General features: G+C 44.5%; 2 protein-coding genes and 1 long non-coding RNA gene across 6 annotated transcripts in view; 1 reads left to right on the top strand and 2 right to left on the bottom strand.

Moving 5' to 3' along the window:
* The window catches only part of GRHL3 (grainyhead like transcription factor 3), a 50704-nt gene extending 7109 nt beyond the window's left edge, over positions 1-43595 (top strand). The window contains exons 2-16 of the mRNA XM_020983110.2: positions 11058-11244; positions 13167-13228; positions 14231-14576; positions 15415-15488; positions 16559-16712; positions 17159-17270; positions 19992-20086; positions 23457-23615; positions 24668-24746; positions 25868-26001; positions 27892-27926; positions 29721-29809; positions 30728-30813; positions 34889-34953; positions 42230-43595. Of these exons, the coding sequence (XP_020838769.1) occupies positions 11058-11244; positions 13167-13228; positions 14231-14576; positions 15415-15488; positions 16559-16712; positions 17159-17270; positions 19992-20086; positions 23457-23615; positions 24668-24746; positions 25868-26001; positions 27892-27926; positions 29721-29809; positions 30728-30813; positions 34889-34953; positions 42230-42344 (1792 nt within the window). The 3' untranslated portion in view covers positions 42345-43595. The remainder of the gene's footprint in view (positions 1-11057; positions 11245-13166; positions 13229-14230; positions 14577-15414; positions 15489-16558; positions 16713-17158; positions 17271-19991; positions 20087-23456; positions 23616-24667; positions 24747-25867; positions 26002-27891; positions 27927-29720; positions 29810-30727; positions 30814-34888; positions 34954-42229) is intronic.
* Positions 24288-27366, bottom strand: LOC110206077 (uncharacterized). The gene is made up of 3 exons (XR_002323777.2): positions 27137-27366; positions 25918-26042; positions 24288-24551 (listed from the first exon to the last, which is right to left on the bottom strand). It is a non-coding gene; the product is annotated as an uncharacterized LOC110206077 (long non-coding RNA).
* Positions 43596-54717: 11122 nt separating the features above from the next.
* Positions 54718-143865, bottom strand: STPG1 (sperm tail PG-rich repeat containing 1). Of its 4 annotated transcripts, none has more exons than XM_078145594.1 (9): positions 143809-143865; positions 134161-134295; positions 128260-128378; positions 100210-100311; positions 88101-88271; positions 78753-78873; positions 74421-74589; positions 59480-59670; positions 54718-54876 (listed from the first exon to the last, which is right to left on the bottom strand). In XM_078145594.1, the coding sequence occupies exons 2-9, from the start codon at positions 134219-134221 to the stop codon at positions 54800-54802; spliced, it is 1011 nt and encodes a 336-aa protein (XP_078001720.1). In that variant the 5' UTR covers positions 134222-134295; positions 143809-143865; the 3' UTR covers positions 54718-54799. The 4 variants fall into 4 exon arrangements, with proteins under 4 accessions (XP_078001720.1, XP_078001718.1, XP_078001719.1 ...); XM_078145593.1 differs by lacking the exon at positions 54718-54876 and adding an exon at positions 58680-58808; XM_078145592.1 differs by lacking the exon at positions 143809-143865 and having other exon boundaries at positions 134066-134224.
* Between the last annotated feature and the right edge of the window lie 314 nt (positions 143866-144179).

The raw sequence follows: 144179 nt of genomic DNA, 5'->3' as shown, positions 1-144179 counted from the left end.
GCTGTTGGGAAGGGAGAAGGTTGGGGAATTCTTTCCACTGTGTGCAGTTTTGGGCAGGGCTTCTGTGTGGGTAATTAGTGAGCTTGGTTGATCGCCTCTGATGAGGGCTGGATATCTCTGCATTAGGGCTTGCCAAGCAAATTGATGGGTGGATCAGTGTGTCAACAGGAGCACAGCCCCATGAAGTCCTTTCCATGAGAGAGGTGGGGTGGAGCCAGGGCCTGGTGCACAGACAGGGCTTCTCCCGGGGAACCAATACCCACTGCATGGGCCTTGATCTTGGCTTTTGTTTCTTGACCTTCTGGAAAGTAGAGAGAGGCTCCTTATTCTGCCTTGGATGGGATGCTCTGCACATTCAAGGCCTCTGCTCAGAGGCATGCATGGTCAAGATGAAAGATGATCAGAGGCACAGTGATAGAATGGATAGAGTCTGTTAATGACACCATCACTCAGGTACATCTTCTGTGTTTAAGTATTTGTGTTAGAGCTACAAGGGGCTTTGGAACAGGAAATGTGCAAACCGTGAAGGGCCTTTAGGACATGGAATGTCAGAAGCGAGAGGGGCCGGAATGTTAAACCTGGGAGAGACCTGGGAGAGACTTTAGTACATAGAATGTCAGAGCTGGAAAGGCTCTTAGACCATGACATGTTATAGCTGGAAGGGACCTTAGAACACAGAATATCAAAGCCTACGAGAAGCAAATTGAGAGTCAACCTGATGCGGAAGTTAGAATGTTGGACCTGGATCAAAAAGACCTGAATTCCCATCTTACTTTATAATGTTCAGTCATTTGTCTGTCATGTCCAACTCTCTGCAACCCCATTTGGAGTTTTCTTGAAAAAGATACTAGAGTGGTTTGCCATTTCCTTCTCCAACTCATTTTACAGATGAGGAAACTGAGGCAAGCATGGTTAAGTGACTTTCCCAGGGTCACATAGCTAGTAGGTATCTGAGGCCAGATTTGAACTCATGAAGATGAGTCTTCCTGACCCAGTGCTCTATCCACTGCGTAACCTAGCTGCCTCTACTTTACAATAAAAGTTTTCGTTTATATAACACTTTTAAGCTAATGAAGTGCTTTACATACATTATCTCATTAAATACTCACAACACTCCTGTAAGGTAGATGCTATTGTTCCCATTTTACATGTAAGAAAACAGAGGCAGACAAAAGTTAAGTGACTTGCCCAGGGTCACAGAGCCACAGAGAGTTTCCGAGGCAGGATTTGCATTTGAGTCTTCCTGACTCCAAGTCCAGCGCTCTTATCGAATCACCTTGCTGTCTCAGTCTCCACATCTTTAACATGGGGGGTGGGGGGGGTTTCAATGGTCCCTAAGGTCCCTCTCAGCTCAAAAGCTATGATCCTTTGAAAGTAGGTAGGGACTTCAGACATGAGCCTACTCATTTTACAGATGAGAAAAGTGAGACCTAGAGAGGGAGAAGGATTAGGCCAAGATAACATCAAGCGTTAGTAGCAGAGAGAATTAGGTTCAAGTCTTTTAACTGTCCAAAGCAAAGCCAAAAGCCCGTCAGAAGAAGCAGGATTAGAATCCCGTGTTCATCGCTCAAAGTCCGTTTTCCCATAAACACAACCACACTTACTTTCTTCCCCTCCTCAAACGCAGGCCCCCCTGCCACTCTTTTGGGAACCCCTACATCATCCCTCAAACACTCTCCATAGTAGGGATCCCCAGCTTTCTTCAGTGTGACATCAGTTTAGCTGAGCTCCAGCCCTAATTGGGTGACATTGGACATGTGAGTCCTCTCTGGACCCTCCATAAATGGGAAGTTCAGACAAGGTGATGTCCAAGGCCCCCCTCGAGCTCAAACATCCTGTGATCTAACCTACTCTTCTCAGAGGCCCCTGCCTGCTCTGACATCTTCTGTCCTAAGATTCCTCCCATCTGTTACATCATTTGTCTTCAGTCCCTCCCAGCTCTGACATTCTGTGTTCTAAACTCCCTCCCAGCTTTAACATTCAAGATGCAGGGGAAAAGTACTGCCTCTGGAGTCAGGGGGGTTCTGGGTTCATATCCTACCCCTGTTACTGCCTACGTGACCTTAGGCAAGTCACCTAACTTTCTTGGGCCTCAGTTTCCTCCTCTGTTAAATGGCAGGGTTAGATTATGTGGCCTCTGGGGTAGCTCCCTGTTAGCTCTAGTTCTATGCTCCTAGGAGTCCTACTCCTATAATTCTGTCTCTTGCTGGAAAGCTTCCCAGCCCGAGGCATCATAGTCCACACACAGTGCCCTCCTTGACGCTTCTTTCACAGCCAGCATCTTCTCACAAGGTCCTTACAGGTTCTGAGGACAGCTCTCTGTCTCTCTGTCTCTCTGTCTCTCTCTCTGTCTCTCTCTCTCTCTCTCTGTCTCTCTCTCTCTCTCTCTCTCTCTCTCTCTCTCTCTCTCTCTCTCTCTCTCTCTCTCTCTCTCTCTCTCTCCCACCTGCCCCTGCTCAGAAGCAAGACCAAGTCAGTTGATGGCCGTTTATTCTTTGGGCCTTCCCCAGCTCAAGGCCTGTCCTTGGTGCTGAGGGCCAAGCCATCTCTTTAAGCTGCTTCCTTGGCCCTATTCATCACTGCCATGTGTCATGGTTTGTTTAACTCTCACCTGTGCCTCTCTGCTGCCTATGACTTGTAGCTTTAATTGAATGCTGCCTCCTTCAGGTAGTCCTCTTACACTAGATGTAGAGGTTAGAGGGCATGTCACTTTCATACCTTTTGATCCTTATAACCGTAGGAGGATAGCAAAGGAAGTAGTATTATATGTCTCTGTTTTACAGATGAGGAAACAGGCCCATAGAAGTCACATGACTCACCCAAAATCACACAGCATGTTAATGGCAGATATTAGAAAAGAAACCAGGTCTCCAGACTCCCGAGCATAGGACCTTGAGATTTAAACCTGGAAGGGACCATCTAGTGTAACCTCCCCATTTTACAGATAGGAAAATTGAGACCAGTGGTACAAAGAGAGGAGAGTCCTTGGATCCTAGAGAAGACAGGAGGACCTGGCAGCCCAGAGTCAGCTGGTAGTACTCTGGAGGCAGCATAGCCTTGGCATGTGCCACCTGACAGTGGCCCAGACAGCACTGGCATTGTGCCAGAGGCTCTCGGCTTAGTGCCAGAGGTCCCTGGAGGCCAAGATCCCCAGGCAGGCTGTTTTTCCCCTGACTGTAAAAAGCCACCCTCCCCCGCCACATCTCTTGAAGTGAATGCTATTGCAATAATAGTGTTGAGCTGGTTGGGGAGAGGGAGGGAGGGATGGTTCCCCAGGTGAGCAGAGCCAGACACCCATCAGGGGGAGGAAAGTGAAAAATGTCCTGAGAATTAATAGTTGCCCCTCCCTAAAGGGGAAAGCCAAGAAAAGGGAAATGAATGCTGGTGTTATCCACTTCACTGCACTCAGTCTTCAGCCTCTTCAGGTCCATTATCCGGTTTCAGAAATTCAGGGAGAATATGTTCTCAGATGGGAGGGCAACCTTGTGCCACCAGTCAAAGAGAAAGAGGGCCAGTCCATTCACACCAGCAGCAGCCCCCTTTGCCTTTGCCTTGGATTTGGATTGATTTATTTAGTTTTAGTCTTTCTTATTTTCTTTCTCAATTACATGTAAAAAATCATTAATTCATTTTCAAAATTTTTAAGTTCTAAACTCTCTCTCTCCTTTCCCCTTCCTTGATAAGGCAAGCAATTTGATATGGATTATACATGTGAAGTCACACAAAACATATTTCCATACTAGCCATGTTGCAAGAGAAAACACAGAAGAAAAAAAACAAGAAAAATAAAGTTTAAAAAGTATGCTTTGATCTACATTTGGGCAACACCAGTTCTTTCCCTGGAGGTGCTGGTTAGCTGGATAGCATTTTTCATCATTAGTCCTGTGGAATCGTCTTGGATCATTGTATTGCTCATAATAGCTAAGTCATTCACAGTTGATCATCATTACAATATTGCTGTCACCGTATACAATGTTCTCCTGGTTCTGCTCATTTCACTTTGCATCAGTTCATATAAGTCTTCCCTGGATATTCTGAAACCATCCTGCTTATCATTTCTTATAGCACAATAGTATTCCATCACAATCATAAACCACAGCTTGTTCAACCATTCCCAAAATGATGGGCATCCCCTCAATTTCTAATTCTTTGCCACCACAAAAAGAGCAGCTATCAATGTTTTTCACATATAAGTCCTTTTTCTTTGATTTCTTTGGGATATAGACCTAGTAGTGGTATTCCCTGGTCAAAGGCTATGCACTGTTTTATAACCCTTAGGGAATGCATCAGTGGTGACTAGCCCCTCAACCCAAGATGACCTCAAGAGTCCTCAAGAGGGCTCTGTGTTAAGGGATGCTATCTTGTGATGTGATTGATACAAGCTAGGGTATCTGTCATGCCTTTATCTTCCTTAATCTAGTAGGCAACTCTCATTTCTGCAGCACTCTAAGATTTAAAAAAAAAAACTTTCCTCACCTTAATGCTCTGACATGGATAGTATAGGTAGTTTCTTTTCTCCATTTGACCGTTAAGGAAACTAAGTCTCAAAGAGAAGTGACAGTTGGGGCATGTTATTTTCCCCAATAGACAGTGGCATCACATAGCTAAGGATCATAGGGTCCTAGAGGTGGAAGCAAACCTAAAGGTCACCTAGTCTAACCCCTTCATTTTACAAATGAAAAAAGATGAGGCTCACAGAAGTGAAGGGACTTGACCAAGGTCACTCAGATAATAAATTCAGATACAATAATATAATAAATTCAGCTCCTGGGCCTCCAAATCCAGGGCTCTGTCCACCACACCTTACTGTTATTGAAAGCAAATTAGTAAACATGAGAACCATTAAGGATATCCTGGTCATGTTCTTCTTGGAGGTTATTCTAAGTGACTCTTGCCAGGTGGTCTGTGACAGACTTTGTTTTAAACTGTTCCCCTTGAAGAAGAGACAGCTATGATTGGGCCCACTGGAAAATCTGACCGGTACATTTATCTTGTAACATTGTATATGTACTAATATATGTTCATGTCATTTTCCTACATAGAATATAAACTCCTTGAGGGCAAGGGCCATTTTATTTTTGTCTCTTTGTCTTCATACCCATAGGCAGTAAGGTGATACAGTACGTAGAATGCTATACCTGGAGTCAGGAAGTCTCAGGCATTGATCCTAGGCAAGTCATCTAATTTTTCTCTATCTCAATCTTCTTATCTATAAAATGGGGCTAAATAATAGTACCTACCTGCAAGGGTTTTTGCAAGGATAAAATGAGATAATATTTGTAAAGGGTTTTGCAAACCCCTTAACGCAACGCATTATATAGATGCTAGCTTTAGACAGTGATTAGCATATAGTAGTTACTTAAAAAGCATTTGTAAATCAATTGATTGGCTGATGGTGACTTGGCTGCAGGAGGACTGACCTGATCTAGGCAGGCCTGGCCTGCTCTGAGAGGCTATTCCAGACAAGGCAGCTGGCCTTGTGGACTTCTCCATTGTCTGTTGAGATGGTGATAATAATTGCTCACATTTTCATAGCATTCTAAGCCTTGTAAAGTACTTTTCTTGCAACTCTCTAAGGTGAAAGGACATATGTGGTTGTCCCCATTTCACTAGCAAGATGAGGTTAAGGGAAACAAAACAATGTGCTCACCACTGAGCTAGGAAGTAACTTAAAACCCAAATGAAAGTCTTTCTTCTATGTTGCACTTTTACTACTAGTAATAATTTTTAGGGGGGGGAGATAATCAGGGTTAAGTGAATTGCCCAGGGTCACACAGCTGGTAAGTGTCTGACGCCAGATTTGAACTCAGGTCCTCCTGACCAGGGCTGATGCTCCATCCACTGCATCACCTAGCTGCTCCCACTCATAATAATTATTAATGGTGTTGATTACTAATAATGAATTCTCATTAATGTCCATTTGCAATTTATGCCCAGAGATGAAGAGAAGTATAGTAGAAAAAGCATTAGCTTCGGAATGGGAAGACCTGAGTTCAAAACCTGCCCCTCTCCCTTAACTCCTTAGGTGGTCTTTATTAACAGCTTACTCTGTGCCAGGTACCATACGAAGCATCAGGGAGACAAAAATGAAAACAAATGAAAACACCCTTGCCCTCTAAGAGTTTACACTCTAGTGGGGGGAAGACAATGCCTAGAAAGGCCCTAATTCAGTTGATGTGGGTACTTTGTCAACCTTGACAGACAGACTGCAACTCCTGCACACCTCAGCAGAAAGCAAATGACTTTGATCTTGGAAGAGCCAGCTTGGGAAGACTTGTATGAACTGATGCAGAGGGAAGCAATCAGAACCCAGAGAATGATTTATTCACTAATGACAACATTGTAAAGAAAATCCTGCCTCAGACACTTACTGACTGTGTAATTCTGGGTTCCTCTGAGCCCCCATTTCCTTCAACACATCTGTAAAATAGGACTAATGATACCTGGCACATGTACCTCCCAAGGTGAGGATCATTCCAAATAAGATAAAGAATGTAATGTGCCTTGGGAATGTGAAAATGCCACATAAAGGTCAGCTGGAATTATGATTACTATTATGGTTAGAGGCAGTGTGGGGTAGTGGATAGGGCCAGACTCAGGATCAGAAAGACCTGAATCCCATCTCTGATACAAACTGACTGTGTGACCCTGGGCAAGTCAATTGACTTCTCACTGTTCTTAGGCAACTCCAAGACTATAAACTATACAAGAATTGCTAGTCTAATTCAATCAAGGAAATTTCCCTGACAGAAGATCTTTAAGCCAATTAAAGCAGGGATCTGAACAGAGAGAGACAGAGAGACAAAGAGACAGAGACAGAGAGACAGAGAGAGGGATGGATGGATGGATGGATGGATGGATGGATGGATGGATGGATGGACAGAGAGAAAATCTGAGAACAGAAAATGTCAGAGCTGGAAAGAGACTAGAATATAAGGTCAGAGCTAGGCGAGCCCTTAGAACACAGCTCAGTGAGAACAGGGACTAACTGTTCTTGTCTTTGTATCTTCAGTACATGGCACAGTGCCTGACGTGTTAAGTGTTTAATAAATGTTGAATTGAATTAAACATAGCATGTCTCCCTTAAAACACAAAATATGTGAGTGGTCAAGGACCTTAGAGATCTTCTAATCCAACCCCTTGATTTTATAGAGGGGAAACTGAGGCCCAGAGAAATTGAAGGCTTCCTTCCATGGTGCAATCAGTGGCATGGAAGGGATTTTGAAGACAATTCCAGCACTCTTCCCGGTGTGCCAAGACTTCTGGACCATTGGTTGCTTCCCACGGTGCTCTGGGTCACAAAGGGCAGAAACATTCTTTGTGAATATTTTTAAAAGCCGGCCATCTCGGAGCACACCTTATAGCTTATAACTCTTCCCCACTCTGGTCCCCTTCCAAGCATAGCCCTATATTCTCCTTCGACAGTCCTATCAGCAGCCAGGTTGAGCTCTTGGCTTGGAACTTATCCCTTGCCAAGCCAAAGAAATGAAAGCCATCAGGATTGGCTGCAGGCCAAATGGTAACTTCATGTCCTCAAATCACTGACAGCCTGCACTGGGAAGCCTTCCCTAAACATGCTAATGAGATGTGGTCTCTCTGTGTCTCTGTCTCTCTCCTCCTCCCTCTTTCCCTCTTTTCCTCCCACTCTCTCATTATCTCTCCGTCTGGCTTATCAATCTCTCTGCCTTTGTCTATCTGCTCTCCCTCTCCCCTTCTCTCCCTCCCTCCCTTTCTTTGTCTCTCTCTTTCTCTCCCTTTCTCTTTCTGTTTCTCTCTCCCTTTCTCAGTTTGTGTGTATGTCTCCTCCCATACTTTATTGTCAGGATGAGAGAGCTGCCTTATCATGTGTGACAGCTTTTCATGGGCAATAACATCTTTCCAAAAGGTCTTTGTTTCTGAACTCCAGGAGGGCTGCGATTGTGGTTCATGGATCTTTGCAGCCCCAGAGCGCCCTACACTGTGTTACATCATAGTCATCGAGGCTTTCGGCTGGCTCTTTCAGACCTGACTGCCCCACCCCAGCTAGTTCTGTAACCATGACAAACTGCCCCTTCTCTGACTTTCATTTTCCTCATCTCTAAAATGCAACTGTTGGACTAGATGATATCACCTTGAGGTCCCTTTTTTTTGGGGGGGATGAGGCAATTGGGGTTAAGTAACTTGCCCAAAGTCATACAGTTAGTGAGCTATGTGTCTCAGGCTGTATTTGAACTCAGGTCCTCCTGGCTTCAGGGCCGGTGCTCTGTCCATTGCACCACCTAGCTGCCGCTGAGGTCATTTTTTTGCTGTGAAATTCTTGGTTCTTAAGTCTCTGCTAGTTCTGGCCTTCGATGATCTAAGATCTCCTCCAGCTCTGATATCTTGTGTTCTAAGGCCCTTCCTAGCTTTAAAATTCCATGTTCTAAGACCCCCTCTGATGTTAATATTCTAGAACCTCAGCTTCCCTTGAATCTCCCTCATAGGGCCTCCCCTGTGAGGGAGTGACTGCCTGGGGCCTGCTCTTCCATCCCTTCCACCCAAGGAGAGAATACTGCTGAGTGTCGCTCCTCAATGGCAGAAAGCAGCTGGGAGGGGTCTGGCCTTTGCCCTTTTCTGCTGTCAAACTTGCTTGATTTATAGCGGCAGAAACTTGGGGTGCCACCTCCCCTTCTCACTCCTCGCCCAAATAGCAGGAACATTTCTGTCATTTCTCTTTTCTGGGTGACAGCTTCCTCCCAGCTTCAAACACCCCATTGCCCAGGGCTAGGTTTGCAGGCATCACCTCCCCGGAAGCCCCTGGGAAGAGCAGGTTCTTCCATGTTATCTTCCTTCTCCCTGGGTGTTGCCTCCACCTTCTCTAGACCCAGCTCAGCCGAAGAATCGGTCTGCCTTCATGGACAAGCTGACGGGGAGATGTCTAAGTAGCTGTGCCCAAACTCATCAGCAAATACTGTGCCGAGGTTCCGTCCATAGCGTTGTGTGTGACCTTGCCATGGAATGGAACCATTGCAATTGTAAAGTATCTTAGGATAGAATGTCAGAAGTAGAAAGGACCTTAGAACACAGAACGTCAGAACTGGAAGGCACACCAGGAGATGGAACATCAGAGTGGGAGGGACACTAGAATAACAAATTCTGAAGCTAGAAACATTCACTCCAATCTATCTTCAAAACTTATTCCACATAGTTTCCCCTCACACATGCTAATTTTTTTTAAGGCAGTTGGGGTTAAGTGACTTGCCCAGGGTCACACAGCTAGTAAGTGTCAAGTGTTTGATCTGAGGCCGGATTTGACTTCAGGGCCGGTGCTCTATCCACTGCGCCACCTGGCGCATTCCAGCCCAAGTGACCTATTTACTTTTTCTCCTACATGACATTGTATTTCCCACTTCCACACCTTTGCAGAGGTTGTGGCCTTAAATGGTCTCCCTTTTCACCTCTATCTCTTGGAATCCCTATTGCTATCCAAGGTTCCACTCAAGTGCCACCCTCCTACACAAAGTGTGTTCTGATTCCTCTGATTATTAGTGTTTCTTCCCTGCCCCCTTACTCTCTAACCACTTTGCATTAATTTTGTGTGTGTATTTTGTATTCACTTATCTGTGTATATGTCATTTTTTCACACACCCACCCACCCACACACACACACACACACACACACACACACACACACACTACCCCAAAGGGGCAAGCTTCTTGAAGATAGCCCCATTCCTGGCACATAGTAAGTTGTAATTAATAAAAGTTAGTTGAATTAAATTAAACCTTAAAGCATAAAATGTTAGATTTAGAATGGCCCTTTGGGATCATTTAACCTAAGCCTCCCTTTTATATGTGAGTAAACTGAAACCAAGAAGGAGAAATGATTTGTCTCAAAATACATAGCAAATTGATGGTAGAACTAGGCTTATACTATCCTATTAATTAATTAATTGGTGAATTAATGAATTTAATTAGTTGACGATATTTTTCTGTATTATGGTAACACCTAGGGCCTGCCTCCAACACACCAAATTCTCTGAATAGACTCAACAAGGTTGATTCAACAAATAATTGTTGAACATCTACCATGTGCTAGTCACTGTCAGGAGAGAATGCAAAGAGGAATAGTATGGTTTCTGTCCTCATGGAGCTCACAGTCCAGTAGGCAGCCTGAGGCCCAGATATAGCTGGTTAAGACCACAATGTACTGAGACCCAGATACTCTTTAGACTAGGAGGTCAGGGAAAGGATGTTTAAATTACCCTTTCTCCCCAATTCCAATCATTCCCTGCCTTTTCCAATTAGATGGCTCAGTGAATAGAGCACTGTCCAGAGTCAGAAAGACCTGAGTTCAAATCCAGCCTCAGACACCACACAAGCTGTGTGACCTTGATCAAATCACTTGTCTTCTGTTAGCCACAATTTCCTCATCTGTAAAATGAGGATAATAACAACACCTACTCACAAAGTTGTTTTGAGGATTAAATGAGATATTAGTAAAAAAAAATGCTTAGTATATATAAATGTTAGTTATTATTATTTGACAAAAATATATTAAGTGCCTACTATGTTTGAGGCCCTGGGCTAAGCAATGGGGAAAGAAGGGCAAAAATGAAAGTGTCTTGCTGGATCTTACATTTCTACATTTTTAGATCTGTAGATGAAGAAACTGAGACTCGAGAGATTAAGTTATTTGCCCAGGATCACACAGGCCATGCAAGTTGGAGCCAGGACTCCTCCACTATGCCAGGCTGCATCTCAGGACATTTGCTAACTGGGCTGATGATTTCCTATAGGCCTAGGAGTGTGCTGGTAGATGGTTAACATGATCTCCAAAAACTTATACACTTTTAAGCTTAATCAGCATCATTAATATTTTCTCCATTATTTTCTTAAGTTTGGAAATCAACGAAACAATAAATCAAGTCCTGATTTCTAGCATTTGCTGATTTCTGAAGTACAAAGGTTCGTGATAGAAATTTAACAATCAGCTCTTGTTGGCCAGTCAGAGCCAGCTCTGGCACCTCGTTTGCCTGCAACCCCTCTGCATGAGCTTTCAGGGTAGACTAAGTGTGACCCTCTTGTTTCCTTCCCAGTTTCAGGTCTGTCCGGGTATTGAAGAATGACACAGTCAACTTCCAGAAGTTCTCCTATACCAATGAGGATGAGGCCTGGAAGACCTATCTGGAAAATCCTCTGACTGCTGCCACCAAGGCCATGATGAGAGTCAATGGGGATGAAGATAGCGTCGCTGCCCTGAGCTTTCTCTATGACTACTACATGGTATGGCAGGATTGGGTGTTAAGATCCCACTGTGGAAAATGCCTGAGGAGGGCCTGACACCATTGCCAGCTATGACTGCTCCTCTCCTCCACCACCCCCAGCTTCCAAGGCCCCCAAACTCCCTCTTCCCATTACACACACTCATTTGCCGTAATTCCTCAGCATATGCCCTCACCCCCAGCCAAGACCAAATCAATAATATGATTGATGCTGCAGACAGACATGAGCTCTATCTCTCCAGTTATGTGTAAGGCAATCCTCAACCACATCTTCTCATAAATCATCCATAAAAGACCCATCCAATGTGCTAGGAGGTTTTCCTCTACTTCTCTTGATGGTTCAGGAATACCAATAGAACACTTGAACAGTCCATCGGTTTTATTTCTTATTAATGCCATGTGACCATCAGTCCATCTTCTTTTCCCTGGTCCCTAAACACATCAGGTTCATCCCATCACCCTCTTCTTTGCTCCTCCCCACCTCATTCTATATTCAATATACCCCAACCCATACCACCTGGAATGACCTTCTCTGTTCTTTTAAGTCTTTATAAACCCTTTCTGTCATTCAGGACCTGACCCAAAAGTACCTTCTCCCCCCCCCCCCAAGCTTTCACCAGCAACCCAGCCCACATTGATCTTCCCCCTTCCTGACCTCCCAGACCGCTTTTCATTTGATCACTTGATTATCTTTAATTAGGCAGCTAGGTGGTGTGTAGTACATAGAGTATTAGACCTGAAGTCAACAGGACCTGAATTCAAATCCAGACTCGACACTTACTAGCTATGAGATTCCAACCAAGTGATTTACTCTCTTTTATTCTCCTCATCTTCAAAATGGAGTAATAATAGCCCTGGCCTCACAGGGTTTTTGGTTAACCAATAAAAAATCTTAAGCACCTACTATGTGCCAGGCACTGTGGTTGTTGAGAAGATCAAGTGGTGCAATGTATAAAGCACTTTGCAAGCCTTAAAGTATTTTATAAATGCTAGGCTATTATCATTATTATACACTTAATTATAAAATATATTGTTCTTCAAGTACATCAGGTGCCTCAGTCTTGTCTCCCTAGAGAGAAAATGGAAGCTTCTTAAAGGTGCTATTCGCGTATTATTAATGTCTGTATCTACTACAACACCTACCATAGGCATGGTTACATAGTAGACACCCAGTGGTTGAATGGGTTGATAGAGGGACAAATAGGCAGTGAGATAGATGAACAGGGGTAGATGAGGAATGGATGGATGGATGGATAAGGAGATGAACAGATAAAGGGGATAGGTAAATGGTTGGGGAATGGGGAATAGGGGAATGAATAGATGAATGGCTAAATGAATAGTTGGATGAATGAATGATAGTCACTGATTGTGAATAATAGCTAACGTAGAACTTATGTAATTGACCTGATCAGAAATAGAAAGACTGAAGATATCCTGCCATACAGATAACCCAGCTATGGGTATCAGATACCGACTTTAAAATGTGTTAGAGAGATTAAAAATAGATAAAGCATTTATTAAGTGCTTACTGTGTGCTAGTCACAGTGCCAAGTACTGGGAATACAAATAAAAGCAAAGAGAAAGAAAGCCTCTGCCCTCAAGGAGCTTCCAATCTAATGGGGGAAGACAGCTGGTAAAAACAAAGATGAAAGGGGGTAGGGAGAAGGGGAAAGGCAACCAGGTGGTCTGGGACATCATGGTTTGAAGAGAACATTCTGGCTGGTATGGAGACAGGATCTATATTAAGTGGTTATGTGGTTAAGTGGCTATGATGAGGGCTACAACAGAGGTATTCATTCTGAAGAAGATTCTCATGTTCAATTTAGCCCCCAGAAAGGGTGAGGTGAGATGTGAGTTTCACCTAGTCCCTTCCCACAAATCTGGAAGTTCCCCAAAGCTCACTACTTCTGCTCTCTTCTTCAGGGCCCAAAGGAGAAACGGATCCTCTCCTCAAACACAGTCACACGAAGTGACCTAGGAAAGAGGTGAGAAGATGCCAGCTCCCTACCTGACCCCTCTCTCATTCTTCTGTCTTGGAGAATAGCTGCAAAATCTGGAATCAGACAACCTGGGTTCAAATCCCAGCTCTGGTCCTTACTACCTTGGTAGCCTTTGTCAAATCACTCCCCTGCTCTGGGCCTCAGTTTCACCATCTGTAAAATGAGGGGTTTGAACTAGATGGTCACTTAGGTTCCTCCCTGCTTCCAATCCTATGGTTTTTCCTCTCCATCCTTTCCCTTCTTTCCACCTCCTTCCCAGCACCAGCCAGGTGCCAGAAGGAAGTAGGGCCAGGCTGATTTGCATAAAGGCAAGTTAAAAGCCTGGGAGGGGAGTCTTTCATGACTCCTGGGAAATGATATCATGGACATAATGCAATATCATGGAAGTGAGTTGGAAGCAGCCCAACTGCCCAACTATCAGGAAGGCTTCTTGTAGGAGGTGGCATCCAAGCTGAGCTTTAAAGGGAAGTGGGGATTCTAAAAGATGGAGGGAAGTTGGAAAAGTATTCCAGGCTTGAAGGAAAAGGACTTCCCTTTGCCCTCCATTGACTCTGTACCATGACCTTTTTGTCACTATATTTCTCCCTGGGTCACTAGTTCTTGGCTTCTGTCTCTCTGGACAACTCTCAGTTTCTATTTTGGTGTCTGGGACCAAAACCTGCCTCATTGGTTCCAAGCCCAGGATGCTCAGGGAGGGATGGTCAAGCTGGAGCATGCGTTTGTCTGTGATCCCTCTAGCTTCCTGAAGAATGTCCCTGGACAGCTCCAGTCATCATTAGCCAGGCCTTATAAGGGTGCCCTTCTTATATCAAGGCCTGTTTCTTTTTTGTCTTTCTATTCCCAATTATGCCTAGCATAGTACCAGGCACATAATGGTAGCTTAATAAATACTTAACTTATTGATTGACAGTTGGTACTTAAATATTTGTTGAATAAATGAGATGCAGCTTCTTCCAAAAGGAGTCATCTTCCAAGTCCTTCCCCCAGGTACCACCATGGATTGGAATATGAAGTAGACTTTCCCCCTCTGGAGAGCCCCACCCATCTCATGAAGTTCCTGACTGAAAATGTCTCGGGGACACAAGAGTACCCAGACCTAGGTAAGAAGAACAATCTGATGAGCTTGGAGGGGACTGGACCACCCTCAAACAAACCAGCCCTCCTCCCTCCCGGCCCCAGCAAGCTGGAGGACAGCTCGGCAGATGGCAGCTACCTGCTTCCTGCTGGAGACATTTACGACAGCAGCCTCAGCAACCTGTTTGAGACGATCCACGGGCCCCCAGCCCAGCAGCGCTGGCAGCCTGACAGCACGTTCAAGGACGATGGACAGGAGGTAAGCTCCACGTGGGCCCTACGCACAAGTCGGGAAGACAAAGCCAGAGCCCTGGAACGTTAGGGCCAGAAGGGAGCTTGATGATAAAGGAGGGAGATAGCAACCCTGTCCCTGTGGTGGAGCTTTCTGGTTCATGTGCTGCACTCCCCTGGGGGAGGGATGTGGTGGCGACTTAATTAGATAGGAGTTAAGAGGGAAGGTGGGGTCAGAGCATCAAAACCATTATGAAAAATAATCACAGCTCCCATTTCTAGAGAGCCATAAGATTTAAAACACACTTTCCTTGAAATTCTGGGAAGTAGGGACAATAAAGATTTGCACTCCCACTTCAAATATGGGAAAGCTAGAGGTCAGAGATGGGAAGGAACTAAATGTTTACAGGTGGGGAAACTGAGGCTCAGAGAGATTTGTCACTTGCTCAAGGTCACACAAGTAGGAAGTTACAAAGTCAGGATCTGAACCCAGGTCCTCTCACTCCAAATACCCTGGTTTGTTTTGTTTGTTTTTTATTACATGATACTGCTTCCTTTCCTAAGGCTATAGAGAGAGTTAGGTGGTCTCAAACTCAAGTCTCTGAACTGATTCAGGGGTCTTGGCACCTCCCCTGGCATAGGACATGGACTTGGGGGCCCTTTTTTGCCTCGGGCCTTGATTTATCAAATGATACAGTCACCTGATACTCCTTATCCCTGTAGTGGTTCAGATAACGTGGCAGAGAGGACATGCTCTGAGGGAAAGTGGTGGGTGGAGGTGAGGTTGGAGGGAGAAGGTGTTTTGGGATCCACAGAAAACCAGCCAGTCCCTCATGGCCCTCCCCTGTGATTGTATCTCCCTTCAGTCACTGCTCTTCCCTGATATCTTGAAAAGCCCCTCGGAGCCCCAATGTCCAGAGGAATACCCTGGCACTAAGAGGTAACAGAAGTGAGCTTAGCCCTGTGGCTTAGCTAGCTATGGGGCCTGCGGTTGGTAGGGTGGTTGAATGAGAGATATTCATGGACTTAATAAGCAAGACGCTCCCCAAATTCCATTACCCCCCTTCCATTATTGTTAGCCAAACCCTTCAGCTCCTTCCCCTATTCTGCCTTTTCCTTACGGTCAGAGAACAGAAAATGTTAAAAGCAGGGAAAAAAATATTGGAGTGTAAGATTCAGAGCTTGAAGAGGGCCCTTGGAAAAGAGAATGTCAGAGCTGGGAGAGCCCTTAGAACACAGAATGTCATAGCTGAGAGGGGCTTTAGAACACAGGATATTAGAGGCAAAGGGAACCTTAGAACACAGAATGTCAGAGCTGGGAGGGCCCTTAGAACACATAATATCAAAGCTGAAAGGGGCTTTAGAACACAGGACATCAGAGGCAGAGGGAACCTTAGAACACAGAATGTCAGAGCTGGGAGGGCCCTTAGAACACAAGATATCAGAGGCAGGGGGAACTTTGGAATACAGAATGTCCAAATTGTAAATGGCCTTAGAACTTGGCATGTAAGAGCCAGGAGAGACCTCAGAACACAGAGTTCTAGAATATTGAAGCTAGAAGGGATGTGTCTTAAATATGCCATCTAGATATTTCTCATTTTATGAATGAACAAACTAAGATCCAGAAAGCCAGAGTAACTTTCCAAGGTCACAGGGTAATTAACTGTCAGAGCTGGGAATAGCACTCCAATCTTCAGCCTCTTAGTCCAGAATTCTTTTGAGAAGTCCACTCTGCATGAAAATGGGTGATTTGTGCCCTCAGCAGACCTGTGCTGGGGCCCACAATAGCCTCTTCTGTCCACTCCACAGTTGGAAGACCTCTGCTCAGAGCCTAGCCATCCAAGAGCTTAGAGCTCTGCTTCACCACCACTCCCACCCACTAGAGAACACAGGAGGGAATGGAGAATAGATTGCACTGTGGAAGAGACTCTGATCCTGCCAGGCCTTTAGATGGACATTGAAATCCTTCCGGCCTGAGGCCTCCTGACTCTGTCTTTATTCTCCCCAAAGTGACTTTGAATATACCCTGGGTTCCCCCAAAGCCATCCACATCAAATCTGGGGAGTCACCGATGGCCTATCTCAACAAGGGACAGTTCTACCCAGTTACCCTGAGGACTCCAGGAGGAGACAGATGTCTGCACTTGTCTTCCAACAAAGTGAAGGTCAGTAGGCCCCCACTGGGTATCATGGGAATGGGAAATAATGTGGCCAAATGCACAGGAATGGTTAGGTAAAGTGAGACTAATCAGAGCAGCTATGGGAATCTGAGGAAACCTCTCGACCTAAAGACTCAGGAATGTAAAGGAGATTCCTGAATATTCAGGGAGAAGTTGGATTGGATGACTCTTCCAACTCAGAGTTTCTATGATTCTACACCTTGTCTAAATGTATATAGGGAAACTGAGGCACAAAGGGGTGGAGCCATTGGATTTAGGTCATGGGCTGGTCACCTAGGCATGTCTAAACAAAGAACACTAGAATGAATCACTAAATTCCAACAACCTTGACCTTTTGGCCTCCTGCCAATTGGTGGCTGGTGAGGGAACCCAGCAATGGGCCAGGGGGCTTGAGGCCTGGCCCCTTAGCACTGACAAGGGCTACTTTGCAGAGCATGATCATGGTGGTGTTTGACAATGAGAAGATCCCCGTGGAGCAGCTTCGGTTCTGGAAGCATTGGCACTCCCGCCAGCCCACAGCAAAGCAACGGGTCATTGATGTGGGTGAGTAACCAGCTTCTCCCCCACAAACAAACGCCACAGCAGAGACGCCCTGGCCTATCCCCAGGACAGCCCATTGCTAGAGGGCCAGGGGTGGAAGGCAAGGGGAGGGAGCAGGAGCCAGGCGATGAGGCGGGATGCTTCCAGTCGAGGTATCTCTTTCAGGGCAACAGCCTGTAGAGACAGTGTGGCCCAATGGAATAGACACTGGCCTTGGTTTGAGGAACTAGGTTTAGTCATGCTTCGCTACTTACTGGCTCCAAGACACAATCACTAAGCAGCTATGGGCCAGTGGCTATGTCTGGTTTTTGCAGATAATGAAACAAACCCAGAGAAGGGAAGATGCATGCTCAGGGTAACAGGGCTAGTATGAATGGGAACCAGGCCAGGGCCAATACTCTGGGCCCCCATGAACCCCTGGAAAAAGACACAAATGCCAAGTTTGTGGCAAAGCAGGAACTCAGGTCTCCTTCTAACTTGAGATCTCTGTCTGCTGTGCCAGAAGTCTTTATCAGTTATTCTGGAGAGTGCTTATGAGGGGCAAGTGAGATGTGGTATGCTCCCTGTTCTAAGGCCTTTTCCATCTCTGACATTCTACATTCTAAGGTGTCTCCCAGTCCTGACATTCTGTATTCTAAGGGTTTTTTCCAGCACTAATTTAATGTCCTAATTTCTTATGGTCTGGTCCTAAATCTTCTGATCCTGCTACATGATGACCATATTGACAACTAGTTGTTTCTTGTCCCTTCAGGTCCCATTCTGACAGAGCCAGACTTTGACCCAGGTCTCTTATCCCATCATCTATCAATCTTTCTACTATACTAAATGTTCTAAGTATGGAGAGGAAGAAACCAGTTGTTTCTTAGTGGGCTTTCTCTCCCCATTGGAACTCACATTGTTCTGTTTATCCCAAAGCATCACAAAAAAGAGGGTAGCTGCTTCCAGTAAACAGATACAGAGTGGAAAACTTGCTGGGATAGTTGATGACCTGGGGAGGGGAGCTAGACTGAGGGGCTCACAGCCAGATCTGCTTTGGGGTCAGATGAAGGATGGGAGCTCAGGGGAAAGGAAAAAGCCAATGTCAGAGAGGAAGTGGCAATGACCAAAGAAAGACATAGAGGCATGATGTCAGCAGCAGAGATGATTTTCGTTTGAGCAGGAATTGATATTTAGAGTCATAGGATTTAAAAGTAGAAGAGACCATAGGGTATAAACTATCAGATCTGGAGGGCCCTTAGAACACAGGATGTCAGAGCTGGGAGGGCCCTTAGAACACAGGATGTCAGAGCTGGAAGGGGTCTTAAAACACAGGATGTCAGAACTGGGAGGGCCCTTAGAACACAGGATGTCAGAGCTGGAAGGGGTCTTAAAACACAGGATGTCAGAACTGGGAGGGCCCTTAGAACACAGGATGTCAGAGCTGGAAGGGGTCTTAAAACACAGGATGTCAGAACTGGAAGGGACCTCAGAACACAGAATGTCAGAGCTGGGAGGGACCTTAAAACACAGTTAGACCTAAGAATATCGGATGATAGAAAAGCATGAGATTTGGAGTTAGAAGACTTGCCTTTGAATTCTCTCTGCTCCTTACCTTAAGTGTTATTCACTTAACTCCCTGGGCCTCAGTTGCTCCATCTATTAAATGAAGAGGTTAGACTAGATGCCTTCACAGGGCCCTCCCAACTCTGCCATTTTGCTTTGTTTCTTGGGTTGCCAAAGACAAAAGAACCTGTTGCTAGGTGCCTTGCGTCCTAGGGATGTGCTTGTCCCTACTGAGCTAGGTTGGTCCTCAGGAAATAGACTGTTACTGGACCAAAAGTTATGCCAGAGGAACTCTAAGCCCCAGCAGGTCCTACCAGACCTAGAAAATTGAGAAAATGTTTTTGCTGTATACTTAGCAGGATTATGGTAAGAGCCAAATTAGATGATGGATCTGAGTATTTTGGCATGAGTCATTATTAGAGATGTAGTCAGCCCCCACACTGGAAGAAAAGCTACCCTCTACAGATAATATTATCCCTATCTTACAGATGAGGAAACTGAGGCTCAGGTCATGTGTCTTATCATACATAATCATGTATTTCATGTCAGAGGCAGGATTGGAACCTGTGTCTTCTGGGTTCCAAGTCTTCCTTCCATTCATTCATTCCATCAAGGCTTTAGAGCAGAAAGGACCTAGAGATTGTCTCAGCCAACCTCATTTTAAAGGGGAAGGGACTTGGCCATTCCTGGGCCAGAAATCCACATCTTCAGACACTTGGTCCATTTTGCTTCCCACTACATTGAGTTACATTCTCACTCAAGGCTAGACACTACCCCTCCTTCTCAGTGATTTGCTGTGGTTCTAGGAAGAGAGATATAAGCCAGCAGTGAGGCTTTCTTCCCAACTTTGCTTCTGGACTTTACTGTGTTCACACACACACACACACACACACACACACACACACACACACACACACACAAAATCCCCAAAGTAGAAAAATGAAAATATAACTTCTTCTTACAAAACAATTGGGGGAGTTAGGTTTTAGCAAGGTACCTTGTGCTGATCAGTTCTCCTTGCTGGGCCCATCTATATCATTGTGTTTAGTGAACAAGATTGCCTCAGAGACCTAGAGGTGGTCCTTGGGTAAGAGGGGCTGGGGCCAAGGCCATGGGCATGCCCCAGTTTCTGAAGGCTCCACCCCATGAGTCACTTCTAATCTGGCTTCATCTCATTTTCAGCGGATTGCAAAGAAAACTTCAATACCGTCCAGCATATTGAGGAAGTGGCTTATAATGCCCTGTCTTTCGTGTGGAATGTGAATGAAGAAGCCAAGGTCAGTACTCATAGATATAATTGAAGAGCAGAGAACAGAGAACCATAGGAGGTAATCACTGGAAGGTCATGGATAGTCATTGTGTTGATTAGAATAGAACAAAGAATGTTAAACATGGAATGTTAGAACAGAAACTGTAAGTATTGGAAGGGACCTCGCTAGGACATAGAATGTTATAACATGGAATGTCAGAGATGAAAGGAATCACAGAATGTTACTGCTGAAAGGGTTGTTTAAAAATACAAAATTAGAACATAGAGTGTGAGTGTTAGAAGGAATCTTAGAACCTAGAATGTCAAAGCTAAAGGGGTTTCCAGAACCAGAACCAGAAAAGACTTCAGAAACCAGCCAATTCAGTCCCTTCATCTTATGGAGATCCAGGACACTAAGGGCCCTAGGTAGGAGAAATAATATGGTTAAGACCACATGGCTTGGTTGGAGTAGAGGTGAGACTAGAACCCAAATCTTCCATGGGTTATTGTTGGGAAGGGAAATGTTTAACCCTAGGGAGAACTTCTTGGATTTGCCCTAATCAAGTCTCAGTTCTCACTGTATCCTAGAAACATAGAATTCACTTTCCTCCAATTCCCTTTTAGGAAGCCAACAGCCTAAATTTGTGAAACAGTTACACACCTTTTTCTTTCCATAATGACATGATTGTTTTTCAGGACACATTAGAGAAAGCAGGGGAAGCCATGACTTTCTGCCTTGGGAAGGCTTTCAAGTAGCAGATTAGACCTGGTTTGGTTCCAAGATAAAAATCTCCACCCTATACTCCCAGATCTGGGGGAGATAAAGTGCAAAAAGTGAAGGACTTTGAAGACCAGTGCATCATGGGAATTAGAGTTAGAAGGGCCCTTAAAGGCTGTTTAGTCCAACCCCCTTACCTTACAGATAAGAAAGCTTATTTTACAAGCTAGAAAAATGACTTAGCCATAGTCATCTGGGTAGTGTCAAAATAGGGATTTGAACTCCACTCATCAGATTCCAAGTCTCATGTTCTTCCACCTGAACCCCATTGACCCTTAGAGTTCTAATACTTGGCTCTATCCTAGGGGTTAGAGTGCTGGTCTTGGAATCAAGAGGACCTGAGTTCAAATCTTCCCTTAGATACTTGCTAGCTGGTTGGGTATTGTCCTTTATGCTCAAAGAGGACTAAAATGACATCACTATGTCAGGGGCAAGGTATAGCGTGTCTGACTATGGCTGATCAGACCAACACAATCTCAGAAGGCTCTACCACAGGTTGGGCACAAATAGTCCACATGAACATTTGGAGTGGAGATGTCTCTACATTTGCACATCTCACGTTTCTTTTGAAACTTACTAGCAGTCTAATCCTGGTGACACTTATTCATCAGCCTCAGTTTCCTCCTCTGAAAATGGGGATGATAACAGCACTCACTTCACCAGGTTATTGTAAGAATAAGATGAGATGATCAATGTGAAATGCTTTTTCAACCTTAAAACTCCATGTTAACATTGGCTTTCATTATTATGAGCTGTGTGACCCTGGGTAAGTCATTGAACCACAGGTGAGGAAACTGAGAGGGCCACAGAGTTGTCCACAGTCATACAGACAGAGTAGGGATTCAAACTCAAGACCACTGACTCTAAATCCAGGGTTCTTTCCATTCCAACACAATGCCTAGCTGCCTAAACCATAGATTTAGAAGTGAAAGAAACCTCAGGGGGCCATCTAATGCAACCACCTCATCTTATAGGCGAGGAAGCTGAAGTTCACATAGCCTAAGTCACATAGGTAGTAAATGACAAAGGTAGGATTTGAACCCAGGTCCCCACCACACTCCAAATCCTGTGTTCTTTCTCCAGTACCACGTTGCCTCTAAGTTCTAATGCTGATGGCTCTGTCATTTACTAAGTAACTATGTGCAAGCTCATTCCACTTGTTGGAATGAGCTGTGGAAAAGTTGCTACATAATTTTGGAATGCTATGGAAATTATTAAATGAGATAATTAATGAGAAGGCTGGGGGAGGGGTGGGAAGGAAGGCTGGAAGGTGCTCTGTAGAGGAGAGGGATGACACTTGTTTAAACAGATGGCCATGTGGGGAGTGTCAGGAAGCCCTCCTCTGCCTCCCCTGCCTTTCCCTCCCCTTCCAGATATAGAACAGCCCACAGCTGTCTTGTCTCTTGGCTCACAGTGGGGTGGAAGAAATTGAAGGGAAGGTGGGTTTTGATTGGGATTTTCTCCCAGACCTCAGAAGGCCCTGAGGGGACCTGGGCCTTTTACAAGCCAGAGATTTTAACACACTTCTTTTAGTCCAGAGCTGTCTGAGGGGAAGGTATGCTCGGCATGTTGACCCCCAAGGCCACCATCAAGAGAATAGCTCCCCAAGACAAGAGGCATCGGGTGGCCTGAGGTGAACCAAGGGGATTGGGAGGGAGGGGTACCGGGGGTGGGGCAGGGTAGGAGTACAGGGGGCGGGGATGCACCAGGCAGGAGAGAGGGGACCTGAAACAGGCACCAGGAGCTGCTCGCTCAGGAATCACTAGCCCCTATGTCTGAGGGACCTGCTTCTGGTTCTCACAAAGAGGTGGTCTGGACTTAGGATTTCATTGGTGTGGCCAAATCTCTTCCTGTGATACAAATCAGCAAGTTATCTGTTAATTATAATCATAGACCGGTGACTGGTTTTGAGGGATTAATTGACCTGTCCAGAGTCAAACGACCAGTATGTGTCAGAGGAAGGACGTGAACTTGGGTCTTCCTGACTCTAAGACCAGCTGCCTATCCACCACATCACACTTCCTCATCATTATTATTTAATAATAATAATAATAGAAGGTGCAGCAAGGCAAACTGGTTAGAAAGTTGGCTTACTTCAAAGACCATTCAGTGCCGAATCCTCTCATTTTTACAGATCTGTAAACTGAGGCTCAGAGAATACAGTGATAATAATACCTATACAACCCATCTCCCAGGGTTGCTGTGAGCAAAGCGTTTCATCAGCCTTAAAAGATTGTAGAAATGGAAATGGTGTTATTTTGGCTTCTCCTCCTCCTTAGAGAAATGTTGGGTTGTGTTGGAGAATCTAGGACGTTTAAGCTAGAGAAGACCTTAGAAGTCATCTTGCTGAAGAGGATACTGAGGCAGAAGGAGAAAAAAATCTTGTCCAAGCTCACACATTGAATTAGTGATGGGGTCAGGACTCTGATCCAGGTTTCCTGACTTCCCATCCAGGGCTTTTCCTATAATGCTATGCTGTTTTCAATGGCGATCCCTTTAGAAACTGGAGAATCTCTGGGCCCCCGGGCCCCTAGGACAAACTTTGAGGTCGAGCGCAAAACCTAAAATGCCTCAACCTTGGAAGCCCACTCATCTCTTCACCTCCCCCCTCTCACCCCAGGTGTTCATTGGAGTCAACTGCCTGAGTACAGACTTCTCCACCCAGAAGGGGGTAAAAGGCGTACCACTAAATCTCCAGATCGACACCTATGATTGTGGTACAGGGACAGACCGCCTGGTGCACCGAGCTGTCTGCCAGATCAAGATATTCTGTGATAAGGTAATGGGGTCTCAGAGTGGTCTGGAGACTGATACCTCCCCCACCCCTGTTCTCCTTGTAGCTGGGGAAATAAGAATGCTCCCTCCTAGACTCTGTCTTCCTGTAGTAAACACAACATGGGTTGCGTCAGGGCTAAAGATCTTTATAGTGTAGAAAATTAGCCCTTAGGGAACCTTATAACAGAATATCAGAATTGGAAGGGTCCTTAGAACTCAGAAAGTCAGAGCTGGGAGGGACCTTAGAACCCAGAATGTCAGTGCTTGGAGGGCCCTTAGAACAGAGAATGTCAGAGCTTGGAGGGCCCTTAGAACAGAGAATATCACAACTGGAAGTGCCCTTAGAACACTGAATGTTAGAACTAGAAAGGATCTTAGAGACCACCTAGCCCAACCCCCTTTTTTATGGAGGAGGAAACTGAAGCCCAGAGTCCAGTCACCCAATTATTAATAGGTGACAGCACCTCAAATCCAGGTCTTCCGACTTCCAATCTATAGATCTTACTGCTATACTATAATGTTTCTGTGTGTGTATTTTTGGGGGGTGGGGGGGTGGGGGTGGATTGTGGATATGGATGTACATGTGTATCTTCTCACCCCAGTTAGAATGCAATCTCCTTGGCCAGGTCTTAGCCTTGTATCTCTCCTACAACCTTTAGCTCAGTCTGCTCACATATTAGACTCTCCACAAATATTTATTGACCTGCTGTCATCCTTTGAGAAGATAGGGCTTCGCCCCCCTCCCACCCTTCAGCATCCCTTCCAGCTTTTTGCCTTAGAAGATATGGTCTTCCCCCATTAGCCATTCTGCCCTGGAAGTTGACCCAGAAGGTGGGGCAGCTGGGGATTTCAGCTGAGGAAGTCACTGCTGGGGCTGGGGCTAGGATCCTATCACAAGGGCTGGGTTGGACTAAGCCTGTCATCATCTCCTGGTCTTGCTCTGTAAAGAAAACATGACATGGTGGCTCACACATATTGTAAGATGCAAAGCAGCAGTTATGGAAGCAGACAGCCCTTTGCCCCAGGCAGTGTGGTGACTCTCATCTCCTCCCACAGGGCGCAGAGAGGAAGATGCGGGATGATGAACGTAAACAGTTTCGAAGGAAAGCCAAGTGCCCAGACTCTAGCAACAGTGGTCAGTATGATGCCTGGGGGCAGAGCAGCTGGCGCCTCCTCCCTATATAGAACAGGCGCTAGGGGCTCACAGATTGCCTTTGGGGGGACAGGGAAGGGCAGGGAGCAGAGATGGGAGGTTGGATGAAAACTGGGGCTCCTTGGCTTCTCTTAGCAAGAACCTCCGTGTCCTAAGTAGAGTCACCCAGGGTGGAGAGTGTAGAATCTTGGAACCGTAAAATGCTAAAAACTGAAAGGGACCTTACAACATACTAGATGAGCAGGTTAGTATGAATAATATTGGGCAGCTAGGTGGCACAGTGGATAGAGTGCCAGCTGTGGAGTCAGGAAGACCTGAGCTCGAACCCGACCTCAGATGCTTCCTAGCCCTGTGACCCTGGGCAAGTCACTTAACCATGTTTACCTCTGTTTCCTCATCTATAAAATGAGTTGGAGAAGGAAATGGCAAACTACTCTAATATCTTTGCCAAGAAAACCCCAAATGGGGTCCACGGAGAGTCAGACATGACTGCACAACAGCAATGAATGACATTCAAGTTAGAAAGGGCCTTAGAACATAGAATGTTGGCTTGTAGATGGAACTGGTAGGGTCTTTAGTACACAACAGGTCAAAGTGAAAAAATATGAGAGTTTGAAGGAGCCTTAGAATATAGAATAGTAGCATATAAAATGTTAGGGCTCAAAGGGTTCTTAGAATATAGAATGCTGGCATACAGAACATCGGAGCGAGAAGGGTCCTGAGGCCAAGAAATGCTAGCATGTTGAATGTTAGAGCTATAAGGGGCTTTACAATATAGAATATTAAAGCTGGAAAGGACCTTGGAACATAGAATGTCAGACCTGAAAGGGAATTTAGAACACAGAAAGTCAAAAATGAGAAGGGCCTTAGAAGAATTAAACAGGACGTTAGCTCTGGAACCTGGGTCTACCCTCCCTCATTTAACAAAAGAGGAAATTGAGGCCCAGAAAAGAGAAATTACTTATCCATGGTCACACAATGAACTAGTTCATACTAGAGGTAGGATTAGAAGTGAGCTGGCCCCTGGTTCAGGACTCTTTCTACCAGCCTCTGCTAGTTACTGGAGCCAACTTCTCAGGACTGAATTGGTTTCTGCTCAGCAGATCTCAAGGGCTGCCTACTCTCCAGTTTCCGAGGTAATGAGACCACCTACCTACGGCCAGAGTCTGACCTGGAAAGCCAGCCTGTTCTCTTCATCCCCAACATCCACTTCTCCAACTTGCAACGGAATGGTGTGGTAAGGGTCAGAGAGGGGTCCAAGCAGCCCAGGGCCTGAGGCTTGGAACCAGAAAGACACATCTTCATGAGTTCAAATCCAGCCTCAGACACTTCCTCACTGTGTAACCCTGGGCAAGTCACTTTGCCTCAGTTTCCTAATCTGTTAAGTGAGCTGGAGAAGGACATGGTAAACCACCCCAGTATCTTTGCCAAGAAAACCCCAAATGTGAGTCACAAAGAGTTCCACATGTCTGAAAAATGACTTAACAACAATAAATGGTAATAATAATGGAATGATGCAAGCACATAGGTAAAGTGCTTTGCAAACCTTGAAGTGTTATCAATATTATTATTATGGGTCTATTTCCTCCTCCCTCCTCTATTATATTCCCTACGTGGAGGCCCTTAAAAAGGCCAGTGAAGAAGGAAATCCCTGAGGCTGGGAGAAACCCCTCATTCCCTCTGAGGACAGAAGCACTATTTAAATTAGAATCCAAACCTGAGTAAATTAGAAACTGGTCATGATCAGTAATCAAGATTTCTCTGGAAAGTTAACATCTCAGTGTGGAGGAGCCAGGACAGAGAGGCCTCTACGGAGTGAGGAGACGTGCTACATGGGACGTCACTGGAATGACACAATCAGCCTCCCTGAGGCCACAGCGGCAGCATGTGGTGACAGGTTGGCAAGGTCCCAGGCAGCCTCCTGAGTCAGCCCTCTCGGGGAGGTTATGGGTTCAGACAGCTCCATATGGTGACTTACAACATATGTTTATGAAATGTCTGGCCAAGTTTAAGGTGTAGCATCTGTAGCCAGGTTCAGGGAATGAGCTTTTCAAAGCAAACTGAAGTTATCAGGCCTTAAAGGTCTCAAAGCTATGACTGTGCCGTCATGAGTACCTTCTCAAAAGCATGGGGTGGGGGGTGGCATAGCCAGAATTCAGGGGGAAAAGATCTGAGGGCTTTACTTGACCACAAAGCCAATAGGAGTCAACAGTGTGACCTGGCCACCAAGAGAGCAAACTTCAGCTACGTTATTACGAATAATAACAACAATAAGAACATTTCTGTAGCACTCTAAGGTTTGCAAAGTACCTTATGTCTATTATCTCATTTGGTTATCACAACAGCTCGTTAAAGCAGGTTGCTATCATTACCTTCATTTTACAGATGAGGAAACTGAGGCCGAGAGCGATTGTGACTTGTCCACTGTCACATAGCCAATACATGCCTGAGGCAGATTTTGTTCTCCAGTCTTCCAGACTCTGAAGTCCAGGGCTCTGCCCACTGCTTCAAATAAAAAGTCTGGGACAAAAGCCGTCCTCTGTGCAATCAGATTCCTCTTCTGGTTTATTGGGTTCCATTCCGGACATCACATTTTCGGATGGATATTGACCAATGTTTAGAGGACAATGTCCAGGAGAGTGAAGGGTCCAGAGGTCATGCCATACAAGAACTGATCAAAGAAACTGGGAATGGTTGGCCTGGAGGAGAGAAGACTTGGGTGGGCTGGGGGTAGGGATGATAGCTATCTTTGAGCACTTAAAGTCCTGTTGCAGGACAGAAGAAGAGTGATGGGGAGGAGTTACAGAGAGATGAGTGTAGGATTTATGTAGTGAAACACGAGTGATATTCCAAAGTGGGATGGTTTGCCTTGGGAGAAGGTGGCGCCCTCTTCACTGGAGGTCCCTCTCTTGTGGGTGATGTTCTAGAGCAGTGAGTTGCTAAATCTTAAGAGAGCTGCCCCAAGGCTCCAGGGCCCAGGGTCATGTATCTAGCAAGTGTCAAAGGCAGAATAGGATCCCAAGTTTTCCTGACTCCAAGCACAGTGTTCTAATCATTATACCACGCTGCCCCAAGTGGAAATCCTTCCCTGACATAATGGAACACATATTTCTTTTTGCATTTTTAGGCTGGTTCTCCTACTATCCACAATGGCACAAACAGGTATGAAGAACATAATTCCTATTATTTCTCTCCTCCCCCTTCCAAAACAGTGCTCCTTCCCAGCCTGCTCCCTCTTCTCATGCCTACCTCCTGCACCCAGCTCCCCCTGCACAGGCGCATCTACAAGCCAGTGCCCAGAGCTCATTTTTCTCAAAGAAGGGATTTAAATGAAGGAAATGAAATAAAGAAAAGGACATTTATTGAGTACCTACTGTGTGCCCAGTGCTATGCTAAGCACTGGAGATATAAAGTACGGCAGCCCCTGGGCCTTCTTCGGATGCCTCAGTGTGGTGTGGAGGTGACCCTAGGTTCTGGAAGGCTATGCCAGCCCTAGCTAGAAAGGCTTGGAGGACCACACCAGGAATGTACTTTTGGGGCTGTCATTTAGGGCCCAGCCTCCATAACTGCATGGGAGATCATCATTAGATATTTGGCCAGCAGGGAATTATTTTTTTCTTTGCCACGAGAATTCATTCATTCAAACATTTTTTAAGCACACACTGTGTGCCAGGCATTGTGCTAACAGCATATGAAGATGCCACCCCCACTCCTACCTTGCTAAGGCATGGAGGGGCTGCAATCTGTATGGTAGAGGGAATAGCCTCAGTGGTGAAATAGAACGCTGATCATTATCATGACAATGACAGACATCTATGTATTAAGCACCTACTGTGAGCAGACATAGTCCAATCTCCCTTTAAGGCTGACCACCTTTGCTCCAAACAGACCCATAAGGGAGGCCCAGTGACTGGAGGGCGTGGGCCTCAACCACAGAGCTGGGGACTAGATTTTCCTTTCTCATTGAAACTCCCCCAGTTTTTATTGGACTCATTTTATGTGAAAACTCAACTAATCTCTGGCGAGACAACCTCTTGTAAAAACAAACAAAATAGCAAGTCTCCGTGATGGCCTGGCAGATGGGGAGATTGACTGGCAGCTTTGTGAGACGACTCAGTGCTGGGGAGGGATTCCGATTCCCTCCCCCATCATTCCATTCTTTCTGAGGGCTATTATGTGCAAAAGCTGTCATTCATTCATTCCTTCATTTATTCCTTCTTTGTAGAAAGACTTCCTTACTACTATGTGCAAGATAAATGTTTTTGAATAACTGAATGCACATCTGCAGAACACTGTGCTAATTTAATTAGACCTGATCCATCCCTGTCCTTGTGAATTTGTATTCTAGGAAACAGGAAACATACAAACATAAATATTTACAATATACCTTATATGACCTGGGCTTGTCAGAGAAAGGTCCCCTGAACCACTACTGGGGCTTTTCCCTCTATTGGCTGTTTTTTTGAGATGTGTAGCCTGTGGTCTGTGAGCTGATTGTTAATATTTTGATAGCCACATTTTGAAATAATTGGTTTCCTTTGTAAATTGATGTATTTAAATATAATGTTCCAAGAAGGTCCATAGGCTTCACCAGCCACCATAAGAGATACAGGACAAAATAAAAGTTAAGATAACCTCTTGTCTACACTTACTTCCAACCTCTCCCAGGTCACATTCCAGGGGTTTCTGACTTCGCTAGTACTGCCCCCCCACCCCAGAACACTGGCTTTTAAATCTAGGTGCAGTGGCACTGTCTGGAGGGACCCCAACGTTGTGCTTCACCGCAGTACCAGCTATATGTCAACACAGGGCAAGACCAGCCCTGCTCTTTGTCTGGCCCCTCAGAAATCCACCCAATGAGAAAACAGCCCCTTTTCACACAGCTTCTATGCCTGATGGATTCTCTCTCTTTGCTGCCCTCCTGACCTGCAATGTTCTGCTATTCTGTCCCCTCAGGCTGCCTCTGAAACGAACCTGTTCACCCTTCTCTGATGACTTTGACCTTCTGCCTCCCAAGCAAGCAAAAGAAGATGATCTCCAGAGAGGTAGGTGACTGTTCCCCCACCCCCAGGCACCATCTAATAGGATCTGAGGATTTAGACCTGTAAGGGACCTCTGAGGTCACTAAGTCCAGTCCCCTCATTTTACAGAGGAGAAAACCAATGGCCAGAGAGGGGCACTGATTCGCCCACAGTTACACAGATGAGTTCTCTGACTCCAACCCCCATGTTCTTTCCAGCACGCCTTGTTGATCTGTGCCGCATTCTCTAAGAGAGGACAGCCCTTGGTACCCTTTCAGGAGGGCTAACATCTGATATGAGGGATGAATAGTAATAAAGATCTTCAATTGTACAGCTCTTCAAAGCTTACAAAGTGTTTTATGAATATGAATGCATTAGAGGAAGGTGGAACAAATGATACTATTCCCATTTTAGAGATGAGGAAACAAGTTCAGAGAGAGGTGAAGTAATTTGCTACAGTCATACTGTTGGTAGGTGACAAACTCTATCTCAGACTTAATTCCAAGACCAATATTCTTCTCAAATACCTTTCAGTCTTCTAAGAAGTGTGTCATGCCCCTGGCCATGAGGGCAGTTCTGTCTCAGGGCTCAGATAGACAGTGAGAGTTGTGTTTACTTCTCTTCATTCTGCGCCTTTAAAAAAAAGTGTAGGAGACTCAAGATTTCATGATATAGTGGGAGAAGTATTGGATTTGGGATCAGAAGATGGGTTCAAATCCCAATTTTACCACTTGTCGATTTGCCCCTGCAAAGGTTGATTAATCTTCCTGAGCCTTGATTCTCTCCCTTTAAAATGAAGGAGCTAGAGGGAACTAGATAAGCCAGAAGGTCTCTTCTAGCCTTAAATCCACTAATCCCATGATCAGTCCCCCATGTCCTAGATTATAATGGCCTCACTCTTCCCTCTCACGTTAACTAAAAGCTGCTTGCTGTCCTTTGCAGTCTTGTTATATGTCCGGAGGGAGACAGAGGAGGTGTTTGATGCCCTCATGCTGAAGACTCCAGACCTCAAAGGGTTAAGGAATGCGGTAAAGTCTTTTCAGATCTTCAGTTTCCTTGGGGATGGAGGGAGGGAGAGAACATGGTCCCCAGGGAGCTTGGAATTGTAGAAGGATGCAGGTATCTCCTCCTCCCAAGCCTCTCTTCTCTCCCAGATGATTAAATGAGGAGATCTGGCTACCTTCTTCCTCCTCTTCAAATCTTGGGGTCTGAGGGCATCTTACAGAATGAAGTGTTAGAACTAGACGTGATTGGAAACATCAAATGTTAGAAACAGAAGTGTGATAAGACCATAGAAGAGATCCCAGGGTCATAGAAGGGATATGGAGAAGCTATCAAGCCTAACCCCCTCACTTAACAGGTGAGGCAAAGAGAGGGGAAATGGCTAGCTCAGGTTACAAAGCTGCTAAGTATCTAAGGTTGGATTTGAGCTTAAATTTTTCTGACTCCTAGTCTAAGCTTACACCAAACTTCCTCTCAAAAGAGAGAGTATCAGAGTTGGGAGAGCCCTTAGAACATGGAATGTCAGGGCTAGGAGAAGCCTTAGAACAGAGAATGTCAGGACTGGGAAAGGCCTTAGAACATAGGATGTCAGAGCTGGCAGGGGCCTTAAAGACCATCTAGTACATGTAGTCTGTCTCAATCAAGAATGCCCATTACCATGTTCTTGATATGTTTTTTCCCATCTTCTCACAAATACCTCTAGTGATGGAGAACTAGCTACTTCCTAAGTTAGCAGTAGTGTATTGTTGGGCACTCGACTGGGTAGAAAGTTCTCATTCCTTTATGTGGAGCCCGAATCTGCCTCTCTGTAGCTTCATCCTCTGCTCCTTCTTCTGTTCTCTGGGGCCAAGGAAACTAAGTCAATCCATCTTCCACAGGACAGCCTTTCAAAAATAGTTGATAACAGTTACCATGCTTTCCAGCATGTTGTCTCCTTTCCTCTGGGCTGAACATTCACCAATTATATTATACACACATTTCTAAAGTTATATATAAGGCATAGGGCTGAACTCTGGACATGCCCATTTCCTTTACTCAATACTGATATGTGGCATTGTTGTCAAGGGTCTCCCCAGTACTGACTACTTTCACTAGATGTAGACCATCTTGTCAGGTTCCTTCCTAAAATGAGGCCCCCGGGCCTAAGGCCCTCCCTCCTCACCAGCAATGCTCAGACCAAGGCTGTCCAGGCTCTCCTTCTAGACACCCTGATTCCATCAATAAATCCTGAAAGCCACGTTTGCTTTTTTCTCTCCTCTTCTGTTCTCTCACATACATTATTGACTCAGGTTGAGCCAGCAACCCACTAAAATCCCAAAAGGTTTTCATATTTTCAGCTATAATGAAAAAAGCCAACATCTCTCTGATCCTATCTGGGGTCCATTAAGGTGAAACCTGAAGCCCCAGCTCTTCTGTGGCTCTCCCTGTTCCAGGGGGATTTGGGGACCTGGGTTTTGGGAGGGACATACAAGGCATATTTCTGTGATGGTTATCTTCCTGACTGCTATAACATTGGCTCTTCAGGAAAAGCACACGCCATAAATTCTCCATAATCTGATGGCTGCTTTCTGATGGGCCACTGCCTTTGTTAGCTTTGCAAACCTGTTTCTCTGTAAGATTTAACAGAAATAAAACCAAGTGGTCTTGAAAAGACTGAGAAGGAGCCATCCAGATGGCTCGTTCACAGGGCTTAGCATGAGGAAGGACTTTCCAAACTAGGCTCTCCAACAACGAGATGGGCTGCCTCAGGAGCTAGTGAGTTCCCTGACCCTGGAGGTGTTCTAGCTGAGGCTAGATGACCATTTATTGGGGGATATGCTGTGAAGGACATTCATCCATCAGGTGAGGGATTGGATTTAATGACCTCCCAAATCCCTTCAAGATTAGCTGTGGATCATGGAGTGTCACTGGCTGGCTTACCTGTCACCTGAGTCAGGCACTGTGCTGGAGGGTGCAAAGAAAGGCAAAAACAATCCCTGCCCTCAAGGAGTTTATACTCTAATGAGGGAGAAAACTTGTAAATGCACAGGTACACAGAAGATACATATAGAACAGATAGAAGGTAGCTTTAGAGGGAAAGGCTGTGCAGCTGTGGGAGAAGGGATGAGGCCAACCAGAAAAGGATTCTTGGGGAAGGCAACATCTATGCTGAGTCTTGAAGGAAGCCAGAGATTCTGGGAGTTGAGGTTAGTGAGGGAACATTCTAAGCATGGGGAACAGCCTGGGTAAAGATTTGGTAGCAAAGGAAGATGGAGTTCTGTGTTCGAAGAACAGCAATGTAGGTTAGTATGTCTGGAGCCATAGTGTATATGGAAGGGGGTAATGTGTAACAAGTCTGAAAAGGTAGGAGGAGCCAAATAGAAAAGAAAAGGAGCTTTCAATGACAAGCAAAGCAATTTATACTCAATCATAGTGTTAACAGAGAGTCTTTGCAATTTATTGAAGGGAAGGGGAAAGATAATAAGCATTTATTTTTATAATGTCTACTCTGTGTCAGGTACTATGCTATATACTCTTCCTCCTCCTCCTCTTCCTTCTCCTCCTCCTCCTCCTCCTCCTTCTCTTCCTTCTCCTTCTTCTTCTTCTTCTTCCTCTCCTTCTTCTTCTTCTTCTTCTTCTTCTTCTTCTTCTTCTTTCTCCTTCTCCTTCTCCTCCTCCTTCTTTTTTCTTCTCCTCCTCTTTCTCCTCCTCCTTCTCAAATATTATCTCATTGTATTTTATTGAGTAGAGGGAATGACATGATGAGACCTACCCTTAAGAAAATTGGTTTAGGGGCAGCTAGGTGGCGTAGTGTATAGAGCACCGGCCCTGGATTCAGGAGGACCTGAGTTCAAATCCGACTTCAGACACATAACACTTACTAGCTGTGTGGCCCTGGGCGAGTCACTTAACCCCATTGCCTAGCCAAAAAAAATTAAATGAAATTTTAAAAAAAGAAAATTGATTTAGCAGCTCAGTAAAGGGTGGTTTGGAGAAGAGAGAGATTTGAAGCAGAAAAACTCATTAACAGTTAACAGTAGTCCAGGTGAGAGATGCTGAGGGTCTGAACTAGGGTAGTAGCTATCTGAGTAGAGAGAAGGGTACAAGAGCTGGTGTCACATTAGAAAAGACAAGATTTGGGAACTGGATGGATATTCTGAGTGATTGAGAGTGAGGAGTGCAGGGTGACATTGAGTTTGCAAATCTGAGAGACCAGGAGGACAGTGTCCCTCCGGCAGTAATTGGGGCCAGCCAAGACAGATTTCATCTAGTTATAGTCTCACTGTCCCTGCTGATGCTGAGGGAAAACTGGAGTATCCAGTGGCAGAGCTGAAAGAATATGGCTCCTCAGCTGCCCATGGCTACTTTGTCACAAGGAAAAGCCCCCAGGCTAAAGTCTAAAAGGGCTTCCACTCTAGAAACATCAGTCCTCAGGCTACAACTTGGCCTCTCCCTTGTTCTTATGTAATACACGGGTGAGGGTGAATAAGACCCTTCCAGCTGGGGCTCAGACATCACCAAATATTTTGCTGCAGTTACTGACTTGGGCTAGTCACATCACATGAATATTACAGAAGCATGGAAAGTTAGGCCTAAAATGGACTTTGGAGCAGAGAATGTCAGAGCTCTAAAAGATCAAGGTCCCTTTGAACTCTGACATTCCATGTGGTAAGGTTCTTCCTAGCTCTGGTGTCTTGTATTCTAAGAGCCCTCTCAGCTCTGACATCCTATGTTCTAGGGACCCTCCTAGCTCTGACATCCTGTGTTCCCATCCAGTTCTATGGTTCTATAATGCTATGATTTTACCTCTCCAGTCCTTAGTTTTCTAATTTTCATAGTAACTGGAAGGAATCTTACAGACCATCTATAGAAGATTTGCCCAGGACCACAGGCCCCACCTTCCTCCCAGGCTTATACAGAGATCCCAGGAAGATAAAGGATGTGAAAGTTCTTTTGAAAGGCATAGCACACTTTATGGATGTGAGGCATTGCTGTTATTTTTAGATGGTGGGGAAAGTCTACTACCCCCCCTCTTCCCAACCCCCATCCCAGCCCTACCTCTGGGCTGTTAAAATCTGGCCTTGGCATCATGCAAATGAATTCCTGACTGTTCTCTTGCAGATCTCGGAGAAGTACGGTTTTCCTGAAGAAAGTATTTACAAAGTCTATAAAAAATGCAAGCGAGGGTAAGTAAGTGCATGCAGGGAAATGCTGGCATTCACTTGTCAACAAATAGCCTTTGGCCTTAACAAGGTTGTAAATCACAAGTAGGTCCAGCCCACTGGTTGGGACCCAAGACACTGAGGTTTTCCTTGTGTCCAAGTGCTTGGAGTTGTTGTCTTTGTGAGTGCCCAGCTTAGGCAAGGGTTCTGGCGGGGAGGGGGAAGGCAGTGGAGAAACAGCCTCAGAGCCTTCAAGAGAATGGGCTAAGCTCACCCTCCACCTTCACCCAGTCTAATCATCTGGAAGAAAGAGAAATAGAGTCAGACATCCCAGTTCTGCCAGTCACCACTCATGTGACCTGGGTGAGGTTTCTTTGGGCCTCCATTTCCCTATTTGTAAAATGAGATGACCTTTAAGGTACTGTCTCCTAAAGGACCCTTAGCTGTTAGTGTTTTCCCCTTGTGCCCCAAAGTTATCATGTACATACTTGGTATGTTTTCATGTTCTTTGTACCTATGTTCTAATATCTTATGTTCTGAGGACAGCACTCAACCATTTTTCATTTGGTCTTTGTATCTTTCAAATGCTTAAAATGAAGGGCCATCTGTAGAGCAGGGACTTGATAAGCACTCTTGGATTGGGTGGGATTCCAGGGCCAACATTCTGTATGCTGAGATTCCTCCCAGCTGCCATTCCATGTTCTAAGGGCCCTCCCAGCTCTCATATCCATGTTCTAAGGGCCCTCCCAGCTCAGACATGCTGTGTTCTAAGGTCCATCCCAGCTCTGTCTTTCTGTGTTCTAAGGCCCCTCCCAGTTCTGAGATTTCTTCCAACTTTTTTCCTCCATTTTAAAGTTCTGAGTCTGAGTGTATGAAGGACTGGTCTCATTTTCTCCATATGCTGAATGCGCATGGTGGCTTGCCTGGCCGGAGTGGTTATTAGAGAAGAAGTTGCCTCCAATAGACTTTTCCGATCTTCAGGAGCTCATCCTCACTCCCATTCTCCCCATTCCATGTAGATAGAGCAACTTCTAGAAATCATTCTGATAGGAGCCCGAGCAAGACACTCTGGGGGAGACAGTAAGGAATCGTACAGGGAGATAAAAGCTCGTTAGGAGAGCCTGCCTCAGACTGATCTGTTATACTCAACCTAAAAGAATTTGGAAGTAAAACCACCTAAGCCTTAAGACTGACTGGGAAGGGTCTTGGAGATAATGCAGTGCAATCCCCTTCATTTTACAGAGGAGAAAACTGAGGCTCAAGTTACACAGGCAGTATGGGAAGCCCAGGAGGAAACTCAACCCCAGCACCTTTGACCGTTGGCAGGTGTTGAAAGTGGATAGAGCACTGGCCTCTGAATCAGGAAGACCTGAGTGCTAATCCTGCCTCAGACATTTACTAGCTATGTGTAGCTGGGCAAGTCACTTAACCTCTAATCAGCCTCAGTTTTATCACCTATGAAATGGGGATCATAATAGCACCGACCTCTCAGGGTTGTTGTGAGGATCAAATAAGATAATATATGTAAAGTGCTTTGCAAACCTTAAAGTATTTTATAAGTGCCAGTTATTATCATCATTATCATTAGTCTTACAAAGTCACGCCAGTTGGGACAGATACATACATAACACTAACTGGAAAATCCAATAGACAATTAGAATTGTTGGAGTTAAAAGGAATGAGACACCTTTGTAGACAGACTATAGAGTCTTCCAGGCTATATAGGCTATACTAGACAAAAAAGGCTTCCTAGAGAAGGGAACTTTGAAACCCAGGTACAATTTGGAATGGCAGAGGAGAAGTGAGCAGAGAAGAGAAGGACAGTGACAGGAGTACCGGCTCGGTGTCAGGAGACCCCTGGTTTGTACTGTGACTATGACACAACTAGCTGTGTGACCTTAGCCAATCACTTCCTCTTTTTGAGCCTCAGTTTCTCCATCTGAAAAATGGAGACAATAATGCTTGTGTTTCCTGCCACAGGGGGTTGTTATGAGGAAAATATTACGCAAACCTTAAAGAACTATAGAAATATAACTGTTAATAAGGACTGTAGGATTATTTAGGGAACAGGGAAGAAACCAGTCTGGGTTTGGGGAGGGAGAAGGAGGGGAAGGTTTCATTCTATAGTGTAGTAGGACATAGGGTACACAGTAGGTATTTAATGAGTGATTTTTGGATTGAAAAATACATTGGGGCATCAGCTAACATCAAATGAGAAAATGAAAGCAAATTGCTTTGTGAACCTGAAATTACTATATAAATGTCAGTATTATTATTACTCGCCTCCCCTTGCCCTTTTCTGCCTCCCCTGATGGCTTCAGTCAACATCTTCTGTTTTTCCATTGAAATTCACATGTACTGAGCCAGGCAGCTCCCTCCCACCTCCTGTGCCACCCCCACCCCAAACCCACCCACAGCAGGGGTGTGCAGGTTTGGACTCCTCTGAGCCCAGCCAGTATCTGGAAAGCAAGTCATTTGCTGCTAAGCCGCGATTTGCAGTCATTATGTGGTGGCTGCTGATTGGGGAATCATTATTTATGAGCGATTAACAGTAAATAATACCAAGTGGTTAATTGAAACACTCTTCCCCACCCATCCTCAGTTCTGCCTGGACAATGGCCCGAAACCGAGATCTGTATCCCTAAATCCCTCTCCTGGAAGATTCTCTTCTCCCACTCCCCACCCCCTTCAGTCCCCCACCCGCAGCAGCATTGTACTCTTTTACTTATTAAGAGCCCCTGGAAGGAGCCCAGGAATTCTGCCTCCAGACATTGTCTGGGTCTTTTCCTTTCCCTTACCTCACCACCACCCCCTCCTCATAATGTTCCCTGGGTTGAGGGCTGTCAAAGGCTTGAGGGGAGGGGCTGGGCAAGGGCCCTAACCACCTGTCCCTGTTCTTTTTGACTAGTTCCAGGAGAGGACACATTAGAAAATCAATAACCGCTCAGGTATAGAATAGCCATTTTCCTGCCTACAAAAGCAAGTAGAGGAAAGAGGGCAGGTGAGATTATTTCCCATTACACAGATGAGAAAACTAAGGCTCAAAACCAGAATGTCATGACTAAAGTTACCTGGCTAATAAGGGATGAGGTAGGGAAATTCAGGATCTTTTCATAATAATTATAGCTCACATTTATGTATTGCTTTGAGGTTTATAAATTGCTTTCCACACAACAACCCTGTGAGGCATAGATCTGGAGCTGGCAGGGCTCTCAGAGGCCAGCTAGCCCTACTTCTTTATTTTGCAGATGAGGAAACTGAGGCCCTCAAAAATTAAAAATTACACAGGTAGTAAGTTTCAGAGGTAGGGTTTAAAAATAGTTGCTCTGACTCAAGAGCCAGGACTTTTTTCCACAGGTATTGAATTACCTCCCAACAAGTAACAGTGTTGTCCTCATTTTATTAGATGAGGAATCTATGGCCTTACTCATGGCCACATAGCTGGTAGTTGTCTAAGCTGGGATTTGAACTTGGGTCTCCTTGAACCCATGTGGTGTGTGTTTGGGGTTTATTCCCTGGGCCATGCTGTCTCTTCACATAAGAGTTCTCAATAAGTCTATCTCCTCCCATTCACCACTATGACCATCCCCACAGACCACAAATCAAGGGAGAAGGGCTTCATGAAGGCAGTCAGCAGAGGAGAATGAGGACCGGGCTTCAGGAGATAAATCAGTTCCTATTGTGGGTTCTGGCTCTGCCACTAACTTGGTGTATGACTTTTAAGGAAGCTTTGCTCTCAGTTGCCTCATCTGTGAAATAGGAATAGTTACCATTGCTGTGCCTACGGGCAGGAGGCAAGATTGCTTGAGATCTCTTCCAGCTCTAAGATGTATGATTCTCTAATGAGCTCATCACCAGGGGCCCTGAGAATGTGTGTGTGTGTGTGTGTGTGTGTGTGTGTGTGTGTGTGTGTGTGTGTGTTTTGTTTAGTTAAGTTTCGGTTTTAAACTAGGGCTCCTGTGCTCACTAGAGCTGAATCAGAAGCCCAGCTCAGCACTGAATGTTCCTTGCCCCAACAAGCCCAGAGTGACTTTCCCTTGGTTTCTTCCTTCTTACTTCCCTACCATAATTCTCATCATTTGGGGGCAGGGCAAGCAGAATCTTTAACTCTCCCCAGCGGCTTGGGGGATAAAATGTGGTTGATCTGGAGAGTTCACAACAAGGAGGCATCAGTAGTCTGGGAGCCTCCTGGAAGTCAGCTGGGAGCCTCCCTCCCAAGTCTGCCACCTGGAAGGTTGGCAGATTCATAGGATTTAAAGTTGAATGGGACCTTTGAACACAGAATGCCTTAGCAGGAAAGGTACTTTAGAGAATCAGATGTCAGAGTTAGGCTAAAATGTCAGTGCAAAATACCCATAGAACATAGAATGGTGAAAGAGGTCTTAGACTATAGAATTAAAGCTGAATGAGACCTTGGGACATAGAATGATAGAGCTAGAAGAGGCCATTCTGAGAACACAGAATGTCTGATCATAGATTGTAGAACATGGAATGTCAGAGTTAGAAGAGACCTCGGAACAGAGAATATCAGAAGTGGGAAGGACCTTTGGGCTCACTGAGTCCATCCCCTACATTTTCATAGGGATTAGGGTCACAGATTTAGAGCTGGGATCCTGTCCAGCCAAATGCCACATTTTACAGTTAGGGAAACCAGTGTCCCAAGCCCTTGCCAAAAGACATTTGCCATTGAAGTGGCAGAATCATGATTCACCCCCACATCTTTTGACTCTAAATTCAGTATTCTCGACACTACACACGCTATACCACCTCTTCCACCTTTCCCTCTAAGGAGAGGACAATTAGAGTTCTTGACCATATGGCAGGGTGGTCTTAGGGTGTCTCTTGGAAGGTTCTAGGGAGGCAGGGACACATTTCCCATCATGTAAGAATTTCTAACCCTAATTCTGAGCTTACCCTGACTGGGTTGCTTCAAAAGAGCAGATCAGGAAAGATATCCCCCCAGAAATGCTTTTCTGAAGAGACCTGGCTGACTCCCCACCCTTCCCTGGGCCCAGTTCTCTTTGTAATCTGATGAACAGGAAATTCTAATAAATGGTCAAGTTTATTTTCATAAAGCTGCACAGCAAGTCCTCTGGACAAAGGGAGATACCATCAGCCTTGCAAGCATCACTGAGTGCTTGGAAGATTAACTAATACGTTGTTTTTGCTGGCCCCTGGCCAGGTTTTTAATGTGAAGGTGAGACAGATAGTAGAGTAAAAATGACAATCAGGTCGCACATTATGCTGGCTGTTGCTCTAGGTGCTGGGGTATTCATACCCCTCTACACATATCTCCCAGCTGAAAAGATCAAAATCACTTTGTTTTCAGAGGCTAAACAATATGAGGTGGGAGGGAGATTGAAAATACAACCAATTGTCTCTTTCTGGGGTTCCCTTCTGCCTGAGAAGGGACAGGTTGGGGGTGGGGAGGGAGGAGGCAGGAGAGGCAAGATTTACCCTTAGCGAGGAAGTCTGGACAGAAGGGAATAAACACAGCTTCTGATTCTGTGACCCTTTAGAATGCACAGGGAGGCAATGTGGTTCAATGGAAAGATCAGTTGGTCTGGGCCTCATAGGACCAGGTTCAAATTCCACTTCTGTTCCCTAGTATCTTTTTGTTGTTGTTGTTGTTGATGTTATTATTATCATTATTATTATTATTATTATTATTTTAGTGAGGCAGTTGGGGTTAAGTGACTTGCCCAGAGTCACACAGCTAGTGAGTGTTATGTGTCTGAGGCTGGATTTGAACTCAGGTCCTCCTGACTCCAGGGCCGGTGCTCTATCCATTGTGCCACCTAGCTGCCCCTCCCTAGTATCTTTTTGAACTTGGGCAAGCCATATCCCTTGTCTTAGCCTCAGTTTCCACATCTGTAAAGTGAGGAGGTTAGACTGGCTAGATGGCCTCTGAGGTCTCTTGCAGCTCTAGATGAGAGATGGTTGGAATCCTGGCTCAGCCGCTTTCAGTCTAGGGGATCATAGACAAGAATCTCTGTGATCCTTAGCTTTCTCGCCTGGAAACTGACAGGACTGGACTAGGTGACTTCTGAGGGCCCTGCCACCTTGAGACCCTTTCATTCAATAACTCTCACGTCAGTGTTCTTGTTGCTATGACACTGCCTCAAGGCAGAAAAAGAAGTCCCATTTTAGCCATGGGGGCCAAAGGCTCTGAATTTGACCAGGTCCCAGAGTCTCTCCTCTGATTTTCTCTGACCCCGAGAACAGCAAGTTAAAGGGCCCTCTGTGAAATTGACTGGGGAGTAAATCTTAAGTCTGATTCTCGGAAAGAAACTCCTCTAACTGGCAGTGATCAACCAGGATGCACATGGCTCTGTGAGCACTCTAACCCCAAGCAGAGACCTTCAACCCAGAGCTCTGTGGATGCTGCTAAATATAACCCTGCAAAGGATTCCTCCATCCCCAAGACTCCATAATTTGCCTAATGACCAGTTGGGGTTGAGAAGAAATTTCCCTCCTCACTGCTCAGCAGGACTGTATGATTCATCCTGCCCATCCTTTGGCCAACGCAGCTCGGGTGACAGCCAAGGGAAGGGAAAGGTTTATACCACATGTGACAGTACTTAACAGCATAGCAGATGAAAATGGTTTCAAGCTACAGGTTTGCCAACAACTGCCTAACTCTGTGACCTTGAGCAAGCCATTTCCCCTTAGTTCCTCATCTGTAAAATGGTGATAACAGCACACGTGTGATCTGCCTCCTTGAGAGAAGCAAAGCAATCTGGAGACCTTAAAGGGTCACATAATGAGTACATTAGTGTTGTTGTTAGTGTGGTCATTGTTCTTATTTTCTAAGATCCCTCCCAGCTCTAACATTCTATGTTTTAAAGTTATTTCCACCTCTAAGATTTTATGTTCTGAGGGCCCTTCCAGCTCTGACATTTCAATGTTCTAAGCTTCTTTCCAGCTCTGACATTCGATGTTCTAAGGGCCCTCTCAACTCTGATATTCTGTGGTTTAAGATCCCTCCCAGCTCTGACATTCTGTGTTCTAAGCTCCCTACATTCCATGCCTCTACCTCCCTACAGTTGTCAAATTTCTAGATTAAGGCAGTTATGCTGAGTAGTCAGGAGAACCATCCGCCTGATGATACCCCAGAGAGGGAGAGAAATATTTGATGTGGTCATTGGGAAAGGGAGAATTTTCACCCTTAAGAATCGATGGGGCTTATCTTGAATTCTCCAGTTACTCCCAGCTTTAGAGCCCTTTACAGTACTTGACCCTTGACACTGAGGTCATTCTATCTTCAGGTCTGCTCACTCTCTCGTCTCTTCTTTTCCAGGATCTTGGTGAACATGGACAACAACATTATCCAGCACTACAGTAACCATGTGGCCTTCCTGCTCGACATGGGAGAACTTGACGGCAAAATTCAGATTATCCTTAAGGAGCTATAGGGCCCCAGCATTGCTCTGCCCTTGGACCTATGGGCCTACATTTGACTCACAGAGCCAGGACGTAGCCCTAAAAGCCTACCACAACCTCTTTCTGTGCCTCAGTGTTCTCAGTTACTTGAATGCACTCACCTGGGAGAGAAGATGCTCAGTCTTCAGAAGCAGCCTTTGCAACTCCCAAGAGGATCTTCTTTGGAGTTGCTGCCCAGTCTTGATTCCAGAGACATCAGCCATCCCAGCTTTGCGGACTATTCCCTACCCCACTCTTGAGAGCAGAACCTTCTTGCTTCTTGCGCTGGGGATACCCTGTTGTGACCAATGGCAAGACATTTTGGTTAGGATATGGGTAGTCTTGGCTTCCAGGGTCACTCTTCTGGCATCTCATGTTTGTCACCCCCATTTCCAGACAGGAGAACAGGAAGCAGATGGGGAAATTCCATTCATGCAAGAAAAAGACATTTGAAGCCAGACCCAGCCAAACCAGGCCGTACGCTCACCACTCATTGCCTCAAACCAAAGGATATTGTTTCTCTTAAAGGAGGCTATAGTGGAATTCCTGAGTCATTATCATTTGCTACTGTGTCATTCTCTGATTCCAGGGTCACTAATTATCTGGTTAACATTGTTACTTTGCTACTCCCTGATAGCCCCCATTCATAACTGAGGCCATGCTGCTGTTCAATATTGTTACAATTCATCATTGCTATAATCTGACACCTTGTTGCCATTAGAACTGTCTAGGTCTATTAGTAGTGGTACCAGACATCAAGCTGAATCCGTGCATTTATGTATTCACTGTAGGTTCTCATAGATTGCATGTTGTTACCACTACCAGTGGAAACTGCTTTACAATATGCCCTTTCTGTTTGAGATCATATGCCTTCTTTGGTACCACGTTGCTATTAGCATGGTGTTACTGCTTAATATCAAGTCGGTAGTTGCTTGATATCATGTTGCCATTTCATACATGCTAATAGTTGCTGCCACATTGTTTGAAACTATGTTACTGATCACAGTCACGTACAATGTCTTTTGCTGCCACATTTTATTGGATATTGCTGTATACTGCTGCCATGTTAATGTGTGAAACCGTGCCTGATTATACTTTTGTCTATGTGTTATATATATATATATAAAATATAAATATATATTGTGTATATATATATGCAACATTTTATATTTTTCATGGGGACATTTTTATCATTTCAAACAATGTGTTATTTCACATTTCTTGGATTTTTTTTAAACTTTTTGTATTGTATTAGTGTGTCATTTAGTAATAAAGTACTGACTACATAACATATCAGAGTTCAATATTCCTTTTCTAAATGTCTCCAGAAATCAGAGAATCAAGCAGGTCAACCTCATTTGACAATGAATCTTCTCTTTCTTTCAATCTGTGTGTGTGTGTGTGTGTGTGTGTGTGTGTGTGTGTGCGTGTGAGACTCTGTCTTTCTCTGTCCTTCTGGTCTTTCTCTCCCAACCCATAAATGTTCTCCATTTTGAGGACTGATAAAGAAGTTTCTGGGATGATCAGGGCAGAGATGTCAGACTTGGGAAGATCTGAAGATTTGGAATTTCTACTTCATCCAAGCCCCACACGTAAAGGGGGTATTAGTTGTAGCTTTGGCAATAGTACCTACTTGGAGGGTTGCGCTTCATAGGCTATGAAGCATTTTTGCAAAACACTTTCACCTCTGGTCTTCATAGCAACTTTGTGATGAAAACAGGAAAAAGACCATTATCCCCATTTTGCAAATGAAGAAACAGAGACCTGGAGAAATGAAGCATAAAATTCATATTTTTTATGGTATCTTAAGTCCTATCAATCACTTTCCATGGAATAAAATTTGGAGGTAGGCAATACAAGTATTATCATCTCCATTTCACAGATGAGGAAACTGAGGCTGAGAGGTAAAGGGACTTGCCCTTGGTCATACAACCAGTAAGTGGCCAGGCCCAAATATGAACACAGGTTTTCTGACTTCAGATCCAATACTCTATCCACTGTACCACCCTCTCCAGGAAATGTAGCCTGAAGTCTTGCTCCCATAGCTTCAAGGGCCCAGGATAGAGGCAGAAAGCATGGGAGAGAGAAAGTTAGGAGATCGGGGTTCAAATCCCAGTTCTGATATTATCTTGCAGTGGGACAGTCACTTTCCTCCTGTGGGACCCACTTTCCTCATTTACAAAATGAGGGCAGTGGATCTTAAAGGTCCCTTCCAAGTTCAAGTTGTTATAGGATTTCAGGCTGAAAGAAACCTTAGAAATTCTCTACTCCAACTCTCTTATTTTACAGGTAGGGAAATTAAAATCCAGAGAAGAGTCTTTGCCCAAGAACATTTCAAGTTGTTCTGGCCTGGGTGGCAAGCATCTATAACCATGAACAACCTTTGGTATGGCAGCCGAAGAACTTACTTTGGAGGTGGGAGGACCTGGGTTCAAATCCTGACTCTAACATCTTCTAGTTCTGTGACCTGGGCAAGTCCCTTAACCTCTCAGCCTCAGCTTCCTCATTTTAAAATGAGGGTGACACTCATCCCTTAGGATTGTGGTAGGTATTAAGTGAGATTACATGTGCACATAGATGTGAACATATGTGTGTACATGCATGTAAATACATATCTGTACATAGTACAGATCTTAAAATACTATGCTAGTTATTATCATAATCATATCTCTGTGCTGAACTGAAGGAAGTCCTACCTCCAAGCTAACAACATCCTTTGAGAGGTACATAAAGAGACTACTGAGATTTAGCCAGAGCTGAAGGGAGGTCAAGGTGGGAGGGAGAGAGAAGACTAGAATCCCTACATCAGAATGATGATGCTGAGTCACCTATGGACCTCCCAAAGTCTGCCCTCTGACTAATTGAATGTCAGGGACCTCCCTCCCTACAGAGAAGGAGAAGAGAACAAAACAAAAAGAAACAGAAAGGACTAGCAGGAAAACAGCAGATGTTGACCTGAAAAAGATAGCGACTTGAGAGCGAGGAGACCTGGGTTCCAGGGCCAGCTCTGACACTCGGTCCTTGTGTGATTGTGGGGGAGTGACTGGGATGGGAGCCCCAGCATCTTCTGCAACATGGGAATGACAATACCCACCCTCCCTTTTTCACATGAATCTTTGCAAGGGTCAAGACAGTCCCCAGATGTGACAATGTTTTATAAACTATAAATCACTGTCCAGATGGGTATCATTCTTCTCATGTCAGGACTATCTCATTGGATCAATATGACAGGTTCATGATCTAGACAAAAGGGAAAAAAAAAACCTCTCTGGGGGGAAGGCAAAATCTCCAAGGCAAGTCCTCCTTCCCTTTTCAGATAGACTGAGCAGGGTACCAGATCTACCTATTTCTTAGGGGAAGTCATAGTTTTAAGAAATGTACTTCTTAGTAGAAATTGAACTCAGGTCTTCCTGACTCTAATGTGGGGCCCTATGCACTGCAACATTTGGTTGCTCGTGGGTTTGTCCACTTGTCTTCTGGACCTTGTAAGATGGGAGGATTAGAAGGAATATGCAATATGGCAAAAGGCTAATAACTGTTTAGTCATATCCAGTTCAGTTAAAGTGCAGCATGGTATACTGAGCAGAGATACCATGGAAAATACTGCATACCTGGAGTTAGGAGATCTGGATGTGAGTACCAGCTCTGGTACTTAGTAATTATGTGACCCTGGGCAAGTCACTTATTTGGTTCCTCATCTGTAAAATGAGGCAGTGAAGTGGATAGAGCAGTGGACCTGATGCCAGGAAGATATGAGTTCAAATCCAGGTTCAGACATTTACTAGTTCTGTGACCCTGGGCAAGTCACTTTAACCATTGTTTGCCTCAGTTTCCCCATATGTAAAATGGTAATAATAATAATAGTAGCTACCTCTCAGGATTGTTATGAGGAGTAAATGAAATAATATTTGTAAAGTGCTTTTACAAACCTTGAAGTGCCATATAAGTGTTAATCAATATTTGTTAATACCTAATATAGTAGCTGTTATAGTTAATATCTATACTCTTGACCTCATAGAGTTGTGAGAAAAATATTTTGTAAACCTTAACATGCTAGATAAAGGTGAGCTGTTGACATTTTTAATAAAACAGTCAAACTAGAAAAAAAAAGAAATGTACTTCTTAAAATTATAGGATGTTAGAAGCAAAAGAGGTCTTAGAATATAGAATGTCAGAGCTGGGAGGGATCTTAGAACCTAGAATATCAGAACTGGAGGGCACATTAGAACAAAGAATGTTAGAGCTAAAGAGATCCTTGGAAAGTAGACTTTTAGACCTAGGGCCTTAGAATATAAAGGTTAAAATATAAATTAGCAGAACTGGAAAGAACATTAAAACAAAGAATATTAAAGCTGGAAAGAATCTTAAAATACAGAATTTTGGAGCATATAATATAGAAAGTAAAGGAGACTCCCCAGAAGTCATCTAGTTCTACCTTCCTGGAAGTAGGATTCTCTGGCACAGCAGCCCTGACAGGTGGTAATCCCAGTCTCTCTTAAATATTTCCAATAACCAGGAACTTACTGCCTACTAAGATTCTAGTGCTGAATACCTTTTAAGCAAGTTCTTCTGTCTAGTAAGCAGAAGTCCACCCGTTTGTGATTTCCACCATTTGCTTTACTTCTCCCATCTGGGCCTATGCAGAGTAAGTCTACTCCCTCTAACCCTGGGATGGCCCTTCAGTTACTTGAACCCAGATATCATAACCCCATTAAGTCTTTTCTTAGGCCCAACTAGGTGGCACAGTGGAGCACTGGGCCTGGCATCAGGAAGATCTGATTTTAAATACACTCTCACATACTCACTAGCTGTGTGACCCTGAGCAAGTCACTTAACCTTGTTTGTCTCAGTTTCCTTATCTGTAAAATGTGCTAAAGAAGGACATGGTAAACCATTCCAGTGTCTTTGCCAAGAAAACCCCAGATGGAATCACGACGAGTTGCACATGACTGGAACAACTGCATGACAGAGGCTACCATGTAATGAAGCACGGAGGGAAGCAGCTTCAGAGATAGAAGTGACCATAAAATAACCCCTTCTTTTTTACAGAGAAGGAAACTGAGGCCTAGAGAGGTGACAAGCCCAGGGTCACGTAGGTAGCAAGGGGACCAGGTTTCAAACCTGGGTCCTCTGATGCCATATCCAGTGCACTATCCCCTGTGCTGCACTGCCTCCCGAGAGACTGTGAGTAGATTCTTGCATCTCATTTCTAGAAGGAAACCCGGCTAATCTGTATGTGGACTTCAGCTGGCCGCCTGGGTTATCACTGAAATCCACGGGGAGCTCTGTCCTTATTCCCCAAGTTACTCTCTGTGCCCCTGAACTGACCTCTCCCAGAGCCCTGACCCTCCAAATGGACAACAGGCCTGCCTAGGGGCCAGCTCACTTTGACTATCACCTGCATCTGCATTCACTCGGGGGAATTCTGCTCTTGTCTCTTGTCTGGCTCTGAGCGCTGACCCCAAATTCCCCAGAGCCAGAGGAACTGACAAAGGCCATAGGTGTTTTAACCACTTTTGCAAACATCTTGGGGCAAAGAAAAGAGCTGGACCTCTTAAAAATCTCCCCAAAGCAACTTGTAGGCAGTGGATCAGGAATGGCAGAGCTGCAAGGGAACTTAGAGATCCCTTAGAGATCTTAGAACATCTAGGACCATATGATTTTATCCAGGGGAAGAAACTTTAGAGGTAATCCTCTCCAACCCCTAGCTAAAGCTTAGGCTCTCTCTACACACACACACACACACACACACACACCATCATCATCATCATCTTGGCATCCTGATGTAATAGGAAGGATATTCAGGGAACTTGGTATATAGATTCAGCTCTACAATGAATCATCTGTGTGGCCTTAGGTAAGTCACTGCCCTTCTCTGGGCCTTAGGGTACTCCTTTGTTAAAGCAAGGAGTTATTAGACAAGATCAGGGGCTCTTCACCTTTTTGTGTATCATGGATACACTTTGGCAGTCCAGTGAAACCTATAGACCTTTTCTTGGAATGTTTTTAAATTCATCAAATATATAAGATTACAAAGGAAACCAATCATAATGAAATAGGTATAAAAAAGGGTTTTTTTACATTCATGGACTCACAGGAACCTGTGTTGCTTGCTTGACCATCCATGTTTGTAATGAGTTTTGTTCTTGCTTTCTCAATGGGGAAGGAGGAGAAAGGGGTAGGGGCCAGAAAGAATTCAGACCTGAAAATAAAATAAAATTGAATTTAGAAAATGTAAAAATAAAGTTAATGAGCCCCAAGTTAAGAACCACTGGGCTAGAGGAATTCTAAAGTCTTCTTTAGGATAGCATTCTATGTTCTAGAGATTCTTTCCAGTTCTAACTTTCAGTGTTCTAAATCTCTTCTCAGCTCTAATATTCCATGGTCTAAGGTCCCTCCTAACATTCTAATATTCTTTGTTTTAAGGGTCTTCCCAGTTCCAATATTCTCAGTTCTCAGAGTCCTCTATCTCTGACATTCTATTTTCTTCTTTTTTTAATCACAGTAATTTATTTTGATTTATCAATGATCACTTCCATATGCTTTTGAGCTTAAAATTTTTCTCCCCCTTCCTCCCCACCACCCTCCCCAAGATGGCACATAATCTGATATAGGCTATACATTTACATTCCTATTAAACATATTTTCACATTAGTGGTGTTGTAAGTAAAAAATTAAAACCAACAGGAGGAGCCATCAGAAAGAGGAAACAAAACTCAACAGAAGAGAAAAAAAATAGTAATTCAACCTTCATAGTTCTTTCTTTGAATGTAGATAGCATTTTCCATCACAAGGCTTCTGGAGATGTCTTAGATCCTTGCATTGCTGGGAAGGGTTAAGTTTATCAATATTAGTCATCACACAATGTGGCCGTTATTGTGTACAATTTTTTCTTGGTTCTGCTCATTTCACTCAGCATCAGACCATACAAGTCTTTCCAGATTTTTCTGAAGTCAGCCTGTTCATCATTTCTTATGGCACAATAGTATTCCATTACATTCATATACCACAACTTGCTCAGCCATTCCCCAATTGAAGGGCATCCTCTCAGTTTCCAATTCTTTGCCATCACAAAAAGAGCTGCTATGAATATTTTTGTACATGTGGGTCCTTTTCCCATTTGTTTGATCTCTTTGGGATATAGCCCTAGAAGTGCTATTGCTGGGTCAAAGGGTATGTACATTTTTTATAGCCCTTTGGGCTATAAACAATTGATCAAATTGTTCTCCAAAATAGTTGAATCATTTCACAACTCCACCAACAATGCATTAGTGTTCCAATTTTCCCACATCCTCTCCAATATTTATCATTTTTCTGTTTTGTCATGTTGGCCATTCTGATAGGTGTGATGTGGTACCTCAGAATTGTTTTGATTTGCATTTCTCTAATCAATAATGATTTAGAGCATTTTTTCATATGATTGTAGATGGCTTTAATTTCTTCATCTGAGAACTATCTGTTCATATCCTTTGACCATTTATCAATTGGGGAGTGGCTTGTATTCTTATAAATTTGACTTCTCTATATATTTTAGAAATGAGGCCTTTCAGAGACTGGTTGTAAAAATTGTTTCCCAATTTTCTACCTTCCTTCTAATCTTAGTTGCATTGGCTTTGTTTGTGCAAAAACTTTTCAATTTAATGTAATCAAAATTATCCATTTTGCTTTTCATAATGTTCTCTATCTCCTGTTTGGTCATGAATTCTTCTGTTCTCCATAGATCTGATAGGTAAACTATTCCTTGTCTCCCAGTTTGCTTATAGTATCAGCCTTTATATCTAAGTCATGAACCCATTTTGACTTTATTTTGGTATATGGTGTGAGATTTGGGTCTATGCCTAGTTTCTGCCATACTCTTTTCCAGTTTTCCCAGCAGTTTTTTTCAAAGAGTGGGTTCTTATCCCAGAAGCTGGGGTCTTTGGGTTTATCAAATAATAGATTACTATAGTCATTGACTACTGTGTCTTGCATATTTAACCTATTCCACTGATCCACCTCATTTCTTAGCCAGTACCAAGCAGTTTTGATGATTGCTGCTTTATAATACAATTTAAGATCTGGAATTGCTAGGCCACCTTCCCCTGCATTTCTTTTCATTAGTTCCTTTGATATTCTGGACCTTTTGTTTTTCCAAATGAATCTTGTTATTATTTTTTCTAACTCTATAAAATAATTTTTGATAGTTTGATTGGTATGACACTGAATAAGTAAATTAGCTTAGGTAAGATTGTCATTTTTATTATATTAGCTCGGCCTACCCATGAGCAACTGATGTTTTTCCAATTATTTAGATCTGACTTTATTTGTGTGAAAAGTGTTTTGTAATTGTGTTCATAGAGTTCCTGGGTTTGTTTTGGGAGGTAGACTCCCAAATATTTTATAATGTCTACAGTAAGTTTAAATGAGATTTCTCTTTCTATCTCTTGCTGTTGGGCTTTGTTGGTAATATATAGAAATGCTAATGATTTATGTGGGTTTATTTTAAAGCCTGAAACTTTGCTAAAGTTGTTTACTATTTCATGTAGTTTTTTGCTTGATTCTCTAGGATTCTCTAAGTATAACATCATGTCATCTGCAAAGAGTGATAGCTTTGTTTCTTCTTTGTCTATTCTAATACCTTCAATTTCTTTTTCTTCTCTTATTGCTAAAGCTACAGTTTCCAGTATGATGTTGAATAACAGTGGTGATAATGGACATCTTTGTTTCACCCCCGATCTTATTAGAATTGTTTCTAGTTTGTCCCCATTACATATTATGCTTGCTGAAAGTTTTAGATAGATGCTAGTCATTATTTTAAGGAAGACTGCATCTATACCCATGCTTTCTAGTGTTTTTAATAAGAATGGGTGTTGTATTTTGTCAAAAGCTTTTTCTGCATCTATTCTGACATTCTATTTTCTAGGGTTATTCCCCATTCTCATAGTCTTTGTTCTTATAGGCCCTTCTGGTTCTGATAATCTATACTCTAATGGCCCTTCCATTGACATTCTATGTTCTAAGGTCCCTCCCAGTACTAGAATTCTATAGTCTTTTTTCGTTTTGTTTTGGTTTTTTGTTTTTTTGTTTTTGAGAAAATTAATGTTTTTATTGCATCTGGATGTACATGTGGGGAAAGAAATATGGAGATGGGGGAAGAATTGTGGGGGTCCATGTGGGTAGGGAAATGGGGATGGACTCGTTAAGCATGGATTTGGAAGGTGGTATTCGTAGGTCCTTGGATTCTGGATACAGGATATTGGAGTGTAGGAGATCTCCTATGGAGTATGACCTTGGGGGGGTGTTGTCAACTGCCTCCTCTTTGTGGGTTGAATGAAGAGTTGGCACAGTCTGTGGGGTCAATTCTGTTGGGTCTTGGGAACTGTTTCCAACTGGCTCTTCTTTGTCCTTGTTGATCAAAGGGGTATCACTGGAAGGGATTCCCTGAGTCTATCTGGGGAGATACACTGACCTGCCTCCTCATCTTCCATGAAGTAAAACCATCACTGCCTGAAGGGGAGTCCTGGGGTTCAAAATGGGGGTTGTTCTCAATAGTCCTTTGATGCAGGAAAGAAGGAACTTGTATGGGCTGAAATGGGATAATCTGTGCTGGATATTGAAAGAAGGGCTCCTGGGTGAAGTTATTTGACATAGAGATGAGAGGACTTGGGGCCCATGGAATCTCCTCAGGTGTCCTTTGGGGGATGTTCCAGTTGTCCATTTGGTTTGTGACATAGATAAAAGTATGGGGGGGGGTCCTTGGAATTAGCTGTGGTGGCTCCTGGGGGCTGTTCATGGCTGTCCCGCTGCTCTCTCCTTCATCAATGGGGGGTCCATTCCATGTGATGACCTCAGGTAGCAGCTGACCCAGCCAGGGAGGAGTCCAAACTGGCATTGGGTTCAAATTGGATGCCCCTGAGGGTTGATAGCCTATGGGCTCTGCTTCAGGGACTTCATGCCAGGCATGGGAGAAGGGCAGGACTTTTTCCAAGCCCTCATGAAATGGGCAGGGGATGGGTTCACCTGACCTTTTCTGGTTGGCCTCCTGGATATAATAGTACAAGTCTTCCAAGGCTTGCATCATGTCCCAACACTGCACCCAGGTTCGCTTCACACCCTCCTTGTTCAGCCTATTGGCTATAGCCCTATAGATTACTCGGAGTCACTTCCTGGCTCCCCTCACAGCCTGGATATCAGGTGAGGCCCACACATCCAGCAGGACTCAAATGGACTCTGGGCTCTATGTGTCCCCTTGGGGTACAGAAGGATGAGGCCTCAGGCTTCTTGCAGTGGCTGAAGATTCTGCAGGAGAATCTGGGCTTCCTGTTCTAGTCTCTGGCACCTCAAGAATCGGAGAATTCATTTTCTGAAGCACATTGGCCATTTTTCTCATTATGCTTTTGCCTTGGAAAAAGTGGTTGGAGCTGGTCCTGCTGAAGCTGCCTCCTCCAACTAGGAATTTCTCAGACTGGGCTCTCTATAGTCTTAATGTTATAAGTTCTAAGGCCCCTTCCAACACTGACACTCTGTGTTCTAAGATCGCTTCCAGTTCTGAAGTCAGCATCCCTCTCAGATCCAACATCCTTAGGAAGGTCTCCCCTAGCACTCCCACCTTATGAGTCTATAGACTGGCCTAACCCCTGCTTTCACAGAGAAGATTATTGCCCCAAACCCCAAAGATGGAAACTGAAAGTGTTTCTGGATTTAAAATTCAATTGTTCAAGTTTTTTCTATGAACTTTGCATTTATACAAGGCCACATGTGAAAGAGCAAAAAATTCTGTTTAATTAGGTACTTTGCTAAGCACCTAAATTGTATCCATTACAGATTTCCCTTCTTGCCCTCCCATCCCCACCACTGTCCATCCCATGATGCTATTTCCTCTATGAATACTCAAAATAGAGTTTAATCTAAAAATATCAAAGGAGAAGAAAGAAGGAACCAGGGGCATACTGAGATTAGTGGAGCATGACTGGGACTAGGCAGAATTGTGGGTTAATGTGAAAGAGAGAGAGAGAGAGAGAGAGAGAGAGAGAGAGAGAGAGAGAGAGAGAGAGAGAGAGAGAGAGAGAGAGAGAGAGAAAGAAAGAAAGAAAGAAAGAAAGAAAGAAAGAAAGAAAGAAAGAAAGAAAGAAAGAAAGAAAGAAAGAAAGAAAGAAAGAAAGAGAAACATCTCTACCCAAAAGAGTGACCTGGCTCTATTTGCTTCCTACCCAGTTTAAATTTTAGCTTTCCTAGGCAAGTGGAACACAATCTGCCCATCTTCCAATACCCCCTTACACACCCACACACACACACACACATATACAGAGTCTGGGGGGGGGACTTTGAGGAGTGTGCAAAAAACATGGCCCTCAAGAGGATGCTAAATCAGGCTGGACTTGGATCCTAGAGTTCCCAGACACCTTTCGAAGATTAAGGTCAGAGAGGACCAGAGCAGTAATTCTTTGGTAGGGTCAGAGGTCACAAGAGAGTTACATTACAAGGCATTAATTCTGGTGTAGCTTAGAATAAGCCTTCTCAAGGGGATGTTGGACAGAGGGGGAAGAGGTGTTAATGTTGAGGCCTGTTTGGTTTTCTGAATTAAAATCCAATCATTACCATTATGGGGGATAGGGATGGGAAAGGGTAGTAAGCAGTCCTAGTAACAATCCCATGTTGATTACTTGTACCAGCTGTCAATTTTTTTCCCTCAGAAGACTGATCTACTTCAGATCAGACCTCATCAAGTAAGGAGAAAAGGACTAAAGAATCTTCGCCTTGGGCCCAAGGAATAGCCATTTTCATAGATCCTTGGTAGATTTCGCAAGGCTGCTCCTGGGTTTGGAAGGTAACTCTCTTCCCTGGAGGATCTTGGAGGCAGTCAGGCCCACACTCTCAGACACTGTTCTCAGCACTGGTAGGCTCTGGTCTGGCTCTCTATGTCTCATCTCTCCAAGTCTTAGAGCATTGGTTCCAGGGGGTGGATTGGGGGTGGATTGAGGGTGGACACACATACAAAACTTCTGTAAACAGGAGACCCAAGTCCCCTGAAGTGACTTTTTGGGATGACTATCTAGTCATCTAGCTGCTCTTGGGAGATCTGGAATATTAGCTCTGGCAACATGTTGATGGTCATGTGGCATCTGAGAGAGAGGTACTTCTCAGACCTCCCCCAGCCACCATGAGAGAAGGAGCTGGATGACTAAGAGAGATGACAAGGGACATTGAGGGTCACCAGAGGCAGCTGCCCTGTGGAAGCTCATTGCATTACTCCCTGACACCCCCATTTTGGATGGAAGCTTCACTCAGCTCCCACGTCGTTCTGGGTTATCTAGACCACAACACCTCTGTCAACACATCTACAAGTCGAGAGCCCCATGGCTCCTGTACAAGTCAGTGGATGCCCATGAACAAAAGAAATGTGACTTTTAATGAGTTTCACATATCAGTTTCAGCAGAAACAATTGGAAGACAGCAGCCTAGGACTTCATTATAAAACAGGGATCCACTTCTTGTCACTGTTGTAGATGAAAGACTGTTTTCCAGGGAATTCGGGCTTGTAGGTAGCTAGAGAAGGAAACAGATGCACTTTTTAGAGATTGAGATCTGGCTCCTAACAAGTCACCCCTCCCAGCTCTGGGCACCTCCTGATCTCCTGTCTGGGGAGGGAAGCCCTCCAGAGGAGGCAGCAGACTGTGCTGGGGCCAGGGTTCTTTGAGTCAATGCAGAATAGCTTGGTAGTACTATTTGTGGCTTAGCCTAAGAGCAACCAGTGGGGAAAGGGGACTATTCTTTTGAAAAGGGAGAAATCGGGGGATGGAGGGATGCCTTGGAGTAGCAGAAAGAGTGAGGGACTTGGAAATCAGAAAACCTGGCTTTATGTTCTGGGTCGGCTAATCACTATCTGTATGAACTTGGGCAAGTCCCATAAGCCTTCTGTGGTCCTCAGTTTCCCCATGTGTGGAATGAAGGGGTTAGATTGGATCAGAGATTCTTAGATTCTTCTGGGCATCTAGTGAAGGCTATGGATCTCTCCTCAGTATAAGGGTTTTAAATAACTGAGAGAAATGCTCAATTTCATCTAGAAGTAAACAAAAATAAAGATGTCACTTTTCCCCCCACTCACACTTATGGAGCCCCTGAAATCTTTTGCTGGACTCTAATTATCTCCTGTTTACTGAATCAGAACTTTCTTTCCTTTCACACCTATCTCCAGTTATTTCCAACTTCAGATCACTTGTCACCTTCTTCTTTTGTTGTATGATTAACCCCTTCAATGTCCATGGACTCCAGGTTAAGAACCCCTGGACAAGACAATCTCCAAGGTCCCTTTCTGGCATTGTAGCTTTTTTTTTAATAGTTGTTTGGAGTTTTTTTCAGTGTTAGTGCTAAAATTTATTAACTCATTCCTGGGACTTGGGTTCAAGCCTCCAGCTCACTCTGTGACCTCAGGCAAATCTCTTTCCTTCTCAGAGCCTGGGCATCTTTAACGGTAAAATGCAGATGAAAATGCCTGCCCTGCATCCCTCCCAGGGTAATTGTAGGGATCAAATGAGATCCTGGATGTCAAAGTACCTTGTTATCCTACAATGCCACCTCACTTAACTCCCTAAATTCCTAAGGCTGTTTAGCAGGGCCATGGAAGAGCTATGCTCCGTTCTGTTCAGCCCAGTGTTCATTGGTCATTTGGTGCAGAGCTTCTGCCAGCATCCCTCACAAAGACAAGGGGGAGGAGGAAGGAAGGGAATCTGAGGACGTGTTCTTGACTGAAGGGAATAATAATAACAACAATAATAGCTAGCATTTTGTATACTATATTATTTATTGCATCATTACATTTATATTATTTATGAGATATAAATTATTTATATATAATTTCATTAATTTTATTATATTTATATAAATACATTATTATATAATGTATAAATATTATTTTATCCTCACAACAACCTTGGCAGGTGGCTACTGTTAATATCCCCATTTTGTAGATGAGGAAACTGAGGCAGAGGTGAAGTGACCCACCTAGGGATCACACAGATGGTAAGCACATGAGGCTGGATTCAAACTTAGATCTTTCTGACTTCAGATCCAGCTCGCAGGTCACCATGGGAGATACCCTACAGGAATTGGACCCTATCTACTCCCTGAGCCAATGAGGAAAGCCACATACACCTCCAATATTAGGGATCCTGTCATAACCAAGCCCACATGTGGACCCTGAGCAGGTGCCCTTGCCTGAGACGGAATTCTGGATGCAGGAGCTCACTGCTTGGATTTCAAGGCAAATACATAGAGATGAAGTTCCAACATGGCCCTGTGGCCACAGGGAAGATTTTCATGTGTCTAGGCTTAGCCGCATGAATGCAAGGACTTGGTGTTTACGGAAGAGCTCATCTGTGGATCTCACTGTCATTTAGGTACCAGCATGTGAAGATCACAGGATCCTGGGATTTTAGAGCCGCCGGACCCTCAGTGATCCTCTAATCCAGCCCCACCATTTTCAGAGCTCAGGTTACATGTGTCCCATTCATGCTGTCCATGTTCCAGCCCAACCTGAGGGGGCTGGTCCCTTCGATTGGGGATTTACCCCTGGGCTTCTGAGCTTTTCCACTGGCTGTTTCCTCAGAGCTGAAATGCCCTCCTTCCTCACTTTCTCCACCTCTTCCTCTTGGAGTGTTTAAGCTATTTGAAAGGTTTCACTCACTTGCCACCCCCAACAGCAGCTGAACCCTCTAGAGGCCAGTGCTCCCTCCTTCCCCAAATATCCTGTTATTGATCTCTCCCTCTCTGTCTCTCTCTCTCTTCTCCCTTTCTCTCTCTCTCTCTCTCTCTCTCTCTCTCTCTCTTTCTGTGTGTGTGTGTGTGTGTGTGTGTGTGTGTGTGTGTGTGTGTGTGTGTGTTAGAACGCAGGCTCCCGGAGGGCAAGGACTAACTTGCCACACCCCTACACTCCCAACCCTACCCCATTCTTGGTTTATTTTTATCTTTGTATCTAGTACCTTACACACAACAGGAGCTTAATAAATGTTCTGAATTGAACTGAATTCAGAGGAGTAAACTGAGGCCAGGGATATGCCACAGGTAGGAGAGATCAGACCCCCTAGGTCTTTTTGCTCCAAACCCAATGCTTTTTCTCCTAAATCTCATGCCATCCATTGATTAGGCCATAGAGGGTGAACTGTGGACTTTGCTCGGTTCTTTAGCCAACATCACTTGTTCCACAAATACCAACTTCAAAAGGTCTCCAGCCTCACAGATGTGGGTGCTTGTGGTCTCCACCAGCCTCAGTCATCACCCTCCACGCCTTAGGAGACGGCTTCATTACTTGTCTGAGTCCAGAGAGCTTCACTGCTCAGCCGGTGCAAAGCTGTGCTGTCTGTGGAGGCTCCACAGACCCTTGGCCTGGCCACACAGCAAGAAGGCATCATCCTCATCAGCCTCACTGCTGTTATCATTATTCTCCACTTCAGGGGAGGTTAGAAGACAATAGCAACAACAATAATAATTTATGTTTATATAATGCTGTGTTTATATAAATCATCTTACACATACTCATGTGATCCTCTCCTAACCCTAATAAGGAAGATGGAGAAGGTGGCACAGCGCATAAAACACTGAGCCTGGAGTCAGGAAGATCTGAGTTCAAATCTGGCCTAACACACTTCCCAGCTAGTCCCTGGGCAAGCCACTTAAATGCTCTGTGCCTCAGTTTCTCCATCTGTAAATTGGGGATAATAATAGCACCTACCTACCAGGGTTGTTCTGAGTTTCAAATGAGATTGCGTTTGTAGAGCGCTTTGCAAAACCTTAACATTTATATGTGTGTATACATGTACACGTGTGTGTGTGTGTGTGTGTGCATGTGTGTAATGCTAGCTATTCATATTGGATCTGCGGTCAGAAAGGCCTGATTTCTCAGACACTCGGTAGCTGTGTGACTTTTGTTTCTTGGCTGTAAAATGGGGGTAATCATAGTCCCTCCTCCCAGGTTTGTGGTAAGGATTAAATGAGGCGAGAGACAAAAAGGTAGGATAGGAATGTGAACCTCCATTTCCTAAAGCTCTCTGAGCCTCAGTTTTCCCAGCTACCAAATGGGAATATTAAGAGCCCCTGCCTCGCCTGTTTGCTCCAAGGATCAAGGGAGGGAATGCATGTGAGTACTTTGCAAACCTTGAGGCATTACATAAATGTGATTCCCCCATTTTCACAGGGGATGAACCCAAGGCTCAGTAAGGCAACGGTATTGGCCCAAGGTCCTACAGCTTGAAGGGGCATGTCCTAGGCAGAAGGAAAGGCTCTGCTTGAATGCTGACCCAGTGATAGACTTCTAGACCATGTTCTTTGAAGGAAGGACTGTTTCTTACCTAAACTCAGCATTGTCCCTAGCATCTAGAAGAGTACTCCGCACTTAGTAGGTCCTTAATACAAAGAGCTTGGTCTAGAAGGAGGACAGGTCGATGCACAGAGAAGCATAATATGGGATACTGTATCATAAGTACCTAAGAGAAAACAAAGCAAAGAACTCTGGGAAATCAAAGGAGGCCTGCCCTTACTGCCCAGGGCAGGCTTCCAGAACAACGCAGCATGTGAGCTAGGCTTTAAAGGGTAGGCAGTACATACCCCTGACAGAGAGGCAATGGATTGAGACACATTTTGTGTTTGGACATGGCCAATGTGGGAATTCGTTTTATTTGACTCTACATATTTGTGACTGAGGTTTCGTTTTTCTTGCTTTCTCAATGGGAGAGGAAAGAAGTGGAAGAGAAAGAAAGAAGCCTGTTTGGGGGGAGGGGGGGAGGGTAGACAAGACTTCAACAAGAGTTCAACAGGTTCACTCAAGGGTGAGGGAAGGCATACACAACAGCATGAGCAGAGATAAGGAGGTGAGAAAGCACAGGCGCACAGAGGATCCTGACTAGCTGGAGCCGAGCTAAGAGAGGTTCATGACCACAAGGCAGACACCACCGAGTGAAAAGTTTCTTTTGGCCATGGCAACTTATGAAGACAGAGACACGGAAGGGCCGCCATATCCATCTGCTGAGGAAGGATGCCCAGCAATGAAAACATGGCTCTTCTATGCCGACATAGTTGAAAACTTAGAATGGCCAACAGTACTCAGTTATTCTGTTTTGTGACAATTGATTAAAAACAATATTCACAATCCTCTTACTTGGCCCTGGAAGACCACTCTGGTCTGTGTTCATTCCCCACCGACTCGTGCTGGACACGAATGTGGCACTGGAGATGTAATGCTTGGAGGGGCCTTCATAGTTCACAATATCGTATTGACCAGGACCTGTAACAGGAGGCTTAGGAAGAGGAGGCAGTGGGAACGCAGAGAAGGTCAGTGTGTATTTTTTCCTGTGGAAAGACAAATGAAATTTCATTTACATCAAAAGTCTGAGACAATACACTATGGGGTGGGGAGAAGAATTCAGGCATGGGAAGCCTGGGTTCAAATCTGGTTCCTGGACTTTCATAAGTTGCGTGACCTTGGGCAAATCAATTCCCTTCTCTGGGCCCTTGTTTCCTTATGTAAAAACGGAGATGATATTCTGGCCTCACACCACCAGGAGGTTGTGAGGATCCAGTGAGGTAATGTGTGTAAACTGCTCTGGAGAGCAAAATAATAAAAGCCGCTTATTCATAACAGCTACTGCTATTAGTTCAATCCAGCAATCATTTATGAAGGGCCCACTAGCCAGGGATAATACAAGGAAAAATACGACACAGTCTCTGCCTTCAGCTTAAAGTCTAGGAAGAGAGAAAATTTAGAGCAGGAGATGCCTTTTCTCAAAGCCCTTCCTAACCTAGGCCCCTCCTACATTTCCAGTCTTCTTACACCTTACTCCCTACCATACTCTTCAGTGCAGTGACCCTGACTTCCTGGCCATTCCGAGAACAAGCCACTCCAGCCCTGGGCTCTGGGCATTCTCTCTGGCTGTCCCCCATTCCTGGAACACTCTTCCTCCTATGCTCTGACTACTGACCTCTCTGGCTTCCTTTAAGTCCCAGCTAAAATCCCACCTTCTACAGGAAGCCTTCCCCAACCCCACTTCATTCCAGTGTCTTCTCTCTGTTCATTATTTCCTATTTATCCTATACATAGCTTGCTCTGTATATATTTGTCTGCATGTTGTCTCCCCCATTAGATTGTAAGCTCCTTAAGGGCAGGGACCATCTTGTGCCTCTTTTTGAACAAAGTAGGCACTTAAGGAATTTGAACTTAACCCTATAGACAATAGGTAGTCATTGAAATTTCTTGAGCTGGGAAGCAACCTGGTTAGCTGCTGCTTTAGCACAATTACTGTGGCAGAATGCCAGAATGGATTTGAAGCAGAAAGATTGGAGGTTAACTCTCTGTTGTGCCCAGAGTTTTGGGCTCATTCATTTGGGCCAGATTCCAGGGGTTGCACCCTTACTCCTAAACCCAGTCCAAGCCACAGGAAGATTTCTCACCAGCCGAGCTTTCACGCTGAGGAAGCCAGGGCCTCCCAGTCTTGGCTTGGGATCCACCCACTAGTTCCTGCCCTTAACTCTTGTTTTCACCGTCCAGCTGCTCAGACTCTAAAAAGGTGGCAGTATCCTACAGATCTACAGACCTTTTCTTATACTAACTTCTCTTTTTCCAAGGCAGACAGCCTGGTACCCCAAAACTATGGAAGTATATAGGAAGTTGCAGCTGGAAGGATCCTTACATATTAGAATGTTAAAATACAGAATGCCAGAGCTGAAAAGGACTGTAAGGCACCATCTTGTCCCACATCTCCATTTTACAGATGAGGACACTGAGGCTCAGAATCATTCCCATTCTCTGCTACTCTCTAGTTTCTTTCAAGCCTTTGATGATGGCCGCTCCTCATAGCCTGAGTCATCTCCCTATGATGTCTAATCTGGTTTCTTTACAGTGTCTCCTTTTCCTTCCTCATCTTTCCCTCCCAGCATTCTGGAGTTCCACGGCTGGCTTGCCCAGACATATCTCCTTCACACAAATGGCCTGGCAAACAAGTCTCTTTAAGCACCAACATTAGTATATCAAAAACTCAATTTATACTGGGATTACTCCCACCCCAAAGAAGCACAGAGACTCTTATAAAAAAAATTTTTTTGAAGTTTATTTTGATTCTGAACTTAACTACAATCAAATTAATAGGGCATTTCCATATATGGAGTAGAACAGGAAAAAAGAAGATAGAGGATTAGACATAAAACTGCAGAACTTTTCTTTTTAATCAGATTAGTTCACTGTGGCTTTCAAAGCTGTCCTACTTGTCAGTGTTTCTTCCTAGCTTTCTTCTTGTTCTCTTTTCATTAAAAAGAAAATGCTTAAATAATTCTCTTCCTCCTTCTTTCTTTTCTTTTTCCTTCTTTCTCTCCTACCCTATCCTTCTCTCCCGTCATCTTACCACCCACCTTTACTCCACTGGGTAGAGGAAAGGCCTTATTTTAAATATATGTGTATATATATACATACACACATACTCTCAAATCCATGCACCCTTTTTTATGATTTGGGGGGAGGATAAGGAAGAGAGTTACCATATAAAGACATATAGAAACAAATCCCAGAGGCCCTTTGCCCATTTCTCCATAGCTGTTTGGAGCCAGACTGGCCAAAAATGTCTAAGCTTACCATTGAGAACAGTCGAAGCAAGTCCAGGCCTGAAAACAACCTAGGGTCAGGGCAGGTGCCCATAGTGGGGATGATTCACACACAGGCATCATCTCCCTGAGCCCATCCTAGCTGGGTGCTACATGACCAGGACTTCAGAAAAAGTGGATCCACCCAAGATTGGGGATGGGCAGAAGAAAGGGAAAGAGAAGCCAGAAAAAGTCCAGGCTCCTCTGCTTGTGAACTAGCCACGCTGACCCAGCAATGGCATGTTCATCTGGAGGCATCCCAATACAGCAAAAAGAATACTGCATTAGGAGTCAGAGGCCCTGGTTTCAGATCTCAGCTCTGGTATTTTCTACCTATGGGACACTGAACAAATCATTTCATTGATCTATGCCTCAGCTGGACTAGATGACCTCTGAGGTCCTTTCTAGCTCCAAAGATATGAGCCTATAATGGGCAAGAGAGGCAAATTTTACATAAAGCTTTATGGCCCCGGAATATCCATGACTGAGGGCCAGATAGAGGGAATGGTTTCCCCAAAGTTCTATAGTGAGGAAGTCACAAGAGTATGGACCACAGGGATGGGGAACCTGGGCCTCAAAGCCACATCTGTGAAGTCTGGATTCAGTCAGAGGGCCGAACTTGAGGACCCAGAGGGCCACAAGTGGCCTCAAGGATGCAGGCTCCCCACTCAGGGACCAGGACCTCTTGGACAACAATCTCTATCCTTGACACCATCTCGAGAGACTGGTCACCTGTTCAGGCTGACATCCCCCCAGCACGGCCAAAGAAGAGCGTAGTGGTGGCCACTCAAGCCCAGGCTGGGCATGCCCCTCTTTGAACAGAGGGGCAAACACTCTCTGAACTGCATCACAGGATTTGGAAACAGAAGGGTCTTATAGCCCATCCAGTAACCAATATACCCATTTTGTAGAGGAGAAAACTGACGCCCAGAAGAAAGCAGCTACTTGCACAGAAGCAGCTCAGGGTAACACTACATAAAGCACTGAGCCTGGAGCGTGGAGCTAGGAGACGCTCGGGATCACATCCAACCCTGCTCTATCACAGTAGGTGAGGCCATTGGCCTTTTTGAATCTTGATTTCTTCATCTGTAAAATGGGTGTAATACCTACAATGCCACATTTACTGGGTTGTGGTGAAGATCACTTGAGGTCATAGACATGAAGTCCTTTGTGGACCTTGAAGCTCTAGAGACACGTCAGCTGTTATATTATTGTCCAAGGTCATACAGCAAAGAAGAACTCAGGTCTCAAGATCACCAAATCAGGGGAACTGGATCACTCAGGCCTGGATCTGGCTTTTAGTGAATCTCTCTTAGGTTCTTGCTTGGCCATAATGGGCAGTCACAAGGCAGGGAGATGCCTCTTTCACTAACTTGTGATCTGGGTGGGCCCTTAGAACACAGGGTGTCAGAGCTGAGAGGAACCTTAGAGCACAAGATGTCAGAGCTGGGAGAACCCTTAGAACACAGAATGTCAGAGCTAGGAGGAACCTTAGAACACAGGATGTCAGGACTGGGAGGGCCCTTAGAACACAGGGTGTCTGAGCTAAGAGGAACCTTAGAACACAGGGTGTCAGAGCTGAGAAGAACCTTAGCACACAGGATGTCAGAGTTGTAAGGGCCCTTAGAACACAGAATGACAAAGCTGAGAGGACTCTTAGAACAAAAGATGTCAGAGCTGAGAGGAACCTAAGAACACAGAGTGTCAGAGCTGGGAGGAGGGAGCCTTAGAACATGGAATGTCAGTGCTAAAAAGGCCCTTAGAACATAAAATTCCAGAGCTGGAAGTGGGGATAAGACTTAGAACCCAGAATGTTAGAGCTGGGTGAGGTGGAGGGGTGGAGTGGAGGCCCTTGGAACATGGAACCTTAGAGATCATTCAGTCTAAATCCCTCACTTTACAGACTAGGAATCTGGGGTTCAGGGAGCAGTAGAGATTTATCCAAGCTGAGGATGTCTTGTGATAGTTGCCTGGCTGGTCAGGGACCATCTACACAAAGGAGCGATATGCCTTATGTGCCTAAGGAACACAAATTCCCTTCCTCTCCCGGTGCTTTGGGTGGCAGGCACTAGGCCCGCAGCGAGGGTGTGGTATTTTCCTGGCTCGTCCTTAATCCCTGGCCTGCTCCTGTCCTGGCTTGTGGCTCCCTCCCCCTCCTCCTCCGCTGGCCATTCTCAGCTGCCCTGGGAAACTGCTGAGCTTGCAGCCTGCCCAGTCACGAAACTGACTGGATTCCTGGACGTTCCTGAAGAGCCACGAGGGAACGGTCCTGGGTGAGATCACTGTGGCCAGATCCCCGCAGCCTGGGACTCCTCCCCATGGGGAGATTCCAGATCCACTCTCACCTCTCAGCAGAAGGAAGGGATCCTTCAAGAGAGGCTAAGGGACTGGCCAGGAGAAACCTGGGGTTGACCTGTATCCCCAATACTTAGTAGCTGCATGATTGTGGGCTAGCCACAGTGGGCCTCAGTTTCCTCAGCCTCAGCTTGGGAATAATAACCCTACAACTACCTACTCCCTAGGGTTTTGTGAGGAATGCAACCCTGAAGGCCTTTCTAAATGTGAGTTATTCCTATCATTAGTGTTATGAGAAGGGGGTAAGCCAGCTGCTGCCTAAACCACCCTCGCCCAGCCAGGGTGACCCTGGGGATGTTATGATTGAGCTCAATTTCACAACCATTCCAGGACCTCCTCTTTGTGAATTTGAAGGGCTACCCATCAAACCACAAGCATTTTATTCAGGGCATACTATGCTCCAGGCACTGGGCTAGGTGCTGGGGATGCTAAAACACAAAAGGAACCAGTCCCTGCACTCAGGGAGCTTACACTCTTTCTGCCCTTTGCAAAAATAATTAGACTTGCCAACATGATTTTCCTCAGGTGCGGATCCAACCTCGTGACCCACCCACTCTATCAAGTCCAGGGGCTTTCTACTCGCTCTAGAATAAAATGTAAATGTGTCTGTTTAACTTTTGAAGCCTTACACAACCTATTCCCGGTCTGTGGGGTTTTTTTTTTTCAGTTGTTGTTCTTGAAGCAATCAGGGTTAAGTGACTTGCCTAGGATCACACAGCTAATAAGTGTCTGAGGTCGGATTTGAACTCAGGTCCTCCTGACTCTAGGGCCAGTGCTCCATCCACTGCACCACCTAGCTGCCCTTCCTGTTCTGTCTTATCATGCTCAATGTACATTCCTCTCCTGCATTCTGTGATCTAGCCAAATGCTCTCTGTTCCATAGATAGGATGTCACCTCCCACCTCCCCTCCTTTGCACCCATTGTCCTCCACGCTTGGAATGTACGCCTTCCTTACCTCTGCCAGCACTTAGCGTGGTGCCTGGTACATAGTAGGCATGAATTTTAGTGTTTATTGACTAGTACTGACTCTATCTCTTAACATCTGTCTCTTCAAGACCCAGCACCACCAAGCAGACGCTCGAAGACTCTCCTGACACCCCAGCTGCTGGGGCCCGCCCTCCTTCCCAAATGACCGACTCCTTTGTAATCTATTTGTTGTGTTGTTCAGTTGTTCCAGTTGGGTCCAACTGCCCTAAGACTTTGGGGACACCTTATACTGCATTAGCCTCCGTGAGTTTTCTGGGCAAAGATACCAGAGCTATTTGTCATTTCCTTCTCCAGCTCATCTGACAGATGAGGAAACTGAGACAAACAGGATTAAGTGACTTGCCCAGCGTCACACAGCTAAGTGTCTGAAGCAAGATTTGAAATCATGAAGATAAGAAGCCTGACTCCAGGTCTGGCCCTTTATGCACTATGGCGCCCCCTAGTTGCCCATACTATATTTGTACAATTCACTTTATTTTTATGTTGCATGTACTTATGGGGGAAAAGGTAAGGGAACAAGCATTTTTTAAATGCCTTCTATGTAGCAGGCAGTGTGCCAAACATTTACAAACATCTCACTTGAACCTCCCAACAATCCTGGGAGGCGTGTGTCATTATCACCTCCATTTTACAGTTGAGGAAACTGAGACAGACAGAGGTTAAGTGACTCACCTGACATTACCTGCTAGTAAGCATCTGAGGTAGGATTTGAACCTAGGTCTTCTGGTCTTCAAGCTGTATCCTCTACTCATTAGCAGAAACCTTCAAAGTTATGCTAGATCAGAGAGCCTGAACACACTGCCTGCCTATAAGCCAAATGGAGTCCACAACACTCCCAAACCATATTACAGCTCCCAATTTTAATGTGTTGATGTATTAATAAAAATAATCTATGTGCATGTATGCGTGTATGTAAATATATGCATGTATGCATACATACACAGGTGGTGAGTCAGTATAGGGCTGGCAGAAATCACTCACCGGGCATGGGGTGGTAACTCCCATTTCTCTTTGAGTCTGACACCCCTGAGCTGGGTAACCACTTGCTAAACACAGACTGGGAATTCACCAAATATTTCTTAAGCACCTGCCACGTCTACAACTTAGAATCAGGTGAGCTCTCTCTTTAGATCTCCCCCCTGACACTGCCTAGCTTTGGGACCTTGGGTCAGAACCTCATTGCTCTGAGAGTAAATGCCCTCATCTGTAAAACCATGGGCAGGATGACACATAGAGTGCCTCACTCACCGATTACTGGAAAGCCCCCCACCCGGGCTAATGTAGGTGTCCCCAAAGTCTTAGGGCAGGTTTAAGCTTTAATAGATCAGACTCTGAGGATGCCCTGGACAGAAGGGACTTCCTAGAGCACACCAGAGGCCCTCTCTACAAAGACCCCAAAATGGGACCTTCCCAATTCTCAAAGAGTTTCTATTCTCCTGGCAATGTCGTGGTAACATCCTGTTCAGGTATGTGTCTGGACGAGATGACCCGGACAATTCTCCAGCGAAGTGGATGGAGGGCCGGGCCTGAGTCAGGAAGACTCATCTCCCTGCATTCCAATCCGACCTCTGACACTTACTAGCTGTGTGACCCTGGGCAAGTCACTTCACTCTGTTTGCCTCAGTTTCCTCATCTATAAAATGAGCTGGAGAAGGAAATGGCAAATCTCTCCAGCATCTTTGCCAAGAAAACCCCAAATGAGGTCATGACTGAAGAAATGATTTAACAATAACAGGCTTGTGTAACCATGAAGTGACTTAATCTTTCTGAACCTCATGTTTTTAATCTGCAAAATGGGGACAATAACATGAATAATAAGAATAACTTTTACCAAGCACCTTTATGTACCCGTCACTGTGCTAAGCGCTTTTACAAACACTTTATTCTCATAACAAACTGGGGAAATAGTTGCTATTATTATCCCCATTTGACAAGTGGGGAAACTGAGGCAAACAACGGTTAAGTGACTTGTCCAGGGTCAAACAGCTGTTAAGTGTCAGAGGCCAGATTTGAGCTCAGATTTTCCTGACTCCAGGACCAGCTCTCTATCCATTTTAACACCTGCCCCCCCCCCAAATGCCTTCAAGGCATTTCTCAATTGCGTAAGTTTTTTTCTTTGTGGGGAGAGAGGTGAGTCATCAGCCACCCCACTGCCCATCCTAATATCTCCAGGTGTTTCCTTCCTTCATGTTCTTCCCCACATCTGGAAGGCCTTTCTTTCCCTGTGCAATGTCTCTCCAACTTTCAAGTCCTAGCTCAAATGCAGTCTCCTCCAGGAAGGCTTCCCTCATTCCTCTCCCCTGTTGGAAAAGGTTTTTCATTCCCTGGACCTTGTGCAGCACTTGGTTTGCGTGTCCCTTAAACATGCCTCTTGGTGTATTTTAGATCATATCCATGTATGCTTTCTGTGCTACACTAGAGAGCATAATCCTCCTAAGGTCTGGCCTCCTGTCAACCTGGCTTAGGTGTGAGGGGGCTGGACCTGGAGCCAGTAAGATCTGGGTTTGAATCCTGCCTCTGACCTAGCTAGCTGTGTGGCTGGGGCCAAGTGACTTAACCCCTCTGAGACTAAGCTCAGAGATAATTCTAGCTGCAGAGCTTCCTTCCAAGGGTTGAATGAGATAATATATGTAAAGGGCTGTGCAAAGTTCAAAGTTTTATAGAAATGAGAGCTCTTATTATTTATCAGCTAGTTTTCCCAGTGGTTAGAGCACCTGGAGTCAGGAAGCCCTGAGTTCAAATCCAGCCTCAGCCACTTCCTAGCTGGGCAGTGCTCTCTGCCTCAGTTTCCTCATCTGTAAAACATGGATAGTAACAACCCCTACCTTCCAGAGTGGATCTGAGGATCAAATGATAGTAAAATAATTGTAAAGCACTTAGCACAGTTTCTGGCACATAGTAGGGGCTTAACAAATGTTAGTTATCATCATCATCACCATCATCCTGTTTCTCCCCGTACCTACTTGCCCATTACTCTGCATATAGGGTCACAGAATCCCAAAGCTGGGAGAGACATCGGTGACTCAGCGACCTCCAACTTCCCTTCACAGCTCCAAGTCTGTGTTGCTATGACTGAGGTAGAAACCTCAGGTTTTAAAGCTTGCAAAGCTCTTGACGATACAGAATGTCTCAAAAGGCTCAGAGTTGTTTGAAGCATCGATAGACGACAGCCGCACTAAGAGTTTTGGGACACCTCACGTATCACTTCTTTTGAGCCTCTGGACGATGCTGTAAAGGGGCAGTTCCATCCGTAACTTTTTGCAAAGGCTCTTAGCACAGCGCCTGGTGCGTAGTAGGTGCTATATAAAAGTTAGGGTTGCTGTTATTATTATTAATTATTATTATTATTGCTGTTACTGTTGGTCTTTCCAGCAGCATAGATACAGATTAAAACACCTCCATGCCTTTTCATTCTACATAATTCTCATCTACACTTTCCCACAAATCCTTCTCTAAGGGTCTATTCAATACCCTGGTGACCTTTCCCTGACTCCACCGGGACACTGAGGCCATTGACAAGTCTGAGTCTGGCCATTCAGCTGTTTCTTGGCTCTCATTCTGTCCACAGGACTGGCCCAAGGACAATGGAAAGGATTGTACATAATTTAGGCACAGGGAAAGGCACTTAGGCTGTGATTTCACTGATTCAGGGAAATCCCAGATGAGGAAACCCTCTGCCAATTCATGTCAGCACCTCCTCTGAGACTTACAGAGGTTAAGTGACTTTCCCAGGGTCACACAGCTTGGGTGTGTCAGAAGAGGGACTTGAAGCAAGGCCACCTGGCTAAGAGGCCAGCTATCCATCTCCTAGTCTTTGATGGAGATATTATTGTTCCCAGCTGTCATTCCTGAACATGAGGGAAGAGGTAAGAATACACTTCTAACACTATCAAAGATGGAAAGGACCTTAGAACATAAAATGGAAGAGCTGGAAGGGACCCTGCAACACAGAATGTCAGTTATGAGGGACCTCAGAACACAGAACGTTAGAACCAGAAGGGGCCTTAGAATATAGGAGGTTGGAGCCAGAAGGGCCTCAGCACAGAAAATGAAAGAATTTAGAAAGTCAGGGCTAGAAGGGCTCTTAGACCCTAGACCATGTAACAAAATGTCAAAGGTGGAAGGGACCTGAGGATCCAGAGTGTTAAAATATAGAAGGCCAGAGCTAGAATCAGCCTCCATTCATATCTAGAAATATGAAGGACTATCTATGAAGCAGAGTCTACAAGCATTTCTCACTCAGCATCAAGGAAGCGTCTTGGCAGTTTTACAAGAACAGATCTGATGAAAACCAGAGGTCCCTGGGTTCTTTGTAACTGAGAATTTTATGAGCCTCATGACTTATTTATAAAAGTCACTTCTGGCCCTGCCCTATGTACGTCTGTGCAGGGTTGGAGAGGAGAGGGGGAGGGAGGGGGAATTTCTATTAAAGGGTCAGCCTTCCCCCAACCTGAAGGATTAATTGTGTTTGTGGCTTTAAATCTGGGCTGTTTGCAAATCAGGGAAGGATAATGAATGTCTCCCACAGCTCAGCAGGTCAGCCCAGGAAGGCATCAGAGACCCTCAGGACACTCCCAGGAACAGATTGAAATCGGCAGCAGGGGGTTCCCATCATTTCAGAAGGATAAAGGGACAGCCTGCTCATCATGAAAGGGCAGCCAGTTGCCTCTGGGGTGGAATGTTATGAGTGTTTGACAGGGCAACAGGTGACAGATGAGGAGAAGGGGGGTTTCGAAGCCTCCCATATCTAATCGATAATCCCAGGGGAAGCTTAGGTGGGTCTGATGTAATTGCCCAAGTTGGACCTCGGCCAGTGAACACTGTCTGTCTCTTTCAACAGCTGTTGTTAACCAACATGTCTGTGCAGACGCACGGGCCACATGGAACTCTAGGAAACAGACACGAGGTTGGAAATATGTGGCTAGGCATTCCTCCTCCTTTTCAAACGCTGAGTAGGGGAGTCAGGAGGCACTATTTGGATCTCCAGAAACTTTTACCCTAACTAACCCTGACTCTGAATCATCAGAAAGAGAGATTGTGAAGAGAAACCAGAGCTTTTTTGTAAGGCATTTTGGAGGCCCAGGAACCCTCTTGGTTTTTGAATCACCAAAGGATGGTGCTTACAAAATCTAGCAGCACTCTGAAAAGAGGGTTAGCCTGGGGTGGGGTTGGGGGGAAGGCAGGGTTCAAGCCCTTCCTTCACTACTCACTAGCCAGGTGACCACCAGCAAGAAACTTTCACCCCTTGTCACCTCTCAGACACTCTTCTTCTCCCTATGGGTCTTTGCACAGACTTCAGGGTTCTCTCCATTTCTGCCTTTTCAGTTCAATCCAATACAACGAGCATTTTTTAAATGTTGTGCCTGCCAGGAACTGTACTAGGTACGGAGGATGCAACAACAAAAAATGGAAGTGGAAAAAAGAAGCCCCGGCTCCTTTAAAAGGGTCTGCTCAGACGCCACCTCCTGTGCAAGGTCTTCGGTGATGGAGAAGGTGTCTAGCGGTCCTCTCGGTCTTCCCTCTCTAATTCCCCTCCCCTCCTCCATTACCGTGGATTTATTTATAGATGCATATTTCCCACCCTGACTCCCAAGTAGAAAGCAAGACCCTCCAGGTTCCAGGTTTTAGCTATCACAAAAAGAGCTGCTACCAATGTTTTTGTATAAAAAGGACTTTCCTCTCTCTTCAATGCCTTTGGAGTATACTCTTGCCTAGCAGTCATATAGCTGGGTCCAAGGGCATGCATGGGCTGCTTGGTAATTTTTTGTATATAATTCCAAATTGCTTCCAAGACTGGTTGGAGTCATTAATGGCTCTACAACAAGGTACCAGTTTTCCCACAGTCCCTCCCATATTTGTCATTTTCTTTGTTTTTTTGTCATCTTTGCCAATCTGATGGGCATGAGGTGGGACCTTACACTAATTATTAATGATTTAGAACATTCTTCTCATGTGGCTATAGATGGATTTGTTCCCTTGAGAACTGTCTGTCTATTGGGGAATGGCTAAATAAACTGTGAGATATGAATGTGACATAGTACTCCCATGGTATAAAAAAATGAGGAAATTGAGGACCTCAAGGAGACCTGGAAACACACTGAAGTGAGCAGAATCAGAACAAGCCCTACTATAACATCAATATGTTTTTAAAATCTTTTCTTTCCTTGCAAAATTTCATCTTTATTTTCTTTAGGTAATGAAGCCTTAGATGATGATTTTTAACTACAAACCTGGACAATGAATGCTCCAAGTTCACCAAGTGATTGGGGCAGCTAGGTGACGCAATGGATAGAACACCGGCCTTGAAGGACCTGAGTTCAAATCCGACCTCAGACCAAACACTTTGACACTTGCTAGCTGTGTGACCCTGGGCAAGTCACTTACCCCAAATTGCCTAAAAATAAAAAAAAATGAAAATGAAAAGTACAAGTGATAAAAAAAACAAAGCAAGCAAATCTCAGTTTGACATGTTGATTGAGGTTAAGTGATTACTCAAGGAAAGATGAAAATCAGTAAGCATTTCTAGTGCTAATGTGTGTAATGTTTATAAATGGTGCTAATTCGGGGGAAAAAAAACTGAAAACGTATTAGTTCACCTTACCTACTGTTTTCTGTCTTATCAACCAGGAATGTGGGTAATAAATTTGTGCACATGTCTACTAAGGCAGACAAAAAGTGTTCGTAAATTCCTTTAGAAGTTATCCCATCCAAAATTTCCTAAAGACACCCACATAGGAGGCAGTAAAAAAATCTTTGAAGACTTTTATAAACTGATGAAGAATGAAGTGAGCAGAACCAGCAGAACCATTTGTGCAATAACAACGTAACAGCAAACAGCTCAGAAAGCTGGGAGAACTCTGAGCGCCTCGGTGAGAGTCCCTGATTCCACGTGCCCATATCCCTCTCAGCAGGGAGGGGGCAGAGTCCCTCAAGGTGCAGAACGAGACGTTATTCTTTGGAGACGGCCAATGAAGGAATGTGTTTTCCTTGACCGTTCATATTCATTACAAGGAATTTGTTTTTCTTTTTGTCCAACAGGATGGGAGAGAAAATAGATCTTTGTTCATTAAAAAAAAATTAACTCATTTTTAAAAAAGCAAGCAAGCTTCGTGAGGATGCCTGTTTAATTTTTGTCTTTGTATCCTTGGCACCCAGCATAAAACCCGGAACAGAGGAGGCCCTTAACCAACACTCATGAAAGGTTTTGTGATAGAAAAGAACTGGAAGCCAAGTAACTATTTATTCCATGGGGATATGGCCAAGCAAGTTGTGGCAGGGGAATGTAACAGGTTATCACTGTGTGCTTTAAGGAAAGATGACCATGATGAATACAGAGAAGCATGGAAAGATCTACATGAACTGATGCAAAGGGAAGTAACCAAAGCCAGGAAAACAAGTAGACAGGGGGGACAAGTAGACCACAACAATGTGAACTAAAAGAACCACAACCAAACAAACAAAACTGGGTGCTATGGAATTGCGATGACCAAGCTTGGCCAAAGAAAAGATACAAGAAGGCAGCTGACACCCTTCTTTGCAGAAGCGGGGGCCTATGGATGTGGAACCCTGAATACAGTATCAGCCATAACAGACACATTCATCCGTTTTGCTGAACCTTTTTTTTCCCTTCCTTTTTATTGTGATAAGGACAGCTCTCTGGGTGGGGAAATGGAAATAACTGAGCAATGCAGGTAATGCCAAAATACATCAATTAAAATGTTTAAAGATGGAAAAAAAATGCTTGAATTGAATTTATCTTACTGCCTCTTTTAAAAGTCTAGTAACTCTGGGGAAAAGGAAACAGAGTTATTTTGACAGGGTTCACTCTTGAAAAAGCCCTGCCGGCTCTGGATGATTACTACTTCCTTTTCTGACGTTCACTAGCCATCCCTTTGTTCTAGAATTTTGCCAGGAATCGCATCATGACATCGTAGAATCTGAGGGTTGGGATGGATCTCAGAGGCCACTTAGTCCTAACCAAGTTCAAGCTCTCTGGCCTCTCAAGCTTGCAGATTTCACTTTCTTCTCTCCACAACCTTTATCAGTAAGTCAACAAGCATTCATGAAGGGCCTACTGTGTGCCAGGCACTGGGCTACACAGTTGCTCTCCTCCAACACTACAGCACCTCTCCTCTTCCCTCTGCTCTTTCAAGGATTGCTGAAACTGGACCGAGTGATCACATTGGCCAATTTTCCCAGAAAGTCTTTCTAGGCCTAATGATTTGAACTCATGGATGGCATCTAGGTTCTTTATTACTAGTTCCCTAATTATCAAGGACAGTGAGCTGGCACCATAGCGCATAGAGCACTGGGCCTGGAGTCAGGAAGACTCATCTTCCTGAGTTCAAATCTGGCCTCAGACACTTCCTAGCTGTGTAACCCTGGACAAGTCACTTAATGCCTTTTGCCTCAGTTTCCTCATCTGTAAAATGAGCTGGACGAGGAAGTGGCAAACCACTCCAGTATCTCTGCCAAGAAAACCCCAAATGGGCTCATGGAGAGTCAGACACGACTGAAAAATGGCTCAACAACAACAGCAAACGAGTAGGTTTGACTAGATGACCTTGATGATAGCCTGCCCCTGGAGCAGGAGGGAGGAATGGCCAAGGAGACTGCAGGCACCCACAGGCTTTCAAGGCATTTCAGAGATCCTCTCCAGGCAACAAGCAAAGGAGGGCCATGAGGACTGGCATCCTTATGCCAGCCTTCCTCCACTTGGCAGAGCCCCCAGCTTCTGTCTTCTCAGCCCGTCCTGCCTGGGACGAGAGTGGCCAAGGAAAAGGAGAAGCTGCAGGGGCCCCCAGCAGCGAACAGCCTGGTCTCCCAGCAAGGGAGGTCCCAACCTGGAGTCTATGGCTCCCCCATGCCCCCAGGCATCTGTGGATTTCAGGAACTCTGGGAACTCGGATGGGAAAAAATAACCTCTTTATTTTCATTACCCTGTAAGTGAAATTCAGCATCTTCTTCGATTATTTAGAATCGTTACCCTGAGAAGGCCCCGGGGGCCAGGACAAAACAAAGGGCAAGGACTCCTGTATCAGCTCCCTTCCAGAAGGCCTTTGCCTGCTATGTACTTCTCCCCAGGATCGCCCACCCCTCCTCATCTACGAATAAAACTTCAACTCACCGGGTATTGTTCTTCTTTGGGGGAGCTTTGATGGGTATGTTAGGATTGTAGGTGCCCGGACCAGGGACAAAAGATATTATCTTCGTTTCGCGAACAGTTCTTGACTTGAAACCACACCCGACAAGCTTAGGGGCCTCCTTCACCAAGGTCTCATTGATCTGGTAATGCCCTAAGAAGGAAGAGGGGCAGGGGAGAATAAGAGGATGTCCTCCCTTAAATAAGGGGGGGGGGCAGCTAAGTAGTGCAGTGGCTAGAGCACCAGCCCTGAAGTCAGGAGGACCTGAGTTCAAATCCAGCCACAGACCAAACACTTGACACTTACTAGCTGTGTGACCCTGGGCAAGTCACTTAACCCCAATTGCCTAAAAATTAAAAAAAAAAGTCATAAATAAAAGGCAGGGGTATGGGAGGGGCCTCAGAACATGGGATATCAGGGCTGGGAGGGGCCTTAGAACCCAGAATGTCAGGGCTGGGGCCTTAGGGTACAGAATGTCAGAAGTGGGAGGAGCCTTAGAGTGCAAAATGTCAGAGCTCAGAAGCACCCTAGTTCAGAGGATATTGGAGCTATGAGGCAACTTAGGTTACTGCCTCCTTAGCCCCATTTCAGAGATGAGGACCCTGGTCACACAGTAGGGCAGATGAAACAAAGACAGTACTGGCCTGGACACTCTGCATTACAGCAGGTAATCCCTCACATAATTGGTGAGCAATCGTGTTCTTAGGAAACAACAGAATGTAGTAGATTTTGGCATCTCTGTATAAAAGGGAATCCATTGAGAACTACATGGGGCAGAACAAAGTTTTAATGGACCTGCAGTCAAGAGGAAATCAGGCTTTGGATCCTGGTTTAGGCACCTACTAGCTGTGGGACCTTGGATAAGCCCCTCAGTCTCTCCTTTCCTCATCTGTAAAATGGGGATAATAATACTCCCCAATTGTTGTCAGGAAAACCTTGTATAAGCCTTTAAGTGTTCTTTTTTTTTTATTCTTCAACTTAGAGAGAGAAAACTGTGAGACCAGTTGGTAGAGCTGACTAGAAAGACATTGGGTGTGCACAGACTAACTTGGGGAGGGTGGGATCGTTGGGGGAGGGCAAACACACCAGAACCTCAGAAGAAGGAAATGATTAGTGTTTCCAAATAAAAAGGGCCTGGCTTACTCAGCTGCTAGCCCTCTCCCCTGCCCCATAATTGGGAAGGCCATTGACATGGCAAAGCCTCGGCCACTTAGATCACCCAAGCGTGACTGGCCCCCTGGGAGGACAAGGGCACAGCAGGACAGCCAGCTTCCAATCTCTCCTGTACATCTGTTGGCCCCACAGGGGATGGAGAGGAAACATCTGCAATTATCCCATCCAGCAAGTAGGGAAGATTTACCCCGAGAGTCCTGCCCACAGTGGCTGGCCCACTTGGCTGCTCTAAGCTGCTGAGACCAGGCCTTAATCCTCAACCATCAGCCCCTGGGGCCTCTGGGCCAACGTGGGAGGCCTGCCTTGGTGCTGAAGGTGGAAATTCTCTGTTCCTTTTTGCTCACCAAATTCTATCTCTGGCACCATCTTTCCAGCCTACTTCATGAACTTTAAGCACTAACATAGCAATTATTATTATTGTTGTTGTTACTGTCCTTGTCAGACACACTATGGACATCCCATTCCAACTGGACTTCTCGTTCTTTCCCAACCCTGTCCCACCTTCTCCCCACTTGGGGTGTTTGTATAAGATCAGAGATCTGGGACAAGAAGAGAGCTCAGAGCTCATCCTGTCCCACCTGGCCCAGCTCTCCCCATTACACAGATGAGGAGGCTAAGGCCCAGAAGAGCTCACTGATTTGCCCAAGATCACACAGAGAGTAAGGACTCAGTCTGAAAGCCGGCCTCTCTAACTCTAGAGTAGGTGGTCCTCTAGTTCTATGCCTGGCACATAGTAGGCACTCAATAAATGCTTTCTTCCTTTCTTCTCTCCCTTCTTCTCCCTCTTTCCTTCCTTCATACATTGATCACTCCTTTGCGGAATATATTCTATCCCTCCTCACCTTGGTGTCCTTCACTTCCTTCCTGGCCTAACTCAAAGCCACTTCCTCCAGGAAGCCCACCTGGATCATCTATCTTCCTTCCCTCTCATCACAGCCTAAACACATGTCTCCTTCCTCACGGTTCTTAGAGAAGCTTGGTCAGGCTCTCTGCTTCACACTCCTCACAAGTATTACACTTATTTATGTATGTGTCTAATATTCCCTTGTAGGTTATAACCTCCTTGAGGGCCAGGAATAGAAAGCGGCATGATCCAGTAGAGGAAGGTTTAGAATCAGAGGGCCTGGGTTTGAATCCTGCGTCTGCCATTTACTGCACCTGGGTGGCCTTGGATAAATCACTTCATCTTCCCGAGCTGCAGTCACTTCATCTGTAAAATGAGAGGGCAGAACAGACGGCCTCTGTAGTTCCTCTTAGCACCACTTCTAAGACCCTCTGGTCCTTCAAATTCTAAATCTGTCAGTGTGTTATTTTTTTCTTCCGATTCTGCACCCTTAGTGCCGCGCACATAGTAAGGGCTTAAGAACTGTTTACAGAAGTAAATCAAAAGGAATTCTCTTCTGAAAACAAAGGAGGCTCTGTCTGGCCACAAGGCTGGTAGGAGTCGGCAGGGTGCTAACTTCCTCTTCCAGTTTCTTTGCCCAAAAAGATAGGGTGGGTCTTTCCAACTTTATCCTGTTATTTGTTAAGATCTGACAGGCTCTATAATTCTGTCTGTGGCCAGGAAAAATCCCATCGCCTGAAAGATTGTCCTTCTGCTCCCCAGTGTAGCTCAGGCATGCTGGGCTGCCCAGACACCACACGGACTTGGGGGATGAGGCAGGAGGAGGGGTCAGGAGAGTCGAGGTGCCACCCTGGCTCTGCCACTTACTATCTGATGCTGGGCACCTCCTCTCACCCCTCACCACCCCTACCCCTCTGTAGTCTCCTCTGTTGTGAAATGGAGATCTGAGGTCAGAAGACCTGAAATGGAATTCAGCTTCTCCTGTTCTCTCCTTGTTCTGAACCAGACCTCACTTTCCTCATCTGTAAAATGGATCGGCAGACCCGATGATCTCCAAGGTTCCTTCCAACTCTAAATCCACAGTGCTATGAAACCTGCCAGCCCTTCTTCATATTGATCAGATAAACTATGTATTGACAGTGCTTTGTAATTAGGGAGTCCCATAGACTTCCAAGGTGTTATTCATCAATAAATAATGTGACATAGTGGCATGATGTGGTGGCTAGAAGGCTGGCCTCCAAGACAGGAAGATGTGGATTCAAGTTCTGCCTCACATACATCCTAGCTCTGTAGTCCTGGGCAAATCTACCCTTTTAGTGTCCCAGCTAATTTTACTATGACTGATTACTGTTACTAATATTTACTACTTACTAGCTGTGTGACCCTAGGCAAGTCACTTCAGCTCTGTCTGCCTCAGTTTCCTCAACTATAAAATGGCTATGATAACAGTCAACTCTAACACATAGGGCTGTTGTGAGGATCACATCAAGTAATGTTTGTAAAGCACATGGCACATGGCAGGCACTTTAAACATGCTTTCTTCCTTTCCTCCTTCCTTCTTTCTCTCTCTTCCTTCCTTCCCTCTCTCCTTTCTTCCCTTCTCTTCCTTCCTTCCCTCTTTCCCCTCCTTCCTTTCTCTCCTCTCTCTCTTCCTTTCTTCCTTTCCTCCTTCCTTCTTTCTCTCTCTTCCTTCCTTCCCTCTCTCCTTTCTTCCCTTCTCTTCCTTCCTTCCCTCTTTCCCCTCCTTCCTTTCTCTCCTCTCTCTCTTCCTTTCTTCCTTTCCTCCTTCCTTCTTTCTCTCTCTTCCTTCCTTCCTTCTTCTCTTCTTCCCTCTCTCCTTTCTTCCCTTCTCTTCCTTCCTTCCCTCTTTCCCCTCCTTCCTTTCTCTCCTCTCTCTCTTCCTTTCTTCCTTTCCTCCTTCCTTCTTTCTCTCTCTTCCTTCCTTCCTTCTTCTCTTTCTTCCCTTCTCTTCCTTCCTTCCCTCTTTCCCCTCCTTCCTTTCTCTCCTCTCTCTCTTCCTTTCTTCCTTTCCTTCCTCTCCCTCTTCCTCCCCTTTTTCTCTCCCTCTCTCTTTCCTTCCTTCCTTCTTTCCTTCTTTTCTTCCATCCCAGGTAGCTCCCTAAGACCTTAAATTACAAAGCAGTCACTGGTCTGCATTGGTGGAAGGAGTTTCCCCACCAAGTTCCTCACCTAGACATAAATGACAGGTCCATGCAATAACAATAATAAAAATAACAAAGAATGGGGGCTTTGAAAGTCATACACTATAATATGTCCTATATTCCAGTCTGTCACTTACCTGGGGAAGGTGCTAGCCTTTGTTTAGTGGGTGTATACCCCCTTGGGGTTTTTGATAAAAACCCAGGCCGAGCAGCAGGAGCACTCCAACTGTTCTCTTCCTTGTTCAGAAAAACTGTGGTCTGTTGGGGGAGAGGTGGGGGAGGAGGGAACAGTCTTCATTCATTCCACAAACATTTACTAAATATCTGCTGTGCCCTAGGCCCTAAGAGAGAGACACATAAAATAAGAGCTGGGTCCTGCCCTCTGAGAGTTTCCTGTCTCACAGGGGAGATGACATGCACACACATTTCTATAATACAAAACAGAATACGAAAAGGGTGTAAAATAAGGGGGAATGAGGTCACGAGCTCACAGATTTAGAGCTGGAAACAACCTCAGAAGTCCAGCCGCCTCATTTTATAAAGGTAAACTAAGTCCCCATAGGATCACAGATTTAATTTGAGCTGAAAGAGCCCTCAGAGACCAACTAATCCAACCCTTTTCCGTCCATTTTACAAATGAGTCAAATGAGGTGTTTAAAGTGACTTGCATAAGGTCATACAGATAAGTGTTTGAGTTAGAATTTGAATCCATGTTTTATAATTACAAAGTCAGCACTCTCCGCTCTACCATGTACAATGAGAGTTTAGAGGAAGAATTTTTAATTCTAATTGGGGGGTTACCAGGAAAAGTTTCATAGAAACTCCACTCGGCTCCTGCACGCACCCGGGCACGGCCTTTATGCTGCTTTGACAGTATTGGTTGCAAGTAACCTATGAAAGTGAAAGAAACCCACAAGTTTGGAGAGGTGGGGGTGGGGTGGGGTGTTATTTATACTTTGATTTTAAGCGGGAGCCTGAGGAGATGGGAGCTCACTGAGGGTGCTTCAGTGAGAGCAGGTGCAGAAGAAGCCGAATGAATTTGACCCAGACCTGGTAGAAATTCAACAGGCAGAGATGGGGAGAGGGCATTCTAGGCATAGGAAAGAGTGTAGCAAAGTCATAGAGAAGTGTTTGGAAGTCCAATTTGGCTAGAATGTAGGGTATGTAGCAAAGAGAAATTTGAGCTAAGATGGGAGGGAAAAGTTCAAGCCAAGGTGGGAAGAGCAGATTGAGGCCAGGTTATAGAGGGCCCTGAATGCTAGGCAAGGTCTCTCATACTACTAGCCATGAAGATAGGATGGGAAAAGTCGAGCTCAATGATAACACAGTTAAGCAGTTTCATAACTGATTGGTAGACTTGACCCAAATAGTAACTGATGGATGAGCACTATAACGGAACACCCTGGATCTTGGCCCTGGGTGGTTCAACTCGTTTATCAGTAACTCAGAGGAAGGCATGGATGGTATGCTTATCAACATCTGAAGTCAGGTCAAAATTGGAAGTGATGGAAAGCATAGAATACTACAGAATCAGGATTGAGAAAGATGTTGGAAAACTAGAATGTTAGCCATATATACTAAGATGAATAATAAAAATACTAATAAATAAAATACTAATAATACTAAATGAAATACTAATAAACAAAAATACTAAATGAAATATTAAATAAGCGCTAATAAATAATAACAATAAACAAATAGTATTAAAAATGAATGTAAATTCCTAGGTTAGGGTTCAAAAAATCAATTGAAGAATTATATAGAATGAGGGAGGCATAGCTAGATAACACAAGCTTATGGAAAAAGACCTAAGGTGTTCGTGAAGTGGGTTGAAGTGCTAGCTATAATACTTATTAGCTGTGTAACTTTGATTGGAGAAAGAAATGCAAACCTCTCTAGTATCTTTGCCAAGAAAACCCCAAATTGGGTCACGACGAGTTGGGCACAACGGAAACACCTGATCAACAACAACACCCTCCCCCAACCTCAGTTTCTTCATCTACAAAATCAATATCGTATTTGTACTAGGTGCCTTACTGGGTTATGGTAAAGCAAATCCTTTGCTCTCCCCTCCTCAAAAACTTTCCAAAGTTTTCTGCTGCTTCTTGGATAAAATGTCAGCTCCTTAGCCTGGCACTTAAGGCGTTGCCCAGTCTGGATCCAACCTACCTTTCCAAGCTCTATTTCCCTATGTCCTCTAAGTAGACTGGACCATTAGCCATCCTCCATATCATCCCATCCTCCACACTCAGAGCTCCACATATTTGAAACCCTCCTCTTGTTTCAAAGCCCAGCTTAGATGAAGCCAGCTCAGGTTCTCCCAAACGAAAATTCCTTCTTCCCCCATCAAATGTCCCAGAGCACTTTGTCTGAATCCCCGCCTTACTCCCACTCTGTTATGCTTTGCCTTATTCTAATTTCTAGCTAGCACCCCCACCTCATCCCCAATAGACTATAAGCTTCTAACGGGCATGAGATGTGTTGCTTTTCATCGTTTTTATCTCCCTTCATGCCTAGTATACACTGGGACCTGAAATTTCCCAAACATCTGGGAAATCTGATATCTGTGATTCCCCAATACGAGCATCTCCACTGCTGGTAGCAAACACCTGTCACTTAGTAGATGAATTCTGGGGAGTTGCTGAGTCACAAAGAGGTTAAGTGACTTGCCCAGGGTCATACAGCTAATAACTAACTCAGGGTAGGGATTTGAATTTGTGCCTCCCTGATTCCATGGGTAGCAGCCTATTCACTACACCAAGCTGCGACACCACAGACTTATCCTGGGTAGGAGTGGGGATTTGCCTATCAAAGTAGATAGTGCATTGGACTTGGAGTCAAGAAGAACTGAGTTCAAACCCAGCTTCATATACTTCCTGGCTGTGTAACTCTGGGCAAATAAATCACTTAACCTTTGCCTGCCTCAGTTTCTTCATCTATAAAAAGGGGATGATAATAGCACCTACCTCCCACGGTTGTTGTAAGGATCAAATGAAATAATATTTGTAAAGCGCTTTGCAAACCTTAAGGTGTCATGTAAATTCTAGCTATTCTTGTGGTTTTCATCATCATCATCATCATCATCATCATCATTTCCATTTTGAAGTTTAAGAAATTAAGGCTCAATGAGATGAATTCCCTTGTTCAGGGCTGCGTATCTAAGATGCATCAGACACAGCCAGCCAGCACTCTCCTCACCACAACATGCTGGCTGTAAACATACCTCACACAGAATATGTGCTTAATAAATGTTTATTGAATTAGAACTTGTAAACCCCAAAGTGCCCTATGTAAATGTAAGTTGTTATTATCACTTTCACCTTCTGGCAACAACTTTTCAATTCAGTTACATTCAACGAGTATTTTTAGATGCCTGCTACATCCAGAGCCTCTACTGTGTGCAGCGATACAAAAACCAAACCGTCTCTGCCTCCCGGGCGCTCACGCTGTGCACACAGATGAGAACCCCCGAAATGGCAAATTCAATGTCAGTTGGTGAAGGAAGCACTAACAGCTGCTGGAGATGAAGGCAGACAGGGGGCGGGAGAGCATTCTAGACAGAGGAGGGAGACAGAATCAAGCACAATGCCAGTCACCCCCACCTCCTGACAGGTCGAGTGGTTCAGTGGATAGAGCACCAGGCTTGGAGTCAGGAAGACCCGAGTTCAAATCTCGCCTCAGACCCTTACTAGCTGTGTGACCCTGGGCAAGTCCCTTAACCTTTGCCTCAGTTTCCTTATCTGTCAAATGGGGATAATAATAGCACCCACCGGGGAAGGGCTGAGCAAATGAGACATTTGTAAAGTGCTTGGCACCTAGTAGGCACTTAACACGTAGTTGATCCCTTCCTTCCTTGGCCACAAGACTCCTTTGTCAAACATGACAACCAGACACCCACAGGGCAGCCCTAGAAGAATTCGTGGTGTGCCCCAAGCCAGTGGTGTGACCTCAGATTAGGATCGGCCATGTGGGTCAGCATCGCCCTTGGCTCTGCTTTCCTGGACCAACCAGAAAGAAAGAATGTCCATCCCCAGCATCCTCGCCAGCTGATAAGCAGTCCCGAGAGGTTAGCATGCTCAAGAACTCTGACCAGGATGCCAGGCTGAGATCAGGCACGAATCAGAAATATTTCAGATGCCCTCGTGTCGTGTGTCTTAGATAAAAGGCTCCCTGGGCTCTCCACAGGGGCATTTATTGGGCTGGTGAAATTGTTTGCTGGGGCTTGGGTGACTGGGCTGCCCGTGAGGCTCCCAGCTTAGGAAGTGTGTCTTCGTAACCGCAGATGGAATTCCTGATCTTGTGTTTATAGAAGCTGTGGAATTCACCTGTTCCCAGGGCCCCAAGAGTCAGGTGGCATGGCATGAGGAGAGAGCAAACAGATGGAGCTGATGGGACTGGGATGGGGGCAAGAGCCAGGTTAACTGGTAGGAGATGACGGCGAGGGAAGAGGGGTCCGGGGCATAATGATAAGGCTCTCATTTCTATCACACTTTAAGGCTCTCCAAGCACTTTCCCTCATAGTACCCCTGATAAGGAGGAAGGAAGAAGATTACTGTCCCCATTTCACAGATGAAAGGACTGAGGTTTAAAGAGCAAGCCATCTTGTCCTGGGTTACCCAGCTGGCCCTTTGATTACAAGTCTGGGGAATCTTTGGTTTGTGGGTATGAGACAGGAAAGGGGCCCTGCGGTAAAACTCAGCCTAGCTAACAGGATCTGCCTATTTTCACCTGCTTCCTATTGAACTAAGAGAGAGTAAGAGAGAGCAAAAGAAACCTGATTCATTCCTGGTGCATTCTGGGAGGGCTGTTCTTCAATGTGGCTGCTTACCTGAGCACCTGCCACAGGGCCTGGGCCCAGAGTCGACACTCAGTACATGGGGCATGGGCAGAAGCTGGGGGGAGAGGGGAGAAGGGAAGAACGAGCAGGGGAGGGAAAGGTAGAGGAGGAGAGAGCAGGACAGAGAACTGGTCAGGAGAGCAAGGTACAGGAGGGAAGAGAAAGGAAGGAAAGGAGAGGGGCAGAGGAGGGGAGGAGAGAGCAGGGCTGGGGGGAAGAGAAAGGAAGGAAAGGAGAGGGGCAGAGGAGGGGAGGAGAGAGCAGGGCTGGGGGGAAGAGAAAGGAAGGAAAGGAGAGGGGCAGAGGAGGGGAGGAGAGAGCAGGGCTGGGGGGAAGAGAAAGGAAGGAAAGGAGAGGGGCAGAGGAGGGGAGGAGAGAGCAGAGCAGGGGGGAACAAAGAAAGAGCAAGCCAGAAGGAAGAAGGGAAGGGGAAGGAAGGGACAGTAAGAGATGGGAGGGCAGGGAGGGCAGGGCAGGGAAGGGAAGATTCTTTAATAGAATTATTACACATTTAACCACGCTGTATGTAGCCAGGGTGAGGCAGCGTGCCTTCACGAGGCGCCAGCATGAAGGGAGATGCTGCTTTCTCTCCCAGCCATGGTACCACTTCCTCTGCATTATATTTAATCGAACCCAGTCCTAACACCTTATACCTCAAAGTCTTCTGCCAGCCTGTGCCTTCCTGTGGTTTAGGCAGGAAGTCATCCCCAGGGAAAGGGGAAGGGAGAGTAGTGTTGCTGGGGAAAGAGTAGAGACTTCAGGTTCAGGAAGGACTTCTAGAACAGGGTCCCCTCCTCAGGGGAGGGAGAGGGGCTTCCTAAAGACAAAGCCATCAGAGTTTCCTAATGGCCTGGATACAAGTGGACAGAGATCACAGACCATAGATTTAGAGCTGTAAGGGACATTAGAAGCTACTTAATCCATGACCCTTCTCCTTTTACAGGCAAGGAAACTGAGGCAATGCCCCCAGGAAAGGCAGCAAAGGAACAAAATGAATGGTCCCCAAAGGCCCTTGGAGAAGAGCCCTAGGTTCCTTCAAGGGGTCCGCTTCAGGAACGTTTGAGGGGATATCAGTGAGTCTATTTAAATCCCCCAGTATGAGGGCACAGGTTGGGATGGAGGAGGAGACCATAAGCCAGGTACTGAACTCCTTGGGAAAGGACAGAGAGTGACCTGGGGGCCAGAAAGATCCAGGTGGGGTAATCTAACTAGATGGGCGCGACCCTCAAAAGAGGAAATCTGCTAAATAAAGGCAACAGAGAGAGGATCTGGAAGTGGCAGTGAAAATCGAGGAGCGTGACCACTCCCCTTCCTGACTCCATTGTCCCAGCAACAAGAGAAGGTGCCTCCAGTGTGGGCAAGGCTGGCTAAGGATGTCTGCCCTGCCTTCTGGGGAGGAGCCAGGTTTCTGTGGCTGCAGGAAGCGGGAAGGGGCAAAATACACACCAAAGTCTAAGAGAAAGAGTGGTTTCTGAACAATAGATGAGTAGTCCCAGAGGGCAGGGCCCACATTGGTGCTTTCTTTGTATGCCAACACTTAGTCCACATAGTAGGTGTTTCATAAATGTCTGTTGACTGTTAAGAAGCAGGTAAGGCTGAGGGGGAAGGAGATGAGGGATGGAGGATGGTATCAGAGGAAGGAAACGATTGTTGCTCAGGCAGCTTGCAAATGAATGGAAAGGATTCGGAGAGGAAAACAGATGTTACTATTGCAGGAATGATGGGTTTTCTCATCCCCCTCCCCCTCCTTACCCCCCACATTTAACTTCTAATCCCTTACCTCTTAACTACATTTGTTCCAGGTATGGCAATTCCTGGAGAGGGTTCTGGTATCTGGTATTTGCTTTTCAATTCAACTCACATTTATTAAACCCCTATTAGCCACAAGGCCTTCTCAGAAGCTTTGGTCAGGCACAATTTAGATGGGAATTTAGTAATTTATGGTTTAAAAAAAAAAAAAGACAGAGCAATTTCTGGCACAGAGAAGGCTTCCCTGAAGGACCAAGGTGTGACCTGGGCTGCCAGTATGGACTCAGCAGTTTGGTGGTGACCATTAGAAGAATGAAGCCATAAATTCATGCCCTGCAGTGGGGGTCATGAGTCTTTGCTTTGTGTTGGTAATGAATCGACAGAGGTTTTGCTTGTGTGGGGAGACAGCAGGGAAGAGCATTCTACAGCCTAGGAGGACTGTGTACCCTGTTTGGGGGTTGAGGCTGTAAAAAGGAGTTGTATTCCAGCGCCTTGGGGACCCCATTCTGGTGAGGGAGTATGCTTAGGATTTCAGGGCTGGAGGTAGTCTGATACTGCTAGGAAGTGGGATCTCCAGAGGAGTCCCCTGCCCCAGAACCTATGATACTCTGGAAAGGAGGTGCATAGTGTAAAGGTGGGGAGAAGGCAAGGGAATCTTTGTAAACAAGGAAAATCCATCCGTCAAAACTATGGAGAATCTCATGAAGTTTTTAAGGAAATTGATTCTGAGTAACAGAAAAACCAGTGAAAGATAGCATGAAACAGGAGATGGGGGATTACCAGGGCAAAACAGTATATAATGGTCATTGGCAATCACTGCATCAGGTGTTTTGTTTCTTTTTCCCCCCGGTGAGGTAATTGGGGGTTAAGTGACTTGCCCAGGGTCACACAGCTAGTAAGTGTCAAGTGTCTGGTCTGAGACTGGATTTGAACTCAGGTCCTGCTGACTCCAGGGCCGACGCTTTATCTACTGCACCACCTAGCTGCCTCTATGCTTACTTGCTTTTATTTGCCCCAGTGGGGAGTTCAATGGGAGAGCAGAAGGCTAAAATGATTGTGATGTAGAGACAAATGGCATCAATAAAATATGGTTCAGAAAGAAAGAAAATCGTACTTTTAAGGATGGCGTATTTTAGAAGATGCTATGTGGGCCCCAGTTTCCTCATCTGCAAAATGAGAGGGTTGGAATGGATGATCTCTAAGGGCCATCCCAGCTTAGAATACTTTGTGTTTTTCAAAGCACACGCTATTTCATTGGGTCCTCCAAACTCGCCTCCCAGGGAGGTAAGTTAACCATATTGATTTAATTCAACAAGTGTTTATGAAGGCCTGCGGCAGCATGACAGTGAGCTGAGCATTAGATGTGGAGTTAGAAATTGAGACTGAGTGCCAGCTCTGCTCTTCACTGGCTGAGTGGCCTTTGGTAAGTCAGCAAATAGTTTTTAATCAATAAACATTTATTAAGCACCCACCATGGGCCAGGCACTAGGCTAAGCCTTAGAAGGCAAGGGGCTCTGGTCAGCAGGGTGGTGTGGCCGCCAAAGCCAAGAAGCTAATGGGACCTGGTCAAAGGAGACACAGATTCCAGGAATAAGGAAGTGAGAGTTCTGGGGTCCTCTGGCCTAGATGGACAGTAGCTGGAGTGTTTTGATCAGTTTAGATCACTAAAGTTCAGGAAGGACATTGTTAAGTCGGACAACATCCAGAAAATAATGACCAGCAGAGTGAGGGCCGTGAACCATGGCTTATGAGAGTCTTTGAAGGAACTAGGGATATTTGGTGTGGAGACCATAGGGGGCAGGGAGGGAGGGGGACCATGAGAGGTATTTTCAGTGATGGGAAGAGAGAGCCTTTAGAAGAGGGGTTAGAGTTAGGCTTTGCCCTTCAAGAATCAGTAGCAATGGGTGGGATTTAAAGGCTTGAAGTAAGGAAAATTTTCCTAACAATGAGAACTGTCCCAAAATGGAGGAGGGCTGCCTCAGGGGGTGGGTTTCCAGCAGAGGCCAGTTGGACACTCACTTTGGGATGATGTTGTTGAGGGAAATACTTCTCAAGTATGGAATAGGGTGGACAAGATGGCCTCTGGGATCTCTCACAACTGGGAAATTCTAACATTCTAAAAGTTACTTAATCCAATCCAATCCAACCCAATCCAATTCATTAAACATCTATGCCAAGCCAGGAACTGGGGATAGAAAATCTAAGAATCTGCCCTCCAGAATCTTCCATTCGACAAAATCTTTCTGGGCCTAGGTATCTTTACCTATAAAAATGCAGGGGTTGGGCTAGATGAACTCTAAGCTTCCTTCTGTGTGCCTAGGACATTCATCTAGATACCCTGACTACCTTACAGGGTGCTCTGAAAAGCAAATGCCAAAGATTTATTCGAAGGGCTTTGTCAGAGGTAGAAATAACTATGTTAACTATTGTTACCAAGCCCTTGTGGACAGTGGCTTGTTTTTTTTAACTTATAAGTCATTTTGGGTTCCCACTGGCTCCCTGATACAGATGGTGTCAGGACTTGCTGGTAGAATTGGTGCCAAGGGAGTGACTTCCAGGTGTATGCGTGTGTGTGTGTGTGTGTGTGTGTGTGTGTGTGTGTGTGTCTCCTCCACCCCTAGCATGTAGTCTTCCCTTATTACTACCAGCACCCAGTCCACCCTGGAGCAAAAAGCAGCAGATCATATACTATTTCAGAAAGAGAATGAACTGCCTAGGAAGGTAATGAGTTCCAAGCTATCAGAGGTTTCTGAGTTGACACTGGGCGGCTACTTCTCAGAGGAGTTACAGAAGCTTCTTGTGAATTGCGGAGGGCAGGGTCTAGATGACCTCAGAGGTCTCTTCCCACTCTAAGATGTTCTCTTACCCCAGCCTCCTTCCCAGGCCCTTTTCCCCTTACATTATAGTGATTGGGCGCTGGGGTGAGCCATTTGCAGATTTTCTCACAGAAGGGCAGATGGAACATGTGAGAGCACGAATTACTAAAGTCTTTCTTAGAAATCAAACTGGATGGAAGGTTGTAGGCATTGGCTGCTGGGTAACTGGAAGTCTTCATAGGCATTCGGTTATCCTGCAAAAAGAAAAGTAAAAGGAATCTAAATGCCTCCATAGTGGGCTGCCTCAGGGAGATCCAGAAAGGAAACATGGAGGCCTCCAAGCCTTCCCAAGGGGGAGAAACCATACTGAGAAACAATGATGGCATCAGTGATGGTGGGGACAATGGGGATGATAAAACACCAAGAGGCATCACAGCTCCATCGATGAGGGACTGGCCTTGGAGTCAGCAGGCCTGGGGTCTAGCTCTGCCCCATGGCAAGCTAGGCCCCACTATTCACCCCCAGATACCCCAGGCCATTCTGAAGTTATAAATGAGGTGTTGACTTGGATGGGGAGAGAGCTTCCAGGCTAGGAGACCTCAAAAATGAAATCACAAATCCAAACCTAATGATATTAATAGGAGCTGCTCACTTTTATCTACTGTTTTACAAAGCACTTTCCTCAAGACTGTCCAGTGAGAGGGGGGTGGGAGGGAGGGTATTATTGTGTGCATTTTCAAATTGTGGAAACTGAGGTTCAAAGGAAGAGAAACAACCCAGTACCCTCGAACCCAGGTCTTTGGACTCTAAGTTCAGTGTTGTTCCAACTACATCATGGGCCGTCTTTTCTAGCAAGAGAAGTCCCATGTACCCTGTGGGCTTGTAGGCTTTGGTTCTTGAGAAAAGCAAGTTCAGGCGTGTTTAAGCTTGAGCTTAAAAAAAAAAAGCCCAGCCCTACCCAAGCAGGTATCAAATGTTTTGGGGCTTGGCATAAAAGACTTTGCTTTCGGTGCATTTCTATTGCTTTGACTGCCTTCTGATTCATTCATACTTGACTCATCAGCTGTGTGCTAAGGGTTATTTGATGGGAGCTCTGGGTTTCTTTAATATTTTACTAGAGTCTTCTTAGCAAAGCGTGACTTGCTGTTTCACACAAGTAAACAACGTGGGATCTGCGGATGGCCCAATGGAATTGGGTTCCAACCTTCAAGTGGCCAACAGCTCCACAGCACTGGCTCCCCCTTCCCCCATTTCCCATGTAATAGGTGTTTACACAAGACTCAACAACATTTCTGCTGTCTCATCAGAACCAATCCAGGAAGCCCATGACAAACTGTTCTCAGTTAAAAAACAAACAGAATTGATGTTTGCCTAATGAAGAGGGACAAAAGCTATAGAAACTAGACGATAACATCTTCTTCACCCGGGATAGTACAGCAGGTATCAGAGTAAGATCGAGAAAAAATGTCCAGTTGTCTCCAAGGGAAATAGTTGAGGACATTGCTCTGAGTTTCAATGGGCTGGGGAGGCTGGGGTGGGGGGGGAGAGGGAGACTTTGCACGTTGCCCGAGGGAAGGGTGAGCCCAAGAGGCCCTGCTTCAGGGTGCTCAGCTCCTGGTGCAAGCCGTCTCAGAAGCACTGGCCTGGGGACCACTGGGGATAGTGGTGTGCCAGATCTGGAGGCAAATGCCCTGAGTTCCAGTGCTGACCTGTGTGACCTTGGGGAATAAAAGGCATAGGGAACATTTATATAGTGCATCAAGGTTTGCAAAGGGCTTTACATATATTGCCTCATTTGATTCTCACAAGGACTCTCTGAGGTCGGTGCCATTTTCCAAATGAGGAAACTGAGGCTCAGTCACATGACTTACTCAGGGTCATCCGGGGGGATTTGAACCCAGGCCTTGCTGACTCAAAAGTCCACTATGCCATTCTGGGCCTCACTTTCTTCATGTAGAAAATAATGGGGTTGAACTAGATACCCTTTAAGGTCACTTCCTACTCTAAATGTGTGATCTCGTTGTGGACCTCCCACCCCCACTCCTCCAAGTTAGTCTCTAGCCAGATGTGCTGAGGTCTAGGGGAGAAAGGAAGGAAAGGAAGGAAGAAATAAGAGGACAGTGGAGTAGTCTTTATAGGAAGAAGAACTGGCAGGATAGAATTAGAATCCAGAAACCTCAGTACGAATGGTGAGATTCCCTCAGTCACTTTACCTGACACTCAACCTCATCATCTGTAAAACGGGGGTGATCCCAGTTGTATTTCTTAGGAACACACTTTGTAAACGTCAGCACTGTAGAAATGTGAATCGTTACTACTTCCTCAGGGCAGCTTCCTTGCTGGAGACACCAATCACAGCTAGGGAGTTTGGGAAGACTTATGGCTCCGTCGTCTCTAGTCCACCCGCCACACAGATGCTGAGATCCTCTTCCCTAAGTCCACGTTACTCCCCTGCTCAAAAGCTTTCAGTAACTCCCTACTGCTGCCTGGGTGAGCCGACAACTCCTCAGGGTATCACTCAAAGCCCTTCACCTCTCGCTATCTCGCCCACCTCTCCAGGTTGATTTCATATTTCTCCACTTCACACAATCTATGTTCCAGTCAAATAGGCCAAGTCCCCCACACTTGTTCTGTCTGCCTACTTCAGGGGCCATATTCCACTTTCATACTTTCTCATAGGCTATTTCTCCAAATCTGAGATACATTGCCCCCTCTTCTGCGGGTTAGAATCCCTCACTTCCATCAAAGCCACTTCCTCCGGGCCTTTTTCTCATTTGTAAAATGAAAGGATTGGGTTCTTCTAGCTCCAACAGCCGATGGTCCTATCCAATGGGATTTTTATTGTTGGTGTTCAGTTGTATTCAACTCTTTGTGACTCCTTTTAGGGTTTTCTTGGCAAAGATAATGAAGGGGCTTGCTATTTCCTTCTCCAGCTCATCTGACAGAGAAGAAAACTGAAACAAACAGGGTAAGTGACTTTCCCAGGGTCACACAGTTAGTAAGTGTCTGAGACCAAATTTGAACTCAGGTCCTCCTGACTCCAGGGCCAGTGCTCTATCCACTGCACCACCTAGCTGCCCCTCCAATGTAGTAAAGGCCTACAAATGTGCTGCTCGTGTTCCTCCTCCCATTATCACGTATATACTTCTGTGTTTACACGCCATCTCCCCACCCCCATTCCCTACTCTGCACTTCCTACAAGAAGTAAGCTCCTTCAAGACACTGGACTGCTTTTGTCTGGTCTTCCTGTTCTACCACAGGACACAGTGCTCGGCACACTGTAAACTTACAATAAGTACCCCTTGGGCTGGACGGGACGGACCTGGACTGACCCAGCCTTCAGGGATGGACTGGATTGGACAGGGCTGAATTGGATCAGACTGGAATGGATTGGACTGGGCTGCACTGGACTGGATGGGACTGAACAATCCACTTCTGTGGGGTCTGATAAGCAGAACAGCTTCATCTACTCTCTTCCCCACCTCATCCTACATTCTTCAGCTTCCATGCACTTGGATTCCCTCTAACATGCTCCTGTTATCTTCACCACTGGGAGGGTAGATAGAACATAATGTCTTGAAGCTATATTAAATCCTGCCTCCGGCATTCACTAACAATTCAGTTTACCTCCCTGAGACTCAGTTTGCTTATCTGTAAAATGGGGGTAATAACATGGCTAGTGCCTACCTCACAAGGTTGTTGGGACGCTCAGAGGAGACAATCTACGGGGAGCACTTCACAAAATTTAAAGTACTATGCAGACATCTATTAGTAAAAGATCTTTGTTTCCTTCAAGGCCTAATTGAAATGCCACCTCTTCCATGAAGCACTCCCTGATATCCCTTGCAAGCTGAAATCGATTTCTCCCTCCTCAAATGTCCTTAGTCTTTCCTCTGGACCTTTCCTTTGCTGTTATCACATTGTTCCTTGTATAGGATCCAGGATGAGAGAGAATAAACACGACCAGAACTGGGTGATCAATCCATTCACAAGCACTTATTAAGTACTGCTACTTCACCAAGCCACAGGCACAGGGCTGAGGATATAAAGAACAAATCAGTGCTTCTTAGCAAGGATTTTCCATTCTAATAGAATTCCAAGACTATAGATAGAGCTGGGAGGGACCCCAGAGGTCATCCAGCTCAACCTGCCCATTTTACAGATGAGAAAACTGAGACCCAGACAAGTAAAGTCACTTTCCCAAGGTCACACGGGTGGGCAGCTGGCAGAGGCGGGTCATCTGACCCCCAGTCCAGTGCCCTTTCCGCTATATTGTGATATGCCCCGTTTCCCCATTGCCCTCCTGCGGACACGGGCGGGGTCTTATTTCTAGGTCTTTGAATCAGCAGCACCAGGCACTCTGCCTTGCTTCTAGCTGGTGCTTTACAAATGTCTGAGGCGGATCTCAGCTCTGGACTGAAGACTCCCACTTGGCAGATGCGGGGAGGAGGCCACCGGACCGTTCCCCTAGAGCCTGGGGTCTCGGCTCCGCCCCCCTTCCCATGATTCTGTGGTGGGAAATGAGAAGGGCAACTCCAATTCTCACAGAAGGAGTGAAAGGGCAGGACCTGGACGTGTGAGCAGGGAGGATAAGATGGCGGGCAGGCCCAGGACAAGGCTCTGTCCCTGGGCAAGCTTGGAAAATTGCGTCCCCTTTTCTGCATTATTGTCTACCTGAGGCTTCAAGCCTTCACTAGAACACAGAAGATATTGCACAATAAACCCCTACCTGCCACAGAGAGGAATTTTCTGGCATTGCAAATATGTGCACTAGCATTTCCCAGCCTTCAGGCTAAAAGCCAATGTAAAGACCTGCATTCATTTTTAAAACTCTATTACAAAGTGCTCCTCCTTGTACCCCATGGACTAATGTGCCCTGGGCAGCTATCCTTCTTACCTACTCTAGTCCCAGCTCAAGTGATCAATAGGATATTTCATTCTAACTTGGACAATCCATGGATCAAACATTGAAGGACCCAGAACTTAAAAGTCCTCCACTGATCCCTAAATCTTGGGTTCATAGCTTTAGAGCTAGGAAGGACCTCAGAAGCCATCAAGTGCAAACCTCCGATTTGACAAATGAGAAGACGTGGGTCCAGAGAGGTTGAGGGGGTGACCTGCCCAACTGAAGTCACACTGGTAGCAATAACAGAGCCAAGATTCAACACCAGATCTTCTGACTCCAAATCTTTTCCACTGTCCAAGAAATCCAATGTAGTACTGCAAGCCTCCTATGAGTACGGCTCTTGGGTAGCCCCAAAGCTGCAGGAGACTTAAGAAGGGAGGCAGTGAGGTCAAAAGCCTTCCTCAGCGACATTGTCCACACCACGTTTTTCCTTAAGTCATGCCATAGGGCACTAAGTCCACTCTTCACATGAAGCACAAATGATGTAACATTGACTACTCAAAGAACTAATGTTGAACCACGGTGGAAGTCACTGACTCTCATATGTACCATGTTTTCCATTACTTTGGGGCCATTAACCTCCAATCAGTCCTGGCCACAGTTGTTGAAGAATGCATATGTTGTTTTGGAGTTTTTTTCTTCTTACTCAAGAACATGGAAGAAGGAATGTACATAACAATCCAGTGCCCCAATCCGGTGGACTCTGCTGACAGCATTTTTCTTTAATGCTCTGATGTTAAAAAATATTGCTAACTATGTGGTATTCTTTTTTCATGATACTTTTTGTCATTATTTGACTAGAAAAATATAGTCTTTCTTTTTAATCCCTGATTTTTTTTTAAAAAATTATTTATTTTTAGTTTTCAACATTAACTTCCATAAGATTTTGAGTCTTAAATTTTCTCCCCCTTCCTCTCCTCGCCCCTCCCTAAGATGGCATGCAATCTGATATAGGCTCTACTTTTACATTCATATTAAGCATATTTTCCCATTAGTCATGATATAAAGAAAAATTAGAACTGATGGGAAGAACCACAAGAATGAAGCAATAAAACAAAACAACAAAAGAAAAGGAGAGCAAGTAGTATGCTTCCATCTGCATTCAGACTCCATAGTTCTTTCTCTGGATTTACACAGCACTTTCCATCATGAGTCTTTCGAGTTGTCTTAGATTCTTGCATTGCTGAAAGGAGCTAAGTCTATCAAAGTTTGTCCTCACACAGTGTTGCTGTTACTGTGTATAATGTTCTCCTGGTTCTGCTCATTTCACCCCAGCATCAGTTCATGTAAGTCTTTCCAGGTTTTTCTAAAATCCATTTGCTCATCATTTCTTATAGCATAATACTATTCCATTACATTCATATACTACAACTTGTTCAGCCATTCTCCAATCGATGGACATCCCCTCAATTTCCAATTCTTTGCCACCACACAGAGAGCTGCTTTAAACATTTTTATACATGTGGGTCCTTTTCCTGTTTTTAAGATCTCTTTGGGATACAGACCTAGAAGTGGTATTGCTGGGTTAAAGGGTATGCACAATTTCATAGCCCTTTGGGCATAGTTTCAAATTGCTTTCCAGAATGGTTAGATCACCACCGACAATGCATTAGTGTTCCAATTTTCCCACATTTCCAACATTTATCATTTTCCTGTTCTGTCACGTTGGTCAATCTGATAGGTGTGATGTGGTATGGTACCTCAGAGTCATTTTGATTTGCATTTCTCTAATAAATAGTGATTTAGAACATTTTTCACATGACTATAGATGGCTTTAATTTCTTCCTCTGAAAACTGCCTGTTCATATCCTTGGACCATTTATCAACTGGGGAATGACTTGTATTCTTAAAAATTTGACTCAATTTTCTATATATTTTAGAAATGAGGCTTTTATTAGAGACACTGGTTGTAAAAATTCTTTCCCAGTTTTCTGCTTCCTTCCTACTCTTGGTTGCATTGGCTTGTTTGTGCAAAAACTTCTCAATTTAATGTAATCAAAATGATCCATTTTGCATTTCATAATGTTCTCTATCTCTTGTTTGGTCATAAATTCTTCCTTTCTCCATAGATCTGATAGGTAGACTATTCCTTGCTCTCTTAGTTTGCTCATAGGATCAGTCTTTATATCCAAATCATGTACCCATTTTGACTTTATATTGGTATAGGGTATAAGATGTTGGTCTATGCCCAGTTTCTGCCATGCTGTGTTCTCCAGTTTTCCCAGCAGTTTTTGTTAAATAGTGATTTCTTATCCCAGAAGCTGGAGTCTTTGGATTGATCAAATAGTAGATTACTATAGTCACTGACTGTTGTGTCTTGCATACCTAACCTATTCCACTGATCCACCACTCCATTTCTTAGCCAGTACCAAGTAGTTCTGATGACTGCTGCTTTACAATACAATTTAAGATCTGGTACAGTGAGGCCACCTTCCCTTGCATTTCTTTTCATTAGTTCCCTTGATATTCTGGACCTTTTGTTCTTCCAGATGAATTTTGTTATTGCTTTTTCTAGCTCTATAAAATAATTTTTGGTAGTTTGATTGGTATGGCACTGAACAGGTAAATTAATTTAGGTAGAATTGTTAATACCTGATTTTAAAAAGATTTGCATGTCATTCCATGTCATTTCCATGTCATGTTTTCAAGTCATTAATCTCCTATCAATCCATGTACTGACTTGTCCTGGTACCTCTTTCTCCAGAATTATAGAGTTCTCCACCCTTGGACTAGAGATGAGAAGGCACCAATCAGAGCCTTTCCAGTTGAAATTTTGGGAGGCAGGGGTGAGCCAAAGTCCAGTCGTTGACCCTAAGCCTCAACTGATCCATGAAACAGTGTCCTGGGCACCCAGCTCCTTTGTTGCAGAACTGGTCCATGGAACCTTGCCTTCAGCCCTAGGTAGCCAGAGGACCTAAGCTCATTCCCCACCCCCAGCCCCACCCATAATGGTTACTGTCTCTGTCACCTTGGGAAAGTCACTTAATGTCTTTGGGCCTCAGTGCCCTAAATGGTAAAATGCAGAGATTGGACCACATGGTCTCTGAGTTCTCTTCTATTCCTACACTCCTTTTTAAATTTCCTGGATTCTTTAACTCTGTCTTAGCACATAAGACTTAAAACCAGAGGGATCTCAGAGGTGATCTAATCCAACATCTGCATTGGAGGGCCAGAAATGATTTGCCAAAGTCCTGCAGGTATTAACTAAGAGTCAGGGGCAGGATCAGAACCCACATCACCTGAGTGCTATCTAGAGAGAGTACTCTTTCCACACGCTGCATTCCCCACACAGAGGGATCCAGCTTCCTGGGCCACCCCGGCCAATGAGTTGAGTTGGCTTCTTGAGTTCAAAGGTCTCCTGAAAATCACCTTGAGAAGGATGGCCAACATTGAGGAGGGCCTGGAGATCATGCCATATGAGAGTTGATCAAAGGAACTGGGGCCATGGAATGTGGAGAAAACTCGGTGGGGGGAGGGGATGAGGTTCATAAACTCCTTGAGGGTCTTGTCTTTATGTTGCTGGTGCCCAACATAGTGCTTTGGCCATGGGAGGGACTTAATGAGTGCTTTTGTGATTAAATTAGATTGGATTAACTGGGGTTCATAACACCTGTTTCCCAGTATTCAAAGGCCTATAGCTCTGTGGCCTCAGAGGGTAGAACTAGCAATGAATGCGATGGATGGAGGTTAAAGAGGGGCCATTTTAGGTTTCCTATACGGGGAAATTTAAATATAAATAAATAGATAAAGCCCCCAGCAGTTATTGGAATGGGCTGCCTCTGAGGTAGTGGCCCCCTGTCCCTGGAGGACTCCAAGAAGAGGCTGGATGGCCACTTGTCTGGGGTGTCATCGAGGTCTTTCACAAGCAGGAGCAGACAGCCTTGGAGTTCCAAATCTGAGAATCTGTTTCCTGGAGCCCGATTACCACCAGCACAGAGATGGCCAGGGCTGTGCCTCCTCATATGACAGCCCTCTCTGACACACTGATCTCCATAATCCCCCCAGCTAAGTCCTGTCTCTTTCCCCAGTGCCTCTCCTCTCCTGCCCCTCATTTCTACTCCCTCTCTGACTGTCCAGGGTCAGGCCCTTCCTTTCTTATTTAACCTGTAGCAGTAACCTCCTAACCAGTCTTGCTGCGTCCAGGCTGGTCAATCTCCATTCCATCCCGCTGCCTCACTGCCCTGCTGTCCTCTTTTCCAACACTTTCAATGGCTCCCCATTGACTATCGAATAAACTCTGGAATCCAGTATTTAAGACTCCAGATATTCCCCTTCACATATTCTGTACTCCAACCAAATTGGCCTGCTAATTCTGTCCCTCACCCCTAACCCAACCCCCATACTCACCCCATCCCATGCCATCATACTCCCCTACTAGCTTGGCGTAAAGTGTCCATCGATGTGATGGACAGAGAGAGAGCTGAAAGTGGAGTTAGGAGGACCCAGATTCCAATCCTGCCTCTGTGACTTGACCTGTTTAAGTCACACCCAGGATATAGTCACCATGTGATATCAGGACAAGTCCTCTAATGACTGTCTGAACCTCCCTTTCATTATCGATAAAATGAGGGTATTTAAAGCATTTCCTTCACAGTGTTGTTAGGGGGATCCAGGAGGCAGTGTATGAATGTGCTCTGATAACCTTAAAGCACTATGTTGGGACAGCTAGGTAGCCCAGTCGATAGAGCACTGGCCCTGGAGTGAGGAGGACCTGAGTTCAAATCCAACCTCAGACACTCACTAGCTGTGTGACTCTGGGCAAGTCACTTAACCCCAACTGCCTCACCAAAAAAAAAAAAAAGCACTACGTAAATGTCAGCTTCATTTCCTCCTAGGTTCCCTGGGACAAGAATGGACTTTCCCACCGTCTCCGTGTGAAGTCTTTACCTTCCTTCAAGGCCCACCTCAGGTAACACCCATTCCTCCATCACTCTGGCTCCCAGGTGCAATGGACCCCACTCTCCCCAGATTCCTCCTAACACTGTCTCTCTTCTCCCTCTCTCTTAGATCAGGGGAATTTATTTGTCTGCTGTTCCCTACATCCAACTGCAGGCTTCTTGAGGTCAGGCTCCATGTGGATCCATCTCAGTATTCATGCAGCAAAGTGGATAGAGAACTGGGGCCAAAGTCAGGAAGTTCAAATCCAGCCTCAGACAGTTACTACCTGTGTGACCCCAATCACTTACCCTCTGTCTGCCTCAGTGTCCTCATCTGTAAAATGGGGATAATAACAGCACCTACCTCCGTGGGTTGTTGTGAGGATCAAATGAGATATTTGTAGAAAAAAAACGCTTAGCACAGCACCTGGCACATAGCAGGTGCTATATAAACACTAGTTGTCTTTATTATTATTATTCTCCAATCAGGCAGCCTTGTTTGATAAACTGCCTGCCGCGGAATGGAGCTGGGCTGCAGGCAGAGCCACTGTTCGGCTGCGCAATTCCCTGGAAGGAAACCTAGGTGTTGCAGGAAGTGTTTGCGGATGACTCAGGACCTCCACTATGTTTCGACAATGTGTGCCTCGGTCACTGACAGGTGGATTCCCACAATCCTTCGGGGCGGAGGGGGGAAACTGATGAGTCGTCCTGCCTCCGTGACGGAGATGAAGCAACGGGCCGGTGGGAGTCGGCGTGCTTTGGGGCACAGTCAGTCCGCAGCGCAGTCAGGGTTCGGTTTGGGCGGCTGATGAGTGTGCCAGGAGGAGGGCACGTCCCCTTGCGTGCCTTCCCTCGAGCAAGGTGCCTGTGGGGTCAGGCAAGGTGTGGTCCTTCTGACCCAGCAGGACGGGTCTTGAACCCGCTGGAGATGTGGGCGGGCCGATGCGAGCCGCGGCCTCTGCTTCAAAGCTGGGGGAGACCTGGGGCGATGCAACTCTGCCGACCTCGGATTCCAAAGAGCAGCGGGGACATTCCTTCCATTCTGGAGAGACCTGGAATAGGCTCTGTAAAGGGCTTTGAGATCATCCGTGGGGGCGAATGCTGTCATAAGTCAGAAGCCTCTCCATGACGTTTAAAAGGCCGTAAGGAGAGTGCAGCTCCCTTTTCTGGGGCTTTCCTCCCAGAAGCCCCAGGTGGGTAGATAATGTGAGCATTGTTAAAAAGCAGAGGCTCCTAAATGGGGGAACTCAGGTCCTCAGTGCTCTTTCTGTCATACCCCCCCAACTCAAAAACAATCATAAGAAGTCTTCAAATACTTCTTTTTGCCATTTCTATTTCAAAATGATTTTCTGTATTTTGGCTCAGCCAAGACCTGTTGGTGCCTCACGGTATTTATTTAGATGTGTTTATAAATACTCAGACACAGAACCTCTCTTGACAGATTCTGACAGGGCCTTGGTTTCCTCATCGAAAAGAGGGATGATGACAGTACCCTCTCTACTTCTTGGGGTTCCTGTGAGGTGAGTGCTTTGTCATTAGAAAGCACGCTACAAATATTGTCATTGCTTTGCTAGGATACCTGATTGAATCATCCCAAATGGCCAAATTCTGAATTCTCTTTCAAGTGTCTCTCCCCAGCTCTGCCTGGGTGTGGCAGGGGTGTGGCAACAAAATGGAACTTCTGGGCTTCTATTTACCCCTCTAAGAAATGGGCAAAAACATTTAAGCTTGTCTCCCCACCTGGGTCATGTCTGTGAAAGATCTAAGGCTTTTCAGATATAACCAAAGATGTCTGGCATCATGGAAAACTACCTTGGACTTGGGATCAATAGACCTGAGTCCCCAACTCCCCCACTTCCTGTCTGTGAAGCCTTCAGCAGGTCACGTAATTCAATTTCCATTTCTTCAGCCAAAAATGATCCACACCTGAGTAGGAGGAACACAGAAGACCTTGGGTCTAAATCTTACCTCCTACCCTTATTACCTGTGGGTCTCTGAGCAAGTCACTTAACTTCTGGGTTTCTCCATCTATAAAATGGGATGATAATAGCACCGACCTCACAAGATTGGGGGTGAGGATCAGATGAAATAATGCATGGAAAGTGTTTTATAAACCTTAAAGATCTCTGTATAAATGTAAGCTGTTATTATCATCATCATTATTATTACTATTATTATTGTTATTCTCATTACCTGGAAGGGTGTTGCAAGCACCAAATGAGGTAATTGGTGTGAAAGCCCTTGGCATTCAGAAAAGCACCTAACAGATGTGCAGCCTCATTAATGGCAGCAAAAGAGATAGTAAAAGACACAGGAGGCTGGAGAAGATTGTGCCCTGGCTTCTGGCTTCAAAGGAAGAAGGAAGAATGGAAGAATGGAATAAGCCACCAAAAAGGAAGATTGTCTCACCACCGAAGGAAAAGCTCCTGTTCCTTTCTTTGATAGTGAGACACTGTTGAACTCTGGAGATTGATGAATGACATTGTAGAAACCTGGACCTGGGTTTTCATCCTGAGGGAGAAAGAGAAAAACCCTGTCCATCAACCAGTCGATCAATCACCAATCACTAAACCTTTATTAAGTGCCGGACAGGTACCAGGCATTGACCGTTCCAGTCCCCTCTGCTGCCTTTCTGCCTCTGAGTGAGAATGCCCACCAAGTGGGCGCATTGCCAACTAAGTGAAAAATCCCATCTTCTGCCCATTTGTCTAAATGCCTTGTCACCTCCCCCATCTGGTAAACATGTCACTTCCCAAAGAGCTCTGGATTGGGGATTAGGAAACCTGGGTTCTAGTCTCAGGTCTGCTGCTCACTCTCTGTGTGACCTTGGGACGGTGGCATTGATCTCTGGGCTTCGGGTCCCCCGTCTCTTAAACTGTAACTAGCAATTCTGACATGGGCTGCAAGAACCAAGGAATGTAAGCATGTGGGGGGCAGGGAGGAACACAGGTGCAGTAATGAGAACAGTACCACCTGCTAGGGAGGAAGGGAACTTAGAACACAAAATGTTTGAGTTGGAAAGAACCTTAGAACATAAAGTGCTAGGATAGGATAGTGCTAGAACTGAAAGAGATCTTTGGACAAAGAATGTTAAAGTTAGAAGGTATTAGAGAATACCTAAAGTAACACCTCATTTTCTATAAGGACATGGCTGTAACTAGGCTGGAACAGCTGGAGCTTTGCCCCAAGGCACTGAAATTTAAAGGGGGCACCCTGCCTCCCCCAGCAGTCCTCCATAGCACCATCCTCACTTATCTATGATGTAACCACCTACACACAAACTGTCACCACCACCCCCATTCTATCACCACTATTCCCTTCTCCTGGTGCCCAGAGTCCTACCTGCTGCAGACCGCCATGGAGATGTTCAAATTGCATCTTGGGATGAGAGAGAATATCACTGCTACACCTTCGCCCATCACCACACACTTTACCTCTATGAGGATCCTTGGTAATGCTACAGGGGCACAGTCCAGACTGTTACGTTAGTCACCCCCTCCCCTGTGCACCCAACAGAATAGAATGTACAAGCCAGGAGACTGCTTGAAAACCAGCTCCCTGCTTGGCTCCCACAGTCTTCCTACTATTCCAATTCATCGGGCTTCTATCTAAACTTCCAGGCTACTTGCCAAGGGGAGTTCCATATTGGCAGTGTTTAGCAAGGATGTTTGAAAGGCAGAGAAACTGGTATAATGGCATTGCTCTCCTGCTCAGAACCTTTCTATGGCTCCCCATTGCTGACCAACACCCTCAACCTTGTCTTCAAGGCTCTTCACAATCAATCAATCAACAAACATTTATTAAGCTAGGCATCATCATTATTATGCTAGGCATTGAGGGTACAAAGACATTCAGAACGAGTCCCAGCTTTCAAAGCGCTCGTGTTCTAATGGACAGACAGCATGCCAATAACTACGCAAGAAATATGCGGTGTCAGTGAGGAGGGGCAGAACCTCGGAGGGAAGGAAAAAGGTGGGATTTGAACTGAACCTCCAAGAAGACTGGGGAAGCCAGGAGGCAGAGGTGAGGAAGGAAAGCATTCTGTGCATGGGGAACAGCCAGGCAAGAGATAGAGCGCTACGTTCAAGGAAGAGCTCGAAGACCAGTGGCACTGGATGGTGATGTATGGGGAGAAGAGTGAAGTGTAAAAAGACTGGAAAGGTAGGAAGGGTCAGATTCTGAAGGGCCTTAAAGGCCAGACCGAGGATTTCATATTTGATCCTGGAGGTGACAGGGAGCCACTGGAGTTTATTGAGTAGGGGAGTGACATGGTAGCGTCCGAGCTCTAGGAAGATGACTTTGGCAGCTGAGTGAAGGATGAACTAGAGCAGAAAAAGACCTGAGGTAGACAGACTAACCAGGAGGCTATTGGGGCATGGGAGGTAACGAGAGCCTGCCCCAGGATGGTGGCTGTATAAATGGAAAGAAGAGGATGTATAATGAGAGGTGTTGTAAAGACAGAAACAACAAGACTTGGCAACAGACTGGATATGAGAGAGGAGAGAGAGGGAAGAGCTTGTGATCCTGGGGGACTGGGAGGATGGTGATGCCCTTAACAATAATAGAAAATCTGGAAAGATTGTGGGGGGGAAGAGATAGTGAATTCTGCCTGGGCCATGTTGAATTTGAAGTGATTACAGGACATCCGGTTCAAGATGTCCAACAGGCAGTTGGTGATTTGAGACTATAGCTTAGGAGAGAAGTTGTTGTTCAGTTGATTTCAGTCATGTCTGACTCTCTGTGACCCCATTTGGGGTTTTCTTGGCAAAGATACTGCAGTGATTTGCCATTTCTTTCTCCAGCTCATTTTACAGATAAGTAAACTCAGACAAACAGGGTTAAGTGACTTGTCCAGGGTCACACAGTTAGTAAGTGTCTGAGGCCAGATTTGAATTCAGTTCTTCCCTACTCCAGGTCCAGCACTTTATCCACTCCACTACCTAGTTGCCCATAGGGGAGAGGTTAGGGCTGGATATACAAATCTGGGAATCATTTACATAGAAATAATAATTTAACCCCTATGAGAATACCGAGGGAGATAATATAGAAGGAAAAGAGAAGAGGGTCCAGGAATAGAGTCTTGAGAAAGCCATGATTAGTGGGTATGACCTAGGATGAAGAAACAGCACGGGAGATAGAGAAGGGGCAGCCAGACAGGTAGGAGGGCACCACCAGGAGAACTGCATCACAAAAACCTGGAGAGGAGAAAGTACCCAGGAAAAAAAGGATCATCAACAGTGTCAGAGGTTGCAGAGAGGTCAAGGATGATGAGGAATGAGAAAAGACCTTTGGATGTAATAATTAAGAGGTAACTGGTGACTTTAGAGAGAGTGATGTCACTCTAATGATGAGGTTAGAAGCCAGAGGGTTAAAAATCAAGTGAGAGTAAAGGAAGTGGAGGAAGGGATGGTATTCCACTTTCTCAAGGAACGTAGCTAAGGAGAGAAGAGATATAGGACAATAGTTGCAGGGAGTGGGGGATAGGATCAAGAAAGGAGTATTTTTAAGGATGAGGAGATATGGGCATGATTTGTAAGCAGCAGGAAAGGAGTCAGTAGATGGGGAGAGGCTGAAGATTAGAATGGAAATGGTAGAGAGGGCAGCCTACTTGAGAAAATAGGGAAGAACAGGATCAAGGATGTGTGTAGAGGGTTTTATCTCAACAAGAAGAGCCACCTTTTCATTAGAGATAAGGAGGGTGAAGGAAGAGACAGTGAGGAAAGTGAGGAGGATGGAAGACAAGAATCTCATCCAATGGCCAGATGAGTATGAGGTAAGGTCCTCAGCTGAGAGGGTGAGAAGAGGCGTGATGTGGGAGAATCGAAAAGGAATGAAAAGATTTTAAAATGTTGTTGTAGAGAGTGTGAGAATGAATAAATTAGAGGTATGTAAAAGGATTGCCTGGCTGCAGTGAAGGCCCAGCTAAAATCATGTAACATAAATGTGTAGTGAATCTGGTCACCAAGGGGTGGAGAGGAGGAAGAGAAGACAGTGTAGCCAATGAAAGGGTAATGGCCTGGGAAAGAACTCAGGGGACTGGGGGAATCAGAAGTTTCCGTGAGGATGAACAACAGGGTTCAGAAGGCAGATGGAAAGATGGAATGATAAGATAACGATCAAATGGAAGAATTTTGGATTTCATGAACATGGAAGTGATCACAAGAACAAGGGTACGACAATCTCTGCGTATGATTGAGATGTAGACGTAGGTCATGGGGATTGACTAGATTGAGAAATTGGAAAGCGGGGACGCTCAAGATGGAGTATTAATATATTTCAATGTCTTCTTCAATGTTGATTGAGGATTAAAGTTGGGAAGGAGGAAGAGACTGTGAGACAGACACTAAACTCACTGAAGAAAGGAGAACCTCTCAGGTTGGGGGTGGGAGGGAGGCTGACAGATAACAGCCTAACAGATACCGTGGATGAGAAATTTGAATAGTGTGACTCTCAGAGGAGGAGAAATTGCCCAGGGGTTGGGGTGGAGGGAGAGTATAGAAATGGCAATGAGTAGCCAGAAGTATGCCAACTCTTGGATCATGACTGTGAGTTTAGGGCTATGAGGGAAAGCATGGCCATGGAAGCTGTGTTATCCGGAAAGAACCAGGTCTCAGTGAGCACCATAAGACGGAAGGGATAAGAAAGGCAAAAGTTTAAGATAAAAGTGAGTTTGTTAATGATTGAATGGGTATTCCAGAGAGCACAGTAGAAGACGTGGGTAGATGTGGATTGGGACCTTTGTGGGGTTGGGTTGAGCCACATGGGAATGAGGGAGAGGGTAGATGAGAATGGGGAACAAGGTTTGTACTTCTGTAGCCAGGGATTTGGAATACTGAAAAGTGACAGTGTGTTTGGCCGGGGGGGGGGGGGGGGAAGGGAGTGGAGGAGAGAGATATATAAATGATTAAGGAATGAATCCAGGCAGAGCATCAGTGGCTGGAGAGAGGTCCATTGAGTGTTGTTTAGGGCCCTCCCTTGAGGTCCACCATATTGAAGTTGGTAATGCTGTGCCTGGCCATGTCCAGTATACCCATCTCACAATAGGCTGGGGCTTGTCTGGTCTGGGAAAGGTAGGTCAGATCTGGGAAGGGCCTCTAGGGAACTGGAGAATCTCTGGAGCAAACTGGCCCCAGGTGGGTGGCTTACAGCCAAGCTGATGCTGACTTTCTGGAAAGGCTCTGGGGCAAAGACACAGACTAAGAAATGAGTGATCTGAATCTGGGACTGAAGTGGAGCTTCCTAGGAAGTCTCTAAAATAACAAGGCAGGTGTCTGGATTGAGGTAGCCACAGGGCTCCCTAGGGTGAAGATGGCCTGGACCCAGGGCTGAAGCAGAGCTCCCTTGAGAAGTGTCTGAAAAGACACCAAGAGGCAGCTGCTTCCCTCACCAGTCACATCTTGTTTCAAACCAATCAATCATTAAGCGTCTATTAAATGCCTATTATGGGCTAGGCACTTCCCAAGTATGGGGGGAGAGACAAAAACAAAATAGTGCCTGCCCTCAGGAAGCTTACGGTCTATCAGGAAAAAGCAATGTGAGAGACAACATGGTGCAGAAGAGAGGACGTTAGACTTGGACAAGAAGACTTGGGTTCAAATCCTGCCTTAGACAGCTGTGGGACCTGGTCAAGTCACTTAACCCCTTTGGATCTCCCAAGACCATAGACTTAGAGTTGGAAGGGACCTTCAAGGCCATCTAGCCCAGCTCCTTCACTTTGCAAAAAAGGAAACTGAGGCCCAAAATGGTTAAGTGACTTGCCAAAGGTCACATAGTTACAAAGGGACATATCCAGGATAGAGATTCAAATCTAGGTCCTCTGACTCCAAAATGCTCCTTCCACCATGCCAAGCTGCCTTTGTTTCCTCTTCTGTAAAACAATGGGGTTAAGTCTCTCTAAGTTCTAAGTCTGTAATCCTATGTACACATATATACAAAAGATATATAGAGTAGAACAAAGGCAATGGGGGGGGCACACCAGCAGCTTTTGCCAATCATTTAATCTTTCTGGACTTAGTTTCTCCATCTGTAAAGTTAATCTTGCATTAATTACCTCATGGGTTTGTTGTGAGGACAGCCCTTCTGTAAATCCTGAAGGTAAGTTCTCATTAACTCCCATCACTCTCTTCTCCCTAAGTCTCTATTCCACCAAATCGAGTTATCTATCCATCAATTGCCGAGCATTTGCTCAGCAACTTTTCCTATGCCTCCAACATTCCCTCCCTGCCTCTTGACATGATTTATATACATACATCATCTCCCCAACTAGGCTATAATATCCTTCAGGGCAGGGGTGGTGTCTTGTGTCAGTCAACAAACACTGTGCTGTGTGCTGGAGATAGAAAGGCAGGAGACAGTCTCTGCCCTCCAGGAGCATACAACGTAATGGGGAAAACAAGACATAAAAAGAATCTGAAAAGGAGGGAGAGGGGAGATGAAGTCAGGAGGAGTCCAGCCAGGGTAAAAATGATGAGATGTCTGCTGTGGGAGCCCTCCTTAAATGGCGAGTCTGGGAGGAACTGTTGCATATCCACTCTCTTCCCTTTCCAGTTAGGGGGTGGGAGGAGCCCAGGGGCAGGGGGTACAAAGAAGGTGTGAGTTTCAGAATTAATGAGATCTGTAGAATGATGAATTTCTGGAGACCCTGGTAAAGTCCAGCAGGGCAAGTAAGTGGGAAAAGACACTGTTACGAATACTTTTCTATAGAAGACCATATCTTCATAGTTATACAACTAATTTTAACAACTAACATTTATATAGCACATCCCAGAAGCAGCACAGTGGATAGAGCACTAGGCCTGGTGTCAAAACGATCTTAGTTCAAATCTGGCCTTGGAGACTGGCTCGCTGTGTGACCCCGGGCAAGTCACTTCACCCTGTTTGCCTCAGTTTCCTCATTTGCGTAATGAGCTGGAGAAGGAAATGGCAAACCACTCCAGTATCTCTGCCAAGAAACCCCAAATGAGGTCCCAAAAGAGTCAGACACCACTGAAAACAAGTGAACAACAAATAAAGTGCTTTAAGTTTTGCAAAGCACTTTATGCGTGTTAACTCATTTGTTACTCGAAACAATCCTGTGAAGTAGGCACCACGATCATCTCCACTTTGCTGGTGAAGAAACAGAGGTCAAGTATTATTAAAGTAACAAAGTGTTCATTTTTGCCTCTCCTCTTCTGTATATAAGGTACTTGATAAAAGGTTATTAGATGAATCAGTGAAAGTAGCCACCAAGAAACAGGGGATGACTTATGTGAACTGATACAAAGTGAAACCAGCAGAACCAGGACAACAACATAAACAACGACCACAACAATGTAAATGAAAAGAAAAACAACAGAACCATCAGGACAGAATATTCTGAAATCAAAACAACCAATTCACTAGGCGGCGCAGTGGAGAGAGAGCCAGGCCAGGAGTCAGGAAGATTCGTCTTCCTGAATTCAAATCTGCCCTCAGACATTCACTAACTGCGTGACCCTGGGCAAGTCACTTCACCCTGTTTGCCTTATTTTCTTATCTGTCAAATGAGCTGGAGAAGGAAATGGCAAAGCACTCCAGTATCTTTGCCAAGAAAACCCCAAATGGGGTCACGAAGAGTCAGACATGCCTGAAAAATGACTGAACGAAATCCAGCTTGGTCCCAAAGAAGAGCCATGAGAAGGCACCTCCCCACCTCCCCTTCTTTGCCAAGGTGGGGTTCTATGGCTGTGGAACACTAAAGATTTCACTTTTTTCCACATTATCCGGGATAGTGTTGCTGAACATTTATCCTCTTCTTTCTTATTCTCTATTATACAGGCTGGTTCTCTTGGTAGGAGGGGAGAAGTTTACACTAAGAAATACAGGGGATAGAAAGACAAAAGATAGAAACATTTAATTTTTCAAAAAGGGAAACAGTTGAAACTTACAGGGCATTGCAAGTTCTCCAAAGTTCTTTCCAATCCATTTTCTTATTTGATCCTCACAATGATGTTGGGAGGTAGGTCCTATTATAATCCCCATTCTGAAGATGAAGAAACTGAGGCATAGGGTAGTTAAGTGACTTGCCTAGGGTCATACGGTTCATAGCGTCTGGCTAGATTGGAACCCGAGTCTTCCCAATTTCAAGTCCAGAGATCATTCATTTAAGAATGCTACAGATTAATGATAATTCCATTCAATGAGTGTTTACCAGGTACTTTCTCTATACCATCAGAGCAGAGAATTTTTAAAAAATTAAATACAGTTACAAAATCACAGAAGCTCAAAGTTGAAAATTACCTCAGAGACCAACTAGTCTGACCCACAGAACCTGAACATGTATCCTCAGTATAACATACTGTGGTAACTGGTCATCCAATCTCTGCTTGAAGACCTCCAGTGGAAAAACAAAGGGATAAACCCTGCTCCATCCCAGGCAGCCCCTTCCACTTTGGGATAGCTCCCACTGTTTGGAAGCTCCTCCCAACATCAAGTCCAAAGCAGTCTACTTTGTAACTTCTATGTGGGCCCTCTGGACATTTGAAGCTTCTCCGGCCAAACCCTGCCAGTTCGTTGGGCAGAATGTGACATGCCAGCAGGGCCCTTCCCTATCCCTGTTGCAAATCTCTGCCCTCCAGATGCTTATTTAATTTAACAAATAGCAAGGGCCTCTGCTGATACATAAGAGCCCTATTGCAAGGTCCCAGAGATTTAAAGCATCAGGAGTTTGCATTTTCCTCGGAGTGTTAGGAAATGGAATATGTGAGTGTGGTAGGAGTGAAGGAGAGGTACAGGAAAAATGCTCTTGGAAATTCTAGGATGGAGAAAATGCTTGTGGGACATCAGGGAAGGCACCATGGAGTAAGGGGTACCAGCATGGTGAACCTAGGGCAGACAGGGACCTCAGAGTCCATCTGGTGCAACCTCCTCATTTTCCATATAAGGAAACAGAGGCCAGGAGAGGTCAGGTTACTTGCCCAAGGTCACATGGGCAGTAAATGACAAAGTCATGGTTTGAATGGGAGTCCCCTGGATCCAAAACCCGTGTGCTTTCTGTGGCACCACCAGACCCAAGCCTGGAAGGAAGAGGATTCGGAGAAGACATTCACAAATGCACCTAGAAACGAGAGGGAGAGCCAGGGTCAGGAAACCGCTAGGAGTTCAGATACTGCCACAGACTCTTCTAAAGCAAGAGCTTTTTGTGGGTCATGTGCCCTCCTCCGCCCATCAGGTATGGCAATAGGGGGGAGCCTGTGGACCCCTTTTCAAAACAGTGTGTTTATATTTTTAATTTTTTATTATTTTTAGTTTTCAACAATCACTTCCATACACTTTTGAGTTTTAAATTTTTCTCCCCTCCTCCCCCCCCAAGACAACAGTATTTTAAATACATAAAAAAAAATCCTCACGATTATGGAGGAAATCAATTATATTGAGATATGGTCGTCAAAGTATTTTTAAAATTTTTTTGAAAAGCTCATGGACCTCAGGTTAAGAATCCCCATCCTAGCTAGAGTAAGTATTTTCTAAGTCGTAGAACGTTAAAGACCTTATGGGCCATTGGAGATTCAACGATCCTACCCTCTAATCAGCTAGCACTTGGGAGGTGTTCTTGAAATCCTTCCCGAATTATCACTTGACAGTCCAGTTCAGCCCAGATGCAGAGAAGGCCAGAAGGCATCTGAGTGGTGGGAGATGAGGAAGAGGGCAGAAGAGGGAGCTCACAGCAAATGGCCTCAATTTTTTTCTATAAAACATGAGGCAAAATTCTCAGCTAAGAGAAGTGGGGTGGAGAATCATGGGAGGCTTGAGAGGGGATGAAAAGGTTTGGAAGATACAACACCACTAATGTGAAAATAGGTTTAATAGGAATGTAAATGTATAGCCTATATCAGATTGCGCCCCATTTGGGGGAGAGAGGTGGGGAGGGAGGGAGAGAAAAATTTAAAACTCAAAAGCTTATGGAAGTGATTGTTGATAAATCAAAATAAATTAATTTATAAAAAAAAAAAAGGTTTGCAAGAGCTGCTGTGGAGAGGAGGATAGCCACTGCTTTGACAGAAGAAATGATGTGCTAATAAAGCATACGGTCGATGATTGTTGAAACGAGTGGTGGGACTAGGGTGCAGCTTGGGACAGTAGAAAGAACTGGACTTTGGAATCAAGGTGGGTCAGTCAATAAACATGTATTAAGCATCTACTATGTGCCAGGCACTCTACTAAGCCCTGGAGATACAAAAAGATGCAAAAGATAGTCCCTGCTCTACCCTCAAGGAGCTTGCAATCTAATGAGGAAGACAACAAGCCAACAAATATGTATGTATGATCTACATGCAGGGTAAATAGAAGTAATTAAAATAGGGACTGTACTAGAATTTGGAGGGGAGTGACAACAGTTTGCATCTAGCCTAAGGAGGATCTTGCCTCTGTCACTTGTGGAACAAGCTGTGTGACCTAAAACAAGTCATTTGGCTTCTCTGGGACTCTGGGACATCATCTCTAAAATGAGGCGGTTGAAGTAGATGATCTCTGAAGTCCCTTCCAGCTCACTCTACACATATGATCCTTCCAACCCACAAAACAGGGCCTAATCCACTAAGTAACACAACCCCAAGGAAACTATGGACCGTGGAAATCTTAAAGAGTTATGTACTATTGTTGCTCAATCATTTTTCAGTTGTATCCAACTGTTTGTGACCCCATTTGGAGTTTTCTTGGCAGAGATACTGGAGTGGTTTGCCATTTCCTTCTCCAGCTCCTTTGACAGAAGAGGGAACTGAGGCAGACAGGGTTGAGTGACTTGCCCAGGGTCACACAGCTAGTGAGTGTCTGAGGCCAGATTTGAACTCAGGAAGATGAGTCTTCCTATCTCTGCAAGACCAGCACTCTATCCACTGCATCATCTAGCTGCCCCAAAGAGTTATATAAATGTGAATTATTATTTATTATAAAAACATTTTCCTAGGTTGAAGGAAGGGGCTATCTCATTCTTTTTCTTTGTATCGCCAGGACCTGGCTCATAGTTTGGGATTAATAAATGTTTGTTAAACTGAGTCAATGGTCTTTGGTCTCAGAGAGATGGCCAAATGACCATCTTTTTATTAACAACCTGCTGGCCTTGTTAATAAAATGATTTTTAAAAACTGAGCCAAATTGAATTGAATTGTTTAATTCAACAGACAGTAGAGAACCCAGGTATCCAAGTCCCAAGGCAGGACTCCATTCCTTCCCTTAGTTAATCCAGTAGAGTTTATGGAGCAGCAATGCTCTATACCCAATGCCTTGGTCAAGACTGCAGCCCTGCTAGAAGGAATATGGCACCATGTTAGGTGTAGGAGATGGCTGGGATCTCTGCTTCAGGTTTACAGGTAGTAAGAATTCTGCTGAAGCTGTGTGTTTAGCCCCAAGGGAGGGAGAGAGGAGAGCTAGATACTGTTTGTTAACAAACCTTAACAGCCATCCATGCCTGACCTCCAGCTTCAGCAAGTTTGATGGTGCCATGTGAAGCCATCTAAGTGGTAGGAGCGGAGGGGGAAGGGAGGTGGAGATTGTCCTCTGGGCTTTCGGGAGAGACAATAGGAGAGCCAAACATCTGGAATCATTACAGGGGGGTTGGGAGACAGATTCCCGGGTGGGTCATAAAATGAAAAGTCTTTCACCTCTAGGTCAACAGTTCAACTGTTGGTGACAACCAGTTGGCAGCTGAAGTGAAAGAGCTGAGAGGTCTGGACGCATATCACAGGGTGAGTGTCCACGAATTGAACAATGAGAGCAGAGGTTAATATCCCAGATCTCAGATGAAGGAGGTGATAGCCATGGGTTCTGACAAGGTCCCACCACAGGGGAATGGGTCTACCAAGGATTACACGTGTTCTGCTCAGCCCGGGAAGACAGAGCTCTACAAATGGTGTGATCGACAAATCAACCAGCAGGCATGTAAATGCTTACTATAAATAGACTTGGGCCTGGTAGTTTCCTTGAAGACCCAGCTCATATTGCACTGGTCCCAAGTGTCATGAATCTTTTTTTTTTCCAAAGTCAATCTCAGTTAAGTGACTTGCCCAGGGTCACACAGCTAGTATCAGATTTGAACTCAGATCCTCCTGACTCCAGGGTGAGTGCTTGCTCCACCATGATGCCTATCTGCCCCCGTCCTTTTTTGAGCCCCCCACTAGCACTTTCCCACCCACGACCACCTTGAATTCATTCTGTACAAACTATGTAAATATTCGCATATATACAAGTTAGCAGGATGCCTTGCACACACCAAGCACTTAACACACGCTTGGAGGACGGCCTGGGCAGAGGCATTGGACATGGGAGACGGAGTTCTGAAAATGAAGAACAATAGGGCAGCTAGTTTTATTGGACCACAGAGTATGCGAAGGTGAGTAATAGGCAATAAGGTGAGAAAGGGAAGCTGCGCCAGTTTACAAAGAGCTTTGAATGTCAAACGTAGGAGTTTATGTATTTTATCCTATAAAGGAGATAAGGAGCCACTGGAATCTATTGCACAGGGGAGAGACCTGATCAGGCCTATGCTTTAGGAAAATCACTTTGGCATCTCTGCCGAGGACAGATGAGAGTGTGGAGAGGCCTCAAGTTGGGAGTCCAATTAAGAGACTACACTCCAGAAGGGAGGGGATGAGGGTCTGAATTAGGATGATGGGCGTGTGAATGAATAGGCAATAGATGAAGGAGATGCCCAGGAGGTAGAAGCGGCAAGGCTGTGAATGTATGGAGGGAGAGGGAGGGAGGGAGGAGTCAAGGATGTTACTTATCTTCCAAAACTGGGTGAGTGGAAGGGCAGTGATACCCTCCAAAGACATAGGAAAGTTTGGAAGAATGGGGAGTGGAGGGGGCGGACAGAGAAGGGCAGAGGAGGAGAAGATAAAGGGAAGTTACAGAAAGGCTGATTTATGCTCCACAGAAGGAAGAACTTTCTAGTTTCCTTTCTGAAAATAGAATGGACTGGCTAGTGATGTGAGTGAGATCTCTGTCACTAGAAACATTTAAGCAGAGGCTGGATTGCCATTTGCTGGGGACCCAAAGAGGAATAACACTTAGGCTTGGACTGGATAGCAAAGGTCCTTTCTAGCACTTAGATTCTATGGCTCTATTTTCTATTACTTTTAATAATAACAATAATAATGCCTTCCACTGGCATATTCCAGGGATCTCCTAGGCAATGGAGGGCAGAGGGGGATAACGGGCCCAAAGTTCTCCTTCTGGGGTCTGTCAGTGGTCAAAAATACTCACATGCTCCCACCCAATTACACTGAACTGAGAATCAGGAAATCAGAGCTCTGGGGCCAGCTGATTGGCCTTGCGACTGATCAAGTCCTTTCACTTGCCTGGGCCTCAGGATCTGCTTTATTGAAACCAAAGGGCTCAATAAGTCTCCTCTAGCTCTAACATGTTATGTTTTGAAGGCCCTCTGAGCTATATTAATCTGTGTTCTAAGGGCCCTCCCAGCTCTGACATTCTGTGTTCTAAGGGCCCTCACAGCTCTGACATTCTGTGTTCTAAGGACCCTGCTAGCTCTGGCTTAGAAATACAAGGAAAACATCTAATATTAACACTAAGCCAGCTTTTAGCCCATTTCACTGGAGAAATTATTCATGAACCATAGACAAATACTGGGGAACATTATTCTTATCCAATTCACTTTAGTTTGCGTTGTTTCCTGAGCATTAGACTTAAGAGACTTGGATTCAAATCCTGGCTGTTTTTCACTGATATGTGGCCTGGGACAAGTCACTTCCCCTCTTTGAGCCTCAGTTTCCTGCCCTGTAAAATGAAGAGTTGGGCTAGATGCCCTCTCAGCCCCATCCTATGAAGGTCACAGTGTCAGATGAGCTCTGCTCCACCTTTTGGTAAGATTCAGTCTGTCCTTCCTCCCTCTTCCCCTCCTGCCCACCCTTGTCTATAGGAGCTGGGTGTCCTTGTTCCTCGTTGCAGCAGCTATGATTCAGGCAAGAAAACACTCCTTTTTTTGTTCCAAACAAAAGAGGGTGCCAAATGGGAAAGGCAGGACAGAGCCCCAAGGGAGCAACCAGGAAAACCAGAATGAGCCCCATTGAGGAGAGTCACTTCCTTCAACAAGCACGGCTCCTCCAGAGGCTATGAAGGCCAATTGTTGAGAAGGAAAGAGCAACAGGGACAAACAGCCACACGGCAGGCCCCAGCAAGGAGCTTTTGGATCAGCTCCTAGGCCTGGCTTTATTGGGTCTGAAACAGAGGCTGCAAAGGAAACCAGTTCCACTACTCCAAAAATAAAAAAAAATGGCAGGACTCTGAGACGAATAAAAGCCAAATGTCCAGAATGAAGAAGACAACAATCCCACAGTCCTTTGCTCTCACCAGACCACACCTGAAGTGATGGGCTCTGTTCTAAGCATCACATTTTCAAAGGGGCATTGACATCCTCAAGGGCACCCAGAGAACACTGACCAGGATATTGCTGGGGACTAGAGAAGGTCCTTTGAGAATCAGTTGAGGGCCCAGGTCAGAGGACCAATGACAAAGCGTGCTCTCCATTTCCTGATGATCAGTCAGTCATGGAAGACACATTATCAAGCTCTTACTTTGTATCAGGAGCTTCGATAAGACCTAGGGAGGGAAGGAAAGGAGTCAAGCCTTGGAGAGAAAGCCTGAGGTCCTTCCTTCCCACCAAATGCCAATTCCACCATGAACAGACATAGCAGGAGGCAAAGAACCCATTTATCGAAGTCAATAGCAAAACAGAAATCAGAGGAAGTACATGTAGGACAATGCATACCAGACAGTACAGAGTGAAGGAGCTCTTCCATTTGGAACAAGATAACTCAGCTCAACCAAGAGAATGCATCCCAGATCTCACCCAAGGGGAAGCTCCCCGAGTGTGTAGTGTAGCAAGCTGGGGATAAGGACATGATGGACACAGCTCGCGCATGTCATGTTGGCTTCTTCTCACAGTCTTATTCTCCCTTCAGCAACAAGAAGTGGGGTTGGCCTCTTTCATGTCTTCTCTTGCAGCTGGAAGCCAGGAGCACCCAAAGCCCAAGAAATTGGAGAGGCTCCCAAAGAGCAAAGAAACTACAGCTCTACTCTCTCCTATTCTCAACAACTCCATCCCACCCCTCACCTCACACAGGCACAGGGCATTGATCTCCACCAATAAGGAGAGAATCCCACACCAATGGTCAGACCTGGAGACACAGTCAAACCTGACCTCAAGGAAGATCAGTTTGATAACTGGAGTGGAGAGACCAACCAGAAGACAATTATAACAAACAGGCATGAGGTGACAAGGTCCCAGACCAGGGGGATGGCAGTGTTCAGGACTTACGGGAGAGATGCTGTGAAGGTAGACTCAATGGGATTGGGCAATAGATTGGACGTGAAGAAAGTGAGGGGTTGAGGATGACATTGGGATTCAAGCGTGGGTGACTGGGACGATGGTGTTGCCCAGAGAAGTAAAAGGGAAGTTAGAAAGAGAGGAACATTTAGCAGGAAAGATGATAAGTTCAGTTTTAGACACATTGAGTTTAAAATGTCCATAGGACTTTCAGTTGCAGATGTTTAAGAGACGTGGGAGATGTGAAGTCAGAAGAGAGACGAGGGCTGTATAGATAGGTCTGAAAATAACCTACATAGAGGTGAGAATTGAATCCATAGGAAATAGTGGAATCACCAAGTGAAAAAAAAATTATTTTATCCAATTTTGTTCTAACACAGTCATCTTTGTTAAATTCAGTAGCAGCTCAAACTTGTGGCCATTCTACTGACTATAGAAACAAAGGCAGACCAAGCTTGGCCCTGGAGAAGAGAAGAGGATCCAAGACAAAAATATGGGAAACAAATGTGGCTGGCTTAGCGGACACTTGACTTAAATGAAGATTCAGCAAAGGAAACTGAGAGTGGTCAGACAGGCAGGAAGAGAACCAGGAGAGATCAGTGTCATGAAAAACTAGAGAAAAGAGAGTATCCAGGGCAGTTTCCAAAGGCTGCAGAGAAGTCAAGGAAGATGAGGATTGAGAAAAGGCCATTGGATCTGGCCGTGAAGAGACCATTGGCAACTCTGGAGAGAGCAGTCCCAGATGGACGATGAGGCTGGAGGCCTGACTGTGGATAGTTAAGAAGAGAGTGAAAGGAAAGAGCAGAGAGGTGACTCGAGGTACAAAATGAGACCTACATTTTTGTGTGGGGACAATGTGGGAATTTGTTTGGCTTGACTCTACCGATCTGGTTTTCATTCTCTTTTTTTCAATTGGTTGGGAGGTGGGGGAGGGACAGGATTGCCAAAAAGAAAAAGAAAAAGAAGAGAGTTGTTGGAGCATTTTTAAATGCACAGAAGAGAACAGAGGGGAGGCCACACCCCTCATTTTGCTGAGGTCCAAAGACTTTAAATGACTTGTCTAAGATCACAGGTATTAAATAAAAGCTTGGCTCTGCTATTAACCAAGGCCCTCTGATGTGCAAGCCAGTATTCTTGCTAATACTACTAATGATTATAGCTAACATTTATAGAGAGCTTTAAGGTTTGTGAACTGTGGCATTTTGGGTAGAGTACTGCATGTGGAGTCAGGAAGACCTACATTCAAATCTTGCCTCAGATACTAGCTGTGTGACCCTGAACAAGTCACCTGACTTCTTTGTATTTCAATTTCCTCATCTGTAAAATGAGAGGGTCATATCCAGTGGACCTCTAACCTCTCTTCCAGCTCTAAATCTACAGTCCTTGGGTCTCATTTGATTTTTACAACAGCCCTGTGTGGTTGGTGCTATGATCATCCCCATTTTACAGATAATGAAACTGAGACTGACATCCCTTTTTGGTGAGGAAAACATAGAGAAGTGAAGAACTTTGTCCCAAGGTTTGTAACATCCAGTGAATTAATGGTAGAATGCGCACTGAAAACACAACTTTGACTGCCCAGGTAAGGGTCAGAAGCAACATTCTAACTCAGGACTTGCTAATTAATTTCAAGTTCAATTGCTCTATTACTAGATCGCCTAGCTGCCTCTACTACATCATGACCACTACGTATAATTTTTTTTTAATTAATCTGCATTCTAAGTTTCCTTCTAGCTCTAAGATTCTATGACTGATTTCCATGTAAATCATTACTTTAAGGATCACAAAGTTGTTAGGCTTTTTAAAGATTATCTCATTTGACCCTCATTTGACAACGCCATGAGCTAGTGTTAATTATTATCCCCAAACTGAGGCTCAGCAAGATTGCCTAGGTTCCTACATATAACAGGCAGGATTTGCACTCGAGTCTTTCTGACTCCCAATCCATCGCCCTGTCTATACTGTACCTGTTGGCTCTGTAGAGTCTTTGATCAAGTGAAATAATATTTGTAAAGCACTCAGCAAAGTGCTTGGCTCGTGTTGTTGTTATTGAATCATTTCAGTCATGTCCAGCTCTCCATGACCCCATTGGGGGTTTTCTTAGCAAAGGTACTGGAGTGGTTTGCCATTTCCTTCTCCAGCTCATTTTACAGATGAGGAAACTAAGGCAAACAGGGTAAAGTGACTCACCCAGGCTCACACAGCTAATAAGTGTTCGAGGCCAAATTTGAACTCAGGTCCTCCTGACTCCAGGTGTGATGCTCTATCTTCTGTGCCACCTAGCTGTTTGGCAAAGAGTTAAATGTATTTTTATCCTATTTTGCTCTCTTTAACACCCTCGCCTTTGTTAAACTCAGTCGCAGCTGAAACTTGCAGCCATTCTACCACCTTCATAAACTGACTATAGTAACTAAGGCAGATCATGCTCGGCCCTAGAGAAGAGCTGGGAACTCATACCTTCCTCCCTTAACAGCAGAGAAGGGGGACCATGCATGTGGAACATTACATATACTGTCAGACACAGCTGATGAGTTAATTAGTTTTGCTGAACTGGTTTTTTCCTCTTTTTAAAAAACTTTCATTGAGGGGCAGAGCCAAGATGGTGGAGTAAAAGCAGTGACTTACTTGAGCTCTCCCCCAGACCCCTCCAAATACCTGTAAAAATGGCTCTAAATAAATTCTAAAGCAGCAGAAACCACAAAAAGAGTGAAACAAATTACCAGCCCAAGACAACCTAAATGGTTGATCAGGCGGGGAGAGGAACGCAGTTTGGCATGGGCACACAGGCAAAACAGGCCTCAGCAAACCTGGAGCAGCCCTCAGAGGACTGAATCATGGGAAGCTGTGGTGGTTTCCAGACTTCTCTACCCATGTACTCCAAAGACAACTTAGAATGACAGTAGGAAAAGTCTGTGACTGCTGTGTGAGAGAGAAGCGTGGTCCCAGCTCCAGTCCCCAAACACAGCCTCAAGATAGCAGCTGCTTCCGGAGCTTCCAGCCCACAGACTGGGGGGAATCGAATGGCTGATCAGAGGGGAACTGCAGTGATCTCTTTGCTGGTGCAGGATTCTCTTGCTTTGCCGTGCTTGGATCTGGGTCACAGTTCTGGGTGGCAGTCCTGCGGCAAGGAGGAGTGCTGGTGTGGTGGAGCTTGTAGCGGTGGTGGAGAGAAAATCCTCCTCACAGTTCCAAGGCAGAGAACAATGCTTGTGGTCATTCATAGATCAGAGCGCAGCCAAGAAAGGAGTAAAGACCTTACCCCTTATCATACCACTTTGGAAGAACTGAAAATTTACAAGTCCCTAGAAGCATCTCTGAAAACAGCTGCACAAAACTCCCGAAGTTTGGGACAGTACATTCTCCACACTAGAAGCAGACCCCTACCTTAACAAAGAGTTTATGACTCCAGTAATTGGCTGGAATCATGAGCAAACCTCTCAAAAAAAGTCAGACCATAAAATCTTTCTTTGGTGACAAAGAAGATCAAAACATACAACCAGAAGAATACAACAAAGTCAAAGCTCCTACATCCAAAGCCTCCAAGAAAAATATGAATCGGTCCCAGGCCATGGAAGAGCTCAAAAAGGATTTTGAGAAGCAAGTAAGAGAAGTAGAGGAAAAACTGGGAAGAGAAATGAGAGTGATGCAAGAAAATAATGAAAAACAAGTCAACAGCTTGCTAAAGGAGACCCAAAAAAATACTGAAGAAAATAACACCTTAAAAATAGCTTAACTCAAAAGGCAAAAGAGGTCCAAAAATCCAATGAGGAGAAGAATGCCTTAAAAAGCAAAACTGGCCAAATGGAAAAGGAAGTCCAAAAGCTTACTGAAGAAAATACTTCCTTAAAAATTAGAATGGAGCAATTGGAAGTGACTTTATGAGAAATCAAGACACTGTAAACAAATCCAAAAGAATGGAAAAATAGGAAAAATGTGAACTATCTCATTGGAAAATCTTTATTAAAAAAGGGATGTTTCATTGGATAAGGGAGGCAGAGGGATGTATTCAGAAACGAAGGGGATTAAAAAAAGATGTCAATGAAAGTAAGATTAATTTTTCAAAAGAAAAGCTTTAAGAATAATTAAAGCAGACTATGCCATTTTTTAAATGGATGAAGTTCTGTCCTGTGGCTCTAAAAGCAATTTAAAACCTTGGGCAGGATCGGGGCATTTTACTGACATGCCTAGCCATCAATACTTGCCCCAGAAGGCGGTGTCAGGGACAGGACATGCTTCACGGAGCAGCCGGTTCCCATCCACCTATTTCAACATGCAGTTTATCAAAGCCTCTGAGTGACTGTCTCAAAAGATGTGGCTGATTCAAGAAAGTGAACCAGTTATCTCTCTTTCACTGAAATTCCCCTGAGATTGTGGGGCGTGTTAGCAGGTTAATAAGTAAACAGTTATTAACACTGGGTAGCTTTACAAAAGATTAAACAGCACTGGTATGCCAAGCCTTTATGAAGATGACAGTCAGTAGAAACACCCCACCCCTGCCCCACATTGGTAACACTCTCCATCCCCATGCTGTTGTTCAGTTGTGTAATGCCTGAATCTTCATGACCCCATTTAGGGTTGGTTTGCCATTTTCTCTGCCAGCTCATTTGACAGATGAGGAAACTGAGACAAACAAGGTGAAGTGACTCACCCGGGGTCACACAGCTAGTGAGCGTTTGAGGCTGGATTTGAGCTCACAAATATGAGTCTTCCCAACTCCAGGTCTGGTGCTCTATTTCACCACCTAGATGCCCTCAAATCCTCCAACCCCATGCCCCCATGTGAAATCAATGGGGACTTCAACAGGAATTCTGCCACATCTATCCAATTGATTAACAAGCATTTATTAATCACCTACTGTGTGTCAGGCACTTTGCTAAGCACTGAGGAAACAAAGATGAAACAACCCCTGCTCTCAAGGAGTTTGCGTTCTATTGGGGTGGGGGTGGGGGGACAACAGATATATGTTACATGTATACACACGTACTCTTTTGATCTATTGAAGTCAGCCAGCCTCCTTGCTGTTCCTCCCATAAAGAGCTCCACCTTCAAAATCTGGACATTTTCTCTAACTGTCCTTCATGTCTGGAAGGAACTTCTCTCTCATCATTTTCACCCCTTGGCTTCCTTCCAATCTCAGCTAAAATCCCATCTTCTTCAGGAAGCTTTTACCAAATCCCCCTGATTCTAGTGTCTTCCTCCTCTTAATTCTTTCCTATTGACCCTCTCTATAGCTTGTTTGTACACAGCTGTTTGCCAGTTGTCTTCCCCCATTAGACTGTAAGCTCTTGGAGGGTAGGGAGTGTCTTTTGACCTTCTTTGTATCCCCAGTGCTTAGCATAATGCCTGAAACATAGAAGGTACTTAATACTTAGTAGGTGTTTAATAGGTGTTTATTGACTGAGTAAGAAGGGGTTAGACTCGCTTGAAGAGAACCGGGAGAGAGCAGTGTCATGAAAACATAGAGACAAGCGAGTGTCAAGGAGAGGAGGGTGATTGCCGTGGTAGGCTACAGAGAGCAAAAGAAAGATCAGAACAGAAAAAAAGGCCATTGGAATTCACAATGAATAAATCACTGGTCACTCTGCAGGGAGGCCTCTGTTGTAGATGATCTTGTCAAGGAATTTAGCCAGGAAAGGGATGGAAGCTATGGGATGATGGCTAGCAAGGATGGATGAAGCATGGGGCTTCTGAGGATAGGGGAGGCATGGGCAGGTTTGTAGCAGAAGGAAAGCAGCCAATAGGAAGGGAAAGATTGAAGAAAAGTGAGAGTGGCTGGGAGAGGGGGTGGACGGAAAAGGATCACTTGTGCAGGTGAAGGTAAAGGACTTCCTCCTTGGTGAGGAGGAAGACCACCTCATCATGGGATGAGGGGTGAAGGACCTATGAGGTACATTCTTCAGGTGCTATTATCCCCATTTTACAGGCAAGGAAACAGAGGCTCAGAGTGATCAGGTGATTTGCCCAGGGTCACATAGTGAGTTAATATCAAAAGCAGATTTTGAACTCAGGCCTCCTGACTCCAAGTCTAGTACCCTACTTGACGTACCACGCTACCTCTGGACTTGAAAATCATTTTTAAAACCACAAAATACTAAAAGTTGCAAAGGACTTGCCAGCACATTTAGCCCAACTCCCTTAATTTACAGATGAGGAAACTGAGATACAAAAGAGGAATGACTCACCCACAGTCATATAGCAAGTTGGTCAAAGATCTAGAGCTAGAAACCATCCACTACATAGTTCTAACCACCGGAAAACAACATGTCCTAAGGGCTAGTGCTGCCTGTTACAGGAAACATATCAGACATATCCATTGGGATTGGGCCCTGGAGCCTGCCAGGATAGGATATCTTGTTTCAGGGCCAACAGAACCCAGATTTGGCTGGGGTAGAAGTGACTGAAAGGTAACATTCTGGGATCTATGGTTATCTCCCAGCTCTAATATTCTACATCCTAAGGCCCTCCCAGCTCTGACATCCTGTGTTCTAAGGGCCCTCCCTGCTCTAACATTTAGTGTTCTGAGGGCCCTCCCAGCTCTGACATTCAGTATTCTAAGGGCCCTCCCAGCTCTGAGATTCTGTGATTCTACAATGCAGATCCCAATATTTTAGACTCCCATTTTAGTTAGAGCCTGGAATGAGGCTGGACCTGTGGTTTTCTTAGGGTAAGGAATTCCCAGTAAAAAGCTTCCTCTCTTAATACAGGTACCTTAATAGGTAACTTCTCTGCAACACGTGATATTCTAAAATTTCCACCAGCTCTAAAACATTTAGATTTTATTATCACCATCTCCATTTCATGGTGGAGAAACCAGAGTTAGAGTGAAGTTAATACCCTTGTCCTAAGTTACAGCCATCCAATGAATCAGTGGTAGAAAAGCTAAATTCTGCCTTTGAAACTCCTGGGTCCCATAGGTCCCTCTAACACACCCCCAATATACCTGTGTCCCCATTCTCAGAATGTTGGTCATGCACTTACATCAGTTTTATGAGCTTGATACATCACTTTACACATCACTCCAGCATAAAGAATCGGCCCTCTTGAATATGAATTTTCCTTATCAACAAGAGATTTATTGTATTCTTCCTACAAAAACACAGGGCCCAACCCCCCCACCTCCTGCCTATCAAAAGAATACAATTTCTAGACTGAAGCTAGGCTGATCTCAATATGCAGAGTGACGTTCTTGAGTACTAGGAATGAAATAAGCAGAGGGGCAAATTGAGATGCTGAGAGGAAAAGGGATTTGTCCCAACTCATGCAACTGAGTAGCTGGTATTTCCTGCATTTTATTTTATGCATTTAAAAACATTGTTCTGAGAAGTGGTCCACAAGCTTCCCCAGACTGCCAAAGGGATCCATAAAACAAGCAAGATCCAGAACCCCCAGTTGGTGATGTTCTTTGCTTATTTGTAAAATGCCTTCAAGGAATTACATCCAGGTTCTGGCTACGATGAAGATCTTGAGTGCAGTGTTTTAGAATCATAGATATTCAAAGCTGAAAGGGCCAAGAGAACATACATTGTGAGGGCTACAAATTCTTCTTCTTCTTCTTCTCTTCTTTTCTTCTTCTTCTTCCTCTTCCTCCTCTTCCTCTTCTTTTTCTAAAAGGACCAATGGCATTATGGGTGATATCTCGACTTGGAAAGTAAATTGAATTTAAGTGAGGCAGAGTTACCTCAGAGACATAAAAAACCTTAGAACACAAAACATCAGGGCTTATTGCCTGTGTGATTTTGACCAAGTCAATTAAAATCTTCAGTTTCTTTACCTTGAAAATGAAAAGCTTAAAAAAAAAGGAAAGAGAAAAGAAAGACATTGAACGTTGCCTCTGGGTTCCCTCCAGCTGCTTATCTACAAACCTACCAGGTGGAGGGGACTTTAAAAACATACTGTCTGTCAGAGCTAGAAGGGACCTTGGAAGAGAGAAGCCACTTGGAACACAGAATGACAGAGCCAAAAGAACTTCAAATGTTAGAATGTAGATTAAAAGAGCTAAAAGGACTAGAGATAATCACATCCAACGGTTCTTAACCTGGGTCCATAGAGACTTTTCAGGGGATCTGTGAACTTAGATGGGAAAAAATATCTTTATTTTCTCTAACCATTGGTTTCCTTTCTAATCCTACATATTTCATTTTATGCATTTAAAACCATCATTCTGAGAAGGGATCCATAGGCTGCCCAAAGATTACATGACACAAAAAATTTAAGGCAACTCCCTCATTTTACAAATGTGGAGACTGAGGCTCCAAAGGGGAAGGTGATTTGTCCAAGGTCACACAGGTAGTTAGTGGCAGAACTGAAATGCCTTAGAAACTAGATGCTTGTGAACATCCTGACTTCCTTCCCTCTCTAACCTCGCTATCACCTGTGGTTTGGCTCACTTCCATGTGGGTCGACTTCAGCGGGAAATCTTCTGAGTAGCCAGAGTACTTTTGGGAAATAACTTGAAATCTCAGGCCCTCCAGTGTCCAGGTTTGAGAATTCAGAAGCTCCTCACCTGGGGCTCCCGGAAAACACCCAGAAAGAAGGCGAGGGGAGCTGGCAGCAGCTTCTCTTTGAGTACTTGTCTTCCTTCTAAGTTTAGTTCTCTTCTCACACCAGCCTTGCAGGACGGGTGAGGCCTCCATGGGCCAGTGAAGGCAGCCTGCTGGGCATCTCCTGAAAATCCAAAAGCTTTCCACAGAAGAGCAATGTCTCCTAGTGCCTAGAGCACTGGCCTGAGGGTCAAAAGCCCGGCATTTGAGTCCTGGCTCTGCCCACTATTAGCTGGGCAACTCCCAGAAAACCACTTTAGTTCTTTGGCCTTGAGTTTATCATCTGTAAAATGGGGATAATAACGCCCCATCTCTCAACTTCACAGCCTTTCTAGTAAGATCAAATAAGGCAAAGAATGTCAAAGCACTTTGTAGACCATGAAGTGCTGTTCAAAGGTAAAGTATTACCAAAAGTATGACTTTAGCAAGGAGGCAGCCAGGGGATGAAAAGTGGAAGCTAGGGAATGGATTTCTTCATTTTGATTTATTTTAGCAAAACATGTAAGCAGTAAAGAAATCTCATATAGTTTTGATTCCTTAAATTCACAGACTGTTAGAGCAGGAAGGGACCTAAGAACACAGAATTTTCGATTTATAAGGGAACAGAGAACACAGAATGCTAGAACGTAGAACACTAGAGCTGGACAGGATCTTAGGACACAGAAAGGGGGGGCTAAATTATGGGAATGGAACACGTTTGTCTGTAAGAAATGACAGAAGGGATGGTTTCAGAGAAACCTGTGGAGACTTGTATGAAATGATGCAGAATGAAGTGGGCAGAACCAAGAGAATAATTTCTACAATAACATTCAAAGAAAAAGCAACTTTAGCAGACTTTACGAAGTCTGAACCATGCAGTGAACTACCACGATTCCAGAACACTGAGTCCAGAACACCTGTTGCCCATCTCCTGACATCAAGATGATGGATTTGGTGAAGAACAAGACATATATCGTTGCACACGGCCAATGAAGGAATCTGTTTTGCTCAATTATTTCTTTTGTTTTCCATTGGGAGAGGGCAGGTGGAAGGGAGAGAAAATAGCTTTTCGTTAAATGAAAAAAAACATTTTAAAAATAGTCAGGGTGAGCAGAATCTAGGGCAGGGCCTCGAGGCTGCAGGTTCCCCACCCCCGATCGAGGGTATAACGACCAAGGCTTTTTCCCAGGGCACCAAAATCCAGGGAAATCCGCCAACCAACCAGCCCACAGCTTCAAGTATTTCCCATGCTCTTGTTGTTGTTCAGTTGTTTCAGTCGAGTCTGACTCTTCACGACCCATTGGGGATTTTCTTGGTAGAGATACCAGAGTGGTTTGCCATTTCCTTCTCCAGCTTATTTTAGAGATGAGGAAACTAAGGCAAACTTGCCCAGGGTCACACAGCTAGTAAGTGTCTGAGGCCGGATTTGAAATCATAAAGTTCTTGAATTCCTGAAGAACTCATAAAGGCCTGGAGTCAGGCCTGACACTCTGTGCACTGTGGTGCCACCTATCTACCCTTGGTCCCATGCCAAATGGCACCACAAAGGTACCACCCCTCTTTCCTACGGTCCACCTTCCACTGCTAAGACTCCTAGTATTTACCTCACCCTTCCAAGCATGTCACTGAGATCACATCCACCCAGAGCAGGCTGACCTCTTTGTACCCCGCCATGACTCACATGCCCTTCTCTTTGTCCTTCCCAAGGATATTCCAACCAAAGCACCGTATGACTGACCTGGGGAACTCTGCACTCCCTCCTCCCCAAATGACTTGTCCTACATGTAAGAATTCCTAACGATGGCCCTAGTTAAGACATAGTACATGAGAACTATAGAATGGACTTTAAAACAAATTCTCTTAAAACTGAGGTGGGGCGTGCCCTTAGAACACAAAATACTGGGGCTAGAAAGCATTTGGGGGCCACCTAGTCCAACCCCTTCATCTTACACATGAGAAAATGGTGACCTAGAAAGGAAGAGTTTAGGAAAAATAACTTGTTCAAGGCCATACAATTATTCTTAAGGAGCATCTGGGACTGGGGTCTTGCCTACTGTCCCAAGTGATCTTAGCAGGATGATGGTTGTAAAACACGTTAATGAGGGATCAGAAGTCATCTGGGGAGGAGGGGAGGGCATAAATAAGATGGTGATTCCTACTCCCAACATGGCAAAAAGATGAGAAAGAAAGAGACTTCTCATAGGGAGTAGCTCCTACAGGAGAAAAAAAAGTAGAGAAAGGGCCTCGGTTTCCTCCTCTGTAAAAAGAGGAGAGTTGGAGATCTAAAGCGAATTCCCCAGGATTTCCTCGCTTTCTTGCTGCCCCCTACTGGTAGAATCAGTGAAGTTCCTTTTTTTTTGGACAACCAAGTATCAGTGAAATATAGTGATCCTAAAGCCTGGAATTAGAGACAAAGGGAGACAGAAGGAGAAGGGTGGCATAGGGCCACCATTGAAGTAGGGCAGTCACCCTGCTCTAGGTATAGCTGTGACTCCAAAAGAGTAAATGAAAAAAAAAAAGAAATGGAGATAATGGATGACTTTATTGAAGTAGTGGGATAAGGATAAAAATCACCTGTGTTTTCAAATTACGCCACCAAAAACCAAGAAAAACTGATACATACCCTGCAAATAATGACAAAATATATCAAATGCTGGGCACTAACTTACCGTGATGCACAAGAGACCTGTACAATGCCAACCTCAAAGCTTCTCACAGAAATCAACAGGGAAATGAACAGAGGAGGTATCCCCTGGCTGTGGTCAGGTTGAGTCAAAAATAATAACATACCAACAGGTGATTGTAATGGAATTTGTCCCAGTCGTGTAACAAAATTCATATTTTTAAAGAGATGGCCAAGAATATCAAAAACAATGAAAAATAAAACTGGAGGGAGACTAGGCACTACCAGATTCCAAAATGTGTGATAAAGCAATACTTATGAAAGCTGTTAAGAACTGGGGAGATTTACTGAAAAGAGATTAACTGAATAGAGAGCCCAAAGACTAAAAAATGTCAGTTTTCTAAGATTTTTCCAGACAGGTGGGTGATTTCATCAGTACGGAGAGCTACCAGGGTCAGACGCAAAGCAGGCCTCTCCTCTGTAACCCACCCAGCCTTTGAGAGCTGCCCAAGGCACTAAGAGGTTAAATAAAAAGTGCCTGAGGGCCCTGAGTTATTTAGTGGCAAGGCCAAGATTTGAACCCAGATCATTTCACTCCAAATCAAATTGTGCTTTCCACTGTATTTCAAGGTCACAGTATCTTAAAGCTAGGTGGGACTTTAGAAAGTAGGTTAGACTTTAAAGAGCATTATGACCCTACCCCCACCCCCATTTAAAAAATGAGAAAACTGAAGCCCAGAGAAGGGGAATTTAATTGACTAAGGCCACACAGACAGTGGAAGACCAGGAAGTAGAACTCATATTCTTCCTTTCCATCAATGGCTCTTCCCACTGTATCATAGTAAATGACTGGCAGCATCCTGAAGGGGAAATGTCAAGGAAAGACAGGAAATCTGAAAGAGACAGATATAGGTAGCTGGAGAAGAATAATACCATAAAATGATGAAGAGATATAAAATATTATATAAATGACAAAATATGACAAATTTAGATAAGGACTTTAACCCCTAAAAGGGTCATCCCCATTTTCTCAGACCTTGTCTTTTTCTTTTTTTGTCTTTAGGGTTTTTTCCTATTTGTTCATGCGTGTTTTTGGAAACAGGGTCTCCTTCTCTTGCCCAGGCTGGAATTGTAGCAGCCTGATGCCAATAGTGATTGGCATAGAAGATATGGTGCTAGACTCAAGTCTGCTTCAGCTCAGAACTCCTAAACTCAAGTGATCCATGGCCTCAACCTCCCCAGCAACAAAGACTACGGGCCAGTGCCACTTTGTACAATGGAGCAAACAGAACAGAAGAATATCTTTCCCGAGATTTAAGACATTTCAATCTCACTTTATACAAAAAAAAAAAATGAAACCTTTAAAAAAGTGTACTCACAGCTACATGGAGTACACTGCCCTCTGGTGTTCAAAACAAAGGACAAATAGTTAAATAGAAAATATTTAAATGAGTGTGTATACATATTTACATTTATTTGCATTTTATATCTATAATATACATTTTATAGACATCAATATTACATATGTTGCATGTGTGTATATATGTATTTATAGGTACTTTAATTGGCTTTATAAACGTTAACTATTGTTATTATTTTAGCTTCAAGATCCAAGTAGTAATAATTTGTTTGAAGAATTCTAAAATTTTGGAGCTGAATGTTATCTTGGAATGTTGAATGTTAGAACATATAATATCACAGATAGAAGGCTTAGGATTGAAAGGGACCTTAGAACAGAGAAAGTTAGAACACAGAAGGTTAGAACATAGGCCATCAGAACTGAGGAAGATCTTAGAATATAGAATGTCAGATCTGGGAGGGATCTTAGAATATAGTAAGTCAGAGCTGGGAGGGACTTTAAATATCCTCTGACCATTAACACCTTCACTTTACAGATAAAGTGACTGAGGCTCACAGAGATGCAGGGACATGTCTAAGGATACAGGAATAGCTCCCATGAATAAGCTGATCATGCTAAAATCCTGAATAAAAGTAGGAAAAGTCAAAAATAGCATCTTTACCAGTTTACAATAAAATCTTTTGCTTTGACTGTTAAATCCTTTTCTTTCTGAATCCGGGATTATTATGGTCCGAAATTTATAAGGAATGGATGATTGCTTTGGATATGCTCCAGTGTAACCTAAATGATTAAAAAAAAAAAAAGGACATATTTTAAAAAACATAAAAAGATGAATTGGAGAATGGAGGAAATGGAGTTCTGAGATCAAGATTTCTTTTCAACAAGACACTGGCCTAGGACTTGTGAAGAGGGATTAAATAAACCCTTACAGGGGTACCTCTTTCAAAATCTGTTCATACACATTCAATTCAATACCAAACATTTATTAAGCATCCAATGTGTACAGAACAATCCACTCAGCAGGGAAGATACCAAAAAAATCAAAATGTCCCTGATTTTGCTCCTCCAGCTTAAAGCTTGAGCGGCAGCACCAGACAAGGGCCATTTCTTAGGCCCCATCACTGGCACATTCTCGTAACCAGCCTACGCTGAAGCATCGTGAATGACAGAACCTCAGAGTCCACAAGAGAGCTCAGAGGCATCTGGTCAAATACACACCTGGAAAAGGATCCCCTTTAAGTCCTCCCCAACAAGCGGCCATCCAGCCTTTGCTAGAAGACCTTCAGGGACAGGCAGCCCATTCCACACTGGGACAGCATATGGTGTGTTGAGAGGTTATAATATGCATCTTCACTGCTTCTACTCATTACTCTTGGTTCTGCCCATTGGGCCAAGTAGAACCCTGAGACAAATGCTTAAAGACCACCATGAGGTTAGTTCCACCATCCTTTTGAAGGGCCACAGTAAAATGTCTGTTCAGCCGAGACGCAAATTATCACACTGTTCTTATGAAATTAACTACCCCCATATAAAGCTGTTCATCCAATATGGTGTTTTTGAGGAAGAAACAAATGGCATCAGGTGGGGCGTTGTCCTTCCATCAGCCTGAGGCAGCAATAGCTTAAGGAAAAGGGAGCTCACCAGTGCTTGGCCTACAAGGGTCTGGATTTCAGCCCTGGCTCCAACACACCGGCTGGATGATTTCCTTCTGGGCCTCAATTTCCTCCTCCACGTAAGGCTTTTTTTGAGAACCTCCTGCTCTTTGGCTGGTACATGTTAATCTCCTATACTGCCCGTATTTTGAGTCCCCAGAAAGATGGAAAGTATCAGACTGAGGAACCTCAAGGGATCCCAGTAAACAGAGCAAAAGAGGTCACACAAGATGTCCTGCAACCAAAGGACCTTGAAGAGGACAACAGAGTATAGCATACCCTTTGAACTCACTATATTACTGCTAGAACTAGACCCAAAAAGAAGGCAAAGAAAGAGGAAATGGTCCTGTAAATACAAAAACATTTAATGCAGCTTTTTTGTAGTGACAAAGAACTGGAAACTATGGGAGTGTTCATCAATTAGGAATGGCTGAACAAATTACGGGATTCAAATGTGATGGAGCACTGCTATGCTATAAGAAATGATAAAATAGATGATTTCAAGGAGATATGGAAAAATCATGAACAGATGCAGAACCGTTAAGAAAATATAGGCAATGGTAGCAATATTATCAAAATGAACAATTTTGAAGACTTGTTTAAGTTGATGAAGAATGAAATGAGCAGAACCAGGAGAATGATTTGCACAATAACTACACTATAAAGACAAACAACTTTGAAAACCTTAAGAATTATGATCGATCCAGTGACCATCCACGATTCCAGAGGACCAAAGATGAAGCATTCACATCTTGAGAGAGAAGTGAGGGATTCAGGGTACAGAAGGAGACATTTTTTGGCCATGGCCAATGAGGGAACTTTTTTTTACTTGACTATGCATATTTATTACAAGGAATTTGTTTTTCTTTTTCTTTTTTGGAAGGAAGAGAAAATAGATTTCTATTGGTCAAAAAACCCTTTAATTTAAAAAAAGGAGGGAGGGAGGACAACATGGAGTTTTAGGTCTTTCTACCAATCAGGATTCTCTCTTTCCCTATTCTGTAATCTCCATTCTCAGTAATTCAGCTAGTAGTGACACTAGAGAAAATAGTAAGAAAGAAGTAAATACATGGGCTGCCCTAGAAAATCACCAGAGGAGAAGACAGTGGAAGGCAAATGCAGTGAGCTGATAAAAGTGCCCTCCCTTACCCAGTCTCCCCACCCCCGACAAAGACAAAAAGACAAAGACAGGTCAGGGCCCTGAAAATGCCTCCCGATTTTTTTTTAAGCCTTCCTATATATCTATGGAAGACTGGACACAGAAAGATGAGGAGGAGTTAAAATTTCAGACTGTCTAGTAGTTGCCACACTGCACCATCTGGATGACTAGTAAAAATAAACAACTTGGGGGGGCTCAGGAACTATGGGTTTCAAGTGGATGTTGACCCACCAAGTGCTTCAACACAGGGTATCCATATATGAAAGATGGGTACCCTGTTACAATAATAACAGTTCACATTTCTACAGCACTTCCCCAAGTCTACAAAGTTCAGCAGAAGCCAGACAAAATAACACGCTCAAAGTTACAGAGCTAGAAAAGGGGAAAAGCGACTCAAATTCTGGTCTTCTGTCACCGAGTCCAAGGGCTCTTTCCTTTGCCAGTTCATACCCCTGCTCCAAAAGCTTCCCCATCATCTCTAAAAAACCCATAAACTTCTTTATTTAATATTTAAAACCCATCACAATCTCACTGCAGCATACTTTTCCAGGCATGTTACACATTATTCCCTCTCATGCACTCCATAGTTTAGCCAAACTGGACTACCAGCTCTTCCTAATCCTTTGTGCAGGCGGCATCCTGTGCCTGGCTCTTCCCCTCTGGTTCTTGCATCCATAACACCCTTCAAGGCTCAGCTCAAGTACTGCCTCCTTTAAGAGCCCTTTCCTGACTCCCCTCCCCCAGATCACTGGGCATTGGTTTTTATACATCTTAGAGTCATTACTTGTTTCCCCCAAGTAAAATGCCTGCTCCTGGAGGGTCCAGACCACCTCAATTTCATATTTGTATGCCTAATGCTTCATTCACGGCAGTTGCTTGATATTTGTTAACTGATAATATACCACGATGAGCCAATAACACTTAAATTAGAAATCCCATGAAAGGAGCCGGCTCAGTCTCCGCAGGTGCACACGAAGCACACAGAGCCAGAGACGGATGAAACATCTACCAATTCCATGTGTGATTCCGGCGGCTCTCTTATTTCACCCAAGTGAATGAGCCCCACCAGAAAATCCCAGTCCTGCCCACTGCTTTATGCTAGCGATCCCTTCCTCTACACAGTATTTTTCATTTTACAAAATACTTCACATACATTATCGTGTTTGAGCCTCACAACACACCTAAGAGGTAGGTGATGCCAGTATCATTATCCTCTCTTAGTGATGAGGAGAATGGAGCTCAGGGGAAGAAATGCCCGGCCAGGAGTCACACAGCACAAGTGGTAGGATGGGAATTGGAACCCATGGAGCCTCCCTCCATGTTCAGCTAGTGCTCTGTGTGTGTGTGTGTGTGTGTCTGTCTGTCTGTCTCTCTGTTTCTCTCTCTCTCTCTCTCTTTCTCAGAGATTACTACAAAATTGATTGTCAGTGCTGACAATGGTTATAAATGCTGGTACAGGGTGCTTAGCACATGAGGACCCAGGGCAATTAACCCTGTGTGCTCCCACCCCATTTTACTCCCAACCATCCCCTACTTCCACAATGAAATCATGTCAAACAGAATGTATGCTCCTTGAGGGCAGGGGTGGATCTAAAAAACAAAAATTATTGTATCCCCAGTGAGGGCAGGTAGGTAGCTCAGTGTATAGAGTACCAGGACTGGAGTCCTGACCTGAGTTCAAATGTGGCCTCAGGGACTTACTAGCTTTGTGACCCTGGACAAGTCGCTTAACCCTATGTACTTCAGTTCCCTCATATACAAAATGAACTGGAGGAGGAAATGGCAAACCACTCTATCTCTGCCAGTAAAACCCCATATGGGATCATGAAGACTCAAACATAATTGAAATGGCTGAACGACAATTCCCAGTGCCTCACATGGTGCATAGTAGGTGCTTACAAATATCTGCAGAATTTAATTCAACTGAATAGAAATTGACATAACGTTTCAGCCTATGTGAGATATGTGTATGTGAAATAAATAGTACAGGGATAGACAATCTATCACAATTTTCCCAGCTAAAAATGGGTAAGGGGAGGGCAGCCAATTATTAATATAAGCCCTTAATTTTATTTTAGGAAGACCATCTGCTATGGCAGGCAACCAACTCCGGGCTCCTGCTGCATCTCCAGCCTCTTTGCATCCCTGACCAGCCACTAGGACCTACAGTTTGGGAGAAAAGAACAAAAGAACTGGACCCAGGGCAAAGGCTCCTATTTATCCTGGCCAAGGGAGTGCTCTGCAGACACTGCACAGAATCACTTTGTTGCCACAAACACGTACAAAGCATTTACAAACATTTACTAGGGCTTAGGACACAAGAGTGGAAAGATATAGTTGCTACCCTCAACAAGATGCAAAAGACCAGAGATGGAAAAGATCATAAAAGTACAGAATATTAGGGTTAGAAGGAGCCTTAGAACATGGAGTGTTAGAACTAGAAGGAATCTCAGAACACAAAAGTGTTAAAACTCAAAAGAGACCTTAGAATACAGAATGTGAAATCTAAAAGGAACTTTAGAACATATATGGTAGACTAGAAAGAGATTAGAACCCAGAATATTAGAGCCTGGAAGAACCTCAGAATATTGAAAATAGATTGAGAGATTGAAATGAGAGAAAGGCAGATTAAAGCAACTCTGAGGTTCTACCTCATAGTTGCCATATGGCCAAAAATGACAAAAAAGGAAAATGACAATTGTTGGAGGGGCTGCAGGAAAACAGGCACCCTAATGCACTGTTAGTGGAGCTGGGGATTGATCCCAGCCATTTTGGAAAGCAATTTAGAGCTGTGCCCAAAAAAATCACTAAACTATTGCATGCCCTTTACCCAATGATACAACTGCTTAAGCCTATAACCCCAAGAGAACAAAGGAATAGGAAAAGGACCAACATGTACAAAATGTTTATAATAGTCCTTTCAGTCCATCAAGTGGGGAATGGCTAAACAAATTATGGTATACTAACATAATGGAATATTATTGTGCTCTAAGAAATGAACAAAAACATGTTTTTGGAGAAACCTTGGGGAGATTTATATGGATTGCTAAAGAGACAAGTGAGCAGAACTAAGAAAACAATTTATACTCTAACATCAACACTGTGAAAACAATTTTGAAGACTTCAGAACTCTGAATGATGCAGTCATGATTCCAGAGGACTGATGATGAGGCATTCTACCCACCTCCTGATTGGATTAATATGCAGAGTAAGACACACATTTTTGGACATGGCCTAAAAAATTCAATTAAATTAATTCAGAATTTTTTTTTAAAGATAAAGCTTAGAATATAAAATATAGAGAGAATATAGAATGTTAGAGCATCTAGGAACCTCAGAATACGGAAAAATATTAGAGCTCAATGGGATCTTAGAACAAAGAACATTACAACTCAAAGGAATCTTAGAACATAGAATGGTGAAGCTGGAAGTAACATTATAATGTTAGAGCTGAGGAGAAGGTCAGAGCCTAGAATGTCAAAGCTCAAAAGGAATTTACAAAGTCATTGAGTCCAACCTCATCGTTTTACAAGGGAGCAAAGTAACATGCAGAGGAAGGCAATGACTTGGTCACATCCCACCACTAAGCGGCAGTGCTGAGACCCACCCCCCCAGAGCTCATTCGGCCGCAATGCACTGCCAAGCACCCTACTTACTGCATTCCAACAACTCAGCTCTGCAAACTGCATGGGTTATGTGTTTGTAGATTTCTCTCCCCATATAAAGCAAGTGTTTATCAAGTTCACAAGACCTTTTTGTATCTTCTTAAAAGCTCTGGATTTTCTGGAGGTTTCACTTTCCACAGCAGCCATATCACTAAGGAAACAGCAACAAGTTCCACTCGTCTGAAGGAAAACGTCCCTAGCATTTTTCTTCTAGTTACCACCTAGAACATCAAAATGCAACATTTTTAGGGCATGAATGAAATTATGACCATTGTATCTCCCTTTTTTCATGCATACATCCTTTTTTCCAACCAGATTATAACCTTTCCAAGGTCAAGAACTGTACTTATCCATAAAAATCATAGAATGCTATCATTAGAAGAGACCTTAGAACATAGAATGTTATGGCTGGGAGGGACTTTAAAACAGAGGATGTTAAGGCTAGAATCAATGAGATAATATCTATAAAGCACTTACTGACTGACACGGTATATGCACTTAATAAATGCTTATTCCCTTATTCCTAATTTAAGGAACTTAAAGGCCCAGAACACTGCACAGCCACCCATATTCACTCAAAAGAATCTGGCCTAATTAGCCACATAGGAAACAAGTGAATGAAGAATGCCCATTGTGCAAACAATGATATTCAGTTAGCTAGGGTTTTGTGATATTCTACTGGGCTATATTATTTATGTTCATTTATAATTAATGTAAGATAATTGGATATATTGTTTATATTAATTTATTATATATTTATATCCATTTACTATAATATATTTTATAGTGATATTATTCTATTGGTTATATTACATGTCATATATTATATATTTTGATTTAGTACTAAACTCATTGCAGAGTGACATTGGCTGGGCAAAATTCTGTGGCCCATGCCATTCTAAGAATTTGTGGAGTTGAATGGAATTGAATCATTATTTGTTTAATGTTTATATGTCTACATGAGAAGATGATACTTGTAACTCCCAAGAACATTATCATTTATTAGGGCAGTTAGAAGGAGTATACATAGGCAGAGGGCATGGTTGTGAACTGGCTATGACAGGACAATATAAAAAAATACAATTAAGGGGTGAGAAAAAGGGATGCACTAAAAGAAAGGGGAAGGGAGAAGAAGAATAAGGTAAATTAGCTAATAAAAGAGGCACAAAAGCTTTTATGGTGGAAGGAAAGATGGGTGGGGGTGGGGGGGAGGGGTGGGATGGGCAACATTTGAACCTTACCTTCATCAGAACTGGCTGAAAAAGGGAATAACATACATACTCACTTGGGTGTAGAAATCTATCTTACCCTACAGGGTAGTAGGAGGGAAAGGGGATGGCATGGGAGGGAGGGGAGGTTAGATTGGGGAAGGTGGTGGTCAGAAGCAAAACACATTTCAGAAGGGACAGGGTGAAAAGAAAGAAAGTAGGATGAACAGGAGGGGAAATAGGATGGAAGAAAATACACAGTTAGTAATCATAACTGAATGTGAATGGCATGAACTCACCCATAAAACAGAAGCAGATAGCAGAGTGGATTAAAAAACAGAATCCTACTATGCGTTGTTTGTAAGAAACATACTTGAAACAGAGGAAGATACACAGAGTAAAGGTAAGAGAATAGAACAGAATCTATTAGGTTTCAGCTGAGATTTTCAAAAAGCAGGAATAGCAATCATAATCTCAGACAAAGTAAAAGCAAAAATAGATCAAATTAAAAGAGATAAGCAGGAAAACTACATTTCACTAAAATATGCCATAAACAAAGAAATAATATCAATACTAAATACATATATAACAAATGGGATAGCATACAAATTACATTAAATTTAAAAGGTTTTACACAAACAAAACCAACATGGACAAAATTAAAAGGAACACAGAAAACTGGGGGAAAATTTTACAGCAAGTTTCACTGAAAAAGGCTTCATTTCTCAACTAATTAAAGAACTGAATCAAATTTATAAAGATAAGAGGCATTCCCCAATTGATAAATTGGTCAAAGGATATGGATAGGCAGTTTTCAGACAAAGAAATCAAAGCTATCTACAATCATATAAAAAATACTCTAAATCACTATTGATTAGGGAAATGCACATTAAAACTCCTCTGAGGTACCACCTCACACCTATCAGATTGGCTAATATGACAGAAAAGGAATGACAAATGCTGGTTGGAATGTGGAAAAATTGGGACACTAAATGCACTGCTGGTGCTCTCCATTCTGGAGAGCAATTTGGAACTACACCCAAAGGGCTATAAAACTGTCATACCCTTTGAGGCAGCAAACCACACATAGGTCTGTCTCCCAAAGCGATTTTTTTTAAAAAGGAAAAATACCTTGTACAAAAATATTTGTAGCAGCTCTTTTTGTGGTGGCAAAGAATTGGAAATTGAGGGGATGCCCATCAACTGAGGAACGGCAGAACAAGTTGTGGTCTATGATTGTGATGGAATACTATTGTGCTATAGGAAATGATGAAGAGGGTGCTCTCAGAAAAATCTGGAAAGACTTACATGAACTGATACAAAGTGAAGTGAGCAGAACCAGAAGAACATTGTACATGATAGCAGCATTGTACAATGATCAACTGTGAATGACTTAGCTATTCTCAGCAATATGGTGATCTATGACAATTATGAAAGATTTATGATAAAACACGTTGCCTACCTCCAGAGAAAAAACTGACAGAGTCTGAACGCAAATTGAAGCATGCCTTTTTTTTTTTACTTCTTTATTTTTCATGGGGGGGAGGGTCGGCCTATGTTTTCTTTCACAATATAGGTAATATAGAAATGTTGCGCATTACTGTACATGTCAAATTGCTTGCCTTCTCGAAAAGTAGGGAGAGGAAAGAGGGAAGGGAAAGAATTAGGAACTTACATTTTTTTAAATGTTAAAAATTGGTTTGTATGTAATTTTAAAAATTAAATATATCTCTGTCTCTTAAAAAAAAGGATGAATCTACAAACACAGCTGGACTTGATGTTTTGCTTATATTTGTCTCATATCATCACCAACTAATCATCAAAGATGTTACTGTCTATGAATACTTGACAACAAACAGAAGTGGTGCCAAACCATTCAAAGCTGATTAACTCTTTTGAATCTTATGGTTTATCCTGAAACAACTGGGTTGACATTTGTACTGTTGGTCAAAGGCAATGGTGGGTCAAACTGCTGACCTCTTAGCCCAGGTGAAGGTCATGGCACCAAACCGTTCTAGCAGTCATCATATTCTTTGCCAGTTTCATTGAAGACTGTCCTCGACAAATCAATAAAATTATTAATTTTATTAAATCTCAAAGCTTGAGTACATGTCTTTTTAAATGTTCTGCATCATGAATCAGTTCTGCTGCATACTAACATACAATGGTCATTTTGAAGGAAAGCCTACGTGGGATTGTTTGAGTGGAGAGCTATCAAACTGTCCAGGGCAGAAAGAGGCTGAACAGGCCCAAAAAACCATTTTGTACTTTTCTTTGTTTTATGGGTTGTCATGGCCCAGGAATTCATCACCGAATGGCCAGACAACTGGAGAGCAGCTCCTCTTCACTCAGCTAGGCTGGCATTTGGAGAGCACGCATCATCTGCTCTCAAGGTTGTTCTGTTTTAGAAACATTAATTCACGTTTTCCTTACTAGCCATAAACCTGTCCCTAGGATTAAAACCCCATCCTTTTATACTTGCTAAAACAGTGGAGGTTACTTGTTCTTGAGTTATCATTTTTATTACTGCCAACAGAGCTTTAGGCTAAGAACACTGCGTCCTAACTATGACATGCTGGGAGAACACTGGAAACTGCCTAGGGTCACTTCTCCCTTTGTGCTTATGAAATTAGACTTATCGTTGCCCAAGGGTAAAGATTTTCTTTTTTTCCTTACATTTAGCAAAACTTTCATTTCTATATATGGACTAGTGATTTTTTTTTCTTTTTCCTCTGAAAGGCTAAGGAATAGCTGCCTAATTCTGTCCCACAAGTAACTATCCCATGATAACTCTTAAAATGTGAGTAGATCCAAGATAACATGTCTAGAGACAAAACACTTTAAGTGGGTTCTCCCTCCTAGTCACAGAGCTGGGAAGGATAATGAAACACAGAATACTATTACTAGGAGAAACCTTAGAGATCATCTGGTCCAAGATCCTTATTTTATAGATTATGAAACAGCCATGGTCACTAAGTGGATGAGATAGGATAATAGAATCGTAGACCTGGAGCCAGAAGGCACAGTATATATAGGTCATCTGGCCCAACCCCTCATTTTTCAGATGAGGAAACTTGGGTCTTGGGAGATGAAGTGACTTGCCCAGGGTTACACACAGAGTCGGTGGCAGGGACAATCTTCAACCCTCAGTCTGGCTGATACCAAGTTCAACACTCTAAGCTAACACTCTAATTCTATCCAGTTCACCACCCTAGAATCCATATCTCCAGCAGGGTTCATTCCAATACCCCACACTCCCTTCCAAGTCAGATGGGTCCTAAGAAATAAAGTGGAAATTATATTGCTACTTTAAATATTTTTACCCAAAATTTTAAAAACAAATGTTAAAAAAAATTGTTTCACATGCAACTGGGAAATAAGATATACAGGCAATGGGGTATAGAAATCTATCCTGCCCTACAGGAAAATTGAAGGGGAGGGGGATAAGACAAGGGTGGGGAGAGATAGAAGGGAGGGCAGGTTAGGGAAGGAGTATTCAGAATGCATGCCATCTTGGAGTGGGGGGAGGGATGAGATGGGGAGAAAACTTGGAACTCAAAATCTTGTGGAAGTGAATGTTGAAAACTAAAAATTAATTAATTAATTAAAAAATCAAAAGGCATCAATAAAACTATTTTTAAAAAATAAAAAATGTATTTTTTTTATTAAGTCTCTCTCAGAAAATGAGATTATGCTGCTGCAGGTAAGAATTAGACAATGAGGAAGACCCTCATCTATAAAATGAAGGCTTGGACTCGATGACCATGAAGGGCCTCCTGTTAGGTCTAAGTCCTATGCTCCACCTACATTCACCGCCTCAATGGGGATGAGATAAGAAATTTCTTCTCTGAGAACTCCCAACTAAGGTCCAAAGTTGGAGGTGTCAGGGAGAACATATCCTAAAAGGGTTATCAAAAACCAAAAAGGGAGATGCTTGTTCAAACCTTTCCACAGCATTAAATGTAATTGCAAAAAAACTCGTAGGTGGCTTACACATCCCAACAGTAGGCTTCAAAGTTAAATGACTTGGGGCACATTCGTGCTGGGAAGCAGGATTGTCACCTTCTTCAGGAAACCTTTCCTAGTACCCTTAGCTAGTAGTATATCCTCCCCCAACTGCCTGTATTCATTGGGTTGAAGGCCATATGGCAAAATCAGAGATAATAAAATATAAAGGGAAAGATTTTCAGATGCAAAGGAGGCATTCTACACCTGAGAACAGCTCAGAGGCACAATTGCACATAAAGGGACCATTGAGGCAATGACAGGACATCTGTCCCCAGGCCCTCGTGTTGGTGCCTAAGACCCCAACAGGAGCATGGGAAATACAACTGGCTATTCACCGTAAGTAAAAGTGGGGAGCTTGCTCTGAAAAAGGAAGAATTACTGACTAGGAGAAGTTATACCTTCTTTATCTCTTGAGGGACGTAGCATAGAATAGTGCAAAGAATATAGTCTCTAGAATCGGAAGGTTCAAATTCCATTTCTGATACTCACTGACACATGCCAAAAGTTAAGTGACCTTAGGCAAGTCACTTAACCTCCTGGGCCCCAGTTTTTTTCAGTTTTGGATTAGTTGGCCTCTGAGGTCCCTTTTGGCTCTAGATTTATGATCTCTCCTAGAGATCCAAGGTTTCTGCCAGGCCAGGCTTAGAGTTGTTGCCCTTGCTAGGGAAAAAAGAAAAAAAAACCACTCTAAATGCATCCAGCCAAGCCAGATAATGGAGGTGGTAAACGATGCAGCTCCTAACGATAAAGTGGGCCCCACACAGGGAATCCAGCAGATCAATCTGTCAAGCAGAAGTAACAACCCCTTTAAAGAACCCTGTGTCTGATCAGTCAGCCCTAGCCTGAACAAATGCAGATTAAAACAACTCTAAGGTATGACCTCACACCGATTAAATTGGCTAACGTGATAGAAAAGGAAAATGACAAATATTGGAGGTGACATAGAAAAATCAGGACACTAATGCATTGTTGGTGGAGTTGTGAACTAGTTCAACCATTCTGGAGCACAATTTGGCATTATGCCAAAAGGCTATAAAACTGTGCATACCTTTTGACCCAGCAATATCACTACTAGGTCTATACCACAAAGAGATCAAAGACAAAGGAAAAGGACCTATATATACAAAAATATTTATAGCAGGTCTTTTTGTGGTGGCCAAGAATTGGACATTGAGGGGATGCCTTTGAATTGGGGAATGGCTGAACAAGCTGTGGTGTATGATTGTGATGGTATTCTATTGTGCTACAAGAAATGACCAACAAGATGCCTTCATAAAAACCTGGGAAGACTTACATAAACTGATGCAAGGTACAGTGAGCAGAGCCAGGACAACATCATACCCAGTAACAGTGATACGTAACGATTATCACCTGTGAAAGACTGATCTACTCTGATCAATACATTGATCATAGACAATTCCACAGAATTCACAATGAAAAATGTTATCCACTTTAGGAGGGAGAACTGATGAACTCCTCAGTGCAAATTAAAGCACATTTTTTCACTTTATTTTTCTTGCTTTTTTGCAATATAGAAATATGTTTTGCGTGACTTCACTTGTATAACTGATATCATATTGCTTGACTTCTCAGTGGGGGAGAGGATGGAAGGATGAAAAGAACTTGAAACTCAAAATTTTTTAAATTAATTTTTAAAATAAGTTAATTTTTTTTAAAAGAGAGATGATGTGCCCTTCAAGGAGACAGTCCAGATGATCATCAGTTATATCTCACAGCAACTTCATGAAGACCCTTCCAAAAAAGTCTTTTGAGTCCCTGAAGTTCTAAAGTTGAGTTGCTATATGTGTTCCCTACAAGTATGCCTCATAATCATTGTCCCATAAGTCTGAGCCTTCTCTACTCCCCATCCCCCATATATTCTGTGTGTATTTGAGGGATATCAGTACCCAGATAATGCTGCATACCTATTATCCTTGCCTATGTCATTTTAGTAAATGTCTATGTGACAGCAGACAATCTACGGCTGATTGTTAAGGGGAAGCTCATCAGTGGGGGCTTGAAATCTACAGTTTTAGGAGAATAGCCACCTACAGAATTATTCCTAAAACCCTGAGAAAGAGTAGGCACCATTCTCTGGGGACCCAATCTACCAGTGCCAGTATGAGTTGGGGGAGTGAGCCCAGAGGAGATTCTATATGTATATACTCATATGTGTGGAGAGTTGTCTTTCCCATTAGAATGTAGGCTCCTTGAGAGAAGGGCCATTTCACTTCTGTCTTGGTATCCCCAGTCCTTAGCATACTGCCCAGCAAATAGTTAGTCCCTAATCAATACTTGCTAAATGATTGAATAAGAAAATTCTTTCTCTGTCCCATACTTTCTGTGTGACCTCAGGCAAGTGGCTTAACCTCTCAGTTGCCTTCTCAATGGGCAACTATCTAAGACTGCATAAGTCCCCAAACAAGTTTTGATCTACATCAGCTGGGGAAGTTTCCTCCTGGTGATAAAAATCACAGGTTCAGACCAAAAAAAAAGAAAAAGAAAAAGAATTCATGTATGTCATGGGATACTATAATGCAATTAAGACCTACAAGTATGAAAAAATACAAAGAAATCTGGACAGCTTTTTATAAAACAACATAAAGGAAAAAAAGCTGAAGCAAAAATTTTAAAAACAACAACTATGACCATGGAAAAAGAAAAATGATTGAGAATGAATGGAAAAGAGATCAGAGACTTAGAAAGAGGGATGGAAAAGTTTATATTTTGAAATTAATTTATGTACTAAGAAAGTTTACTTGGCTGTATTGTTTTTATTTATTTTTAAATAAAGACATCTCAATGAATAAGCTTCAATGAAAACCTGCTGGGAGGCAAACAGCTGGACAACCTCAAAAATACCAAATACAAGTAGAAAAGCACTTTAGAGTCGAAAAGCCCTGAATACTGGTTACTTACTTTGATTGACAAAGCTACCCCATGTGGCAGGTGTTATTAGCTCTTTTTTATTTTTTAAGCCTCCCTGTGTGTGTGTGTGTGTGTGTGTGTTTTGTTTTGTTTTGTTTTGTGCTTTTATCAGTACAGAGAGCATGTAGTGAGAAACTCCCATCAATGTAGACGGGCTCCCGTGGAAATTAGCCTTAGAAAGCTGCCTGGGGCACTGAGAGATTAAATGACTTACTTGCCAGGGTCAGAGAGCCAGCAGATATAAGAGATGGAACTTGAACCAAGGTCTTCCTGACTTGAAAACTAGCTTCTAGTTTCTCTATGCCATCCTGCTTTCATTTTACAGAGGGAGAAACCAAGGCTTGGAGGGGAGAGGCTTCTTGCTCAAGATATAACTAGGACCATAGGGTTTAGAGACGTACAGTTCAATCTGTTTTACAGAGGAGGAAACCGAGGCCCAGACAATGGAAATACTTATCTGATACAGAGCTGGGACTTGAATCTGGCTCGAATTCTAAATGCAGGACTCCTTCCAGTCAGTCAGACAATAAACATTTATTTAGCACCTTCTGTGGCAGGCACTGTGCTAAAGCACAGGGGAAAGGGGAAAGGGTCCCTGATGGAGCTCAGTCTAAAGGAGGAAATATTGAAAGTTATGCTAAGTGACCCTTTACTACTGCTTGTAAATAAGTCTTGGGGGAAGGCTCTGTTGGGGGAAGCATCATCCAATCTGCAGCTCTCATAGTACCTGGGACACATCAGGTAGAGGGCATCTCCTACCTGTTAGCCCTCACATACCAGCCATCGGTTATGTGCTGAAGTGCTATGGCCCATCCCCTTTTGCTGGGCCTATCCAATTGTCTTTATCTCATTACTAAAGTTATCAATAAAAGCTGGCTCCACCTGGAATCCCTTGGTCTCCAGTGATCAGCCCGGGGTTGCTACCTTGACATTTTAAAATAATTCTTTTAATTCCCTTTTTCCTGAGTTTTGCCTCCTTAATCAAGGCAAAAGCCCAAACATAGAATTTTCCTTTAAGTAAACAACACGCTAGCAGCTACGTGAAACAAGATGTATATACGATAAAATGGAGACAATCACAACTGGGAGAAGGCGCTAACATTAAAGATGACTGGGAAAGGTTTCCTGTAAAAGATGGGATTTTGACTGGAACTTGAGTAGAAGACAGAGAATCCAGGAGACCGAGATGAGGAAGGTGAGAACCCAAACTAACGTTTCCATTGCACCTGGTAGTCTATAAAGAGAATCCCCGACCCCCAACATCTCTGAGAGGTAGGCCAGTATACCCATTATCATCCCCATTTCACAGATGAGGAAACTGAGGCTCAGGAATTCTCCCAAAGTTAAGAGAGCTGAGATTAGGCTCAGGCACCACTGCCTCTCCATTCCTCGGATGGTGGGAGTGGTCTTTTAATGGGGGGGTCCTCCCCACCACAGCCCCCGCGTGGCCCCATACCTAGAATATCCGAGGGTTCTGGCCTCTGCAGGTGGGGGTTTTAGGGGCCCACCCTTCCCAGCAAAGGGCCTCCCTGGAGCCCAGGCTCTTTCTTCTCCTCCCCTAAACCCCCTCCCCACCCCAACCTCTCCTACCTAGCCTCTAAGGCAAATCCCGAAAAGACATGGACTTGGCCGCATGGTCGCTATAGCAACAAAAATACTAACTGTAGAAAGCTTTCGAGCTTCTTGGGCCAATCCAAAGGCCAGTTCCTTCTGGCCAATCACAGGAAGCCTTTCAGAGACTTCTGAAGGAGCAGCCCGAAGAAAGACCGCGGGCCTCCCAGGGCGCATGCGCTGCTTAAGCACACGTCATACTGTGCAGTTACGTCGTCTCGGGGAGAAGGGAAGGCGCTGTTTATGAAAGAGGAAGGACGGTCCTAGAACAGAAGGACTCCTGCGGATAGACAGGATTCTCCCCCCCACACACCCCTGTGTGCTTAGGGGCCCCTAATTGCAACCCCCGG

The sequence above is a fragment of the Phascolarctos cinereus genome, unplaced genomic scaffold, assembly GCF_003287225.1.
Source record: "Phascolarctos cinereus isolate Bilbo 61053 unplaced genomic scaffold, phaCin_HiC Scaffold_726;HRSCAF=1367, whole genome shotgun sequence".
NCBI lineage: Eukaryota > Metazoa > Chordata > Mammalia > Diprotodontia > Phascolarctidae > Phascolarctos > Phascolarctos cinereus.
Note: the sequence above shows the minus strand (reverse complement) of the source record. Positions and strands in the feature narration are given on the sequence as shown.

Excerpts from the sequence above, each read along its gene's own strand:
- STPG1 (XM_078145591.1), bottom strand. The coding sequence starts at position 134,129 with ATGGGGAGAGAAATCTACAAACACATAACCCATGCAGTTTGCAGAGCT. Across the intron at positions 100,312-128,259 it reads AAAGATTTTATTGTAAACTG|GATGAAAACCCAGGTCCAGG; the intron begins GTAAAGATGCTA and ends TTTCTCCCTCAG. Across the intron at positions 59,671-74,420 it reads CCAAAGAAGAACAATACCCG|GAAAAAATACACACTGACCT; the intron begins GTGAGTTGAAGT and ends GTCTTTCCACAG.